Consider the following 144179-nt stretch of genomic DNA (forward strand, 5'->3'; position numbering starts at 1 on the left):
CGGAGTGATGCCAGCGAACCAGGATGGAGTCGGCCTCGATGTTAGTAGCCCTTACTATCCCAGCCAAAATGCCACACAGGTGGAAGACAACCAGCATTAGGACAGAGCGAATAATGCGCTGAGGCTGCTGAAGTGGGCAAAAATTCAGTTTTGGTGTACGAGCTGCTCAGCCACATCCTCCATTAGTTCCATTAGCAAATGCACAGCCCTTCAAAACCACACTTAGGAAATTATATGACACTGATTTTTTTACCGAGATAAAGGACTGAGACAGTTTTGTTCATTAACTTCTACCTGGCTCTACATCTTCTGCATTTAGTTTCATTATAAACAGCTTCAGGACTGTATTTTGCAGCTTTTTATGTGACGTACCTTACAAACCATAGGCAATGCATCTGTCTTGTTGTGGGTGAGAGCAGAGGACCCGTTGCCACCTCCTACCCATTGGTCGTAGGTTGGCTGTCACCTCCCTGCAGAAGGTAGCCGGGAGCAGGCAGGCATTCCATGCATCCTACACAGCACTGCCTCAAATACTGGACCAAAGAAAGTGCTCATTCAGTTCTACAGAAAGCAACTGCAGCACACGAATGTCGCACATACAGATTTCCTCTCTTACCAAATTTTGAGGAGGGTTTAATAATTTGCTCATCTGAAATTAAGTCTTCCTGAAGAACAAAATTAGATTTTTTGAATCTTTATATGTAAGACACCAGTAGTAACCCAGTAATACCTCTATTTCTACACTCATTACAGAGTAGTTATGACTTCTCTTCATCTAAAATAAATCTCACAATAGTTATCATATGTTAACAGTGCAACAACTTGAAATGCCATTTGGCCATCCTGTCATTTGAAATCATTTGCATTGCTTTAAATACACATATTGTGAAATACCTATGTACAAGTTTCAGAGCAAGATGTAAAGCCATCCCAGAATGCCTTTGGTTGGAAAAAATCCCTGAAGAGATGGCGGCAGCTGGGAGGGTCCCAATACTCTCTGCTGTGCAGAGGAGGAGCTGCAAGTCCCAAGAGGTCTTCTGGCCTCTGTCCCTGCTGGGGGGTCAGATCCTGTCCCCTTTGACAGCTGCATTACAGCATCCGTGGACTGGGTTTTGAACTGCATCTCGGGTAAAGTAGCACACAAGAAATGCATAAAACCAAAACTATCAATGCTTTTCTGACAGCACACTCGCTGTGCACAATTAATGTGTGCACATTTATCTCCAGCAGACTATTCACAATTACATTTTCTTCATTACCCAAGGGCCCAAGTAAAGGAAAAGTCCAGAGCCACCACCTCTAACCTGATCTTACCTGTTGAGATAGTTAAACTTTTATTCCCAACCCCTTTGATTTCCAGGCTGGAATCAGTATGTAAAGCTAAGCCTTTTACTATGCCTCCCAGAACTAATCTGTAAGCATACAGGTAAAGAAGAAAAGTATAAACAAATGTTATGGGGGGTTTTTGTTGTTGTGCATCTCATAATCAGATGCCAAAACAGGTTTCCCAGAGAAGCTGTGGGAATTCTATCCTGGAGACACTGGAAACTTGTCTGGTCCCAGCCAAGCTCACTTACGCAGCTCCTACTCCATATTGGGGCTGACCAGAGAGTCTCCAGAGGCCCCATCTAACCTAAATTACTCTCCCAACTCTCAAGTTTTCCTCGACTGGAGCTGAGACATGGCTGGGATAGAAGGAATGGAGTCCAGCCGAGCAGAACACCAGCAACAAAATTCCGTTAAAATTTTGCATGGGCACTACAGCTTGACTGCACTGACCTTACTGATGTTATCAGGGGGTTAGCTGTGCCACGAGCACTTGGATGCCTGAAGCAAAGGACATGCATTTGAAGTCCGGGAGAGGAAATTTGCCCCATTTAAAAACGCCAAAAAGATTCAAACAGCTAGCAGCTCCATTCTGGGGATTTTCTGCAAGAGAAAGTTGTTGCAACCATTTCAAACTGAGCAAACCAGTCTACAACTACCCTGATTCTTATCTTCAGACCTGCAGATTTTTCACCTGTTTTAATGGGAAAACAGATTCCTTCTGTCTACACGTGCCTTAGATTATCTGAATTACTTTCCTAAGGAATAATAACTTGCTTCACTTAAAGTAGCTGTATGTAACTTTTAGCAAGTTCCTCTAATTTAGGAGGCATTTTTGAAAATTTTTGTTACTTGGATATTTCCTTTTAGCAATTAAAACAATATTAGTAGAAAGTAGGTATTGGCCAGAGTAAGGACCAAATCCTGCAAAGATCTGGAGTACTGGCATTTGGTGTGCAGTACTTACTGCCTTCTCCCATGAGTATTAGCTATGGAAACAAAAGAAAGTTCAACATCATTGTGTTTTCCGTGCTGCTTCACACAGTATTTCCTTCATGTTCTGTATGGTTTTAAATGTTAGTTTAAGCATTTAGATTATTCCTCTATGCAATAGGCACACAGGAAATAGCTTGATGAAAAGCTGCCAATAGTTGAGTCTATAAACACAGTTTGATCTGTATCTTAGAAAATTGTTTCCATTCCAAACTGTGGTTACAAAGCACTTTTTCTTGTTGGCAGCTGGATTTTTTTTAAATCCCTATGCATCCTGTATTTGCCCAACAGAGTTGGCATTGATCACATTAAAAAAACCCTGCAGATAAAGTAACATTAAGGATCTGGCTGGAACTAACTTGAGCCAGTGGAGTAAGAATCAAAGCTGAGCTTTTGTTTTCAGCATAGCCTGTTTTGTTCAGGAGCTGCAAAGCACACAGTGCTGAATGTGAGTCTTCTTACTTGGCCTTCAACACAAAGTGAAAGCTACTTCAAGAGAATGGGACTAGAGTTTGCATCAACTCAAAGAGTCTTCTAATTAGGACACTGGCAAATATTTAGGACTGGTTTAACAGTGTAACTTTTAACACAGAGAAAGCAGTATTCTTCTGAAGGTACAAAGAGAAATGTTTTTAAACATTTTTTTTCATTAACAGATTGAGATTTCACCAATTACTTAACTTTTGCTGAGTTGATAATGTGAGAACTGTAAACAACTGAACAAGCAAAAAATCAAACTTAAGTTTGAAAAAATTGCACTGATGGGAAGGATATCCCTGGTGAAGATGCTGATTGATAGGTGGCAATGTTGATACAGTTGAATAATGAAATTATGCAGATAAATATTTCCTAATAAAAGACTGAAAAATAACCTTTCCAGCCTTGCTGACAGCATCAGAGAGATCAGCTCTGCCTCAGCAGATAGGATGAAGAAGTTGTGCTTTCCTAAGTACACAGGCTTCCATTTCTGTATACACTCAGAGACTGGTTTTGAACTGCTCTGATCTGCCTTCAGAAAATTCCATCCCTCACAGCCTACAAGATCTCCTCAGATGTATCTGAATAATAGTTTCTTATTAATTTATCATGTACCCGTGGATGGACTTTATTTTACTTTGCTGGGATTCATTTGTGTGAGTAAAACTAAAAGTGTCTGGAAATGTGAATGAGTCTCCTTTTCATTAAAGCTTAACAAATCAGTATCTTTCTTCTCTCAAGACCTGTCGCAGACAGAGGGATAAAGTGACAACTATATGACTAAAGTGGAGCTGATGACAGCTGGGAACTGGAAGCATTTGAATGCCCCAATAAAATCTATGAGCACTCTTTTTATTGAAAGCGTCTGCCTTCCTGACATCAAAATGGACTGAAATAAGAGTCCCGTGAAACTCTATCAGGCAGCTAATAGCTGTGCATCTTATCTCCAGCCTGCCAAACGACTGCTTTCTCTCAGATGCAGACACCACTACAGTCATCCACAGCTTTGTTACCCCCAGACCCTATTTTGAACTGGCCAGCCGAGGCACCCCAGAGGCCCAGAATACAGCTGCTTATCTTAGGAAGACAAACCAAGGAGAGAATAAAAGATTTATATTCTAAACCTGAGGAGGTTGCTAGACAACAGGCTGGACAAAGCTGAAGGTGTTCATTACCAAAATGGGTCCACCATCTGCTCCCTGGGCACTGGAAATATGTGCAGTTGGAATTGCCCTTTTTAAAAGCAGATTTTAGAGACTCCAAGAGCAGTTCAGTGTTTGGCTCAGACCACTGACTCCCTTTTAGAGAGTATCCTTGCCAGAAACCTTCTTAAACCAAAACTGTTTTAAGAGGCACCGCTGTCAAGATCTTACACCTGGTACACTACACTTGCATTGCTTTTGCTTGGCCCCCTCCAACAAAATCTGGTGCCTTCTCACCAGGTGCTCTGAGAAGCCACTGCCACTATCAGTCCTTCTCTGACTCCAGTGGCATGGGCCACCTGGGCTCTGGAAATTTGACTTGTAGCATCAGGATGGTTACCCTGCCTTTATGTGAAGTACTGAGCCCATTGCTCCCAGAGACATGGTCTACCTGTCCTGTTAAACTGTAATTAAAATTAAACAGGAAAGGATTTTAAGAGCCATGTAAGGCTAACCCAGATTCAAATGAGCAGCGTGATGGAAATTCTGTTCATAGCTATCAGCTAACTAAAGCAGGAGGAGTGTTCACGGCTCTGCTTTCTGTGCTTCGTTCAAACAGAAATAAGACAGTAATTCATGCTCTTTTTAGTATCTTACACTTATTTTTTAAAGTTAGTATTTGACTTTTTAGAGAATGCAAGCTAACATCTCTATGAGCTTTTCAAAACATGTCACTGAACCACAGGGCTGTCATTACCACCTCTGACTGCAATCTTACAGCATGCCAGTGCTATGGTAGGATGTCAGTCTCACTGAAGATATACTAAAAATACCAAAGTATTTTGGATACAAAGAAGCCAAATCATTACCCATAGAGTAAAAATAGTCAGTATCACAACCATCATCACCATTAACTTCTTCTAACATGGAGACAAAACCAGCAGATTGGTGGCACTCAACCTTGGTTGAAGTGAGAGAAAACACCAACAGATAATGTAGTATATTTGGTCAAAAGAAAAACACATTCAAACTTTTGCTCAAAACATCAGGAGATTCTCTGTAAAGGAAATGAAATCACTACATAAGCATTTCTCTGTCTATTTTGTCCCATATCTTTAAGCCAGGACTGCCCCAGGAGGACAAGGAAGAAGCAGAGCTCTCACCTATGTCCACCTCTGGTCTGTTGCAAAGTACATCTATCATAAATCCCATTATGCACAGGGCCCTAAAACCTGCTGCATATGCAAAATTTATTTATTAAAAATCCTGCAAAACTTACAACACTCTAAAGATATCTTGAATGACTTCCAATTACCTGCTATCAGCCAACAAAATGCCAGAATGGGGGAACACATTTGATGAGCACCTTCTTAGGAGAATCCACTTTCTTAAAGTTCCTTTCTTCCATTTCTACCATTAAAAATAGCAAATTTTTTTTAAAATCATCAATCTCAAAATTCTGAGTTTCAAGTCAGAGTCAAGTATAGAGGACTTCTAAGTGTGGTAACAGGAAAAGCAATATTAAAAAAAAGAAGTGGAAAGGTCCTTAAATTGGAAGACTGATCCTTTTTAAGAATTGCATATAGTGTGTGCTGTGCTCAAAGTACTTAAGATAATCACAAGGATGCCTTAAAGATGTGTTCTTGTAATCTTAAATTTTAAGCAACAGATGTTTCTGTATGCAAAATCTGCCATGACTTTCTCAAGTTGAAAGGACCTAGTCTATTTTTCTCTTTTACGTAAGCTAAATAATTTTATACCTCAAAAAATTTATATGCGTGCACATATGATCATTTCATTATAGTTATCCTGTATGTTACAAAGCCAAATAAACTGGGGGGAAGAAAAGCCAGAGAAACACAGGATATCAACTCAGGTTGCTGAGAGATCTGTGGAATTTCATGTGAAATATTCTCTTCTTTCTCTCCATTGTATGTGCTTCAAATGGAGCAATCAGAGAAGTTAATGGTAAGGAATCATGGAGGTTTTTTTCCATGTCCTGGAGTTCACCTATCAATAGAACTGTGTTTCATCAGAGAAAAAAGTTTTCCATACAGCCAGTATGGACTACATGTTTTGACCTGATGAGCTTTCTTGACTTGTAAAGAGCAGTGCAGCAAGGAGATTAATAGTTGATCCTGCTGGCTGCAGCGGGGAAAGTACCTCATTTGCAAACTTGCCAGAGTTGCTGCCTACCATCTGCTGACAGCTTGCTCCCAGCACTCACCCACTTCTGTCATAACAAGGAATGACAAAAGGACAGCAGCTGACGTGAAGGTGGCATCATCAAGCTTCTTTTAATTATTAATGTCCATCATAACATTCAGTCACCCCTGGGAGACAGAATAGAACCCAAGAAAATGGAGGTGAAAAGATGGATTCTCATTTGTGCTCCCTTAATCACACATCTCCTCCATTTGCTCATATTCAAATCAATCTCGGTTTAAATACCTCAAGTCATATGGTATGGTCCTTCTATTATTCCAACAGCCTCACCAGTCATGTGGTCAGGAAGAATTTCTAAATATTTAACCCAAATATTAGTCAGCTATTCTATCTCATCATGCCTCATGTGATGTATTGGTGTAATGTCCTGCTAGTCTTCTGTGGCTGCACAAACTATGGCACATAGTCCTTAGTGGCATCTCTTCCTGCCCAGCTGGTGGCAGAGGTGACACCAGGCTCTGGCACAGGGACCATCAGCCAGTCCTGCAGGGGTTCCTCTGAGCTTCCAGGAATATTACCTGGACAAAAAAATATATATTTAAATGCATTTTAGTCTTTCAAAAAATTGAAAATCAATTTACTTTCCAATTCAAAATATTTTCTGCATGGGAGTGGAAAGTCAATGTGTCTCAGCTGATTTCAAGTAGACAGGAAAGGCCACAAAGGCTTCTGTGCTTTCTCTAGTAGGCACTCACAGTAAGGCCACTCTTCAGGTGAGATCTGTTATAGAAGTGGGAGCTATTGAAACTATTCAAAATATTTACATTCTTTAGTGGATAGAAGCACTACTTTATCCTAATCTCTTCTCTAATTACTTGAGTTTTCAGCCATGCCACAGTATAATCTGTGTAATGTCAACAACAAAGACCCACAGCATTTTAATACAACAAATTTCACATAGATATTACAGTGATGGGGATTCTGAAAGACCATGTATATTTAATAGATTAAATCAATTTCTCAATGTATATTTTTCCTTGTTTAACCCCTCAACCTTCCTTCTTATTGCTAAAATTTGTTTCCTAAATGCCATATGCTTCTCCAGAATAAGAAGACTCAGTGGCATGTAAAAAACTAATTATGTAAAGTTAAGCTTCTGTTTTTTTTTTTTACATTGAACTGTGAGATCTAAAATGACTGATTTTTTAAAAATCTATTTTTGGATGAGTTTAACTTTGTATGTTTCCAAACACCAGTTTCTGCTCTGAAACATCATGTGCAAGATCATTTTCAGTATTCTTCCACTTTTGTCTGGCAAATTCCCCTGTTGTCTATATATGAAAGAAACACACCTAAACCGGATATACTGAGTGTAAAAACAGAATTTGCATGGGAGGGACAAGGGCAGGGGGAAGTCTGAAACTAAAATTACTCCAAGTGGCTTTTTCAAACTGTGTTTCCAAGGTGACAAAAACCCTTTTATTGCAAGGTTGCTCATTTATCTTGTACAGTTGCCAGGATTTTGATCTAATTTTTAGGTCTGAAGAACTAAAATTATCCCACTCCTTCTCAAAATAAAACCCAACCAAACACAACAAAACAGGTTTTAACTGTTTAGTGGCTTCTACCCTTACAACCAGCAACAAAGGAAAATCAGGTCAAATTGTAAATGTGCCAATTTTAGCATCCCTTTGGAAGATGTATCCCCAAACAGCACATTCTAATCATGCATATAGTTCATCAGTTATCCCAGGCTAAATTATGTGCTGAGACCCCATTACCAGTTTGCAGCCTTTCTGAGCTGGCACCTTGTACACGTGTGTGACAGACAGGGCCCTACCTGTTTTCCTTTCTAAACAACACAGGGGCTTAAGGAAGACCCTTAGGTATTTACCTGCTTTACCTGAGGAACCCCAGAGAATGATGACCCCCTAGTTTTACCTCCTGTCTTCCCCTTATCACTTCCTTACCCTCACTTACTCTGTCACAGCTGAGCTTACTGCAGGAGTTTGGGACAAGTGCCATGGCACAGCTTCACAGGAGATTAACTTCCTGAAGCGAGACTTTACCATCCTAGACCTCACATCCGCTGTGGTCCTCACACACCTCTTCCTTGGGCCTTGGAAGGGCTTCGCCCATAATGCTCCCAGGGCCTTGAGCTTTGCCATGCCCAGGGGCAGAGCCCTCTCTAGATAGTAAAATGAGTTTATCAGTCTTTTTGTCTGTCAGTTACTTAAAACAGTCTTAGCAGGCAGCAACCTCTAACATAGACAGGTTTACTGCTCATTCCGATGGAAACCCATTCTCCAGGATTCAGTGTGCTCAAGGAGGCAACATGCAGGGCTGATTCTGCTGACTGCCCCCCCTCCTCTGCCCACCCAGTGAAAACCAGCTTGTGACTCACAAAGGCGTCCTGGTCTCCAGTGGCGTTTCTGGTTCCACACATCATTTGAGAAGGACAACAGTTGTTACAGACGGATGTTAGGAAAGACTGCTTCCCAAGGAGGCATTTCCTTTGCTGCTGACTGGCATGAGCTCCGTTACTTCCCATGCTCAGTGCCGTGGCTGCTGTTGCCTTAGAGATCAAAACCAACTGAAAGAGAATCTGCTCTTCCTAGGCACCAGGGTCTCCTACAGAACTGGTTGATGCTCATCTTTCACCATTAAGAAATCCTGTTGTAGTCATTGGACACTACTGCCAGGCAAGAGAGTCAGTATGAGAGTGAGCATCAATTGCTTGTGCAAGGGCAAAAGCAGCAGCAACTGCAGGTCCGACCCTGGAGTGCTGCTTGTGCCCTGCGGGAAGTCGGACAACACAGGGTGAGCAGGACGCCAGTGCACAATTGCTCCATCAGACTGACTCTCTACTCAGGTAACATGTAAGACACCAGCTCCCCCTGCTTCTCTAACTCGAGGTACTTCCCAGAAACCCCAAACTACTTGTTCGCTGTGCCAAGTCTTGCCAGCACTTAGTGTGCAATGTTAAGGAACCCCATTAGAAACTGTACCCAAAACATCAAAGAAACAGTGAATTATGTAGTTTAATATGTCTGATTCAGCAAGCACTGCAGAGTCAACTGTCTCCCTCAAAGCACACTGCACATGGCCTTGGTGTTTCTGTCTGAAAAGCACATCCAAATCCCCCTGCCTGTCCACAGGAGATACAGGAAGAGATGCTCCCAAGGCTTTTAGGCCAGTCAGCAGGGGCAAGCCCCACCTTATTAAAGCAGCTATGATGCTGCAAATCTGGGCATCTCAGCCCCTTTGCACTGGCTTGTGCTCTCCCTGGCAATTTGCATACAAAATGTATATTCTTTAAACACATTCACAAATGTTAACCTGAAGCAGAATTTTTCTTTGCCTGTCAGCAAAGAACATCTGGAAATGATCAATCTCTCTCTCCACCTTGCCCAAATGTCTTCAGGGAGAAATTAATCTTTTAAGACATCTATATTAAAATGAAAAAATGCTTCTGTAAGCTTGCTAAATTCAGTTAAGTTTTCCTGCGAAGAAAGCATGGGAGGGGAAAGGAATTCATTTTTTCTAGGAGTAAAAAAATACAAATCCATTTCCTTACTCTGCTGTTAGGTGCATGGCAAGGCTTCCATTGAGAAACAAAGGATCCCAACACTGTAAATTCACATGTGCAATTACCTAATACACAGCAGACTTTCCATTGCCTGTAGTGGGATTCATGCATAGCAGAACTTCATACACATGTGTAGCTTCTTGCAGGAATGGATGCAGCATCTCTAAGGAGAAACGTTACCGGTCTGGGAACTGATAAGAAATGATCAGTGCTACAATTTACTCTCACTTTCATTCTCCACCACCCTTTGCACTTGATATAAGAACCAGTGAATCAATTAATAGGAAAAAAACAGTTTAAGGTGAGGAAAAAGCTGACTTTAGAAGGCAATGTTTCTACCAAGAGCAGAAACATTGAACTCAGTGTGTTTTTCCCAGCAAGGTGTATTTTGGGGGAGAGTCGGGGGTGCTGTGCGTGCAGGGCCCCTCACTTGGGCAGGGTGTGCCTGCACAAGTATTTCAGTTTGGATCAGGAGGCAGCTTTTGAAGTGACTCTCCCTATCAGCCTGGCAGACTCTGCTTTGGTTTTCAGAGTGCACCAGCTGGATTCCTTTCAGATGAAACTCAAACCAGAAGATGCACTCCAGGAGTGCATTTAATGCACTTGGACTGCTGCTGGGCATTGCTCCTGTGGGAGCAAAGCCGAGCTAGCCCACAGCATGGACTAGTTCACCTTACAGGCACTCTCCTATTGTGCCAAATGACTTACGAACACAAATGTAGCCACAGATTAAAGACCATCCTTCAGCACGATATCAGAAATAGAACCGATCGCATATAGCTTCCCAAAAACCCTATAGCATTAACCAGGGGAGTCAGTAAACCTGCTTATTCTTATGAAAACAGAAGATCTACTAATTTAGCAAACAAAAGCCATATACAGCATAATTGAGAAAAACAAACAAATGCTCAAGATGGACTGACCACCTAAAATGGATTATTTACTCTCGAGTGCCAGGAAAGCAAATTCCCCAACCGCTAGTATTGCTGGTTCTTAATGCTCAAGTGTGTATGCACAATCTGGGATATAAACACAGTTCTGACCGAAAATCCTGTAGAGTTGCCCAGGAATTAGTGCTATTATTAAATGTGATACTTTTTCAGGTTAATTTCTGCAGAATGCTATTAAAATCTAAGAGACTTTTGCAGCATGAGAAGGAAGAGCAAAAATCAGGGTCTACCAAATATTCCCAATATAAAATAACTGATTCATTTAAGCCCCCTCACATTATTTCCTAAACTCTGCATTTCAGAGCAATCAATGAAGACAATTGTGTAACCCCCAGCACTACTGTTCTGCTATAGCCAAAGCAGCATCAAGTGATGCTTCCACCTACCATGGGGCATATCCAGCCCCTGGAAACATTTGCCCTTTAAGCAAATCACAGTAAGTATTTTCACAGTGAATAAGACCATTATCTTTCAGCTTCGTAAGTTGCCAAAATCCTGTGAAAAATTAAATGAGGTCTTTTAATTAAAAGCCTAAACACATACAGTGGGTCAGTTCCATCTCAAGGCCCCCCATTGCTTCTCTCAAGTATAATGGTAGTTTCTTTTCATTCCTTCTGAATAGTCATGAGAAAAAAGTTGGCTTTAAGGGCTAATTTAACTTCTGAGTGAACTGCAGGGCCTGACTGTTAAATCCTGTCCAGAGTTACCCTAGTAGAGCAGCAACACAATCCTCAGTATAAGTCTGCTCCAAGGAAACTTGGATGCAGTGCACTGGAGCAGGTTTTGTGACCAAACAAACTGCTCTCAGAAATAATGTCTTTTGCTATAACTCTGTCATTTAGCTTAGAATTAGTTTGGATTTTTTTAAATGACATTAAAGTTGTTTTCTTTTTCCCTTGGCTATGTCAAAACAAAAGAACCAAGGCAAAACCTGAGGTAAATCACATGATCAGGAATACATCATCCTGAGCCATGTACACCTGTGCTGACACACAAGCAGAGTCCTTGCTTTCTATGAACACAAAACTGCAAATGATAGAACTGCATTAGTGGGTTACATGCTTCCACAAAATGGAGAAAAAAGTTATAAGCTCTCTTGTTCAACTGCATGTTTTTGCAGACTTCTACTGATTCACTAGTGCAATAAGTTGCCAGCACTGGCAGAAGGGCTGGTGGTGCCGGTTGCATCCCTATCTTCCCTTCCAGCACTGTTTTAAAGCCAAGAGGTCTGACAGGAATGGTGTGGGCCCAGCTGGCCTGGGGCAGCCCATGGGCTGGGTCACCTTGGGGAAGGCACATTCCTGCCTTGTTTTTGTAACCTTCTATGAAAGGTTAGGAGTCCATGGTAAAATTAGATAAATGCAACTTTTCAAAGTCAATTCTTCCTCACTTTCTTATTTTACAGAAGTAAGGGTTTTTCCTGGGTATTCTTAAATTTAAACCAACTATAACTTTTTCATTCTGATAAAACCCTTTTCCTTGGGCTTTTCTCTACTAAGTTAGAAAGTTTGAAACTCAGTAATTGTCTGAAATATTAGCATGACATTTAACCATTCCTTATTTTCATATTGATTTTCACTGCTTTGTTGAAGACAAACCCATTTGACTAAAATTGTGTGCCAAATAAGTTTTTTCATTATGATCCATCAATGTAAGAATTATTTTTTTAAAGAGGAAGGATTATGGTAACTCTACACAGCATTCAAAAATCATGTGAAATTTACAGTGTTTAAAAGCTGTTTAAAATGCCTTTGTCTAGAGCAAGATATCAGGAAAGCAAACAAATTAGATGTGTACTGTTTCAAGAGACACAAATTAATTATTAGAAAGTAAACTAGAAGTGAATTGGGGTCTGTGGTGTAGAGCAGAGCTGCAGATTCAACAGGCACTGTGCCAGCAGGTAACAAAAGCGCTCTCTGCTGGAGCAGCACGGCTGGAAAACCAGCAAACAGGGGATGCAAGAGCCAAATTATTGATCACAGGGCCCGTTTGTCCAGAGGTCTGGTGGGTGATTCTGCCAATTGGACAGTGCATCTTCCTGCCAGCTATGTGATACTTTTCTGACTCAACAGCTGTCCCAAGAAGGATGAGAATAGGCAGGGAAATAGGGGATCCCCAGCCAGGGCAGGGGATGATACACACCTGGGATCCTCACAAGGTCAGACCAGAGTTCATTTGTCACTGGCTCTGAAGCATTCAAGGAGCCCCGGATTTAGACACATATAGTCTGTATCAGGTAAGTCTCCCTGTTCCATCAGCACTGAAATCACTTCATGACATGGATTCCCCTTACTTTCATATGACCAGTTTGAGGTGTCAGTTGTGCTTCTGTGGGGAAATAATGCAATGAATCTATTAATATTAATGTAATAATTCTATAGCATATAACTCTGTGTTGTCTTATATGTCTATGGGTTGCTTTATATAGATACTTTGAAAAAAATAAGTTTGCAATGTGTAAGCAGTACTTCATTACTATGCCAAAGATCATGGTGATGGGGCTTATTTAAACTGTCAGAGAGATACAGCTTTTTTACAAGTATCCAAGAGGCACTCACAAAGATTCCTGTGAGAACAAGCCACTAATGGTAAGCAAACCTTGTACAAAACACAGTATTCCTAACTATTAAAACAGTATGTTTTAAACAAGCCCTTGCCAATCTTACAACTACATTACCCTTTGAAACATTTCAGACAATATATAAACTCTTAATCTCACAAAATACAATTTTCTCAGTCCTAAAAAAGGATTAGAGAAAGTGACACTTGTTCTAGACCGGAAGCCTAGAACAGAGAAACTTTTTTTTTTTTTGTAAAACCCTTCTTTAGGTCTTTATTAAGTAGTTGTGATCTTTTCTACAAAATCAGTTAAATTAGTCTCACATTACCTGGGCTGGGTTCCTTAAAATGTCTCTTACAAAACTGGACCATGTTCTGCTCCCAACAGAAAGACTCTCCAGTGACTTTTGCTGGGACCCTGCTGCTGGCAGGGTGTTGTTTGTTTGATGGCTTGGTTTGAGGAGAGTGTGTTAATCCTCTCCTGAGAAGTTCTGTGGTTTAATTCCCCATTACACTTTCCAGGGGTTACCCTGTGTTAATCCTGTATTTGTTTTCATACCAGTCCATCTGCATCAAGAAACATATGGTAGGAGAAGTTATGGTGAGGGATGGGACATCAGTGTTCAACCCAAAGAATAAGTTCACCTTGTTAGAAGATAACAAAAAACAGACTTCTGGTGTTGCTGCTCACAGCTACAGCAAAGCAAGTATGTGATTAATCTTTTGAGCTACCAAAACTAAAGCATTCTAAAGGTGAAGGCCACTTCGTCTTCTAAATGAAGAGCCCTGATAAAATTATTTGATAAGGACCAAAAATGTTTATCTCCATTCATTGAATTCATTGCATTCTTCTGTCAATCCAGCTCCACAGGTCCTGGCATCCCTGAAAATTCCTGCTTTCTTCATAAGTGCCCTGAAGAAAACAGTTCAAAGGAACTAGCAGCACAAACCCATTCCAATCTCTGGCGCGACTCTGCCTTCCAGGTCCAACAGATCTTTGCACATTTCTAACAGTGACACAAATTCTGTGGACTCCTCTGAATATGATGTTGTTCCTTTTGATCTGTGATACTCCCAGCATAAAGAACTGGCTCAATGGAATCTCTATCCCTCTGTTATTCCTGCTATTTCTTGGTTCCTAATTATATACTTATAAACTTTCAGAAAGCAGTCCACTTCTACCAGCAGGTTTGTCTGAGGAACAGAACTATTCCCTGAGATTCCAGTATCCCACGGGAAGCCTCCTGTGCAATGAAAACACTGTATTTCCTTTCAGCAGTTTTCTGTATTTTGCCAACATTTTGCTCTACAGAAATCCTGCTTTTGTTTCAGTGTTGACATTTTGAGACAGCTGCAGACTGCCCAGCTAATTGCTGCCTCTTGCTGCATCATTTGTTAAACTTCGCCTCAGTCAAGGCATCCAGAAAACCCCTTTGGCAGTAATGGAATCAGATTTCTTAGCAAGGTGCCTCCATTTGCTCAAGGGTTTTCTAAACACATCCTATGCTAGTGTTTTTGAGAGTGTTTTCCCCTGTAACATTTGCCCCCCTGTGAATTACAGAGAGGAGTCGGCATCTCCTCCCGAGCATGCCTGGACAGCCATTTCCACTCAGTTGCTGTAGAGCAACTCACCTGTCAACAAGCTCACCTCCGTAGGGCATCAGTACCACCACGCTTTGCCCAGGCCTGATGGTTGCTGTGATTTTTCCAGCTATTCAGAAACCAACCTTTCAGATTTTCCCAGTCTAACAAGTAATTGCAGGTGTCCTTAAACAACACCTCTCAAAATGGAAATGCTGCATCGCTGTAACCATTGCTGGGGTCCCTTTCAAGCAGTACAACCATTTATCCTTCAAGAACACACACTTCTGCTGTGATCATCTTCCATGCTTTTAAAGACACAAACCATTTGTAAATGAATCAGTGTTTCACCAGTGTCAGTATGCATCAGGAACAGCAGTGTAACAGAGGGATGCCTTGCCACAACCTCCCCATTAGCATTTCTGGGAGGAAGCACTGCCTGCCATAAAATCCATTATCCTCAAGAGATGTGCTTCTATATTGATGTGAATTCTTCTTTCCCAGATCATCCTGTCTTTCTTGGAAAGCCAAGTAACACAGCTGCTATTGTGCCAGCATCTGGAAGCAAAACAATGTGCTCACTGCAAATAAATTGCCTTCCAGACCCCATTTTTCCAATTTCGACAAAATTTTAGGATAATTTCCTCAAATCAAACCCATACGCATTTTTTACTATCTTTTTTCCTGTTACACATAATGATCATAATCAGATTTGATTAATCATAAAATCAGTAAAATGATGAGTTAATAGAGGACTAATTTTCAGAGGCAATCTTCCCCATTTGTCAGTGGGAGTATATGTTCACTCTCACAGTCTTCTCTTGAAAGACAATCCAGGATAAACTGCCCTATAGTTAGACACTTTTTGAACATCTGCGCTATCAGTCCAAGTTTAGTTGCTGTTCACTCACACGTTTCACAGATCCTGATGCATAGAGTAGACAAATTTTCATTGTTAGATGCCCAAACCTGAAGAAAACCTACGAGTCTATTTCTTGAAGTCTTTTGAGTTGCATCAGAAGCTGCAGCACAACCCCTTCTCCTGAAGATGATGCATTGAAGCATCTCTACCAAACCCAACTTCCAGCCGCAGAACCAATCCACCCAGATAACTAAGCTTCAGACAGGCTCTCACAGCTTTGTTTCAGATGTCTTACTTCAGAAGAAGCAGCGTAGTTGTTTGTGCCATTTCTCCTGAATAGGGAAGCTGCCATGGTCACTGATTATAATGAAGATTTCATCAACCTGTAAATAATACAACTAATCATTCCCAGATTAATCCCAGCCACACTGGTTTTCTCCTTGGAAATTGAGTATCAGATGGTGTTAACTTAAGACAGTTGGATACTTTGTATATCATATGATCTGAAAACAAAAGAAGTGATTGGCATGGTAACTTCCTGAGCTGCCCTGTAGAATACCAGAGCAAACAATACAAAGGCCTCCTTGGTCATAGCATTCATGGGAATGCATCCTATTTCCAGAGCTGGTGACATTAACCTTCAGCTGTAATGCTCTTCAAGGAGCACTTCTCTAGCAAACAGAAGTATTTTAACACTTGAGAAATGAGCACTCCATTAAATATTATGGATTTTTTCATGTGAAATCCTTCAAATGACAAGAAATGGTACCATTCATCCCACATAAACCTGGAATAAATTCTGTACCTACAGGATAGCAGAGGCAGATTTCTCAAAAAGTGTCTTGCTAGATATGCTATAATCTGCAACTCACTGCCTGGACACAAACCAACCATCTGGGAAACTGACCGAACATCTGATTTTCGTATCTGAACAGGAACTTGCTGCTATTCCCTACCCTCAGCTCTCTGTGACAGCTACAGTACAAACACATCCCTGTTAAAAAAGGAGAAACCAAATCACAGTGAGCCTTTTCTTTCAGAGGCTTCCCATTCAGCACTTCAAGTAAAACATCCTTCATTTCTTTGTAAACAAATCTCACAGAAACCATTTGATCTCGGATGACCAGGACCTAGAGACCAGCTATCTGAATAGCTTGTGACACTCTGCATCCTGAAGTGGATGATGTAAGGCTTCAGTGCCTGCATGGAGACAGCTGTTCCTATTAGAGAACTGCTCTGATTTACATGGCAGTTTTTGGCGGAAGTTTCACATTCTATTACTGCAGTGAAGGAGAATTTACATTAGCATTCTAGACAAAGTGACGTATGGGCATGTATCATTTATCATTATCTCTCAACTCAACAAGATGCAGACGTCCAGAGTTCCTGAACTGTCCTGCTACACTGGCTGCCCACCTAGTAAAAGCTCCATTTCAGCAAGCAGTCGTATTTGACTGTGGCAAAGGGGTCTTTATCCCTGGTGGAACTTTGCAGCGTCATCACTAAGGGTGTGAGAGGCTTTTTCCCCTTCCAACCCAGAGGCCAGCCCTGCCCTGCTCTAGCCCAGCATCGCAACTGTGGATGGAGTATTTTGAGAAACCCTACACAGAGCTGGCACTCCATAAGCTTTGTCATGACAGCATCCCTCATCCTGGAGCTTGCTAGGACAGCGTCCGATATTTGGGTTTGTGCATGGGGAACCCTCAGGTGTGTACAAGTACCATTTTTTGAATTGGTTCCAGACTAACAGCACAGAAGGGGTGGAATACATCACGGATTTGGCCCGACAGCCTGTGAAATTGGCAAGGAGTAGTTGCGGACTCTGCAGGCAGACGAGGATCTGGAGAAAGCATTAGCACACCACCAAGGCTAGAACGGCATAACTTGTTGATAATTTCACATATTCACTGAAAATCAATACATTTTTCTATATACTGACGTTCAAAAGATTTTTTAAAAATCACTTAAGAAATATTAACATCATATTAGCACATATGCATACAAAGTCTGTTCTGCCAAAGAAAAGGTAGTCCAAGACAGAAGGAAAAAGCACAAATGTTTACATTAAAATTTAATTTCATAAACTTCTATTAGTAGGCCCTAACCTCACTGCAGACTTCCTAAGGCACAAAATCTTTATATGAAAAGAAACCTAGAGCAACCCTTCCTTCAGTCCAGTGCCAGCTGGTACCTTTTCATACACAGACTCAAAACTCCATACAGCAGGATGTCGCAAAGGCAACATACATTGACTAGCACTTTTAGAATATTACCAACTGTTTGTACTGAAATAAATACAATTTGGCAATAAAAACCATCACAGCTTTGTTATAATTTTCATCCACATAAATATCTAGATTCTATTTTCTGTTTCAGGAAGAATACATTAAATGCTTCAATTCTTCCTGCATCAGTTAGTCTCATGATTCACTGATGCAGATCCCATAATATCAAAATAATTATAAAACATTAAACTCCATTATTAGGTCCAATTTTTTTTCAGATTGTAGTTGTATATTTATTTAAACAAAAAAAACCCTAAGGAATCTGTTGAGTCATACATCCCTGAGTGGCATATAGTATAGAATTCATCCATCCTATTCACCAGGCATGCAATGCAATATTTATACTGCAGATGTTTTCAAATGTGGTTTTATTCCAGTGATCTATTTGCAGTCTAGACATACATTTAAAAACAACAATATGCAAACATATCACAGAACAGTACCTAAAAAAATCTTTAGTATATACTCCTTTATAAAAGGTTTTGACACAATGGAAAAGTCAGTCCCGAAAAACTCATGTTACCAGGTTTCTTGATAAACAAAATATTATGAAGCCCTCTAACCTGCATGAGCACAAGTATCCATAGCAATGGATCCCTCTTTTAAATCCTCCTTTTAAATAAACAGGTTTAAATTTTGTTTGGTAAACAAGTTTCTATCACAACACTGTCCATTTAATTTTGTGCTTTCCAAAAGGCAAGCATACTACAGAAATAAAATTCCCTACCCGACAGGAGAGAGAAATTCAGTAAACATGTATTTGTTTCCCATTCCAGCAGAGGAATCCAAGTTCACTGAAATTTTTGTTATGTCTAAATCCATCACACCCTGCTTATACCTTCTTCTTCTTCTTCTTCGCCTGCTCTCCAGAGTCTACTTTACGTTTCTTAGCAGAAGCTGGTTCATCATCTTTTTCACCATCTTTAAATAAAAGACAGAGTTAATCAAAGTCAGCAAAGCCAGTATTTTGTCTTAAACAGCATCCTTGTCTCAGAACAACTGACTTAACCACACTTGAGAGGCCTGGAAAAAAGACACAGTAGTATTAACTGATAATATCCTCATTTTTGGAATACAGACAGTATGTGGACAGAACAGGAACGGTTATTTGTTATCACTACCATAGACCACTGAGGACAACTAAGAAGAGGCTTTATGCTATTGTACAGTATCTGTTCTAAAAAACTTATTATTTGAATAGATAATAATAAAAGCTAGAAAAGGACATTTTAGAAGCAGGAAATAATGTCAAGGTAAATTAACCATTTATAGTCTTACTTTAGATGAAGACTAAGAGAAATGCATGGGATGAACACAGAGAACACATGGAGTAAGACATATGGCAAAAAAAGAGCAAGACAGCAAAAAACCTATTCCTTTGGGAAAGGTTTGCTGAGAACTTTACTGGTGAACCAAAACATTACTGTGTGTTCTGAAAGCCCAGAATTTCTTCTTCTGGTTTTGTTCTCTTGGTTGTTGCTGGTTATTCTCTTTCTCCAGCAATTAAAAAAAAAAAATTCCTCCCACCTGTCAAATATTTCTTTACTTCCTAGATTACCATTGCAGCTTGTACCATGATTAAAAGTGAAGGGGATAGTAAATATTTTCTTCAGTAATCTGTCACATGGACATACTATTTAATTCCCCTCTTGGACCCCAAGTTTTGCAAATGGCCTAAAAATAATCTGACCTACACCTACACCCAAGGTCAACACAGCAACACCTGAAGAAACTCTCATACCACCGTTTTAGCAGCACCATGACTGAATCTGTTACATTCACAGAACTACAGCTCTACAGTCTTTAATCCTTCCCTGCTAATAGCAATGGGACAGGAGCAGAGGGACTGCTGGGGGGCTCTATATTGACTCTAGGAAAGCCGAAACACCGGCAGTGCAGTCCAACCATCCCTGCAGGCACAGCGCTCTGCCCTTGGGCAGCCAGGGATGCAGGACAGGCCTGCGGGCTCAGGGCAGGGAGGGCTCCGCTCACCGACCACTCAGGGACCCGCCTGCCCAGCCCAGCTCTCGAAACGCACCCAGCCTGTGCAGAGCACAGCCGCCCCACGCCAGGGTCTCACCCGATTCCAGGGACTCCTGCTCCTCGTCTGGCAGGAACTTGGCCTTGCCGGCCGGCCGGGGAGCGTCGTCGCCGTTGTCCTCGTAGATGTTGGACCACTTGATGGCCATGTCGACGGCGGGCGCCGGCGGCGGCGGCTTCTCGGGCGGGCTGTAGGTCTCCGGCGGGGGCACGGCGTTGCTCCTCCACACCTTGAATTCCCTGGGGGGCTGCGGGAGAGACCAGAGCGCCCGTCACACTGCGCCGGGGGGCCGGGGACGGCCCTCCCGGCGCCTCGGCCCCCGCCGCGCCCCCCACACCTCCTCGGGCGCCCGCAGGACGCGGCTCTCCCAGTCGATCTCCTTGTTGAGCGGGTTGTAGAGGAAGGCGGGCGGCTGCGACACCCGGCGGAAGAGCTCGTCGGGCGGCGGCAGCCGCGGCCGCCCCGGGCTGCCCTCCGCGGACGCGCCGGCCCCCGCGGGGCGCTCGTCGGGCTGGGGCTCGTCGGGCTCCGAGTCGGAGCTGGAGCTGCCGTAGGCCGCGAAATAGCCCAGCGGGTCCTCCCCCTGCGCCGCCATGGCGGGGCCGCGCCTCGCACCGCCCGCGGAAACCGCGCCCGCGCCGAGGGTTCCGGCCCCGCCGCGGCCGGAGCGGCACCGCGCCGCCCTCGGGGGAACCGCGGCCGGCCCCGGGAGCAGGGATCCAGCAGGACGAGGGAAGAGCTGACCCGCCGGGCGATGCAGGGCTCACATCACAGCGCGGGGTTGCGTTCCTCCAAGGGACCCGAGACAGACACCGAAAATCAGACACAAAACCGAGCAACCTCCATTTCTACCTTTTCACAGCTGCAGGCCTCGAGAGAAAACACATTTTCCCTTAGTGTCCGGCCACTGGGCTAACCCAGGGCAGACATAGCGCTGACCAGCGCTGTCTATCCAGTAGGGTATCTTTACCACAACAGATTTTTGAAATTTGTTGGAAAAAGTTTCTATTAGACCTCCCTTGTCGTTCACACACACACACACATATATATATACATATAGCTATATTTGTCTGTTACTGCATCAGCTAAAATACTTACTGGCACGGTTCAAATGGCACGATGCTGCGTAGGGGGAGATTTAGGCTGGATATCAGGAAAAAGGCTTTCACCTAGAAGGTGGTCAGGCACAGAACAGGCTCCCCAGGGAAGTGGTCACAGCACTAAGCCTGTCTGCGTTCAAGAGATATTTGGACGGCACTATCAAGCACATGGTGTGATTCTTGCAGTGTCCTGCACAGTGCCAAGAGTTGGGCTCAACGATCCTGATGGGTCCTTTCCAACTCAGCGTATTCTATGATTCTATGTTCAGATTACTTATACTACCACAGAAGCTGTAAAGCTACTGAAACTGTGTCCAGCTGACCTTTCATAATCAATGTCATGATCATTATTTTGACAGAAGCCCTACACACAAAGTCCAATGAAAACAACCACTGAAGTGAAACTCCACAGTCCCTGCAACATTTGCAATTCCTTTTTTGAGTCATGCTCCTCAGCGCTCAAAGTTCTTGTTTCTCCCCCCATTAATAAAAATAAAAATCTTAATTTAAGAATGAAGTCAATATATGCATGGCTGGAGGCAACACTTCTCACACCTGTAGGAAGCTGAGCGGTAATTTGAAAAAAAGGCAAGAATCAGGTTAGTAATACTAGACATGAACCACAGAAACTATTTAAGAAGCTGAGTTCTTGATTTCATATGCATGTTTGCCTTATAGACTGCTCTTGAATGCAGTCCTACTGGCACAGGCGTTTCACATTAAGTCAGTCTTTCCACCAAAGACAAACCTCTCTAACAAGACAAGGAGAACAAAAGCCTCCCGCATACACAAAACCAAAACCACACATCCACTTATCAGCACTGGCTCTTGCAACCTGCACATCTTACTAACAAGAAAGGCAGGCAGGCAAACAGGTAACTATACAAAGAATTTATTCCAAAAGTTGTGATAAAAATATTTTTACAAAATGCACGCTATAAACATTTGGTAGCATAATACATTCATTCAAGGTCTCAGGTCAGTAGCTTCCCAGGGAGCAGTCCCTGTAGGGTAGGCTTCCTGCAGGCTGCCTGCTGGGTGGGTGGCACACTCCAGTGTGAGGTGAGAGCTGCAAGGCAGCCTCCACCCTGAGCTCAGGCACTTTCTCTGTTAAGGCCAAGCTTGCTCGCTCTCCTCCCTTTACAAGAATCCAGGAAGGGACCCAAACCTAAGCGCAGCTCTTTAAGTGGTTACAGTGGGCATTTAGACAAATCACTTTTTAGACATCCCGAGTAAGTGCAACTACAGTTCAAATTAATGGAAGAGAGGGATTTCAGCTTACTCTTAATTTCATGTTAGAGAGCAAATTTTTGTTTGCATATTTAGGCACTTAAATTCCAGAGTGCCATCTAATCCAGGCAGTTTCACTGAAAAGCACTTTCACCGTCCTGACAGTGAAAGAAAAACAAAGATTCTTATAAACACATCATTATCAGGTGTAAGCTATTCATATACTCGGTATGGAGTGTAGTTGAACATGGCAGTTTATTTTAACCTAGTTCCAAAACCAGAGTAGTAACGAAAAACAATTTATAGAGACTATATTGAGGTCCTGCAGATGACCTGTCTCCACAAAAGGAGAGCAGTTTAGGAATATTACCTCAGTGTGAATTTAAATGGAATTATATGGCTATAGCACAGTATGAGGGCCAAAATAATTTAGGACCTTAAATACAAACCTACCCTTTGATATACTGAAAACATCCCATCACTTTTAATTGTAGTAGCACAGAACACAACTGTACACATGTCCAAGTAAGAGTTTACCTAATTTTAAAATTATTATAGGCCACCTGCATTAAAGGCAGATTACAATTCAAGAGTGTGAGAGGAATACAGTATGTTACACTGTGTCATGAAATGAGAACCTTCCCATGGTGAAGCAGTTTAAAATGCATTTGACTCTAAACAATTTGAAATGTAAACCTGTCTATCTGCTTTGAAAAGGAGGTATCTGAAGTGCCACATTTCCAGAAGTCCTCAGGTATGGACACTTTCTTGTTACAGGACTTCTCCTCCACTTTTCCCTACTGGGACAAAACATACAAGCTTTGATCCTTAAAAGCATCCTACAATAACATTTTCTTACAGCCCTCATGATGCTGTTACAGCAGTTTACATTCTTTTTCCAGTACTAATGAGAATTTATATTTAAAGTGCATCTCAAATCAGGAATCTCAAACTAATATACAAGAATAACATGTCAAGACTTGCAGAAGTATATTTTTGATATTCAGTGCCTTTTGGTTTACCAGTAGGACAAAGTTCGGACACTGAAGAGACTCCTTGCAAATAAGCATAGCTACAGATTTGGCCAGATTTGTAAGGTTTTTAGCAAATGGAGCTGCACACGCATGCATGGAGAGCAGGAAATTATCCTACTGAGAAACATTTAACTTGGTAAATGAGTTTAACCTTTTTGGTAAGTAAGCTTAAGCTTTTAGTTTAGAAAGTTATTTTTTGTTTTTCCATACTCACTACTTTTCCTATCTTTCCCAATTCACCCATCACAGAAACACTAAGAAAAGCCGACTTGTTAGTTTCTGTAGGAAGAAAAAACCCATTTGTTCCATAATTCTAGCATAAATATCCGCAGCTACATGTGAAATCTTACATACATTGGTTTAAAAAAGAAACCTTTGCTGGTATAGTACCAAGATATTTTGAAAAAAAGCTCTCTAAAGGAAAACAAAACAAAACAGAAAAAAAAATCAAGCAGCTCCAGAGCCATACAATTACAAAATAAGACTTAAAAAACAGAAAATGCATAGATTATATATTGTTTCCTCTGATTTTGCTAACAGTTTCAAAACAACATCTTTTTAACCTGTATGAGACATCACACAAAGTTTCAGTATCATTTGGATGAACAGACCAAAGTCACTATATTCACTGTGGTTGAAGAGAACGTGATCTTAAAGGCAAAAAGCAATTGTCACTTGAACTAGTACATGGATCTTGCTGGTCTGACTGGAGCTCGGGGGGGAGAGGGGGTGCACCTGGGTCTCCAGGCCCTGGGAGGGTGGCTGAGAAAACAGTGCTCTGTGAATTTCCCATCTCTGCAATTGGTAAATTCATTGAATGAAGAGAGACAGCGGACACAAAAGCGGCGGTGCTATAATCTTCTTCTGGATGATGTATCTGGGTAGACTCTTTGTCTTTGGTTTTATCAAAAAAATTTGATTCATCAGAAAATGATCTAGAAAGATTATTTGTTCCTCCGTACAGTGAGGTCATACAGGTGCTGCAGCTTAGACCTAAGACAAAAAGACAGAAACTGGATTTAATTACTGTATGGTATCCTCTTAAAACTGTGCTCTGATTTATATAACAGTAAGGCTGTCAAAGATAATTGTCTGTATTTTTAACACTTCATCTCCCCTATGACATCCAATATTCATGACAAATTAAAAAACAAACATGCAGGTTATCTAGGCTGATGTGAATGGTTTCTCTGCACCTCAGTATCAGCTAGTATTTGTCAAAGATGCACTGTAATTTAAGGTTCATTTCAGAAAGCCACTTAAGCCTTTCAGCCCAATTTTTGTTTGATTTTCCTGTGTTCTTCAAAGTTTTAAAAGTTTCAGCTATATGGTTCGGTTTCAAAGTGGACAGCATTTGAAGGCTGTTTTACCTGAAGCCAGAGAAAACTTCAGGCCCTTCATCTCTAGGGTTAAAACGTACTTCTTCCTTCTTTATTTCTCTTTTGGGTATGGAAGGGGAAGTAAAGCTTTTGGTGTAGAAAGCTTATACTTTCTTCCTCTGCCTTAAAATATGAATACACGTAGTCACTTCAAGCTTTGTGTGTCAACAAAACCTCTGTGCCTGTATGAAACAACACACACATGTATTTACAGTGTCTAATTTTAAGCTTTAGCATTGAACAGGTACAGAGGAACTCCCTTCAGGTTGCATTTGCTGGCATATCTTCTGCTGAGGTGCAAAGTTTAACAAAACCAGAGCAACCTGCCACTGCAGCAAATAGCTTCAAGAGAAATGCAAGGTGGAAGATAACCACCTATTTTTGAAAAGCAAAACTGAAATGTGAAGACAGATTTATCCACCATAACAACACAATAGGGGTTGGTTTTGCAATTAGTTATTTACGATGTGTTCAGATAGTAAAAAGGCAAAGCCAGAATACATGCACTAGGATCTTAAGCCCAAACTGGTGATATTTCCAAACATGTTGTTCCAAACAGTAGAGGAAGACTTTAATTTTGCAGACCCTCAAAATAAAACTTATGTCTTACATGTCATTATTATAAATTTGTTACCTTTGAGAGCTTCAAGCTTTTCATTTTTGACTCTCAACACTACATCAGTTATCTTTTGTAACAGGAAGTTTTGTGTTCTTTCTCGTCTGATAGATTCAATCAAAGCATCTAGTCCCTTTGGGTTTTCTGCTAAGTAGTCCAATAACTTCCCAGTTTTTTTCCTACTGGAAGATCGAGCAGAAATTTCTTCAGTGTCCTCTCGAGTGAGTATTTTCTTTGAACGCAGGTAATCAAAGTGTCTCTCGGCTATGATTTTATCACACAGGTAAGGACGCATCCTTTCTAAAGCCTGAAAAACAAAGCAAACTAGAATTAGCCAACACTTCCATTTATTTAGAAGTCTGTAGTTGAAACCTACAGATTTGATTTTGATACAGGTTAGCCAAAGAGTTTTTAAAGCTGCCACTGCGTTACTTAGATGAGATTTTTCTAGTGTAAAAAAATTTAAAAAACCCTGTTACCTAATTATCCTTTTCATTAGTTCTTTGAGTGAATTCAGGAGTTCTAATGCATATTAAGAAATAAGCTGGCTATTATAGAAAATGTTAATTACATCAAGTCTGTGGTTAGCACATTTCAAAACAGTCAACAACTAAAACTGAAAAGAAATTATATCAAACAGCACCTTTGTCTACAGACATACTTATTCTCACTGACCACCCGATTGCCACATTTCCATACTATTTGTATTCATGAGGCACAACTCCAAAATATTGCAGATGCTGATATTTTCTGTACATAGAGCAAAAGCAGTGTCAGAGTAACAGCATGAATATACTCACAGTTTAAAAGGTTTGTAACTAAACACCACTATTGACAAATTGACAGATTATTGCCATCCAAAACACACGCGCTTTCATCCTTAAGTGTACATACTCTCATCAACATTATTGGCTGCTTTTTGTCTTCAGCAAAGTGCCTTCTTTTAGTTCAATATTTTAGACTAAACACCTGAAGCAACTTGCACACCTCTAACATGCTGCACAGACCACAGAGTTCCTGCAATTCTGATGACTAGCAAAAGCAAAACAACTCTATTCCCCTTTGGTTGCTCGAGTCCTCTCTACAACAAGCAAAGAGAAAGAGGTGGAAGTCTGTCCATGGAAGGTAACTATCGATCATCTAAAGCCCCAACATGCAGTCAGTGTTGGGCATGGGAAAGCAGAAACATCTGTCTTAAGCACTTCAGCAGCAGTGCCACTTCCCATCTTCAGGAACTGTAACACTTAGTACCAGACCACATTCCCTCAGAGATCATCTTCCCGGGAAAGCACACTATCTTTTGTGACCCTACTCAGTACCAATGGTTTTATATGGCTCACCATATCCTCCTCAAGACAAGCTTACCCAGACCAAGATGTTCTTGCAAGCTGACTTCCAGCTGTGGGTTCAGTCACTGACACAGATCAACATACATATTGTGTTATATACAGTTTGACTTAAGCAGTTCTTGTCCTTTTCTGGTGTAACTACCAGATGCCAGCTATTGCAGTATTACCCTGTGGTTCCACAGAAGCAAGTACTAACTTGAAGAACATGTCTCACAAGACCAAACAAAGCATTTAACAAAAATGACATAAGGATAAAGCTACTAAGAAACCAAAATCGAAATCCTAAGAGTCCTTACTGTACTTTAAAGGAACATAAAAACCCCAATAAGTCAAACATAAGACACTGTAAATTGCAAACAGAACCATGGATGGGCAATAAGTAATTGATAAACTGTGATTTTATTTTTTTAAATTAACCAATCACTTGTTGAGGTTGGTTGGCACATTGCTTGCTTCCCAGTCTCACAATGAGATAAATTAATCCAGACTGAATCAGGATGAAGTATTCCCTCAGAATCCAGACATCAGTGAATAAATATGGGGGGGAGGGAAATCAGGAAAATACAGAACAAGAAGACTCAATAAAAAGTATTTAACTATATTTAATGAAGATATTCACGCTCTCTAAAAGCGAATCTTATTGACACCAGGAGTAGCACATACATGTACAGCCAGGCTTTGGGTACCACGTTAATTACTCATCGCGGCTGCTGCCTCCTGTGGCCTATCCTGGTGCAAGGGCACCGGGAGAACCGGCCCCGCGCTGCTCTGGCCTTGAAACGCCACACAGGGGCGGGCCGCTCGCAGCGGCACAGCCGGCAGCCGGGACCGCGGGTGCACACCGGGCCCAGGGCTAAGCTTTTGCGGGTCACTACCGGCCTCGCACCGCGGGGACCCCGGAATTCCCCGCCGCCTTCCCAGCGGCGCCGCGGGGGCCGGGCCCGCCCGGTGTGACCAAGCGGAGGCGGAGGCCCCGGGTCCCTCCTTCCGCTCCCCACAACCGGGCCCCACTCGCAGCTCCGCGCGCGGCCCGGGCACTGCGGCTCTGGGCCCAGTCCGCCACTTACATCCTTCTTCACCTCCGCCATCTCGTCCTCCGTCAGCGGCCGCCCCGCGGGCCCCGAACTCGAGCTCGACCCCGACCCGGGCCCCGGGCCCTCCATGGCGGCCCCTGCCCGGCACCGCTGGGGAAACCCGCCCGGGGCGGTGCTTCCAGGCCGGCCCCGCCCCCGACGGCCCCGCCAATGGGCGCTCAGGGACCGCGCTCCGCCCCGCCCCTGGGCCCCGCCCATTGGCGCGTGCGCGGAGTGCCGCGCGGCCCCCCCGTCGGGAGCTGGAGCGGGGTTGGGACATGGTCCCGCCTCGTCCCGCCGCACGAGAGGGCACGGGCCGCCTCCTCGCTGTCCCGCCACCACACTCCTGGCTGCAGCGGCGGGTTGAAGCTGCCCCTCTCCGGGCCTGTCAGCGGCAGAGGCCGCTCCCGCCTCCTCCCGGGGCTGCGTGACGACCGCTCCGCTAGCGGCGGGTCGTGGGTGCCCAATGGGGTTGGGGCCCGCAGCGCCCGGCGGGGGCGGCCGTCGCTGGCACATCGTGGCAGCGGCTTTAGGGTGACGGTCGGTGATGGTTCCCCGCGCGTTTTGGGGACTGGCAGTTTTAGTCCCCCTCCGCTGCTCGGGGCTCTCCGCCAGCGCAGCTCCAGGGGGAGCCGCTGCTCCGCCGGGACGCGCCCGCCGCCGGTTCCCGGGCCTGCCCAGCCGGGCGAACCCTCGGAGAAAGGACAGCGGTCTAAACATCATCAACGGTGTTCTTTCAGCTGCCGAAAGTGGAACTCGGGCTATTCCTGCACTCTTAAAGACTTAGTTTCCAGTGGATAAACATGAAAGCGTGTAGAGTTAGAGGTGATCGGTATCGGGGTTTGCTGTCAGTAAGGCAAAACTACTAGTTTTGCGGTAGTTTTACAGTTTTGCAAAGCCCTTTCGCTTGATATGCCTTGTTAATGCAACCGTACTTCAAACTGTGATGATACCTATTTTACAGTGCTAGCATTCCCAGCATTTCAGTAAACCCAAAGATCCTGCCCAGAATACTGGAGAAATAAAGGACTGGTCACTTGGTGACAGGCTGATTTCTGCAAAACTGGGTGTTAAAATCACGGCCAATCCCCAAACCGATTGCCAGAAAGCACACATCCAGCTCTGTTCCGTGCCACTGCTGTGATCTGCCCGGTGAAAACTCCTTCAGACCCACCCTCGCCATCTAGCCCTGCAGACCTGATGGTTTATCATTTGGCAGCACACCTCTGCTCACAACCCAAATCCTTCTGTGGTGTTATTCCTGCCCTAAGAAGCCTTTCTTTGCTGCAGTTCATTTGAATTTCTCTAAGCTGTTTGTGTATCTCTAGATTAAACATCTGAAATATAAAGTAAACTATTTATTTCTAGTTCCTGCTCAGAGGGTTGCAGGGCAGACCATTTTTTTTAGGTGCCTATATTGATCCTCCCTAATCTGTGCTATGCACCCAAATACATGGAAAGGTTTCAGATTCTCTGATGCTTCTGGAAAGCTGATTGTGGCACTTCTGAGACAGAGCCAGGCATCTTCCCAGCCCCTGATTCCCATCCTTGTTTATTAAACCACATGCCTTCCAGCTCCCCCTCTTCAAGGTGAATTATATTGCAGACTTTGTTGGCTCTGTACAACGCTGCTGATAAAAACATCTATCATGCATTCTGGAGTTAGAGTATTTGTTAATAACATTGCTCAGCCAGAGGTGCAGTTCAAAGCCACATGATGTCTGGAGGGTTAGGCTGCTGATTCCTGAGCCACGTAAGAGACAAACTGGAATGACTTAACTTCATCAATCAGGAAGAGAACATACAGTTAGAGATACAAGAATAGAATATATTTTAGCAGACTTAATGCCAATAAACCCTAACAGGATATAAAGGTCCAGGCAGCAGGAAGAAGACTACTCTCTGCATGAAACTCATTTCAGGAGGGTAACAGCCACTCGATACTCAGAAATGAGCCTCAATGTAGAGTGAGTTATGGGTCATTTCTTTCAAGGCAGCTGGGAAGATTTTGGACATTGCACTGATTTTATGGGTATGTGTGTATGTAATGTCCATCTAGTATAAATTTCTACAGTAAACTTACAAATAAATTTTGGAATCTGCTTACAACCCAGAGCTGTTCACAAAGCTCCTAGAAAATGTTATAACACTGTCACAGTTTGTGAGGTCAGCTGTTTTTTCAGACCTGTCTTTCTTCCCCCTCTGCCTTCACTGCTCAACCCCTCACCAGGCAGCCTGTCCTTACTGCAGAGCAGGGCCTCTACCTGGGAGCTTCATGTGCTCCCATCCCATTCTGCCTCAGGACAACCCGTTTTTGGAGCTGGCAGGACATCCCAGCCCATGTGAGAGCTGTGGGATTCTACACCCACAATTCCTTAGGGAGGAGGAGGAAAGCTGCCAGGCATAGAGAAGGGAAAGAGAGTTTGGTTTAGTTACAGATCGAAGGCTCTGCCCAAATTCAATAGATATCTGCAGCAACTAATGGCAAGTTTTCAGCTACTAAATCACTGCAGTCAACCTACAGGTCATGAATTTTTGGGGATGAGGTTTTTGAGAGCATCAGAATGTCTGGATTTTACGATGCAGGAGACAGTGACTGATGTTTTTTCGGCAGCAAGTACTTAGAATGCGGAGTGAATCCATACAGCCAAGTGCTCTGACTGATGAAGTAACATTCTACAGCTAATTTTTGCAAATAACACTCCTTTTTAAAATTACTATTATGATTTCGCCTTTAAAGGTTGGATATTCTGTGAGAAACTTCTAAATGTGGCAAGTAGGAGTGGCTTTTATAGATTTTGTTTTTAACAATTGCCATTTAGAAACAAGTTCAAGTAAACTGATACCAACTCTCCCCTGTAGATATGGGTACACATGTAAATGCAGTAGTTTACAAATATTAATTGCACCACACTAAATGTATCCACATTAGACATAGCACTGATTTAAATATATTAGTATAAAAATCATACTTTTAAACAATATAGTTAAATTAGTACAAAGGCTGTGTTTAGATCAGCCCTAATGAATTCTTCCCTTGTCTCTGCTTCCCTGGCAAAAAGAGTAACAGATTATGGCTTGTTTACGGCCCCATTTCTAGCAAAACAGTGCAGTTTGAAAGTGATGTAATTATTTTGCTACAGTTAATTCCTACTCTGTTAAATTATCTTGGGTTTCTTAAAAAGCTGAAGCAAGAATATTAAGGCCTCCAACAACGGACTTCTGGATTGCCATGAGATGGCGCTGACAGCCCACGAGCACTTACACACACGGCCATGAAGCTGGAGTAACTTCATCATCTCTTGAGATCCTTGATCCTAATATTGTAACCTACTGGCATTAGAGCACAGGGGTACAGGCAGAGAGGAGCCCCACGTGCACTATTTGTAGCACACAACAGGTAGTATTTAGATACAAAACATGCGACCATCTGTCATGTTACCACGAAGAAACGTCTGGAATGCAGTCACCTCTCTGGACATCGTGGGGGAGAAAAGACACACGAGCTATGTGAATAATTTAACCAGAGCTGGAATGCCACTAAACCTTTGTAATTTCACCTTTTGTAACTTAGAGTAAATACAGGAACTAAAGAGAAACATACTATACTATGCTAACATCTGTTTATTTACCTTGGACAGTAATGAAATTTAGTCACAACCACTGTATCTAGAACTCATAGACAATATCTCCTCTCTATACACTGTTCTTAAATGTGGAGTCTAAAATTGTGATTTGTTCTAAAAAGAGTCAAGATTTCTCCTAACAGGCTTAAAGGTTTTAGTGCTACTGTCTATAATTGGCTTTATTTCTAGGCATGTAACAAGCTTCATAATAAAAAGACAGCATGAAACAGTATTAAATTAAATTCATATACTTTCAGTTCCAAAACAAGAAGCACAAACTACACGGGGCACGGTACAACTGACACTTTATTCCTTCGTGATGGGGATATATAGTATTGAAACTGCAAGAGTCACCAAAAAAAAATTAAATCAAAGTGCAAACCTCTATTAGAACAGATTATGGAATGTGTTGATGTTTTTGGCACAAAAAGTGGGGAACTATATACTGCAACAAGATTTTAAGTTTAATGAATGTAACGCTTCTGTGCTCAGTAGTCACATTTGTGCACTGCAGAACAATACAATGTAAAACAGTGACTAACACGATTCACATACAACTCTATACAATTTACATCACACGTCCAGTTAAAACTTCTCTGAAAATACATGAGGTCCACTGATACTTTGTTCACAACCACTTAACAAATACCATTCTTTAAGCAGGCTTATCTTTTCAGCTTCCTTATTGATAAAAACAAAAATAGAGAATCTTAAATAGTAAATTATTTTCCTCAAATGGTTCCATGTGAATGTTGATGTTTTCTATTAATTTGGCTCTGACTTCACAGATATAATGTAAAAGAAGCTGAATAAAATCAAAAGCTCATTTTTTCCCATCTTTCATCTCCAATTTGCTGTGAACAAACAGCATTCTGTCCACTGACTTTTTGTTTTCAAAACTGGACATAGTGGTGCCTATGAGCTCTATATCTATCACATGGAAATCACCAAAAAAATCAGAGCATAGCTTCACACAGTGGCATTCTATTTAAAACTGAATATTAGCATGGTAAACACAAAAATACATAAATGGAAGAATTCAAGTTTATCTCATAAGGTACAGTATGCATTCACATTTTCATTGCAGAGAGAAACACTGTATTCACATTCTGTTGAAGAAAGAAGCCCACATATCACAGATCTCCCTAAACTCTTAGCAAAGATAACATCCGTGAAGTACCTATAATGCACATTGTAGCTCTTTCATTTGAACTGAGCTAAACTGATTGCTCAAAGGAAAAAAACCTTTGATGAGTAATTCAAGCCCCATTGCTGAGCTATTAACCACAAGAACTTCTGTACTGGCCTGCTCTGTCATATATCCTGACAGTTGTTATCAACTGTATTATGTGGGCAGCTATGAGTGTTCAGTGTCTCATCTCCTTTTTTGGTTTGGGATTTTATTTTATTTTTTATATTAATCAAGAATGATGATTTATATCAGGCATCTGAGAAATGTTCTGGTGACAAAATATACAGGACACCCATAAGATGCACATTTGTCACTGCAGAAATGTCCTCACAAATTAATTCTTTGTTTGGGCAACAAAAAAAAAAGCAAACAGCAAGAACAAGAAGCATTTGGCATGATTTTAGTTCTTAGTACCATACTGCAAATGCACAAACTGAAGTGCTTGTAATGTTTTTGCTTTATAATGCCAGAATAAAGACTAACACTAAAAGCAGTGAGGTGAGGGCGATCCCACTAACCAGCTTCGGTAACTTGGCATGGGACTAAGATGCAATTTAGAGCATCTATGTTAGGAGGCTGTGATATCTACTGAGACCAACAGAGAGAAAGCAGGTGTGATTTTAGAGCACCTAAATTTTGTGCCTGAAGTTAGAGAGTTTGAATACAACTTGAAATTAACACTCGAAGGAATTCAGGTCCCTCAGCCACTCCTTGCTCTTTCTGTACACCAAAATGCTGCCCTGAAGCCAAGGAAATCTAAGTGGCAATAGATGAAGAAACAACCTCTCAGTCTACACAGATGTTTCTCAGCTCTGAGATCCCAACTCCTCCTTTCCCTCTCCTTGGGAGCTAGGAGAATGCTTTGTCACCCATTCTATTGCTTTCAAGGACACAAGGTATTAACAATGTCCACCACAAATGTTTCTCTGTTCTGGAGTAACCCTAAAGAAGAGGAGTCACCCTTGTCACTCTGGATCTACAGCTCCTGTTGACAGTCATCCTTCCAGCTCAAAAGAAGTTGCTCAGACCCAAAGCAGACCCCTTAGTTTCTCCTCTCCCCTGGCACCTACTCAAGGAGGGAGTGAGTTCAAGTTCATCCACCATGGGTTGGGATACTTTGGAATGAACAGTGAAGAGGGAGAAGTACAGAAAAAGACTCAAATAAGGAGAACTGAGGCAACAGAAGGCAAAATCACTCTAGGTTAAAAGAGAAAAGTGCTCATCGTGCCTTGATGAGCAAACTAGAAATGAGAGTCTGAGGAAGAAGAGACAGGTGAAAGGTGAGAGAGGGTAGAAGGAAAAAAAAACCCACCACAGAAAGATTCAAAGATAAATAAAATAGAAATCCCACAGCCTAAACTGTCCCAGTGTAGCTGGATGCTCTGGCTCCCTAGTGAGAGAAGGGGAGAGGGACTGAAGGACATGGAGAGGGGCCAGGCCCCAGGAGGTACATGGACAGGTTGGGGTAGGGGGTCTGTTTCAGCTTTGTATAACAGCTCCCATGGCTGCACAGGTTTTTAACAGAGTACAGCTTGCCTCTAGGAGGTCACAGTTCAATACTGCTGGGTCACTTTTTGGCACAAAATCTCTGTTTAATGTTATTTTGAAATGCATGATACTTTATCAGATATTTAAAAAGCACCAAGGGAAGGCAGAAAAAGATTTCCCCATTGCAACATTTATATCCTTAGAGCCTGACCACCTGGGTCAGGCTTAAAAAAATGATGGTGCATGGAAATGGAAGAGACAAAAGGGAAACATTAGGATAACCCTTTTGGAATGGAAGAGACAAAGGGGAAACATTAGGATAACCCTTTGGGACAGCACAGTCATAAAAAAAACCCCAAACAAATCACTTGCTGTTTGGCTGGCTGAAGGCTTCCTTTGGGACATGCTCTCTTTTTCCATAGGATATGTTTGCTCATCCTTACTCTCTCCCTTATGATACCTTGTGTCATCACAACATACAGTGCACCCACAAAGCATCAGATGTATCCTGGTAGCTGCCAGGAGGTTCTCCCTTCATTAGCCACTGAGATGCAGCGAGAGATATGCTGAAGAGTACCTGTGGATATGAGTACTTGTGCTTCCTCCCTTATGACTGCACAAAAAAGCACGCAGGTTTCCAAAGGATATCCGAGTGTGTGCTTGGTTAACACTGTTTGCTTTCCTACAGACCACGTTGCCTGAGCCCCTTACTCACTTCCTACTGTACCTTAGCAACATGTCACAAGCGGTTCAGGAAAGGTGGAGGAGATGTCTAGGAAATTGATAACATGTTCAGACTATTTGTCAGGCTCTAGAGAGTTCCCGCTACTGCCTCTGTTTGGGAATTTCTCCCATCCTTAGTTTACAAATGATTTAACAAGAAGCATGTGAATACAATGGTGTGTGCTTCACTTTGTGGTAGTGAAAAAAATAGTATGACTCAGTGGGTAAACATGTTGTGGAATCTGCTACAAAAATTATATTCGCTTTAACTGAATACCACAGTAAATATTCATGCAATTAAAAGAAAAATAAGATGGTTATTGTTCCAAGGAAAACTGCCCCAAGGGCAGATAAAGTACAAATGCCAATCTTTCAGGAAAAAATAGCTTCCCTTATTCATGGGCATAATCCAGGAATAGCTGTCCTTCAACTCCTTCTATCACCCTTTTCTTTTGAATTTTGCTAGTAAGTGGCCTCTAAGAGAGGAGAAAACAGAAAGGAGAAACAGAAATAAATTTTAAGATGTAAACAAAGAGACTTAAACCCCCCATCCTTTAAATTTCTTTTGTAGGTTTAACTTTTCCAAAAGCATCTCAGTCTTTCATTTTTGTGGTCAGGAGGCTCCCTAGGATCTGGCCTTTTTAAAAACTCCCCTCCCATTCTCACCACATTGAAAATCATGGCATTAGCAGGAAACTGGGACCTGATCTTGCAGGAGGCATCTTGTGTGACTGTGCTACTCTCTTTTTCTGTCATTCAAGTTTCCCAGGCAGACATTGCCCTTCAGCGCTCCCATCGGAGGAAGCTTTTTCCAAAGGTGGTACCTGGTGTCTGAAACTGATTCCAGCCACAGCCACAACTCTGCCCAGCAGCAGCAATGTGATACGGCCGAGACAGTGAGCACAGTTCAGTGCCCACTGTTCCAGCCACTATGCAGAAAGCTTCCCTACCACACAAGATACCAAGTCCATGAGCCCACTGAGTTTTCTTCAGTCCCCCTTGCACCACTGAAAGCAGAGAACTGAGGAAGGAAAAAAATATGCAGAGGAAAGAAGTAAGAGAAAAGAAGACAGAAGGGAATAGTGTAAAGACAACAGAGGTGCTTGAAATATTGAGAATTAGCTGGGTTTCATAAAATTTTCACACAGGTATGTTAAATCACTAAAGCTAGGGGTTAGCCATTATAATTGTCTTTTGCTAGCCCATGGGACTAACATACTTCTAGAGTTATATGCCCCCAACAAACCCTACATCCACCTTAAATACCATCTGCAAAGACATAAGAAAAAATCACAAAGCAATAAATTTGTAAACAAGGGTTAGTAGCACAGTGGTACAGTAGATTGTCAATTAAAACAATAAAAGTGTGGATACAGATTCGTCTACCTTGTGTGTAACATTATTGCCAGTTACAAGGGAGGGACTCTGTAAACTCATAATTCTGAAGCTTTGTTAATAAGCACAGCACAACAGGTGAGTGACCCATCTACTTTCTCCAGTTCTGTGTTGGCTATTGGGATCAGCATGTGGTCCTTCAGTTTTTCAAATACCTGTTTAGAAAAGAAAAAGTAACAGAAAATCATTACACTTTACATCCCTTTTTTTCCCCTTTAAGTATTTGCAGAATGAACTGGCATGGATTTATCAGCAGGTGCGAAACTGTCTCATCATTTGTAATCAACATGAACGTTTTCAGTGCACGTGGCCTTCTTGCTGTGGGATTCACACACATCACACTGCAGCGGGGGGAGCTGTTGCTATATCCAGTTACGTGGAAAGAGCACCAGAGGCACAAGATACCGGGTCTCATCAGTAGTGGAGATGAGAACAGAGCCCAAGCCTCCCACCTTTTTCCATGTGCTATCTCCATGATGAGATACAACAGCCCATTCTGAAAAGCATCCGATTTCAGTTCCCACCGACCTCCTGGTGGGGCGGGGATGCCAGAGGTCTCTCAGGCATCCTCAGCATGGCTCTCACCTTTGCACTCTCTGGGTACTCCTCAGGGGCTCGGTGCAGCAGGACGTGGCCCTTGCTGGGAATGTTTAAGTACATGCAGTTGGCTGCGGCATCATCAGGCACTGTCAGCTTGTCGTAGCGGTGGTCACTCATCTGTTGCATGGTCTGCCAGGAGACACAAAGTGCAGCTATTTAGAACAAACACATTAGCAGCCCTGAACAAATAGGAGGACAAAACATTCAAAAAATATCTAACTGTGATTGCCAAGTCAGCCAAGGGCCATTTTGCTATGCGGCAAGTAAGCATACCTCTTTTCATCTCTGCCCTTCAAGGAAGAATCTACTAACCCTAACTGAAATGTGCAGTAGAAAACCTTTGTGATATGATTCCTGCAAGCAGCAGGATTAAGCAGGGCACTCAGTAAGCATCCTCTGCCAAGCCTTTTCCTCAAGGAATGTGCATTGAGTATGCAAAACTCCTACTCACATTGATTGAGACTATAGGTGCTCAGCACCTTCAAAAACAACCATCATTCAGTATTTATATAATGAGCATGAACTAAACCAAACAGGACAGGAACAGTTCCCAGCTTGGATATCAGCCCAATCTTAATTCTTTTCAAGGATCTCCTTTCTGCTTTCCAAGCAGTTACTCTTTCACTAAGCACCTGTGCTGAGGAGCAAGCAGGCACGTCTGTGCTAATCCTCGTTCCCAAGGGGACAACACAATAACCTCCTCTGAACAACAGAGCTGGTGGGTTTCTGAGGTTGGGTTTATAAATATAGGTCTCATACAGAAATGTAGATTCTGGCTGGAATTTCAGAGATAGAGACTCTCAGCACACGACAAGCATGCGATCCCATGTTTTGGATCAGATCCTTTTTAATAAGGATGGGAAAAGCCTGAAGACAAGACGCCCGACTCCCCCTTGTATTGTTCCAGCTTAACATCAGCTTCACCCTAACAGGGACCAAGAATAACACAGAATTGAACACAGCACAAAGTCCAAAACTTTGGTCCTACCAAAAGCCTAAGAAAATGCAAGCGTTTCAGTTTCTCTCCCAGCCCACTTCTGTTCCCACATATATTGCAAAGGTGCAAATAGAAAGAAAAGGCTTTTTTAGCTTAAAAATACTCACACTAATATTATCTTTAGAAAAACCTGGTCTTTTGTTAACAAATTTTTTTCAACTAAATTCCCTTCTCACAGAAATCCCAGGGATTTGCATCACGTAGCAGAAAGCAGACTTTAATTTTAGGCACAGTTAAGCTTATCATTAAATTATTTCCAAGGTCATTCATCTGTACTACTTCTCATTCATTAAAAAAAATACTACATATAGCTGAAATATAACAGGTTCTACAACTTACTGGGAACCAACAAAATCCTTCATAGGTCTGGATACATTTTTTATGTTGTAGCCTGAGTCATCCACATCCCGCGGAGAACATGAAACTCATAATGAAGAATGCCATGCATTCTTGAGGAAGTGTTATCAGATTGTCATTTCTTGTTCCTTCTCAAGTTATGAAACTCTCCCAAGTTCCCAAGGACACATCAACCTCCATAAAAGGTTAATGTGTTTTTCTGGGCAAAAGTCCTTGCACCTTTACTTCAACAAATCCATTTTTGTATTGGTACGTGCTTACCACAGTTGATTTTCATAATTTTGTTTCTGTTACGTTGCCAAGATGTGTTTTATTCTGCTTTCCTTGATGTTGCAGACATCTAGCAGCTGGTGACATGCCTGCACTGAGCGTGGCTCTTCTGCCTAGTAACCAGAGCCAGGTTTGTCCTCTACCTGCAGCTTCTCTTTTCCTCACTACATAATATTTTTAAGTCTTGATTAAGGAAAAATACATGTAACAGTAGAAGAAAAGCCACAAAGTCTGGAATTCACTAAGCTCCCAAACCCAAACAGTTGCACTTTCTTCACTCCTTGTTGGAAACAGAATCCTGATATTGTAGGTTTTCTGTAGAAACAGCTCATTCATCAAAAATATATTATGAATCACTGTGAAATTATATGAAATTATGAAAGAATTCTTAAGCAGAAGGGTAAAGACATATCTCTCATTCATTCGTTTCTGCAAAATGCTGAAGTGAGAACACCAGCAGCAAGCAGAAATGAAGGACAAGTGGCAGAGCTCTAGCTGTGCCTCAGGGACCAGCTTCGGGAAGCCTGGGAGATGATAGCAAGGATATGTTAAAAGGATTGTTTTCAATATTAAAAAGCACACAAGCAGGGGCTAAATTAATTCAGAAACAAATGAGAAAAAAATGAGTGGGAAAGTGAGATGAAGCAGCATCGGAGTTTGAGTACACAGCTGTGACACTGGGACTGGGATCTCAGCTAGCTGAAACAACACTGCAAAAAAGCTTTTATTACTAACTGGAGGTTTGACAATACAAGATTATTCTCTTCCTCAGCTCCAAAGACAAGAAGGGAATCATATTTGCAAGCTTTCATCACTGTGATAACTATGGCTGCATGCTGAAGTGAAATTTCAAAAACCACTTACTTGAGAGAGCGCCCAGGCAATACCACCCAAGCCCACCCCACAGGGAGGCTCTGGATGCAGCAGAAATGCACCAATATGACACAATCCGGGTACTTTACAGACCCATGGGTTTTTCCATATTCTTATTAGGTAAAGTCATTAAGTACATGTGCCTGGCCAGATAGACTCCAGAGCAGAGCAAAAGAGATAAAAGCAAGGTCCTTTGATTGTATTTTCTATCAGATACCCCCCAAAATATGTGGGTTTTTTTGAAAATTACAAGTTTACAAAGACTATAGTGCTCACATAATGCATTTGTGGAGGGCTGGCTTTCTGCCCACAAACGTTGTACAACCAGCTACATTAAGAGCCAGGCATTTCCCACATGCCTTGTTTTTCTGGGAATTTTCTTCAGCCTAAAGAGGGTAATTTTCATTGCACATTCTCTCAGCCCTTAGTCATGCTTTCCTTATGTTGAAGTCATTCACATAGCCTAAAATGCCTTTTCTATAGCTTTTTTTTACAGTGTGTCCTCAGACAACTGAGGTAATGGATAAGCTAAATAATCCTAACTATGAAGCAGCATTATGCATGAAGGAAAAATGTGTATGCATTTAGGGCCTATTTTCACTGACAGACCTAAGATGACTGCATGCACTTTTAAAACAGGCCAAGCCCAGCTATAAATTTTCCCCCTCAATGAGGAAGGCCCCAGTCTGAGCCCTGCTGCCTACTCACTCTGGGACCTACTCACATCCAGATTGCTGTGGGATGGAGAGCGACCAAACCCACCACACCTGCAATCCACTTTTGTACCTCCAACACCCCACAAGCAAAACCAAACATACACTGAATGTTCCTCTTGCTAACAGGGCATCGAGCACCGCACTTAAAAATGCCTGTGTGATGTTGACAGAAAAGCAGATGCCCAGATTTACAGGATTTAATTTTTGTATTGATTAGCCCGTGTTCTCCTGGCCCCCAACATTTAAAAGAAAAATCAAATCCAAGCTCAAGTCAAATACATGTAACCCTACACCCACAGGATCCTTCTCTCACCAGCTTTCAGCTATCCTTTCTTAAATCCTTCAAGTCACAGTATTCTGAAAACTAGTCACTTCAAACTATTTAAGGTATTTTTTCTATCCCATCTCTTTTCCCTCTTTCCAGGCATATTAAAGTTTGGCCTGTTTTACAATGATGCTTAAGTAGCATTTGGCCTGGAATCTAAGAGATTGAAAGTTCTGAGAAAAGATTAAGTTACATCAAGATTATGCCTACAGTGATAAAAATGAAGTATTTTTGTGGTGCAGGGCAACTAAAACTGATGAGGTTGGATAAGAGATTGGAAGAACAATATGTTTCTCTTCTGCTTGGAGGAAAGACTGCTTGTCTGGGAATAACATCAGGCCTGTGCCTTTACACACTGAAGGTGAAAGATGAGGACAGGCACCTGGCCAGTCCATTGCCATCTGGAGGGAGGGCTGAGAAATGTAAATTAGTGCTTTCTATCTGAAAAATACTGCTGATAATCAAATCTGCTTTTTAAAAATTCTGTCAGAACCTGGAAGAGCTTCTTTTTTACTGCTGCATGATGGGGGGTCTCCAGCTTCATATTAGAGGTGATGATACCCACTTCTGGATCCCAAGACAGGGACTGGAGGTGACCAAGATTTAGTACATGGTTCCTGGGAACCTCAACTCATCAGCTGTCATACAGAGTGATACCAGCTCAGCACTGTCCCAGGCCCAGGAGTCTACTCAGTTTGCTTTTGAATGTGTAGCAAAGTAGCTTCAGAGTTCAGACAGGTACTGTGCAAGGAAGCACTTCTTTTCCCTTCTTTTTTTTGAAATTGCCCCTTACCTTTAGAGCTCCCCTGGTTCTTGCAGTGGAGGAGACAGTGAACAATTGATCCCCAATCACCTTTTCAACGTCATTCCTGACTTTTTAGGTATCTATGATCCCATTTTAGTTGTCTTTTTTTCAGGTTATAGTCATAGCTTGCTTAGTTTGTCTCCTTAGGCAAGCTGTCCAGGCATCTGTCAGTCGTTATTGCACTTTTCTGAATCTTTCCAGTTTTACTTTACCTTTTTTGGAATGAAGTGATTATGTATGCAAAGTGCACACAACAGCCAACATGCAGATGCACCACAGCTTTAATCAGTGGCATAATGATGTTTTCCATTTTGCTTTCAGCTGAGTTGGAAATTTCAACAAGCCCAGGATCACATTTCTGTGGTACTGATCAGTCAGAGCACATTATTTCATATGTGATGATCAGAATAACATTCAGAATTGTCATTCTCCCTGTCCCTGCTGAAAATCACTTTACACTTACCTACACTGAAGTTCATTCAGTGTTTTATTGCCCTGTCTCTATCCATTAAGTTCCTTCCTCATTTCTCCATATTTGGAGAAACAACTGGCACTGGAGAGAGAAAGCAGCAGCCTTTGTGTTCAATGCAAGAAAGTCCAGGACAGAGTGGGGCTGGGGAGTGATGCCACAGTGCTATGTGCCTGGGTACAGGGACTCAGCAGCTTCTCAGAGTTTCCTTGAAACGCCAGCAGTGCCAACAGTGACCATGAATACTTGGCCTGGCTGACCACAGGGGACAGAAGAGCAGAGCTGGAAAAGCCATCAAACTTGCTTGAATGTCAAGATGTATCAGGAGTGTCATCCCTGACATGCCCACAGGCAGGAGAGAAAACAGCATGGCAGACTCAGTAGGAAGGGGACAAGACAGCCACTTTGAGCAGCATAAATCAAAGGAGAATGATCTAAATGTTCTTGCCAGGTACCTAAAAGTCTGATAGAGATATAGGATACGACAGCATAGACCTATGGATGAAAAATGCATTCAAGATCTATTTGAAACCAGCAGTGCCCCAGTCTGCCATGGTCAGTACACCAAATTTCTTAGCCCAGACACAGCCAGAAACGTTACTTTAATTTCCACCTACCACCCACGCTCTCAGCAGCTGGGCTTTGGGCTTTTCCTCCCTGTTGCACCCTCTCAGTCATGTTTTCCAGAAGGCAGAGTAAGCAGCCTCTCCCACCCTGCTCCTTGGCTTTTCCTGGCGCAGGACACCTTTTGCATCACCACGGATGTGATGGGTACCATGTGGTGTTCTTGTGCACACCTGCACTGCTCTGCCCCCCTGAACCACCTTGTGTCACAGCCGTGCTGTCACCTGCCTGCCAGCTCTGCCCAAGGACCACTGCAAAGGGAAACCATGACCTGAGAAGGGGAAAAGGAAGTAGATTACGTGTGCTGTTGCTTTCAGTCAAGAAGGCAAGAGGACGAACATCCTGTCTTTTGGAACAGGAACCCAGGGAGAGAATAGTCAAAGAAAAAAAAGCAAAGGAATAGAAACATGAGTCCCCATTTACGCAAGTCAAATGACATCTCAGTCAGCCTCTGACCCAGCTCCTGTGGCTGACAGCCTTACTGGTGAGGATAAATTAGATTCTTCTGCACATATGCAAACTGAACAACACTGACACTCAGATAAGTGCAGTGTCTATTATGACATCTACAATTAATGAAAAGAAAAACGACTTGCTGTTTTAAAGTTGCCATTTTAAAGTAGGAGGTCATCTGGCACTCAGTGAACACCTATGTCTTCTGAGACAGTATCTACCCCTAATTCATAAAGTAATGAAGAATCAGAAGGAGCTAAAGGAAAGTGCACAGAATTTTACAGACTGACTAATTTTCCTATCTATAAGGCTGAGAGAAGCAAAGTCTCATTTTTTTAATATTTAGCTTTAAGGGGAAAGTTGTCAATGGTTCTCTGTATTTCACTGACCTTTCTTTGTTACTGTATTACAGAAAAGTCAGCATTCATCTGCACTTTCTGCTAATTCCCTACCTGATGTCATCTTCTTTGGGTTATTAATATTAGTAATCATTTCCACAGCAACCCATTGTGACAGCGTAAATAAAGGATTATGACTTCATGTGGGGAATAAGCAGAGGCACAAATGATGAATTCTTAAGGAAGAAGAGATAATGTTTTCATGCAAACTTGTGCATTACTAGAAAAGACAGATGCTACACAGACAATAGGAAGAGCAGATTTAGCTGAGCCTTTTCATACAGTGTGGCAGTACAGGCTGCTTTCTAAGAATACCGGAGAGATGAAGTTTTCCCTTAGGTGCCTGTTCTGGAGGTACTTCTGTGGCAGAGCTGGGAATCCCTCTGCTTTATGCAGGCACTATAACCCTCCTCTCATGCAGGGAAACAGTACTTAGCTCTTTAAAGCTGGCACATTGCAGAGACTTCAGTTACACAAGATGGAGTAAGAACAAAAGGCATTTAATCAAAGGAATGGGGGCAACTGCCAATGCTAGAACAACTCCTTATGCCCAAGTCTTTAAAAGCTCTGCTCTGATCATAGCTCTGGATACAGACCAAGGGCTTAGTTGCCCAGAAGAGAATCCTTTCTATTTTATCCTTAAGATGTGGTTTTGATAAGCCTCCCTTGACCCCTGTCAAAACAGCTGCATTTGCAATAGTGTCCTTTAGGAAATAATTAAGGGAATGAATGAATGAGCAGCTCCATTCCCAGCAGAAGATACTGAATAAGAGAGTCAAGAACAAGGCAGGACAATCACGTCCAACCTTTTATTGAAAGTGGGAGGAAAAAAATAAAGGTATTTGCTAGAGTCATGGCATTGCACTACTGTATATATTCCAATATACTCCTGACAATAAAGAAATCCCATTGAATCATTATTCAATGCTTTCCAGAGGCTAGACTCTGGGATTTCAAGGACGAGCTCAGAAGTGCAAATGTCACCACCACTCTGGGTCCTGCTGGGACAGGTCTGTGAGGGTACATGATGGCTTACAAGCTCAGCTGTATTAGCTGCTCCGCCTTGCACTCTGCCTGGCAATGCCACTCAGTCCTGACATCTGCCACGGCCACACTGCCTCTGTAATTAGCATCCATTCCTCTCAAACGACCACCTGAAATCCCAGATGTTTCACATGCCACTCCATTATTCCAGATCTCAGAGGGAGTATGCCAGACACAGCTGACTGCCTGATTAAGCTGAGGCCATATGGTGGGATGAGTGCCCTCCATGTTGCAGCCTTCATCCCTAGCCACCATGCTGGGTTTCCTATCTTCATTCCAGGTCCTCTGCTCCCTTCCAAGATCCATCAATAATCACCAGGCACCCTGCATTACTCCAGATCAGTGGGTTCACACGAAGGTTTTCTCTGCCAGTCCCACGGGGAGACCCTGGGGCTAGTCCTTCGGAGAATGAGCGACGTCAGAGCCTACCCAAAGGACAAACTCATTTCTCAACAGGTGAGAAAAGAACTTCATTAGCAGGCACTTGCTACAAATACAATCCATACTGGTTGCTAGGGAATAATTGAGTTTGTCAAAGCTGGGAATAAATGTGTAACCCTCAGATCCTTTGGGATTGCTACCAAAGGGTGACAGAGAATGGTTTGACCAAGGACTGTGTCCCCAGTCATCTGCTGCTGTCCAAGTCTCCACCATTACCAAGTGGAACGAAATTGTGCTCTGTACCAACCGATACAAACAGCCAGAAATGTGGCTTTTCTGGATTTAGCATAGAGCAAGAGAATACAGAAAGGAGTGTGCAACAGATGCTGTGTCATGGTTCCCATCACCACCTTACCTAGCTCTTGCCTTTGCTGCTGGGACCTGAACTGGATTATGTCCTGGGCCAGTCCCTGCTCTTCTGCTGTCCCAGCCAGATGCCAGGGCTGTGCCCCTTGTTGTGGAAAAAGTGGTGCAGTGTTCACCTGCAGCACTGCCCCACCACCTCCCTACACCAGGACCAGCACTGTCACGGCCCAAATCTGTCCTTGTTCATGCTCACAGCAAAGGTCAGCAATTCCAACAGTGCAGGATCAGAGCCCAAAGGTGACATATTTGGAGGAAATCCCGGCCTCAATGAGGGAACAGAAAAATAATCCCAGGCTTTATCATCTCAACAGCCATGGCCGATGTTCAACTGTGGAATTACATGTACAGAATTATAAACAGGTTTAAATACAAGAAGGAATTAAATGCATACTGAAAACAGCAGAGGGAAGTTAAAATTTCAGATGTGATAGTGACTACAGTACTTTCTGCACTTAATTTTTCTTTTTTTTCACCCGGTTTCCTCAAGTGCCACTTTTAAGCTACAGGTCAAATAAACATTCTATATTTGCCAGAGACTGAAGAGGATTTCATGGCTAAAATGTCACTTCTGATTTATTGTCTACTTCTAGCATGTGGTCTATAATCCTAAACTCTGTGCACTCATTTCCTAGCTTACTTGCAGTGCTTTACATTACATACACTGCACTAAACTCTACATCAATTGCACTCTGCCATATGTGAGCACCAGATGCAATTTCTTTTTCTATCTTTAATGTATTGTAAGGATACACAAGTTGCACTAGTAAGAACAATCAAGAAAAAATTCTCTTTTAAACAAGATTGTTAGCAGGAAGATAAATCCTATTTTAAATGTAAAGTGCTAGCATAGCCTGACATAGCAGTTCACCTGTTGGCTAACAAGACATGTGAAAACAACTACGAGACGTGGTTGAAGACAACTTAATCATCTGGCTTGTATGATTGCATTTCCAGACATGAAAAATGGCCACATGAAGGAGGGGTTTAAAATAACAAGCTATCACAATAAAGGAGTGGCATGCTGGGCTGTGCCAGGCAACAGACTCGGCAGAAGCTCAGGGGACTGTACTGCCACACAGACTGCATTGGGTAAGGAGAGGAACAGCTGATAGCACTGCTACAGCTCTGTCGATCTGGTAAAATCCAGGGAGCGCCTTTTAATTCTGAGTGTCAGTGCCTCAAAGATCCTCTTGCAGTTGCATTTCCACAAGATTGCAAGAAGCTGATTGCCAACTGAAATTTTTTTTCTTTGGAGGCAAGTGAACAAATACAAATATTTTGTCAAAAAGCAAGAACTCAAATGTTAAGGGAAGCTGGTAATAAGCAGCATTGCAAATGCCATCATTTCCAAGACAGGCAATTTACACATTTGTTTGCCAATAATTTCTCTGAAGAGATTTAGATTCCTGGAGGAACAGCTAGAGATTCCCCAGGATGAGAGTAGACTTGGATCCAACACATTGAAACACACTTGGGGTAACTTCATAAGTTGCTGACTGTGACATGCTTGCCTGATGTAACCTGTCAGCTCTCCAGGAGCATGAGAAGGGCACATGCTATGGGACAAAACCGCTGCCCTAGGCCAGAGTCTTCAGCTTCCGGTGGCAGGGTGTGAGCAAACATAACCCTCACACGTGTCAACATGCTGCTAAATGTCCAATGTAGAAAACCACACTGAAAATGGATGTAGTTATTTTTAAAAAGATACCCACCAACAATCAAAGACTGCTACATTATCTTGTTAATTACCACCTTCTTTTAAAAATACATCTGCTTTTTGCTGTACCTTGATTAATGCTGGTATTTACTTGATGGTTCATTACCAGCAACATTTAATCAGCTTATCCAAAAAATATTTTCGGTTACAATAGCTAAATTGAGGCACTGCAACATGATTAGCCGAGCTGTGCAAAGGGCTTTAATCAAACTGATGAGTTCTCAGATTAGTCCTGGCTCAAGTTCAAATTGTAGCTCTGAGCAACCAGTATTGTACTTGAATTTTACTCGTGTTTATAAACACACTGTACAAGTGTAGAGCTATCTGGATATATGCAAACTTCATCAGGCTGCTGCTCACAATGCATTTTGAGTTTGAGCCTGAACATTTGGGATAGTGTATATCTCACAGGGAAAGATGCAGGGCACTTTCCATCCCAGACTAAATCAATCTCACAGCACCAGGAACATCAGACCTCCATAACCAAAACCATTTGTTATAAGTTTCTCAGGGAAGAAGATGTAGGTGATAAACTGGGAATATGCTCTCAGGGCTTCCTGTAGTGATTTCTAATAAGAGAGAAACTTTGACAGCTTGTTCAAAGGAACTGAATGAGCAAACTAAAGCCACTCCAAACTATGTGGGAAGTCAAGGGACCATCCTCTTGTTTAGGAGCTCCCCTGAACTCAGATATAGCAATCAGGCCACTATCCTATCTCCTTAATTGCTGCCAGGCTGCAAGTCTAAGCAGCAAAGACTAGACTTTCTTGTCCCCCACAATTCAACCCATGTCCAGCAAGGGACACTCTGAGAATGTTCATTTTATCTCAGCTGGGAAGTGAGACATTTTAAAACTTGAACCGTCACAAGACAAAAAAGAAAAAAAGCCCCAACAAATCTCTGCTGCGCTCTGATAGTACAAACGATGCTGCTGGGAAATGAAAAGTCCTAGGATTATGCCCATGAGGAAAACGTTTAAGATCTGAAAAGCAAACATCCAGTGAAATATCTCAGCATGGCAGTAAGGACAAGAAATCTCTCAGGCCTCCATCTTGCAAATATTTAAAGATGTTTTAAAGTAATAAATATCACTGGCTTACTAAACACAAGGAAGTGTACAAGACATGCAGTGTAGGTTCCTAAGCTCTTTGGGGACCAGGGATGTTGATTCTGGAGTTACACACTATTTCTGTTGTAAATGTTCTGCCTGGCACAGATTTGGAGCAGTGCCTTGGGTACTGACAGCAATGCTGTTCTTAAAAATAATTCATGCTTTAGAACCAGGGCAAGAGACACAAGTTGGGTTGCATAAGTTACATTTAATCTGAGCAGATTTCAAAGAGCTTTCTCACTAATACAGCAGAGCTATCTCTACCACTCTTCATTTCTTATTAGGAACATACAAGCTGGCTTCCTCCATGCATCAGTGATCACATTGCATCAAGGAGGCTTCTGCAAAACCAAAGAGCAAAGCCTGCACTTATGCTCTTATTTATTGGCAAAAGAATCAGTATAATCAAAAACTGAAAATGTAGGACTTGCTGCCATTACTGAAAAGTAAATTCTGGTTTAATCTTTCCAGCAAGTCCTGATAAAAAAAGTCTCAGTTGCCCTTTGCTGTTTTGGTGGCCTGGCCAAAATTTCTGCTGCAGTGTCAGTGCCTGCAGCTCTTGCACCCTGCAGGAGCAGAGATGCTGACTTCTCCATGAGCTGTTTCCTACAAGCATAATGAGATTCACGATCTCAGGTGTCTCTGTGCCCACATCTCCGATAAAGTTTAATTTGGCAGATTTGCTCTAAACACATACAGCAGGCAGGAAAGCCACTGAGCCCAGTGCAAACTACACCAGCAATAAACATTTCCCACTGAGGATGGTGGTAGTAGCACAGCCTTGACCTGCTACACAATGGACTACTGGTTTCCAAATCTGCCAGCAAAGAGAGAGACTCAAATACATGAGGCCTCTTGGCCTGAGGGTTCAAACCCACACCTACCACTTTATAGGAAAATGTTCAGACACAAACTATGGGCAGGCTGGGGTGAGACTTCTCTCCCTTCTTCCCGTTGAAGCTGTGCTGTTTTGAGACCCTCATGGGACCAGAGAGGAAAAAGTGTGACCAGGAAGGAACTTTACTTTGCAGCCAGGTGGTGATGGAAGGAGGGACAGGGAATCCTGGACTCTGGGCCCTGCAGCTGGTATTACTTACTGATTTATCCAGAAAGTCTATGCTGCATAAACAGGTCATCTTTGCAAAAGGGATTAGACCCCTCTCCCTCCTTCATGACAAAACTTTTACTTCCCCTCTGGCAATTTTAAAAGCCAAGTTTCCTCATGTACTGGTTTCCTCTTTCATTGATCTATATCCATTTTAAAATTCCAGCATTCTAAAACAGATATTAAAACAAAACAAAACAAAAGGAGATGTCCTGTTTAGAAAATTTTCTTATGTGCTTTACCTTCAGGGCTTTCTGTGCAGCTTCACTTGATCCAATAGCAATCAAGTTTGGTCCAGCCATGCTGCAAAAGCCCTTCAGATGCAAAGAATCATGAACAGGGACTGTGGAGACAGCATAATCCTGTATGGAAGCAAGGAATGGCTGTTATAAATATTTTTAAAGTGTCCTAATTCCGTAATTATATTGAGATATTCCATAATTAATTTTACTGTCTGCAAATTGTCAATCCCAGGGCACAGTGTCAACTGTTTAAGTATGACACACTCCTCTGGACCAGCTTGTGTTGTCTGGAGCACTGGAGTAAAACCCAGAACATGTTTCAAATATTACTATTGTTGAGACTATAAAGAAATACATTAAAGTGCTTAATTAAACAGTATATACGTAAAACCTCTCCAGGGACTGTCAATTAGAACACATTACTGATACATGAGAACACGAAGAACGTGAGCGTTTATATGCTCTGAAAAAATACCAGCCTCCCACTGTCCAATTTATTTTTATGCAGCAATCTCACATCTCAGATCCAACTTCAGCATTTATCACTTTACAGGATGTTCAAACCTTTTTAGTCCCACATAAAGTACATGAGTATGACAAACACCTTGGCCAGTATAATTTTTGAACTAGTTCAGTGAATGACAGCTTTTATGTCCTGTGGCATGAATGAGTCTACGAACCTTAAATGTGTCAGCCAGAATTTCTGCACCACGTTGATTTGTCCGCCTGGAAAGACCCACGAAAAATTCTCTGCCTTGAATGAAAAAATTAAGAGCAAAACAATTACAGCTTTTCGTTTTTGGGTTTTTTTTAAGCCATGAAAAAAAAATGACATTAGCTTCTTCATCAGAGCATAAACATTTTTAAAGCAGACCAGCTTTAGAGACATTCTGAAGCAATCTTTCACAGATTTTCATTTTCTATATTTCTTTTCTCTAGCTGAGTAGTAAAACTGAAAATTCAGCATAAAAAATGCAACCTGCAATTGTGAGCTGATAATCTAAAGCAATTAATCTTTACGCAGCAGACACATTTCACCAGAAGCATAAACAGCTTCCTCTTCTAAAGCTCTGCAATGGCCATTGGGTCAGGAAAGAGAACAGCTGGGTTGGATTAGTACAGCACTGATTGACCATTTCCTTCTCCCTCTGAGATTTCCTCTGGTCTCAAGGCAGCTCTGCAGTCACCATCATCCTTCAGCTCCAGAGAAAATCACTGCTGGATCTGCATTGCCTTAGAAAGGCCTCCCTTCCTCATCTGCTTCTTTTGAGAGCTTTCTTTCCCCTTGATGAACTAAGGCAAGCAGACAATCTACTGTGATGTTGATCAAAACAAACAGGCTCATTCAGCACAGGCGGGGAGCAGCCCTGTGTGCAGCCGATGTGAGAAAATGCCTAATGGGTTTAATGACATAAAAAACACAGTCAGTATCTTCATCTTTGAAGTCAACCATGCATATAAGTTGTCTAGCACATGACATCTGACAGACAACTCCACCACTTTCTCCATAAACAAAAAATGCATTTTTTTGCATTTGATTCATTGAACTAGTGACAATTGTCTGCATCAAGCTTTTACAGGTCCTGAATATGAGTCTGGTGAATGTAGCTGCTTGTAGTAAGAAATATGAAACAACTGCAGACAGTTGACTACTGAAAGCATTTTTCTTATTGGCACTTTACAAGCTAAAATAAAATCTGTATGCAAGCGCCGCTCTTTGTACTATGTACACTGCTATTCCATTTATTCAGGCATTAGGCAGGACATTGAGGGTTGCACTGAGAACTCACCTTTGTGACATTTAGTAAACAACTGATTTAACAAACCACAGGAATGATGTTTTATTATGCTGATGTCAGATAACAGGCAGTCTTTAAGGTAGCTAGAACAGCAAATTCACTTTCACTATACCTGTAAATAAGACGTCTCCACCATCCAAGGTTGCATTTTCATCCACCATCTCGACTATATTCAGGTTGAGACTTTCTAGTACTCTCTTCATGGCTTCAACCTGTTTAAAAGGAAGTTACTTAGAACATATTGTACCATTGAAAAATTAAAAAAAAAACTCTGCCAGAAATACATATAATTAATAAGAATTAAAGCCATTTAATGAACCTTTAGCAAGATGGATGGCAGAGTCCTTTGTGTCCCTGCCCATCACAGTTCACCACCTCTCTCCAGAGGCCTCTGTGGTCTGCAGGGGATGGGGTGTCAAGTGGCAGAGGTCAAGCTCTTGCCTTTGCACAGGAGCCATGCAGCATTCAGAGGAGACAGACGAGAGGTCCAAAACACATGTTAAGTCCAGTCTGTCTGCACAGTAATATCCTCTTGCAAATCCTGTCCCTTGGATTTGAGCCAGAAAAAGCACCAGTAGAGGAGTGAGGTTTACTCCTTCCACACTGCTCAGACACAAGGAGTGGCAGCTCTACCGCAAACCCCTCTTCAGTCAGCAGAGAAAAAAAAATCCCCTAATCAATAAAACATTCATCTTCTTTACAGCTTTGCAATTCTGCTAAACACTAGTTCTCCTTGCATTTTTGAGCTACCTTGCTTCATAATTACAAGATGTTTCATGCCTATCTTGTGGGGCTGACTGCTTGCTGTGGAGAACTGCACACATGGCTGGAAGTCCAAGCCCATTTCCTGCTGAAAGGAGCTTGTATTAGGAGTGGGGAATGCAGCTTCATTAGGTTTCTTCTTTCCCTGGGAGAGCTGCTGAGGATGCCTAGAGCAGAAATCTGTTTCTATAGAGGCTCATGTGATCAGCCATCCAGAACAGGGGCTAACACTTGCTATGTTCAAACAACATCACCGTGATGCCTTGTAAGCCAAAAGAAGCATCTACACACAGCCACCCTCTCACCAAAAGCTCCCAACTACAGCTTGCAGAATGTCAATAAAAACATGAGCTCATCCACAGAAACCTGTGAACTTGATCCCACACAGCGGCATCTTCATGTTCAGTGAAACTTTCTCACCATGGTTAACCAGAGGTGCCCAGGAAGCGCTAACAAACATGGGAGACACAGTGAAGACCTATTAGACAGCTCTGATTTTCACATCCCACAGGTCATTTATCTACTTAATGTGATAAATTAAGCATTCCTAGAAGAAATTAAGGAAACTAAAGAGGTAACACCATACTAGTCTTCCAGCACCATATACCAACAAAAGCAACTCTAGCAGCCCTACTCTTGGGCTCTGCCAAACTATGCCTGCCACAGCAGAGAAAGGACACATGATGGTGACTAGTCCTTCACACTCACTGCAGTGGCTTCAGAGCAATAGCAGCAAACAGTTTGCCTGTCATACCTTCCTAAGAGCAGTGATGGCTTTTGGGAATATAAGGGAGGGGGCAGATGTGATCCACCTAAGCCACCTTTTCCTGCTCATTTTTCATGATTCAGCAATGTGGCATTTGTAAGCAATCCCAATAATGCTGAAGCCCAAGCCCAAAAGGCAAGAGCAGGTCCCCATGGGCTGTCAGGACAGGTGATGTGGGTCTACAGGGGGGTCTACACTGAGGGCAGCATCTTACCCAAGACTGATCTGCTCTCTGGAGGTTCTTCTTTCTCTCTAGCATCTTATTCTCTAGTCACTTTAGAGAAAAAACCTTGGACAACAAGCACACAGTTACAATAGATGCCTCAGTTTAAAGCTGTGCAGGACAAAGGCAGGTCTTTGTGCCATCTGGAGAACTCTGATGGGCTATGCTGCAAAGCAGAACTGTACCTGTGGGCTTGCTGAGACAGGGGACTCATCCTCCCCACACAAAATCCTATCTAAGGCTTTGGCATGTAGACTGCAGTGAGCCTGCAGCATGCCCTTTACAATTAACACTTCTTTTTGCTTCTCTGTCTTTCACTCGAGGCTAAAATGACTTCAGACAGAAACCTGGCACTCAAAAGTCTCCAGGCTTAGTAGAAATTCATCATCTTTCTTAGTCTTGTTGCTTTATCTCCAGTGTTCTTTAAAATTAGATCTATAATGAGGATTGGACTCGTGATATTTTAAAAATAAATGGGGAACAGCTGAGTTAATACTGGAAAATTGCCTTTCTACAAACATGGCAACATTTTGTAACATCCGTATGCTGATAGCAGAATGATTTCTTTTGTCTGTGAAGCCCAGTGGGTTTCACTGTGCAGGTGGCTACATGCTTAAGAGTCATAAGACCCCAAAAAAGAAAACAATTGCTTAATATAAAGTAATAGAGTTGCAGCATAATAAAAGAAGGGTTCTATTCTAAGAACACAAAGACTCACTCTTTCGTGCTGACATGAGGCAGATGAGCAAACTCACAACTGGGACACCAGTCACAGGTAGTTGGAATAAATAAGTATATCCATCACATGGGGTTATTTAAGGCAGAAGGCCTAACGGCAAGAAAAAACAGGTTTGAGCCTGTTGCGTGGTCACCTATCTCCAGTTAATCTACGACCTCCAGCAGTTTCCAAAACCAAAACACCAAGGAGAGAAAGTCCTTTCAGGATATATGCTGCTGATCAGGTGTTCCCAGCAGAAGTTTGCGGAGCAAATCAAGCCAGTGGCTGCCCCTGGTGAGCACTCGCTCCTCATGCCGCTCCCGTCCTCCTCCCCCACCATGCCTCCACAAATATGAAGCATCAGCAGAGCCGTGGATGTTATTGTGGTAGAGGACCACCCTACCCACTTTCTGTGGGGAGAGACAAAAGCAAAAGCTTCTCTGGAACACAGAACAACATCTGAGAGACTAAGGACATGTAAAACCTGGGCAGTCTGCAGACAAGACATGAAAGTGCCTTACGTGTTGCAAGGCTGCCTGAAGACCAAATGGGACCAGGGTGCAACAATTCTAATGAGAGTTGGGACCAGGGATGTGCAACAATTGCTGCCATGAGAGCAAAAAAACACCGGTCACCAACATGGGTTTGAGCTTCTTCTGGCAGGTGGAAACATGGTTTTTACCTGAGTACTGCAAACCACGCACAGTCCTGCGAAGGAAGAGACTCCAACACAGTCAGTCAAAGCAAAGCTCTCCAGGGAGAGGCAGGCAGAGAGGCAGCAGCACTTCACATCCCTGGCCCAGAATGGCCAACTAGTAACACTTGCACTAGAGGACCAATTAAGTAAAGTGCCTAGCTAATGAGGATAGTGCAATGTAAAAGCTGACTTCGGATTTGTGATTTGAGTCATATGGATGTTTTAATCACCAGCTGCTGATTACCATTCAACCACCAGGCTACATGAGAGATGCCTTTAATTGTTTCTTTATTTAATTCATAGGGTACGGCTGTAGCACAGACATTAAGGAAAATTATCAGAAATAAAAGTTGTCCACAATCACAGAAAACTAGTTTAATTTGCTTCATGGTGTCCAAGGCTTTGAAGATATTTGTAAGATCCTCAGGATGTTTTCCCCCCAAAATTGGGTTAATTTTAGTTTATGAAACTAAATTTAAATAAATAAAATGACTGCCATATAAATAGTTGGATGATTTTTCCATGATGGGTGTTAATGGATTCAAGCCTATGGTCCACTGTTTTGCAGGGACTTGAAGCAACGAGTAGAAATTCCTAGAGTTCTAATGGGAAAGTGCTGTTCACATGTCTGGTGACACATGCTAGGAATATCTTTCAATATCTCTTGCTTGTGTAAAATAGAAGACTCAAGTTACTGTTTGTTTTCTATAGGCAACACCAGAAACTTCATTCAATAGAAGCAGAAATGAAAAAAGAAGCACAAGTTGAGATGGAGAAGATAGGAAGGAAGACTTAATATTATTGAAAAGGCAACTGGAAAAAAACCCCAACATACTTGTAAAAAAAAGAACTCCAGAAAAACAAATCTAGGACTGAACAGCTCATCTGCTTTTGCTGAGTTTCCTGTATGGAAGAAAGCACAGAGTCGCATTACCCCCACCACATCATCTCTAAAGACATCCTGTAGCAGTCCTGAGCAGGGTCGCCAACACAGCATGTCCATGGTATGTGTTTGACACAGTTCCACCTTGGAAACAGCATACTGCAGCACTTGGAGCTTGGGTTAGTATGGATGGTAAAGTTCATGCAAGTAGCTTGAGTCTGTATCTCATCACTGCAAAAGGGAATCTAGAGCTTTGCTCCATCCTTAAGCCTTCCTACACCAAGAAGGATTGTGCTACTTTCTAGCAGAGCTCCTACCCCAGAGAGGAAATAAGATACAATCTCTAGCTAAGGACAGACAAGTGATTGTTATCCTCAAGTAAGATGTTAAAAATAGGGATGTAGGAGAGGAGGTTGATTTTAGAAAGACCTCTCTCCACCTCACATTTTGCCCTCCCCAGACAACGATAGCCATTTTTCTGAAGTGTGGTGTCTTAACACATACTGGCAAGATTTTCATTCATTATGAATGAAAGACTAATTCACAGAGCTAGCTTTGATGTATGAACAAATAACCACCTCTTGTTTTTTTTTCAGGAAAGAACTGAAAAACAGTGGATCAACAAAGTCCTCTGTGAAGCTGCAGTTACCCAGGAGATACCAGTAAAATACACAAAATATTTGGACATGACTTGATTACAAGCATATTCACTATGAAGAAGACTTACTGCTTCCTTTTTTCATAAGCAGTCAAGAGGAAAAGTCACCTTCCCTCACTTCATCTCCTTTATTTGAAAACTGAAATCCCAGGTAGTCAGAATTATTACACACAAAGAAAACAATCATCTGTATCCTTTCAGATTTCTGTATCTTATTATCTCATGTTAGCTTCAGGTTTGTAACATGATATTGGCTTTTATTGTACATGTATCCATTAGTACATGGCTTGAGTGTTAAATCTTGTATGCTTTGTGCAGTGATATTTTTCTACTAAGCACATTCCTGGTGTGAGACGGGATGTGTCTAATCCATAGCAAAGCTGATTGAGAGACAATGGGCTCCAGCCAGCTCAGCTCTGTTTCAAGGAAGGGGGACAATAACTGCGTTTGACATTTATAAGAATCTAATTTCCTCGTGCTTTAAAAATGGAGCTCATTACCCTCCAGACCAGTGCCTTCCACCAATTACTGTAACTGATGTGCGGGGATTTTTACTTCTCTATATTAGTATTTGATGCACTCTAAACATAGGCTGCTTCCTAAATTATTTACTGGTCTCCTGTGCACTAACTATATTATGGGATTTATGTTATTGACAGTAAGAAGGAAATTATCTCTTCAAAAGATAGTGGAAATAGGGAAATGATTTTGCAAGCCACCATCTCACACCTGCCAAGAGCAGGGCAGCTTTTCCTCTGGGGTGACAGGGTGGTGGGGCCATGGGTGAGGCGCCACTGAGGCTCCCAAAATGCCCCATGGGCAGGGACACAGCTGGGGCTCAGCAGAAGTTGTGGATGGCACCAAATCAGGCGTCTTCTAATGACTGCAATGACCCACCTGCCTTCGTCTCTGAGCTCCTGGTGAAAGAGGGAAGACGTCTGTAGACTTGTCTTAAATGAAAGGATGCAGAGACAGTCAGAGAGCAGACAACCATCCAATGACCCAGAGATGAAAAGAGGTTTCTAAACCAGCAGAGCTCAGCTTTATGTGCTAACAGCTCAGTTCTCCAGAGACCACCCGCAGCTCTAACAAAAAGGGCTCTGAGTCCAAGACACACTACTGCACTGTCTCCTGAAAGTTTACATTCACCACCCATTTCTCCAGCTTGTTAAATCAAAAATATTGCATTTCAGTCTTACTTCATTGTGTTTTAAAGTCACTCATAGCCATGCAAAGCAAATGCCAGACTTAATATATGCAAAAGTTAGACTAGGATATCTCAAAGGTGATTATTTCTGGAGCCATTAGCTCTGAGTTCACAAAGTGCCACTGTCAATATATAACACATTTTTCAGCAAGGTTCTGAGTAAAGGCTATAAATAGAGATGGACAAATCCAGGGCCAGGAAAGGGCAGACTTCAGTTTTGCAAAACCAGATACCAGTGTTGGTCACGATCCAGGTTCTTGCCTGCCTGAATCTGTTCTGTTTGGAGGTGAGAGAAGTCTGTCTCCTTTTAACAATGAGCATTGCCCTTCTGGACTTGCAGAGGCTTCAAAGAAAATAAAGCAGTGCTGTAATAGTTTTGAGGCTTTTTGAGAAGAAAAACTCCCTACTGGTTGTTTTCTTGCCTTAAACATGTCAGATACACACCCTCGTGGTTATTGATCTCGGAAATTTGTGGGATGTGGGTTGTGGCAGAATTTCCAACTCCTGCTCCCAGTGTTAATACCAGAAAGGGCCCTGGCTCTTGAAAGGTCATCAGGAAAACAGTGGAAGAACAAGACGCTCCAGCACTGCTATTCAATACAGATCATGCTGTAAGAGTTTGTTAAGAGTACAAGACAAGAAACGTCAGCTCTGCTCTACAAACAGCCACCAGAACAGTCTGGTAAGGACATCTTGTACCTGTCATTCCCATCCAACTGACAGACCACAGTGTGCTTTAGCCATCAATCCCCCTTTTCCCCCACACAGAGTCTTTGTGTCCATCCCACTGCTTTTTTCAAGAAGGGGAGAAAAGATAAAGACCAACAGCAACCTGGCCCCAGAGTGGATTGCCAGCTGCTCAGCAGCACACTCCCAGATGGCATGGGTGGATGTGGTGCTCCCAAGACACCCAGACAAATCACATCTGGACTGCTCCATTCTGAGTGATCTGAGCCTGACTTCATCAAACTAGGCTGAACATCACAACACATGGAAAACAGCATTACATCAGAACACCCAGAAAAACCTCTCTGCCAGAAAACACCGAAGAAAACATTCTCTGACAACATGGCTCAGTGCCTGTGCCAGAATACCGACCAGCACACAGCCAGCACCGTGCTCTGCTGGCAGACAGCACTCCTTCCACCTCACTCAGCCTGACGTGCCATGCAGGATACACACATCACGGCTTGTCCTCAGCATTCAGCCATCTTCCATCAAATGAGGCCACAGGAGGGCCAAGAAGGAACACCAAGGTACTCCCCAGCTATGTCCTCAAGCAGAAGATAATTTGTTAGCTGCTCCTGATACACAGATACCACACTAATGCTTTTAGATTACAGCTCTGAGACAGTTTCACCCTTACCCAAAGCTTGTACAAAGCAGGTGCAGTTTTTGGCAGTTTTGGGAGTTTATGAACCATAGAGTTCAGAAAGGGCCACACAAATAATTATCTCATTTGTTACTGCCCACACACGGCTAATTAAGGATCCAAACCCCTTTACTGCTCTACTACTGAAACACTCACAACCTATGCTGATGTACCTGGTGCTGTGTCCATTGCCCCAAAAGAGTGACCCAAGACTGGGGTGAGCATAGTACCACCAGGGATTAATAGGGAAGGGGAAACATGGAAAAAGCTGGACCAGAGTCAGCACAAAGAGGGCATGGCACATGGAGAAGAAGCAGAATGTGGCAGGTGGCCTCTAAGACTTCTTGTCCTAGAAGACCTTCTTGGCCAAGCAGGAGGGGAGCTCCAGTCTGGCAGGTCTCAGGAGTTCAAGTGGTAACCTCCTCTTCCAGGTACATGCAGTTAAAAATACAATTAATCTGGTTGTCCTTGGAACATGTTGTGTTTTCATAGCTAAGCAGAACCGAAGTGCATGAGAACAACTTTACACAGCTCACCAGCAGCAAACCATGCCTGGGTTTCCCCTTCCTCTCTTCCACCATTTAGCTTTCAAAATGCAGGGATGCTATTTCCCACAAAGCAGGAGCCAGCAACCAGCTCACCTGCTACAAAAAATTGGGCTGAAATTACAACCCACAGCAAGTGGAAATAATTTCAGGTTTAAAAAAAAAAATCACAGGAAAAAAAGGATGCTTGAATAGATAGAGATTTAAAGTCACTAGAAGAAAAGGCTCTCTAAGCCTTTTCCACCAAGCATAAAATCAGGTTAGTGGAAAAGTTTAAGTGGCATGAATGCATTGTTACAGAAAAACAGAGAAGATTTTGCCGGATAAAGATGATGACATGAAATTTAAGTCGTACACAGGCATGCTGAGAAAGTAATGTTCTAAGTACTTTCTGCTTACAATTACAGAATGATCAATTGTTAAATGTTGGCCAGAGAAATATATTCCATTCTGTCTGGACATGCACAGCAGGCCAAGAATGCACCTGGATAAGCCAAGCATTCATTATCTCCCAGACACTCAATATCCCATAATACCCTCAGCGGCTGCCAGCTCCTTGTCCACCGTTGACCACACGCCATGTGCCCCATTTTACAGCTGAAAAGTATTTAAAATTCATGAAGCCTGTTGAAAGCTCAACTGTCACATTCTGCTCATTCCACAGGGTATGGGAAAACCGTGCAGAAGGGACATTTCAACCAGGGCTATTATGGCTCTTGAATAACCAATATTCCATTAAATTGCTAATAAATCCACTTGAAGATAAGTTGATCACAATCAAACCATACAGTAGCATTCCTTTCCTTTAACACCAAGTTGTCAGGTTTCACTCTGTACTGTACTACTGTTTCTGTGCCGTTTGTTCGTGCCTTGACACAGAGCATTCAAGATACTCACTTTGTCCCCAGTAATCTAAGTGCTCTATTCTAAAGAGGCTGAAAGATCTTTGGCAAGGATACTCCACTTATTTTAAGGTTGGGAACTCTTTTCAAACGAAAAAATGAAAAATAATTAAATACCCTCAACTGAGATATTTGGGAGTTTGTAGCTTCTTGAACAAGGTGCTCATAATTTAAATATAGTGGTAAATGGGACAAGCATGTACTGGCTTCCCTAGCGCTCAGCCAAGCTTGGTCTGGTGTGAATTTTCATCTGAGTTTGCAGTTCAGCAACTCGTTTCCTCCTCCCTTCACTAAATCTTAGTTTTATCAACTAAATATAAAAAACTTTTGGAAAAAAAACCAACTTCAGAAGTATTTGTTTTGCATTACAATGGATTTTGTTAGATTCCTCACAATTAATTGCCAAGCTGCTGGCACGTCTGCTGTTGCCTCCTGATCTTGCTGTGTGCACATGTCCTTGTGCCAAGAGGGCTCCAAACTTTGTAATTTCTAACACTGAAAAGCAAGTCAGTGTCCTTCTTAGAGGGTATTTAGAAGATTTAGTTTTATATTAACTAACCCGATACTGCTGAAAAGCAGCTCCCATGCAGCTCCATCCCAGCAGGGAAGGATCCTCACCACCCAGCTCTGACTCTTCCCATCACCACTCTGAGGCATGTGGAAACCAACCTGCAGATTTCAGCTGCACAAATGGCCGAGGATCATCACTGGGAAGATTTGGTCCCATTTAGTCTCTCCGGTGGGGAGCCCCAGACAAGACCCAGTGGTCACCACCAGGTCTTCACTGCCACACACCGAGGATGGGCAGGGAAGAGAAGCAATTGCTCCAGCCTGCACTTGCCCAGAGCTCCCAGAGGCAATGCAGCTTGAGTAGCAATGACTATCATCAGAGGGAGCAAAGAATATTTTTCTTCACTTTGAATTCACTCAGTAACTGGCCTTTCACTGAGGACCATCCGTTAACAATATTATATTGTTATTTTACAACAATGGCCCATGGGCAGAGGTTATACTAACCCAGAAATTTCCCCCCTCTAATAATAGGTTTCATTCATGCTTTCAGAGAAGTTGACTTGTCTGTCATATTTTAGCTATGCTAACATATTATGCAAAAGTGCCCTGAAGTGTCTATACATATATAACAACAATAATGGCAGAAAATGTAAATTCTGACCACTTTCCATCTCCCAGCTATTTCCAGTAAGGTTTCCATTTCCAGGTAAGAAAAGTGTAATTCCAGCAGGGTTATGCAAGTTTGCTAGTATACATGAAATGGAGTTAGATCCTTGAAGACACACCAACAGTTTTAAATAGTCAAAAATACATCTCAATATAAATAAGCAAACTGGGAGTCATCTAATGACCAAATTGGCCACCACAGTGCTAGGTGGAACATTTCCACCTGAAAATAACCTTTAGCAGGCTAATACTATACTGAAAAGTTTTAATAAATACTTAGAGAAAAATAGGCAGTAAGTATAAACAATTGTCCATCTCTGGCTACTGCTCCTTGAACTCAAACTGACAATGACAAAGAAAGGGCCAGTTTTCCAAATCCTGCTTTGGCTTACGGGCATAAGAAGGGAACGAGAATAAGGCAGCAAGCAGTAAAACATGAAGAGCACACACAAGATCCAGCAGCTGGTGCAGCCTCTCTGTGACCACACATTTAAGAGGTAGAAACTTTCTTTCTGTGCCTTACCCTGCAGGCTCACTACGTGCTCAGCCCAGCCTACAGCACTGAGCTGAGAAGAGCCTCTATCCTCCAGACACTTGCTCTGCACCCTGCAAATGCAGAGAGGGACAACGCCGCCTCTCGGGTTGCTTTGCCAGGACATTCCTCACTCTCCTGTGCCTCTTGTGACAGAAGGATTGCAGTACATGCTCTCTCCTCACCTTTTGCATTTTTAAGCCATAAGACTACAGGCAATAATTAAAAACATCAACAACTGTATGCAGACTACCCTCACTGCAATGTACATATTAATTACATTAACACAGTACTAACAAAACACAGCTCCTACTTTTAACCAGCCTGCTCAAACTCTGCCTGCCTCCTCTTCTTTCCCCTCTAATTTCTCAGGGGACCTGGGACACTGTTGCTCAGTAAAATTACAAGACCAGAGAGTTACAGAACAGGGAGTTTATGGCGATTATATCTCCTACGTGACAACATTCAGTTCTCCTGCCCAAAAGGACAACAACCCACTAGATGCTGAACCATGCCCTCTGCCCTGAGGAGGGAGCATGGGAGCCCACCCAAAGCCACTCCGAAGCCTTGCCACCAAAACTGCTGCGAAAGGCACTCGTCCACCCTGTGACTGAGCACCACTTTGGATATAAGTGATACATCAGCACAAATCCCGAAAAATTTGAATTTCTTGTTTATGACAGACATCTAAATGCTTGATAAAAGGAAACAGCCACCTGCCCTTCACACAGTGATATTTCACCCAGCCAAAAAGGGCCACACATACAAACTCTCATCTACACAGCCCCGATCTATGCAACAAATATTAACGAAGTACAAGCCAAAAGACTCCTTTAAGGTCTCCATGCATTTAAATACCTTTAAGTCTACAAAAGTTTTAGTGCATTGACATTTACACAATTTGCCCAAACAATTTCTGCAATATAGGCACGTGGGTAGAGAATTTTAAACATTTTTAAAGATGCAGCACATATCCTTTTAATACTCGATGATGGATGAGTACTGAGCAAATTTAAAACCAAAACCTAAATTAGAATACTACACCTTTTTTCCTTTCTAAACAGAAATTGCTTGGATGCTTATTTTAAGTTCGTGTCGTTTCAAATCTCAGGGGACACTGTTGCAGATGCGAGCATCATCTACACAAATCCACACAGATTTGCCAGGAGAGCATTTAGTTGCAGGTGGGAATTAGGAGGGTCAAACCTGAACACAGGACCTATAAGCTCTAAGCAGGTAGAAGAGGATAAAATCCCCCTTCCTCCCCCCCCAGGATGTCCCTTTACGTTTTATACAATAAATGCAGAAATGCAAATGTCTACATGCCTGTAAGGAAAGCATTTTAAGAGCACTAGCAGGTGCAACGTGATTCCTTGTTTTGCTCCTTTTCCTGCCAAACAAGCTGCTGCACACTTTTACATATCCTGAGATTATATTCTTTCATTAGAGCTAAATATTGCATTCAGCTAAGAAGTGCAGTGAAATCGGGGGCAGAAGTGGAGTTACATTTAAAAAAAAGGAATTTCCTTGACATGTCTGTAATTCACTTAATCTTCACTTTGATACTGTATCTTGTCCATGCATAAAATACAAGTGGGTTTAAACAAAGGGAAGCTTGTAATGCACAGGGACAAGGGGATAAAATAGCAAAATAACGGGTAAGTAAAAATTAACTGTTCAAAGATTCTACTTAATTAAAGCTCTTCTAGTAGAAGGGCACTTTAGATGCGAGACTCCTAACTCGACTGTGCTCCTTTAATCAGGTGTGCCTTTGCAAACAGCCCTCTCTCCTTCACTCACTCACCAATCCCACTTGTGGGGCACTGTGGACACAGTATCTTCAGTATCTTCCTACTTCATTTTGCAGACATTTACTTTGGGAAGGGAAATATCTCTCTGCAGGCTTCTAAATGCATCTTAGAAACAAGAGTTTCACTTAGAGTATTCTGTAATAAGAGCTACCCTGAGGAGGAAGTAAATCCAGTAAGAGCTCTTCCCAGCTACACTGCACTGGGCTAATTGAATTTGATGACCTACATTTCCTAATTACACCTCCTCTCTCTGAGGTAGCTCATGTCCATGTTTCGCTGCACCCAGGCCAGAGCCCTTTGCTGAGCAGCAGCAATTCTCCCAAGGGGTTACATACAGGAGCATCCAGCTCTGCCCTCCTGCCTGCTGCCAGTTCTGCACGCACAAGGGACTGCTTTGGGAGCATGGTGATACCACGATCCTCCCAACGGGTCCCATGTTTGGAGCAATACCTGTTCCCCTGGAGCCTGACCCAAACCTACCACTGCACAGAGCAAACAGCAGTGGCATGACTCACAGACACAAGGCAGTATCAGCCCATTTCCAGACTCACGTGGGAATAGGGAACACATCTGCTGGAATAACAGCCAAGAGTTGATGATACATCAGACTCCAGCATTACTTTATAGTCAGCCTAATGGCTTTTCCTTTCTCCGCACAGCCCTACTTAACTTCTCCACCATACAAAAATAAAGCGAAATACTGAAATTTATGTATTTGTAACCAAATGGAAACTATTACCTCACCAGGTGCTATCAACACCATTAGACATGTCTAAGTAACCTGACAGCTTGTAACTGTAGCATTCCCAGACAAAGGCGATGCCAGAGCCTGCAGGTACCTACAGGACCTGCTGCAAACAAAAGGTGACCTTGGGCTGGAGTGACAGTCAGTCATGAAAAAGTTAAATGAAAACTACTGAACACACTCCTGCAACTGAGGAGCTGAACCTGTATTTCCTTGGCAGCTGTTTCTGGTTTCGGCTGCTGGGGGCTCCTGCCCCACTGGGGAGGACACATCACTGCTGAATAAGGTGGCTGAGCCTCCCCAAGGACCACAGCCCCAGCCAGGCGAGCCCCAGCCCTCCACCAAAAGGGCTCATCTGTGCACATGCCCTGTCATCCAGCCCGGAGGAGGGAAATGATGCCTGCACCATGTTGCAAGCGTGGGGGAAATCACCGTTAGCACCTGGTCTGTGGACAACCGCTCTTGACTGTAGCATTGAGCCCTCAGTGCATCTCCTGCAAGAATCATACACTTTAAAATGTGCTATTTATGTAGCCCCAAGGAAGGAAGATAGCTCAGGCATTCCTCACTCACTCCTCACATTCACAGGGTTATACTTCAGAAGACTAGAGACAAGCATATATTGTACATCAAGTTTTTTTAGCATCTTCAGTAAGAAGGGTCTTCCGCTGACCGGTGTAACTCCACACCGCGCATGCTTATGGGTCTGGGGGTCAAGCAATGAAGTAGAAACCTGGGAAAATAATGACTGCTATATTCTTTGTAGATGTTACTAGCACTGTTTAAAACTTGTCTCTACCTACTGCTGAATGCTTTTCATATCCTCTAAGTGGTAAGTGCTCAAGGGGAAATATAGAAATCCTGTTTTCCTACCTGTTTTGTCTGATGAAAGAAAGTTATAACTGTCGCTACACAACAGTAAAGAAAAGTTGCAGAAAAAAATACAGTCTGTAAGGTCAGAGCAAAAGGAATATGATATTTTGTTTGGCCTACTCCATATTCATCTTTCACTTCAGCAGGTAACAGGTTGAAAAAATGGGCAAACGTAGAAGCAAGTCTCCAGCATACTGGAATACATCAAGTCTTCTCAATACTCACTTGGCTCTCAAGGAAGAAATACAGCTTCTTCCTCAGAGACCCCTTGTTACACTGACCAGAAAGATGACACTCCTGAAAAACCTAATGCATGGTTAGAGGATATTAATTTATAAAGGTATAATGTGTTCAGAATACAGATGATACTCCATGCCCTTTCAGTTGTAGATAAAATGATGAAGCAAAAAATGCACCTAACAAGCGACAGATTTCATAGACAAAATCAATATTCCTAATAAGTAAAAGCAGTTACATAACCCACAGAGTTAATAATTTTCAAAAGCCTTATTTTCACAAAGCTGAAATAGTTGAGTTAAATCACTAAGCAGGCTAATTTGCATGCTAAAAATAACGGATGCCTAGGAGCAGTTTTAAGAAAATGTCATTAAATGTCCAGAAAGCCCACTCTCACATGTAAAAAAGAATGCTGTATTAGATGAAGGATCAGAGATAAGGTCTAAGTTAATTGGTGTAGAGAGGAAATTATAAAAGCCAAAATAATTATAACAAGTTTTAGTGCAACGTAAAAAAAAAAAAAAAGAGAATGTATAAAAGCAAAAGGACCTAGCAAAAATCTCTGTATATTAGAATCAGGATGCACGAGAACCTTTCTTTTCCTCCCTTGCTTCCCTACCTTAGGAACAACAGGAACAGCAACAGTGGTGCCGATTCATTACTACCTGGAAAGGGTGAAATTTTCAATATTCACACCAAAAAGGTAAAAACACCAAATATATATTTCTTCTCTGCATGGGGAAAAAGCCAGGCAAATATTCAGCTTGTATTACGAAGAGTAATTTTCATCCCATCCGTAACACAGGAAGACATTGCACAGCAGTTATTAACAAGCACTTTTAAAACAGCAGGTTAGGATAATTTCCACCTAAGGAAGCGTTCTGTAGCATCCATCATCCTTACAGCCTAATGGGGATGCTAGAAAAATTTGCAAAATGACTGACAGGGGAGTAATAAGGAATTGAAGGATAAAATAATTATTACCAATCATCATGTGTTTACAGAAAGTCAATCTAGTCTAGTTTAAAACTGCCGTGGATGAAAGGCTAACTCTAGTCAATAGCAGTGATAGCACTGATGCACCAGGTTAAGCTGTATACAAGTGGATACTGCTGCTGGTATGCAAACAGAATGTTTTCACAAATCTCAAGACCTGATGAGAATGAATAGGTGCTCTTCAGAAACCCACCAGTGCAAGGTCACTCTAATTTCACACGAATAGCCTGAGGGCACACAATCATCACTGGCCAGTGACCAAAGGAGTGTTAAACTGTGAGCAAACCAGGTCACAGGCAGGGACGGCACAGGAGGTACAAGCGACCAACCCACCCTGCCATATGGCCACTGGGAAGGCTGCCTGGCTGGCATGAGGACCTCAGGCCACAGTCAGGGGATGGGCCATCTGTTTAGTTTTGTAAGCCAAGCCACCACAGAGGACCATCGTCTGCATGTGGGCTCTAACCACAACCCTGCAACTGAAGAGACCCCTTCGGACAGACAAGCAGGGCAACACTGCAGTAGGGACAGAGAGATCCACCATCCTGATGCAGGCTGTTGCCACAGCTGCTCTCCAGAACCACATCCACCACACAGAGAACATCCAAAGTCGCAAGCAGCTTGGAGAGGAGCCACCAAAAAGAATGCATCATTTCCAAAACCTCAATTAAAGCAGCATTCACAGAGCTCAATCTGTTGCAGTGATCAAAGAGAGGATTGTAAAGGCCTTCAGTCATGTCTGTGAAGACCTACACAAGGAAGAGAAATTCAGTAACAATCTCTGAGAAAATATAGCGCCTAGAAAAATTGTATAACCAAAACATAAGCCATGGTTGATGCAGGGATAGTGTTTTTATTTTTAAAAGGAAGATAACTTACCATTTAGGTAACTAAGGAAGGATTGTATCTCTTTCCCTTCTTTGCAGCCCAAGCAGAGGGCATCCATGGGCCCAACCCCAATATGACAGCATGGATCTGGAAGATGATAAGTGAAAGGCTGAGCTTGAGAGCCCACTGCCAGTCTGGGCACCAGAAAACACTCACAGACAAACCACAACCTCAGGACCTTTCCTTCTTGTTCAATGAAGGGGTAGAAGATACAGAGGCTGGTGAGAAACTGAGGCACATTTTGGACAGTGCCTAATGTCAGTGTAAATGATGTAATTTTAGGAACAGATGAGTCTGAAAATCTTGAGTAAAGAACTTTTTTAATTTTTTTTTTTAATTGCTGCCACACATCCCCACGCAGGCAGGAGTACACTTACAGAAACAGATGACGTACTCTGTTTACTACCAACAAATGGATCAATTTTCTCTTTGTGGGTAGTAAAAGGCCTTCCTGGAAATGCTTGAGGCTATTTAGGACAGGGAAGATGGTTAAATATATCTTACAGTACCACCTACTTGTTACTTCTGCTGGCGTATTTATCAAACAGAAACATTAAAGCACAATCCTGAACGAAAGCACACGGCATCTGCAATACGTATGGCAGCACATCCAAGTGACGGGATAACTGGGGAGGAGCAGAGTGAATGGTAGAGTTCACTTGGGAGGGGGTGGGGGGCAAGGCAGCTTGGGAAACACTGACGGATTGTCTTTCCATTACTAAAAATTACACTTTGTGAAAAAGCATTAGATCATTCTAAGAGGTTTATATAAGGACACTGAAAAACAAGTTCTTTTGCAAATTCTATTTTTTTAATGTCTCCCTCCCCTTTCTATTTCCACTATGCATCAGGCTGTGAAAGTCCAACATGCAATAAGTCTAGTGTTCCCAGACAGAAGAGACCAACCTCGACACAAGTTAAATCTTCCAGCTGTTCCCAGCTCCTTCTTTTCTCTCCATCAGACAGGCTCATAGCAGTGCCTTAATTACTTGTTTAGGAAGGATGTGACATGTTCCAATTTAATACATTTAGCCCTTCTTAGAGCAAATGTAGAATTAAGCCTCAGTATGCACTTGACAGATCTCTTAGCAACTAGAGTGCAATCAGCCAACAATGGATGATTCACAGTTTTAGCAAGAGTGTGCAGAACTGCTTGCCAAAAGTCTGAATAAACTCACATTGCTAGACACTATGGTAAAATGTACCCTGATCTCTTTTAAACTATTATATCATAGAGGAAAGTTAAACTGCATGCATTCCAGCAGCTTGCCCGAGTCTGGAAATACAACTGAATTGCAACATCTCAATTTTAAGATAACTGAGACTTTTTGGTGGTTATTTTCACTTAATTAGGATAATTGTACCTTTCAAGGGAAACTGTTCAAATTCATCAGTTTGTGTAAATAACGGATGACTTCTGTTTCCGTTGCTCTGAAATGGGAAAAGGAAGAGTCTGGAGGATGCTAATGGGAGTAGTTCTATCCAGAGTCACACTGATGTAAAAATGGGCTTAATCTCACGCCTACTACTGCAGAGCCCACTGGCATGTAAAATATTTAGAGATCTCTGTGCAATCTGTGAGTCAGAGGGGAATGGCCGGAAGGAGCTTGATAGAGTGCAAATATCCATCCTGACTCATTGCTACACACTCTTTATCACCCTCCTAAGCCCAACTGAGGACCAAGCTGCCACAGCAAAGAAAAGATTGTTTGTACTTCTACAGCCAAACTTCTGCCTTCGTTGACCAGTTTTCACTCCAAGCTTCGGATTTTGCTGTGGAAGAGTTTCCTCTATGCTATCCATGTGGCTATATTCCTATACAAAACCAGAGTTGAGTTTATGAAACCCTTTATAAAATACTATTGAAAAAAATAAGCAAGACCAGAAAAGCACTGCTCTGGGATTAGGCCCACGTAGCAAGGACACAGAGTGACAGAGGATAAGTCACAGACTTATCCTTTCAGCTACAACCATGAATCATGACCAGAGCTTTTCCTGTGGCACACTGGACAACAGAGTGAAAGCCCTTGTGAGTAACAGGGTCCGGTCCCAGGAGATTGGGACAGCCCTCCCCCAGCATCCCAGCCTCACCTTAATGCCATTATAGCAAAGGGTCCTTTGGATCTCTGGCACAAACTTCAGCTCCAGAGATCTGAAAAGTTTTTCACTCTATTTTATGGTGATTTATCCATTACATCTGCTCATATCTCATGTTTTGGGCTCTGTTTTTCCTCATCCCTTCCCTGAGACATCAATATTCACAGCAGAAGAGAGCTGACACTGTTGTCCTTTCTCCATTAGCTGCCTCAAGCTGCCACTCACTTGGCACCCACCTGAGCAAACCCCCACTTAAAAATACAGACTTATTAGCCACCATTTTTTCAGTAGGTCTTGTTCTTCAGGTCTCTCTGGAGGCATGGGGCAACTTGGTGGCATTTGGTGGGAGACCCACCCTTACCTCCATCCAGGCACCACACAAGTGCTCTGACCCTGTGTCACTCCCAGGAAAGAATGCCATGGTCCTCACAGACCGGATGCAGATCCAAGACAATGAAAAACTGCAGTGTGCTGAATCTGTTTACCAATTCAGCAATGTGCCCTGGCAAACTCATGCTGCCCCAGCCACCAGTAGCCTGGGGATCTGTCCCGTTGCAAGCAGAAACCTTGTTCCGGCATCTTCAAACAGCCCTTTCCAGGTACAGCAGATATGCTTGGCTAAATAAGTAGCTTTCTTTGGCATGAAAGAGTGGGTCACCCAAGTTGGTTGGCAGAATTCACCTCTGAAAAGAGGATTGTGGTTAGGGAAAGGAATTTGAACACATTTAGCTCCACACTGTCTTTAATACTAGGACAGTCACAGGTTTCCACTCATAAGGGCTGATGATCCTTCAAAGCAAAATGAAGGCAGCAGGGTACTGAAAGTGTCAGGAAGATGCATTAAGTGCAAAAATACCATAGCTGAGAGTTTCTGCAAATGCACAAAGACAGAAATTAGGCAGATAAAAGAGAGAAGCAGGTACAAAGTAGAAGGTGCTTATACATTTATTGCTTTTGTAAAGAGAAGTTTCCTATTGACAACACTCAATAGACAAAACAGAGCTTAGGAGATTTTTCCGTCTATTTCCATAAGGATTAGATCAAAGAGTTGAAAAGAATGTGAGCAAGGGGGCCACAGGGAGCTGGGGCACAGGCGCCTTGGTCAGGGAGGGAGTCACAGGTGGGAGGGGGATCTGGCATTTTGACTTCAATCAAGTAGCAACATGCAATCTGTGTCATGTACTACCAGCATCACCACATATCAGCTAAAAAAGTGCTCTTATATCTAGAAAAAAAATACACTGGGGATTGATTTTGCCTCTGCTCTGAGCAGACTATCCTTTGCCTGAATGGAGGCAGATGAGATATAATTTTTTCCATCCCCGAATTGCTCTGCTGCATCTCTTTTGGGAGCTCTGCTACCACCTTGGCCACAGTGTGTGTGTGTGAGGGTATTTGTGCTTTGGGGAAATCAATGTTACTCAATGGCTGACGTAAATCCTGCGTTGTATGAGGCAGCAGTGCAGAATTCCCTCATTCCCTGTTTTACCCTATAAGGGCATTCGATGATGGCGCTGTAAACCTGCGCCTTCGCACAGATTTTCTGCAGCTGCTGCAGTACAGCAAAGCCAAGCCCAAGTTTGGATTCTTGTGTGTTGTGATAATCAGCTGGGGTTCGGAAAATCCTTCAAAAAAATCTAATGTTCTGGCAACTTAGCAAGGCTTGTGAAAAAAATAGCAGTTTAACATCTGGAACAAAAAATACTCTGAGGAAGTCCAAGACCAACACAGCACAGAACATTTTCCCCCTGTAACTGTTACTGTACAGCACTTTCTTTTCCCCAGCTCAGTGAAACTGGAACGTTTGCATCAAGATGCTGAAACATTTTATTGGAAGTCATGCTGGAAGGTGGAAAGATAAAGACCTATTCATACATTTGAACATTTTTTAAATTTTCTGGGTTTTGTTTATTTTTTTTCCTGTCCCATGAATTTCCTCGGTCTTTTAATGCATCTTAATCTTCATCAATATTTAACTCTACAGCAGAAATACTGCATACTTTGTTTTACAATTTAACTTGAGAGTAGAGGGGTGAAAAAACATCTATGGAAAGAAGAAAAACAGCCAGTTCTAACGGAAACGACTTTTCCTTTTTCCACATGATGTCCTGGAAGAGAGTCAGGGAGAAGGATGAAAGAGAAAGGTGGGCAGTAAGAGCACCATGCTATTTCTGAGAATTAGGGTCAGCATTTAGCACACTCCTCTTCCTATCTCTGGGTCTCAGGTTTAAGACCCGCCTAAGATCAAGACCAAAAAATATTTCTCAATGACAGACTTAACTCTCAGCAGACATTACCATGTAAGAACAGTTCTCTGCAGTAAAAAAACTCCTGCAGTATCTTTCACAATGAACAAGTAACCACACACATACATAATTACATACACTATGTATATATATGCACATCCATCCATACATATGTACAAGATCCTTTCAGCTGGTGATGGGAATTGTTAGTGAACCATCGCAAGCTAAGAGAGTTTTCACATAATTTTCAATATTACCTGAAATAGCAACTTCTCATTGCACACAGCCAGCCTGTAAGAAACTGCCCAGGACAGAGCACCCTGTGCAAACTGATGCATTCTTGTGCTGCCAGAGATGCTCCACATGACACTTTCATTGTACAATGCCAGAGCCTACATGAAAAAACCACTATTTTTGTGTTTCCTTTGTCTCTTACTGAAATCTCTAAGTTCAGATCACACCCTGAAAAGTTTCAGATATCTAATTTTCTAGCTGCCCATTCTGCCATGGAGCAGCACTTGTACCTGGGACACTGGTAGTCTCCATGCATCTGATTAAAAATAAAATTCACAAAATCTCATAGAAAAAGCGTGATGAAGTAAGCTTTCCAACACAGTATTTTCAGTGTTGGTTATGAAATGCTACATGACTTTTCCTTGAAAAAAAACAGTGTTCCTGTGTTTGGACAAGCTCATGCTCTGCCCTCTAATCCAAGTTACTGGGTGCTCCTGCAATATCAAATCAGACCCTACATACTGACTGCAATAGCACTAAAAGTAACATGGAGCTCCCTGCATTCTGTCATCCACCAGTGTCCAAAAGACCCTAAGGCCCCTGAAGAACCTGTGCACAGCCTCAGATCAGCCAGAGCAACTGGGTACAAAACAGCTGCTCTAGACTTGGATCCTTCCAACAGGAAGCAAACCCAGACCTCAAATACATCTCTATTTCCATGTATTGCACAGAGGATTTATACATTTTGATCCTGCTGCATCAAGTTCTCTCCTGCAAAAGGGACTTGGACTTAGCTGAATGGAGGAGCTCAGCACTTGCTGAGCTCATTGCTCCATGTGATTATTTCTAAGAAAACTCACTAATGTAATGGACAGCAGGAACAGGCCCCGTAGTACTCAAGTTTGTGAATGTCTTGTTTAGAGCAGAGGGGGATGATGCCATGCAAAGCCCTGTTGTTCAAGAACCCGTGCAGGCTAAAGTGACTTGAGACCTCTGGATTAACCACAAAACCAGATAATCGATCTGATCAATCTCATGTGCAGGCACATCTCCCAAAAATGGGGAAATAGTGAGAAGAGAGGAGCTCTGACAGAACCACCTGTGGAAGGCTCAGATTACAGAATCAAAAAGTAATTACATCTCTCCATTCCCAATTGCAGCTGAACTCTAGTGTCACATCAACAAACACTTGGCACACAAAACAACAGCTTTCAAGTGCTCTTACAGAAATTAATGACTCCTTCCCAGCTCTGCAGCTCAGGAGGTTCATTATTTGCTGTGGGTAGATAGAAAATCGTACATCCCTCCTCAGATGGCTCAGCCAAGGGAAGCTACAGGTGCACAGCTCTGCTTGAGCAGAGCTGGCAAGGGAGAGCCTGGCCACCAACCAATGGCTCCAGCAGGTAGAGAACAGAAATGCCTTCAAATGCTAAGGAACCAAGTGAGAGCCACAAAACACATGTTACAGAAGAACTTGTGCCACTGTATTGTTGCTCTGAATATGGAACGCTACTCAATTAAGCACAAAGCAAACCTCAACAGACAGGAAGAGCTGAGACCAGGAGAACTAAGAGTTGGTTTTCAGTAGGCTCCTTGCAGAACAGCAGCACTGACCAGTGATGGTAGGCTTTCTGATGGTTTATTTGTTCATTTAAGATTTTCCCTCTTGATCAGAGCAAACAAGATCAACAGGCACTTCAGAAAGAGTACAAACAAGCTTTTTAATTACAGCCTTGAATTTTTTCCAGGCTCACGAGATGTATACCAAAATGCTCTTCTCCAAGTTGTTCCTCTTTTTAAATACAAATAAGACACATCAAATCCTCTCCCATTTCAAGCAAAAAAAAAAAAATCCCTAAACTCCCTTAAACACAACACATAACTGTTCATCACTGCCTTGAGGCAGAAGACGGATCTACAACTTAACAGTATGTATGGATGTCCAGCGGCATTTCTCCAGTGAAGAGCCAACCTCCACCAAGGACCCAGGCACAAAAGGTTTTCAGTGTCTTTGGAAGTGTTTGTTGCTGAACAGCTACTTGATAAATCACTCCTCTCCCCATACACACACACAGTTGTGATACAGGGACAAAAATTAAGCCAAGCAATTGGTATACAACCAGTGCTCCTGTCTCAAACTCAGTGTATCATTTTATGGATTTCCATTCTCCTTCTTCTGGGTTGCAAACCATATAAGCTTTGCAAAAGGCTCCAAGAGTCCATCCTCTTTCTTTTGTCTACAATAAACCTTCTTAGAAAGCAGCAGACAGCAAGAGGTCTACCCTTTACACACAGGCAGGATAAGTGCATCCCACAATGCACACCTAAGCCTCTCTCCAGGGCTGAAAAGCCTCCAGACACACACAGTAACACTTCACTATCGCTCCCATTTCCCCCCAGTATCAAACCCACATCTTGTTCACTGCATTTTAATCCCACAACTCCTTACCCTATCTGCCATAGCTAATTCCTCCCTTTCAGCAGCTGGCTGCCCAGAGGACACTTGTGTTTCACTGTTACACTATACAGAATGTAATGAATCTTTAATTAAATGAGCTTGATGAGGAGAGTCATTCAAATCAGGCTTCATCAGCAAGACAAAACCCCAGCTGCCTTTCCTAAAGGATATAATGAAGCACGGTTTTAACTACCTGGAATCCTATTTCAGCACTGCAGAACAAGAGTTCACAAAACCAGCATTCGTTAGGAAAGCAGAGTGGCTGAAAGTGTTTAAGATCTTGGAGACTATTGGGCACGTTTTAAGCCATGCAGCTTTTATGGCAATTTCTTCATAAACCAGGAGCTTCTAACAATCTAACATGCTTAATGCAACCACAGGCAAGAGTGCAACTGGTTTCACAGGAGTTGTCATTTGCACATCCAGCATATTACAGAAAAAATGGTGCAAGCACCCCAGAAAAGGCACCTCTGTGAAGCTTTTGTACCTCCACGGAAACAGAGAAAATAAAACACACATTGTCAGCACATCCTCAATGTGCTTCTCATCCCTTTAGGATGCAAGCAATACTGGGAGCTTCTCTTGTTTAATCTGCACAAAAGGATTCATGCACTCTGTGCTGAATGACTCCTCACATTGACTTCAGTGGAAATAAGCTACCCTGGATTTCAGAATAACAGAAAGTTAATGAGGTACAAACCAGGTTATGAATGGACCAAAGAAAAAATTCTCCTAAAGCTATTTCCTGCCCTGCTGTGATCGAATACATGCCTTTTAAGGGCTCACCTCCTGCCTTTCTTTAGGCAATGCTTCATTGTACCCCAAGACTTTCTCCACTTTTCTAATCAGTTTCCATTATGTCCTTTTCCTTTAAAGTCTCCCACTGTTACAGCTCCACCAGGAGCAATAATGCTGAAAACGGCAGCATAGACTGGCTACGGTCTTTTAAATAGTCTTGAAATGGAGCCAAGGTGGAATAAGTCTACTGGACAGGGGGGTTAAACACTGGGGCTCTTACTGCAGTGCCTGCATCCCTGCTCCTGCCAAGGTAGCTCTGCACACAACAACATGGAAAGTTTTAGTGCAGAATCTAGCCTAGGGTAAGAAAAAATTCCTGACCTACAAGTTTTAAGAAGGAAGTTATGAACCAGGAGGCTGTATTTGGCCCCCAGCAAGCCAGAGGGAGACCCAAAGGCAGAGCACAGAGACAGACCAGTTCTGGCAGAGAAGCACTCAACACATACAGGGAGTTTTCCCTGTTTCCTCCCCCACTGGAAGAAGGAGGGTGATCCAAGTTTGCTTCATGTATTCACTTCTTACTTTTATGTTGAAAACAGAAAACTACCACCATACCTCTGCTATCACTTCCAATGAACCATTTTACTCACCTTCAAATATTTCTCTCACAACCACATTTCCACCTCACCAGCTTACACTCACAACTAGTGAGGCTCAGAGCTGGCTGGCAATCTGATGAGACAGGCTCTCACAAGAATTTCCTGCTTCTGGTTCGGCCAGACATACTGCAACAACAGACATTCTCGCAGTATTTTGGCACCTCCGCTCCTTGTTCAGGCCAAGACCCAGGAATGCAAGTGAAAAAAACACTTTTTAATTTTTAGAATTTTAAAATAGCTCCTCTCTCTGCTGCCGTGGGTGTCTGGTTGGCTTCCATGCTCAACAACTGCTTCCACTGAGATTAACTGAATTTGGAAACTACAGTGCTGAAGGTATGACCAAAAAATTTGCTTCCCAGAAAACAGCTTGGTAAGACACCACCACAGTAGGGCGGTGGAGCAGTTTGCTCCAGAGAAGCAAGTGCTATGGAAAGAACAAACGACTGACCTTCCAAGTACACTGAATTAGGTTTTCCACGAGTCCTGGGGTACTTCCAGTAAGCATTTCAGTCAAGATGACCTAGCTGGGGAAAACTCTGCATAGGAGCCTCAGGCAGGACCTACAGATCTTTCATGCATGTTCCTCAAAGTGCAACTCATGATGAAGCGAGGAAGCCAGAGTTTCCATATTTTCTGGTCTCTTCTACTGAATTACCATGCAAGTCTGCACTACAGATGGACAAGGCCATTTCTCAGTGTGACTAATGTCTCACAGTAAACACTTCAGGCACTTGTAGTCTGTTACAGTTCACACCTGTACTTCAGGGAGCATTTTTCTAGGTGTCACTGCTTACCAATATAATTCCCACTGACAGATCAGCTTGGGAAAAAGCCTTGCTGGAAATTCAGAATTTGGGTCACATACAAATGCACTCAGACAAATCCTCTCTCCTCATCCCAGGTCTCAGCTCACAGGAGAGCCTGGATGTTTGCCCATGCCTCTGGCATGAAGTAAGGACCACAGTGGACACTGTGGAAGGTCCTGGCTCCTTTCAAGAGGGGTGATCCTCAGACATTTTTCTAGTTGTTCACTGGAAACGCAGCTTCCTACAGACTGTGTTGATATAGCAGCAGTCAAGGCACTTTCAAACACACCTTTCCTACCTCCAGCCTGCGATGGCATGCTCCTCTGCCTCATGCTTAGCTTTCTTACAGCAGCAAAAGCAGGGGAAGTGGGGACAAAAGCACTTTTTGTGAAAAATGTAAATGCCACTCCTAGCATATAGGAAGCTCAAATTTTTAGTATGAGTCTAGAAACAGAAACCCAGACTTCTCAGTGTGAGTGCCTATAGCTGGGTTGGGCTCCTAAATCATGCATAAGCTCAGGAGGAAAGAGCCTGGCTTTCAGAGGCACTGAGCCTTTACTTGCCATTCAGGGCCCTGGCCATGGGTCAGAGGACACACACCACAGTTTGAGCTGTTATTTGGGAATGTTCAAATACTTTAAAAATATTCTGTTGATGATCTCACTGACAGGAGTTATCACTAACGCCTGTGTCTGTGCAGGGCTGAGGTTAATGCCTTGCACCAGACAGGGTATGCATGACAAGGAAAGACGATGTTGATGGCAGTCACCTCCTCATCTTGAGCTCCTCTGGAGTACCTTCTCAAAAAGCTAAATGGGTGCATCTATTTTCTGCTAGGTATAAAGGAGCAAACCTACTGAAAATCTCATTACTAGAGCAGTCAACACATACAGGAGACATGTCAGATGCTTTATGTATCAACAATGAAGTGGCAGCTTTCCCATCCCTGGACAGCATGCAAAAACCAAGGCACAAAGATTAAGTGTTCTTTAAAGATCCATACTCCATACGGATTTAGCTTGTTCTTAAAACTCATTGCAGGATATATTTAATATTGCTACATGCCCTATTTAATATTATTATGAATGCAAGTTCTATTGTGCTATTAACCTTCATGGTCAACAATGGCTAACACCTTCATGGGCACCACACCACAGTCCAAAATCTCCTAGCGAATATTTAAGGCTAAGAAACACTTTAAAGCAAAAACCGTATCTCAAATGTTACATTATCTCAGGCTTTCCACTATTGAAAAACATGACCACGAGATCAGCTCAGAGAGATGGCAAATAAGCAGACACAAGAGAGGAAAGAGTTTAAGTGCTTTAAACTAATAAGACTAATTACAAGCTCTACATTAAGCACTGGCACCTTACAGGATTGAGCCCCATCTATTTATATACTTGCGTCATAAGCACAAGCCTTAAGGTTAAAAGAAAAGGTCCCTCGGCTTGAATCCTAACATAACATATAGAATACATAGCAATTGCCTGTCTTCATTCTTTCACTCCTTCCTGGACTGAAACCATTAGCTAAATCTACATCCAGCTCCCCCACACTCCTTTCTGCTCCAGATCCCACCAGATTACCACCAGAGCAGGGAATCAATGCTTGTACTTCTCTGATGGACACCTCCAGGCCACTTCCCATACTGAATGCCTCCTGCTAGTGCAAAGGCTGCAGTCCATTCCAAGTGTTATCATATTTAACATCACTGTCCATATGTATTTTGTAGGACTAATAAAATTAAAATGGGTTTTCAGTACTTTTCATACAACTTCCAAGAAGTCCAGTTTGTTACTTCATGGCAGATGTGGGTGTGTGATGAATCCGCTTTCAAGAGCAAAACAGGGCACTATTTTTAGACGTGGTATCACGATTTATATAAATCTGAATAAGACCTTACACACTGTTTTATTAGCAGCCCTTTGTTTACATTCCATGTGGAGAAATGCAAACCCGTCTCTTAAGAAGTTTTAGGACTACTACATGTTAGAGGGCTGGCAGACCTTTAGAAGCTCCCATTAGGCTTCTGGTTTGTGTGCAGCAATCTTGCAGAGAGGGTAAGGAAACTAAGCAAAGTGGAAACTAGGTTAAAATCAGAGAAGCCTGGTGCAGAATTACAAGCAGTGCCTTTAGTCTTTAAGATGAAGCGTGGACAGAGCACATTTCAACTGCACAAAAGCTTTTGGCGGTTTCTGGTGGCTGCTGCCATCTGTGCCAAAGTTCCCCTAAGGATGGAGAAATGAGAAAGTTGTGCTCAGGAAATATCAAAGTCAGTACATGAAACAGCAAGCCCCAGGAGTGACAGGACATGCTTGTAGCTAGCAGAGGGGACAGTCAGGGGAGTATTTTCCCACTAGTACCACAAACCCAGCTGCCTTTTTTCAGAGCCTGGATAGCAGTTGCCCTTCTTTGCTTTCCCTTGCCTTGCATTTAGTTTTGCTACACTCCACTCATCCTGCATGGCCAGGACACAGTGTTATAGAAATGTGGGCTGCAGAGGAGAGATGGCTCCAGCTACTGAGTCAGGCAAAAGCATTCAGAGTGTTACTGCAGTCAAGAGAAGGCGCCAAATCAGATCTGCAGCACAAGAGTCTGTCTTCCCTGCCCAGCACACTGTGATACTTACAGGTCCCAGGCCCTCACAACCCCAGTTCGATCAGAGCATCACTGATGCCACGGGTCCACACTAGACTTCCACACAAAGAGCTGATGTCTGTGAAGACTTTGGAAACACAGTCACAGAAGAGTGATTACCATCCAACACTGGCCACACCAGTTCTAGTCCTGCTCCTGTAAAAGCTCTCCAGTCAGCCCTGCACAATGCACAGCTGGTTTGATGCTCTCCTGTCAGAAATGCCGTTCAGGCTGCTCGTGGCATTATCTCAGATAGCAAGATGGATGCCACTGCTGGCAGCCTGCCATTCTTCAAACCCACCTAGAAATGGCTCCCGCTGCTGCCGTTTGCAGGCATAAAAAGACCAGCAGTTCTAGTTTGCAAATTTATAGTGATTTGGTTAGCTGTAAAGCCAGAACATGAGGTCAGACAAGAGCGGTACCCTTTCCAAATGGCTCCTTGCACTCTGAAAAATGAATAACTATTTCCTATCACTGATGCCGGTATTTTCAGGCTCATTCAATCTACATCATGCTATTCAGGAAAAGCCTGTCGATCATCTCCACAGCACAAACTGGCAGATTATCAGCTGCCATCAGTTGTCCCACAAAAACATATACCCCAAAGCCCATGGGAGACTGTCCTCCTCAGCACTTTTCTGCAAAGGCTCTTCTAGGACACTCTCTTCCATAATATTAAGCCTCACTCTCAATATATCAAACCTCTGTACACCAAGCATTCAGTGCTAGGCCTTTCTAAGAATCATTCTGCAAAGCTTGGATGGCAGTATGTTTTCACAGCTGATGTGGAAAACCTAGAAACAACATTTCCCAGTGAGAAATCTCTGCTTTACAAAGTGTGCACTGTTTCTTAGGGTTAATCTGACTTGCTAAGGGCCGAGGCAGTGGAATTCTTTTATAGTTTTGACATAAAACATCTGACTGTCTTCCTGATGGAATCATTCCATTTTCTACTATCTGTTCTAGGATGGATATACTGAGGCAGGGAAGAAAAAATAAATCAACATCTGACCTCAGAGCACCCATTGCTTGTGCTAGTGATGGCCCATCTTATGCCATCGGACACCCTGATTAAGCCTGAACACAGGTTTCCCCTTGCCAGGTGGGATGGAAACAGCAAGACCTCTGCAAGGTTAAGGCAGGGCATCTGCCTCCAAAACAGCCAGCCCTTGGACAACTCACGACCTTCAGGATCACAGCAAGTGACTCATTATGAGTCTGCTAAACAGCTATCAGTATTACAGCTTATTCATAATACATGAACAGCTTAAGTGGGTCACAGAGACCTGTATATCCAAGCAGCCTGACTCCTACAGCGGCCGGTACCGGCAGCTTAAGGAAAGAATAACAGAAAGAGGACAAGTATAGAGTGCCGCCGACTCCAGTATATTTTCCCTAGCTTATTGTAAGAAGCAGTGCACATATTTCCAAAGCCAGCTATTGCATCTGGATCTTAAACAGCTATTGATGGATCTTCCTTTCATTAGTTGGCATCCAGCTGTACTTTTGCCCACCCCTCAACATCCTGGCAACAACTCTGACAGTTCAGTAGTGCATTGCATGATAAAGTACTTCCTTCTGCTGGAATTTGCTGCCTGGGTATTTCTCTGGATATCATTAAGTTCTACTCTTTTATATGGTTCCGAATCATGGGTCATCTACCGCCACCACCTGCGTCTCCTAGAACGCTTCCATCAACGCTGCCTCCGTACAATCCTGAACATCCACTGGTCAGACTATGTGACCAATACATCTGTTCTTGAACAGGCAGCAATCGCAAGTATTGAGGCCATGTTACTGAGAACACAACTGCGATGGGCAGGGCACGTCTCCAGGATGAAGGACCACCACCTCCCTAAGATCCTGCTTTATGGTGAACTTGCCTCTGGCTGCCGCAAGAGAGGAGCTCCGAAGAAAAGATACAAGGACTCCCTGAAGCAACAACTCAGCCTCGGGCATATTGATCACCATAACTGGTCTACTCTGGCCTCTAATCGGGAGGCCTGGAGACAGACCATTTATAACGCTGCTGATGCTTTTGAGAAAGCACGCAGGATCACTCTTGAGGAGAAAAGACAACGCAGAAAGAACCGAGCCATGCAGAATTTACCATCTAAGGAGTCTTTCTGCTGTGTCTTTTGCAACCGGACTTGCCTTTCTCGTATTGGCCTTTTTAGCCACCAACGCGCTTGCAAGAAACGTGGGTAGAGCCCTTCCCAAATCTTCGTTCGCGAAGCCTAGCCATGAGATCATTCCCAGTTCATTTGCTCTGTACCATTTGAGATATTGTAGAACTCTCCTATTTCTCTGCTCCCCTACCCAAAATAACTTTGAGCTGAAGGCATTTATCTAATTAGCGTCACTTCATACAGGAACAGTCCTACATTGCAGCAAGGTCTTCTCATCCACCCCTACCATTTCTCCTTATTCTGCATTTCCAAAATGGATAACGAGAACCTCATACAGCATTTCAGGTCCAGATGAATAACCAGTCTGAGCCAAGTCAAAAAAATTGCCTTTCAGCAATACTGGAGGTACAGAGCCACGAACTGGTGAATTAAACTTCAGCGAATACCTAGTGACTAGCAATAGCCATGCCACCTCTCCTCTGTACAGCGTTGGAAGAACATGAGATTCATCACTTTTACTATATTAAGCACAGTGATGACAGGCACACTCAGCTATTTGGGTAGGTGAAACACTCCAAAGCACTTGTACTGCTTGCAAAATTAACTCCTATAGGACTGCTAAAAGTCTCTCACTTCTACATAGAGGCATTGTCTGCAGTTTACTACTTACTAATGCTGGAGAGCAGGTCAAAAACTAGCTCCATCTCTAAAACACTTGTCTTTCTAGCCTGGGTCTGCATGGAGATGACTTATCTCCATGGCTGCTGGTCTGCAGCTCAAAGGACATCAATTGTAGTGAAGTGCAGAGACACATGCACAAGCAGAATTCTTATCCTATAATATCATCCTTTCTGAGATATGGGATTCAGCTTCCATGACAGCTCTTATATTAAGCCTCAGAAAAAGCAAAGAGAAATGCAAAATCAGTCACAGCACTGTCAACAGTGTCCAATTATGTAGCAGTTTTGTTTTAGTTTGCTTCAGTGGCCAGCTGGGACTGAGCTGAGACAGATGATTTCATCTTGCCAGAGATCTTCAGTTGGCATCCAGAGACAGGCATGGATAGCCAGATCCTTTCCTATTAACATACATAATAAATCTTCCAGAAACAAATTATCACAACAATTTTTTAAAGATTATGCCAAATACTGCACCTCTACTGACATGAAAATGAGTTCTGCAAGTCTTGAACAAGCTGATTTTTATATACTTGTTTGGTTTTGATATTGGCTCCAAATGACAGAAAAATGGCTGATTACAGCTGACCTGTAGGTAATCACCGGCCTTGGATGAATGCAAGACCCATCTCAGGTATATCTCAGCCATAAAACATTCCACTTAAAAGAAAATTTCTAATACTGCTACAAGAGAGGCAGCAATAAAAGATAATGTCACCTGACGCTGTGGGTGCATCATTTATCTTCACCCTAGTATTGTGACTGTCCAGATCTGGTACCGAGAGTGAAGCTCTCTTACACCATATACTTGATTAGAGATATGCTCCTATAATAAATACAAAAAACCCCCAGGGTGGTTTATTTTTTAAAGTAATGAATGATCAGTAATTACTGATAGTAATTTCTTTCTTGGTAGGAACACATTCTCCGCAGTCACCAACTTCTGGTTGGCAAGCCTGTCATAAGCAATTACTTCTACACAGATGGCTGTATGTACCAGGGTAACTTACAGGCAATGAAGACAGTTTTGTATAGGTAACTTTTGTTTCAGGTCAGGCATTTAATAATCAGGTCTACATTTTTGATCCAGCATTATTTACCAGAAGACTTTTGACAAAGACAAAAAATCCTCTGAAAACTGTGCAACACAAGCATACACAGCTTTCCCAGACTAATCTGAGCTGCTAAACCCTCAAAATATTCAGCATGAATGGAGTATTGCAAGTTAAAACTTGCTATACAATCACTTCCCACAGCATCCTCAGTGCCTGCTGCAGAGGCAGAGCACCTGTTCCAGAATCACTTTGGAGACCCAGCAAGCAAAAAAACCCCAGTAATATTGGTAGAAATTAAAGTTCACATATGTTTGTTTTAGTAGGAAATGTCACTCCTAAGACCAGTCATCCTTGCTGAATGGTCATCCTTGTCATCCTTGCATGCCCTGGTTACCTCGGCAAGTGGAACAGTTGGAGACAATAGTTTAAGTGCACAACTGGCCTTGGTGATACAATGTGGTTTTGGGAGAAATAGTAACAAACCAGAGGTTCTTGCCTCTGCCACATTTATGTTTCTACATCAGAAGTAGCTTTTCCTTAGTTACTGGAGTCCAGGTAAAGAGACGGGACTGGAGGCAAGTTTGCAAGTGGAAGCAAGCAGGAGGTGGAGGAGTTAAAATGAAGACATATGCTTCTGTGCATGTGCGTGTCCTAGCACAGTGCTGTGAGCAGCTACACACTGTGCCATTGGTACAGCATGGAAAACCTCACTGGGGACTTTGCTCTCCATATCATAGCATTTTGGAAGCCAACAGGTAGAAACAGAGCACCCAGGAGCTCTTCTGCATCACATGCTCTGCTCCACCACTCTCTGAAGATGCTGTCAGATTTCACGATGAGCAAGACAGCCCTGCAACCTACATGTCAACCCTATCTTTGCAGAGTGTGTAGGGAGTTACAAGCTTGTATGGAGCATAGGATTTAAAAAACGTGTTAGGCAGACTACACTGGGGATGCTCTGAACCCATCCTTGAATCTCAAAATCAAAATTCCAGTAGTGACTGTGGTAAACTAGTTTTTGCAATGTTTTTAAGTAAGGCAGTTACAAAAAATCTCCAACTATTTAGGTTCAATTTGGAAGTCTGTGCAGAAATTTCTTAGGGAAGGAACAGGGTAGCTCCAAGCCATGTGTATAAGACAGAGCAGCAGCAAAGACTCTTTTCACTCGGAGGAGATGCTTGTGGTTATTTGGAACCTTTAACCACTTAGCATTTGCACTGAACCGTAAGCTCACCAAGGGCTATTTATCACAGCCAAAGGAACAGTGATTAACAAGGTACACAAGCTGACATCAGGCTTGTACAATAATAATCAGTGTTCACAAGAGATTATCAAACAAAGTTCTGGCTTTTTTTAATCTTCTGGTCAGTAACTGGGATATTCATGAGAATCCTGACATCACAATTCAATAACAAGGTCTAAATATGGCTTCTGCTAGAAAAGCATGAAACCCAAGACTGCTCCTAGACTGTCCTTAAATATTGTTTTGCAGTTCTATAGATAGAAAGCAATTATAATGAATATAGTCCACTTATATTGATCTGACTAGAAGCTACTTCCTAACATTTTCATTAAATCTGTGATCACAGAAGCAAAATTGAAAACGAAAAAATATAATTCTTGTCAAAGCCAATACACCCAAAGTGTCAGCCTTATTAATGTAAGGGTCAGAGCTACATCAGCAATGAACTTGAAGACCAAAGAACCACCTGCCTGAACCAAAAGGCCTCACTTAAACTGTGAAGTAGATGCAAGGGACAGAGCTGCAGAAACAAATCAAACTACTTTTGAAATAGTCTGCTTTAGGAGGCTAAAACATCTCTTCTCATGTATGCTGATAATTATACAGGCTCCTGATAAAGGTCTACCTCATTCTGTCTAAAGGATTGTTTTTTTAAACTTCTCGGTACTGTTTAAAAGAAACTTCAGTATTGTTTAAGAAACTTTTCTCATCTACTGCATGCTTTTCAGTTAATTTATATGCTAATACAAAAACCACTGAAAATTTAAGCTAATGAAATAATTAAAGAAAACACTGAAGCAGATTCTGAGAGTTATTTCGTTGCTTTCTGGAACCCATGATGGGCATCAGCTCTTTCATCCTGAAGAAAGCCTCTAAGTGACACCAGCCAATCATAGGCTCAAAGGACAACCAAATTCCACATTTGTATACAATCCCACTCCAGTATTCATCTTATCCAAAGTCTGACTAGTACTTCTCAACTTGTTTTCAATGTGATAGAGAATAAAATGCTGACAATATCTTGCACACTTTCACTCTAATTGTGAGGTTAGACTGAGAACATGATGAAAAGGATAGGCTAAAGGAGCATCTATGTGGCTCAGTGTAGAATGGGAAAGGTATTAAAAAAACCCCAATCTGACACAAAAGGGTGGAAAGGTATCCAGTGCCATCCCTAATTTTTGTCAACCTTCATGTAAAGCACTTGCCCATGTTTACTCACCTGATGTTTTAAGTACTGAGCAATTACACTGTGGTAACCTCAGTGCTTTTAATCATAAGTTTCCTAGGCAGAACACCAAAGCTGGTCTGCAGCATCAATGGTGAAGCACAATAAGGACATACAAAAGGGTCAGTGAAAATGTACAAGACTATCACGATTTGTGTGAAAGTTTAAAGAACTATGAATTATTTCAAATGGTAATAAAACGTTTAATCTCTTGCCTCTCCAGCGATCAGCAAGTGCCATATGCAGACCAGACCTACTTCTTAGGGAAGCCAGATGCCTCCCTGCAGTCCAGGTTAAAGATGTGAAGAGAAAGCTTCCTCCCCTGGTACAATCCTCAGATTATAATCCACTACTGATTTTTCAGATATGCAGCAATGAAGCTGCAACAAGAAGTCTGAGGGCAACCAACAGACAATTCAGGGCCTTGGGACAACTGTTTAAGGGACTGGGAGCACAAGTGATATCCTCTATCTTTGCAGAGTGATGAGTGAAGAAAACAGAAGAACCAGCAGGTCAATACCTGGGTCCAAGCCTGGTGTCACCAGCAGAATTTTTGGGTTTTGGTAACAGAGAGGCCTGCTGGCTACAGATGGGGTACACTCGTCTCAAAGTGGGGAAAGGACCTCTGCACAGGAGTTAGCAGGGCTCATTGAAAGAGCCTTAAACTACATTTGAAGAGGAAAAGAGATAAAACCAGGCTCAGTAGAGATAAGCCTGGGGGCAGTACAGCAATGTCTGAAGGATGGTGTGGTAGTGAGGTCCTTCAGTTTGCTGTCTCGGTGGAAGTAGTGGATGGAGATACATGTAGCATCAAAAATGCAAGGGTTACTAATGCATTAGGCCCCTTTGGACACGGTGTTTGTGAACAGAGAAGGACTAGTGAGTGAGCTGATGGTTGGAGGCCACCTTGGGCACAGCAATCATGAAATAAGAATTTTTGATTATTGCAGAAGTAACGAGAGGTGCCAGCAGAACTGCCACCTTGGACTTCCAGAGGACAGACTTTGGCCTGTGTAAGGGACTGGTTGACAGAGTCCCTTGGGAGGCAGTATTGATCCGCTTGAGAGTAGGAAGGCTCTCCAGAGGGATCTGGACAGATTGGATCAGTGAGCCAAGGCCAGTGAGGTTCAACAAGGCTAAGTGCCAGGTCCTGCACTTGGGTCACAGAAACCCCATGCAGCACTACAGGCTCAGGGAAGAGCAGCTGAAAAGCAGTCCAGTGGAAAAGAACCTGGGGTGCTGGTTGACAGTAGCTAAACGTGAGCCAGCAGTATGCCCAGGTGGCCAAGAAGGCCAATGGCATCCTGGCCTGTATCAGAAACAGACTGGCCAGCAGGATCAGGATTGTCCCTCTGTGCTTGGCACTGGTGAGGCTGCATCTTGAATCCTGTGTCCAGTTCTGGGCCACTCATAACACGAAAGATATTGAGGTGCTGGAGCGTGTCCAGAGAAGGGCAACAGAGCTGGGGAAGGGTCTGGAGCAAAGTCTTATGAGAAGCAGCTGAGGGAGATGAAGGGGCTCAGCCTGGAGAAGAGGAGGCTCAGAGGGGACTCTACAATTACCTGAAAGGAGATGGTAGTGAGGTGAGAATCAATCTCTTCTCCCAGGTGATAGGACAAGGGGAAATGCCCTCAGGTTGCACCAGGGGAGGTTCAGATTAGATATTAGAAAAAATTTCTTCACCAAAAGGGTTGTCAAGCATTGGGCTGCCCAGGGAAGTGGTTGAGTCACCATCCCTGGGAGTATTTAAAACATGTGTAGATGTGGCACTTAGGGACATGGTTTAGTGATGGTCTCAGCAGTGCTGGGTTAACAGTTGGTCTCTATAATCTTAAAGGTCTTTTCAAACCTAAAAGATTCTATGATTCCAAATGCAGGTTCTTTTGTACTGGCATGTGCTATAAAATAAAATAAACCCCCCATAAACTAATTAAGTTCAGGAGCCAGCAGAGCCTTAAATCCGTTTCTCCTGAGCCCAGCTTTTCTATTACTTTGGAATAGACATCATTATCCTGCAGGACCATCTATATGTACAGAGAGAGTGGAGAAAGTGTCTTGCATTTAATAGTACCTACGTAGTATTACCTGAGTGTATACAATACATAAATAGCTTACTAAACTGTTTTTGCTTCTGTTGTTTTCAGAAACCTCCACCAACTGCCATGAGAATCATCCCTGCAAGCAGTCAGCTGCAGCTGGGACAGCAGTCCAGCCCAGGGTGCAAGCTGTGGTTCATATACAGCTATGCAGCCCTGCAGAAGCTGTACAGGGTGGGAGAGGGCAGCAGCTGAGGCTGCTCAGCACTGAGGAGCAGGTTACCTGGCCCAGCACAGCTGGAAGCTCTGCAGAAGCACTGCTGTGAACAAAATCCTGCCACCCAACAAGGAGGTTTGGGAAGAGGTACCCAGAGGTGTTCAAAATGCCATTAGGTAGTTTCTCCAGTTCTTTTTGAGAGGATGGGATTTAACAAACATACTCCTTAGCTGCTCATCCTGTCCTCACTGCTGAAGGACTGGCTCTCCTACACCAGGCAAATGCAGTCACAAGTTGTTTGCAGTGTGTCTAGGGGGAGTAGGAAATAACAATAGTCTTAGATAGAAGTTTCCTCTCAGCAACCAAGGAAGGAACCACAGTGAGCTCTTCGCAGCGGCTCTCAAAGTTTTCCCAGCACCAAGCTAATTCTCCCCTGTGTGACAGCTGAGAAGAGGCCAGGTCACTGTGGGTGCATTTTGCTGAGCTTCTGGGTTTCCATTTATCTGCATAAGCACAGAAATGGTGGAAAGGCTGTTTTGTGCTATCCCAAGCACACTAAGACAACTTAGGCAGCAAGAGCAATGTGCTGATGAGGGCTCTTCTCAGCAACTACCCCCGTTGTGTTCAGAAGGTGACGTTGAGAGTTTATTCTAGAGGAATAAACAATTGAGAACATACTGCTGAAACAAAAGGTGCTGGAACTGACAATCTGATCAGCGATCATAACATTTCCACTGGAGTTACTCAACTTGAGCATCCACTGCACTGGTGACTGCACACAGCTAAACAAAACACCAGCTTATCCATACTGGCAATCTACCTTTGGCTTACTTCAAAAGCCTTTACCTTTCTGCCAAATTTAAAAATCCCTAGAAACTATGAATTTTAAAATAAGTTCAGAAGTTGATAACACAGAAACATAATGCCTTGACATAAGTCTGACTTGCAAACAAATCATTAAATGCATGACTGATTTTTCTACTTTACTAAAAAAATACTGGGCTCTTTCCCAGTACTGCCTGAACATGACCAAATTTAATTCAATTCTTTTTTCTCCTTACAATAACTTGGAGCAAGAACAGACATAACCCCAGATTTTATTTTGTTTTGTTCCAGACAGACAATCAGTAAAGAATTCAATGTTGCTGGGGGGATAAGCAATAGTATCTATAAAGCCTGAAAGCTCAATCAATGCTATTACAAACTACTGCAGAAATCTGTCTGCTGCATACAGTGTTACCGTAATTGGTGGCAAGCCTTCTTAATAAGGAGTCTAGTCAGTGAAAGAACATGCTGCATCAGTTCTTAAATATTGCATTATGGGTTTTCAGAAGAGATGAAGACAGTACTGCTCAGTTCATGCATCGGGCAGACAATTTATCAGAAGGCACAATGCACGTGAAACAGCACTGTTCCAGCTATGTATTCAACCAGGCTGTTGTCTTGGGAATGCACCTTGGCAGCCCCCTGTGCCCTTCAATTATCTCTGGTCTGATCAGGCTTCAGAGCCCAACCTACCACATGCCTCTTAGGCAGATTTCCTGGACACAAGTCCTCCCTCTATTAATTCTTTGCAGAAATGGTACCCTACAATCCTGCTTCCCTCATCCCTTCCTTCCTCCACTGCTCCTGGCTGCTCTGTACAAAAATCCACCTAGCACTTCAGAGATCAGTAAGACAAGTCCAGCTGAGTCCTGCCTTACAGGGAGGCTCAGGTCAGGAGTGCATATTCAGGAGTTGGGCTTTACTGGGTTAAGTCAAGCATACGCCAACTGTACTGCTAAAGTATTCATGAGTTTGCATTTACATTACATAAAAAGAATAAGAGATTGCACTTTCAGAAACTGGTGCTGTACTTAGATTTCATCCACCCCTTTCCCTTTTCGTCACCCAGTAGGAGTGACAATGCACTACAATAGCCTTGGTTCATTTTCACACCAGGTTTACCTCAGCTGGCTTGGTCAGATCCTTCCTTTCCTGGGGCAGGACTTTGCATTTGTCCCTGTTCAACCATGAGGTCCCCGTGGATCAGCCCCTTCCTTCAGCCTGGCGAGGCCCCTCTGAACAGCAGCCCAGACCTCAATGGTATCACCTCTCACCCTCGCCTCAGTTTGAGGCCATTGACAGCTCAATAGAGATGCCACTACCTCCTCCAGGTCACTAATTAAGGCATTTAACAGGGCAGATGGTAGGACAGGCCCTACAGCAACATCACTTGCCACCAGACTCCAACAACTATTTCAATGCAGAATTCAGAGACTGAATATAAACCTCAGAAAAATACTTTAGGAGACTGCTGACAGCCACTCACTGGGATTAACAGGAGGGTCAGGAGCAGGTGCTGGGCTCCATCAGCTCAGAGTGGCCCCACACCTTGGTGCCTGGTCCCTCCAGAACCAGCGATGGAGGCAGCAAGAGTAGAGAATCTGACTACAATAGGAAACACTCTCTCATGCAGCTGCAGCAAACAGCTTTTTCTCAGGGGCTCTTTATGAAAGCCAAGATGCCCAAGGCACATGCCAAGCCCTCCACCACAGCTTGCAGAGCTCTGGGCAAAGTAGACATGTATACACTCCTGCTTTCTAAAGCCTTGACCATCTCACGGTTTTCAAGATGGCACACTACTACTCCTCAAACAAAGCAGACATACCAGCTAAACACAACTGACAGTCACCATGCTGGGAACAGGGCGGATGCCTTGGAGGGGAGAGGAACCAGGAACAGGCAGGCATCATCCTGCAGAAATCTTCTCCCCCTTTCCATGAGGCACTACTGTAATGATGTTCCCAGGAGGAAGAATTGTTGTAAATAAGAGTTAAATGTTCAGACGAGCACACTACAGTGCCACGTGTTGTTATAGCTTTAAAAGGATATTTGTTCAATTTTTTTTTCTGTTTTACTTCACAGAAAACTCAAGGAAGGGATTGCTCCATCATTCAAGAACACTAATAAGGTTCAAATTATGCTTTAGAGCTCTGTCTCTCCTCTTGTTTCATGACTCTGCCCGGACAAGTCACCATGGAAAGAAGTAAGCCTGTTCTCCTAAATGAGAAATTGTACAAATGGCAGCAGGAGTCACAGAAGTACCAGTGAAAACTCATTGGGACTCTGGCTAAAAAACAGCTGCTTTTTAGAGTAGCATGTGGCAAACACTGTACTCTGATGCTGTCACTCTTAAGAGCATTCAGATGTGTTACAAAGAGTAAATACACATGGATACCCACAAGGAATGTATGTGTACAAGATGTGTGCAGTATCTCAGACTGTTACACTCCTGGGAAAATTCAAGGAAACTTTGTAATTTATAAAAGAAAGGCACTATATAAAAAAACCCCACCCAAGTGGAGCATCTCATCCATTGCACTCAATGGCCAAGAGGAGCTACTTCTATACTACAGCTACTGGCCTGTCCCACAGGCACAACAGTACATGCCTGTGGACCACAGGATGCACTATGGTACCAAGGATGGGAACCGAAACAGACAAGACGAGTTATGTCAAAAGATTCTCACAGGAAGGCAGGCTGTCGCTGTACTCATTTTGCAGCTTCAAACAGGGTGAGGTTTGTTTAATTTGCTACTCACAGCTCGTTGAGGAGATAACTGGGTGGTACTTCACTGCCTGATGAACTAGTTTATGAATGGACTGAGCATGTTACAAAAGTATTAAGAGTATCTAAAGTAAAGCTCCTGTGGGTGTGCATTCTTCACACCTCTCTCAAATGAGTCGGCCTGCATCCCCCTTACATCAACACTCCTCCAGCCCACAGGGCCTGCAGTGGCTGCACAGGGAAAGTGAGATCAGGTTCAAGGGCATTCAGACTAACACTGAGAACACCAAAACACACACCAGCTCTTGCACACAGGCCAGTGGGTACAATTACCACAGATACCAGTGATGCACTGCCTGGGGCTGAGCTCATGTTGAACATGTTACGAAAATGGGGTCTGCATGGAGCATCGCTGCACCGCAGACAGAAACCCGCTCAATCGGCTGGCGACCCATCCCGCCGGACCGGGCCGGGCAAGCTGGCAGGGAGCGGGAGCCTGTACGCCCCAGAAAGGATGAGTCATAGTTTACACTGTCCACTTGTCTTCAGAAGCAGCACACTGCTCCCCGGTAGCCTCAGAGCCGCCGGGCTCCGCCGCACGGGTCTCGGCTGGCGGCAGCGGGATGCGGAGCTGGAGCCGCTGCCCGCGGCCGGTCCCGCCGAGCAGCGCTGCTGCTCCGTGCGCGATCCCCGCCGCCCGCACCGCCGCCTCCCGCCGCTCCCGCCGGGGCTCGGGGCGGGCCCGGGGACACGCCCGACGGCGCGGCCGCCCCGAGCCCACCTGCGCGGCAGCGGACATCGCTCCCCGGCCCGCACCGCACCGCTCCGCACCGCACCGCACCGCACCGCATCGCACCTCCTTCCTGCGGCTGGGCGCGCCCGGGCGGGTCAGGAGCGCCGTCTCCTCGCAGACCACGGCCACATCCTCCACGAAGACGCAGTCGGGGAGGCTCTCGTCGGCCGGCAGCTCCAGCACCTGCAGCCCCAGCTTGCCCCGCAGCACACCCACGTACAGCTGGTGCTCCCGCTCCGCGCGGGCGAAGTCCACCTCGGGCCCCGCCGACCTGCGCAGCGCTTGCCGGCAGAGCGACTCGGGCAGCGCCCGCACCACGGCGTGCGTGCAGCGGCCGAAGGCGGCGGGGCCGCCGCCCAGCCCGGCCATGCTGCTCGGCGGGAGCGGCGGCGGTTGGGGCGCGGGGAGCGGTTCGGGCGGCCCGGGCGCCGCCGGCCCTGGCAGCGGGGGAAGCGCCGCCCGCGGCCCGGCCGCGCCCCATTGGCTCCCCACCAGGCACATTTCCATGGGGCCGCCGCCGCGCGCGCCCCCATTGGCTGGCGGCGGCGGCCGGGCCGCGCCATTGGCCGCCCTCCGCGGTACCTGTGCGGGCGGGGCCGCGCCCGCCCCTCCCGGGCTCGGAGCGGCGCGGGGGGCCGGCTCCGCGGCACCGCCCGGGGCAGCGGCGTGTCACCTCGCGGTTTCGGTGGGTCTGTGCAAAGGCACAACTGCGCTGACAGCGTCCAAACCCCGGCGTCCCGCAACGTTCCTACATCCATCCCAGCTGACGTGGGCAGCGGGAAGGTTGCTGACCCTCCTGCTCGAGGACGCGCTGGCCTGGCTACCTGCGAGCCCTTTGCCGCAGCCTGCCCCTTCCTTTTGGCAGAGCCAGAGGCCAGGTGGTCATCCGGGTGGCTAAAGGAAGACTATCCTATGACAAACGGCAGTTCCAAATACAAATCCAAAGGAAATAAGCCCATCCTAATCTCTCACCGTAGCTTTCTATGGGGCCACTCACCAGCAGAGCATGTCCACCTTCTCCCACTCCTTTACACTGTCAAGGTTTCCACCTCTGTGGGGTAGGAGGGACACCAGCGTTCTGCTCCACCTCTGCCTCAGAGACTGAAACCATGAGCATTTTCCACACCTTCCTCTAAAACAAACCCTTACTTCCTCTGGTTTCATTTTTCCAAAGTTTTACCCTGACTGCAGACTATCCCAGGGGAGGACCAGGCCTTTCCAGAGCACACCTGTGGCAGCAGGTGAATGAGGCTTTGGGCCAGACCTTGCACCACTGGCAACATCCACAGCACCAGCCCTCAGCTGTGCTGCTCCTGCTCCCAAACTTCCCAGGTACCTCCAAAGTCTGTCCTCAGTAGAGCAGACAGGAAGAGAGGAGGAATATGAATTTTCCTTCCAGCTCTTTTACTGGCAAGGCTTTTTCAAGTGTCCCTCTGGTCATGGAGGGGACTCCACTAGCAAACAGCTCTATGTCCCCCGTTCAGTGCCCAGACAAAACCCAGGCAGCTGCCTTGGCCATACTGTCACAGATATCTGCAGATGTTCAGCATTTGGGAATATGGTGAATGAATAGCACAAAGAAAATACCAAAGTGTGTTTCTAAAATGGCAGATGACTAGATTTTCATCTGCATTTTCCACACGTTCTCCAAATATCCTGTAAAGGCTGCCTTTACTTTATGTGCATAGGCGTAATTATTTGAATAACTGTCATTCACTGAAAAATGTGCAAATATTACTCTCCCTAAACAAATGGACAGATAATTGAGTTGCTACCATTTCAAATTCTTGAAAAACTACTACAAGTGGTCTCTGGTATAATGTATAATCCTTCCCCCATCTTTAAAGCTTATTTGTACTTGTTACATATTTGGGATATGGCCATTGGCACACTTTGGTTTTCTTTTTGTTAATGTGACTTTTAGCCAGAAGATGAAGGGCTACTATACAATAATTTAAAAACTTGCCAGGGTTCCTATCAGAAAAGGTATTGAAAACAGTTTTCTTGCAGCCAATGGGCTGGAAAGTTATAGTCAATACAGATTTTTTTGACACCCACAATCACCTTATGAATTTGTAAGCGATGACAATTTTTAGATCTCACTGAAATTACAGGACATGAGGTGATGCTACACAGTCATCTCATCTGCACATGATATACGAGGACAGTGAGGCTTTCCCCAGAGGCATTGTCACCAAGCTGAGCTGAGATGGACACGGCTGCTCCCTGGGTGCTGGTCAGGTATCACTTCTGACAGCTTCCCAATACCTTTATGGGAGACAAGGCTGGAGGAAGGAGTATCTCTTTATGATGTGCAGTGTTACGAGGCAGTGGTATGCTACAAGCACAATGTGTTTTGGAAATACACGTCATTAGCTGTTTTGACAAGGTCTCAGAACTAACGACTACAGTAAAAAGAGTCATCTGTATTCCCATAAATGCATAAACCGGTGCAGTTTAAATACCAATTAAGATCTGTTTGCTGATTCTGAGTATTGTTCAATTATTTATGGTGAACAGAAATGCATCATTAACAATCTAGGAACAGATGCACCCTGAGCAAAATTGTACATATTTATAATAAGATTATCAAAATATCAGTTTACTCACAAACTAACATTACAAAATAGAATGTGTTCACACACCCTTATATGATTGATGTTAAAATTCATCATATGCAGTAATACAAAATGGATCAGATACAGGCATCAACATTAAATATTGTCTACCTTGCTCAGTATCCAGTATTTTTCTGTAATTATGTCCTGATGGAGAGCCTAGTGTAAAAGAGCAAAGCTGCCCCCCAGAAAAGAAAAAAGCTGTGCCACACTATGGAATTCATGCAGAACAATGAAAACTATGCTTGTAATAAAATACACTTAAGCAGTATCGCAAAAACTGTATTTAGAATGAAGAACATGCTTCATACAGAAAAGGATGCAAACCCAGGTGTTTTGTGACTGACACCGCACAGGGTCATCTGCTGGCAGTGACAGAAGAAAATTGCTTTGCAAAATGTATTTTAGGGTGCATATGTGAACAGCATGTTCGCTTTCAAGAGAAAGGAATACATATTGAAACAGGAGACATGGTTTTAAAGTTATGATGGAAAAGTATTGATACACAGAGTGAAATTTTATCCATTTGACAAAATAAATAGCAGCATATCGATAATATTTTTATTTTTTTTCCACAGCCTCAACTTAAGAGCAATCTGCAGCTATGTAAAAAACTGCCACAAGGATGAAGGGAGTAATTTCCACAAGGTAGAAGGCAAGCAAGATTTAAATATCCAAATATATCGAGATACCCATATATATATAGAAAAAGTACAGAAAACTTTCTGACAATAAAAAGAAGAGAAAAAGATTGCCTGGGAAAAATGTGAACCCCATACCAGAAGAAATATCTGCTAGGAGCAGAAAGCCAGAGATGAGAAAGGAGCATGGATAAGGAGAGGGCCCATCCAGTCTCATGGTTCAATTATTATTATTTTTACACTGAAAACTATTATGTTAGTGAAATCAGCTACATAACGATGAGTCTAATGTCTCCAGTAGCAAATGAGCAACCTTTACATGTACCACTGGGTGACTGAAGGTCAGAGACGGTCACTGTGGTTGAACAGTTCGTGTGACCATGACAAAGGAGAATTTGGATCACTGCTGAATACAAACACATACCACGTGGGCTGATTGCTCAGGCATGCTGGGCGGCTGGAAAGTTGGAAAACATTTCCCATCACTTGCAGATGCTGGAACACCACCACTGTCTTTAAAGCCTTCATGGACATCTCTCAAACCATTAATGAAATGCTAATTGAAACTCCAGAGAGTGAAAAGCCAAGCCAAGACAGTAACTGAATCACTCAGACACCAGCACGTCCCACTATGACAATGGGAATTCATCCAAGAAAGATGGAGAGGCACTGATTTCACTTTTGAAAAGGAATACACCTTTAAGTGATTTCTTCAGCTCGCTAGAAAACTATCCAACTACTGCACAGCTAAATGCCATTATTAATAGAAACAAACACTACTCTGCTGGAAAAGCTCCCATTATGATCAATGGGTCATTCTCTTAAAAGGCATACAAGATCAGGTCTTACTCACAGCCATAGAAGACAAAAATATTACTTTAGTCATGCTTTACATACACAAACAGTGACTCAAGGGGGTTTTTGTCCAGATAGTTGTCAGAAGTTTTCTATTTCTGCTCTTGCACTGTAAAGTAAAAAACCACAGTGATTCAGTGAAGCAATGTTTTTACTAAATAAGTGTCTGGGCTCCTTGTTTAGAGGAGCTACAGATGTCACTTCACCCCACTGCATGGACAAGCTCTGAAGTGTTTTTACATTTTCCAAATCCCGAAGAGATTTCGTTCACTGTTTATTCTTTATGTAACAGATCACTTCTAGAAGAGGAGAACCAACTTCTTCTGGATGCCATAAATCAACAGGGCATCTGCCAGGCTGTAGAGAAATACTTTTGGGGAACAGCATTTTCTCTTGCCTGAGTTGAACCTGAGCTATCTCAGTCTTAACAGGGTCCAATTATTTCTATGTATAGCTGGTTCAGGAGAAACACAATATTTGTTTTGTCTGCTGTGGGATAATGATCTGGGCATTTCCTCAGCTGACATTTTGCATCCTGCAGAGAAGGAGGAATTCCTGTGAAATGACAGCTACACATTTGTTGGGAGACAAAGCTGTCAAAGGGTGATTCTTTAAAAGTCAGTTTTGGCAGCATTGTTGCCATGACACATGGTACAGAGAAGCTGGACAACACGCAGGGCATTCCTCACATTTGTAGTCTTCTCAAGTGTTTTGTTACAATACATTGCACCAGTAAAACCAGGATCAACTTTTGGATTCACTTGGCTGGGCAAACAGATCCCTGAGGAGACACCTGCAGGATTCTGGCAGTTTACCTTCTGTGCTCCTACCTCCTCACCTTTACCACGCCTTACATCCATTTTTACCCTTCTTTCTCTGCAGGGGAAAAGTCACTTGTTGAATTTTTAAAAGAGAATGGGTTAGGTATCACAGGTTCAGATGACTATGATGAAAAAATGAGATTAGTTGCCAGTGAAAATCTATTATGAATTACAATAGTTGTCATCTCTCTTACAGAAAAGAATAGAAATACACCATTTGTGTCCCTGATGGACAGACTTGCCAGATATATGCTAGAAGTGCTACTTCAGCTGAGAAAGAAAGAGGACACAGAGCTCGGATAAGTGCCTTGCAACTTCTTGTGACTGCAACAATAAGACTATTTCTGCTATCAGACAGCATTTTTAATAAAGTATGCTGTTCTATAAGCTTGGCAAGAAAGCATCAGCTCCAGCAGTATAAGGGAGGATGGGTCATGCCATTCACACTTTCACAGCTACTGTTCAATGGGTCTCATGAATCCAAAACCAGCTGCTGTGAGGTGCTATCGGTGCCCTCCATGGGCAGCACAAAAAGGCTGCCTGAGAGAAGGATGGGATAAAGTCTTTGGTAAATCATGGCTGCTAAACTGGGCTGCACTGATACAAGAGGAAAAATGCATATGCTGTGTTCTTTCCTCCCCCTCATATCTTCCATCAAAGCTATGTCTTGACTGCCTAAAAAAGCAAAAGCTTAAAAATGCTGATTGATGCAGGTTAGTATTTTTGAAAGGACCCAAGCCCTTTGCAATGTAACTTGAGTTGCCTTTTCATGTTTATCCTAAGTCTCCATTTCCCTTTTCTATGGAGCCATCTGACCAGCTGGCAGCACCCTGCAGGTGTGGCAGGCTGTCCTTCCCTTTCATTGCCTGAAAAGCCCTCGCAAGCTCAGCAGTAAGATGCAGTGACATTTGGCTGAAGAATTTCTTGCTCTTTGTGGTTTGCATTTCCCATTCCTTTCAGGAGCCAGCTGCCTGAGAATTAATTTCCAGCCTTTCTTATCACTTAGGCATCTTTTGCCTTGATTTATACAAGCTTGGTGCATTTTTGTTGTTAACTTTTTCAATGACTTGCAAATGCAACTATGAAACTGTATATTTACATGAAACTTGTTAAAGTGGAATTAGCTTTTATATCCACATGAAAGAGAATATGTATGTATGTGTATATATATGTATACATTTATATATGTGTATGTATGCAAAAGAGTCAACAACTTTGTGGTCTCCTTTGTGTGCCTGCAATGGGCAAGCAGTTCTTTTGCCAGGTTCCTTGGCACTGAGATTAATGCCAGAGACACACAAACAGATTAATACATTACAAATCAAGCTAAGAAAGTGAAAGACTTTTTTACTGAGTTTATTAATATGCTGTCCTGAGTGTCAGAGTTAAGAAGCTGTAAAACAATGAAAGACACAGAAATCAGCTACAGTATTAATGTATCCAGGCTGGTGGCAATAACTCTTGCTGTAATTCATCACAGTGTAGGCATGAAATTACCTTTTCTTCTTCAAAAGGAAATGTTTAATAGCTGTTTGCCCCCTGCCATAGGGGCACAATGCTTAGCTGCTTCCACAGGAAGCAGATAGTACACAGGGAGCGACAGGAGTGACGCTGGTTGGAAGGCTTGAGGAGGCAAAGGGTGATAAGTGATCAGCTTGTTTTGTTTGAACTTCTGCTGGTTCCTAGCATTTAACCAATAGGTTTCTGGATACCTCAAACTCACCAGCTGAGGAGGAATGGAGCAGCTGAGGTGCAGTTCAGAAAGGGGCAGAACTCCTACTCCTCACAATTTCCCCAACAAGTAACGCCACCACACATGACAGAGACCAGAGGCAGCAGAGAGGGCACTGCCTTCAGCCGATAAACCAGCAGGAGATGAGGCACCCTTGATACCACCTAACACTGAATTATGAGGAGATGCTGAGCTAAAGCATCTATGGGTCTTCAAGGTCTGTTTTCCAAACGTCAGTAAGATCAGAGCCTATCTCTGTGTATTTGGTGTTAGAATCACGTACCCTTGTAGTGCAAAAGCTTTTTTTGTGATGTCTAATCTGAACCTCTCAAGACACAACTTCTGCCTGATTTATCATCTGAATCTATTGAGAATTTGTCTCCATTTATTTTTTAACTGTCTTTCAAATACCTGTAAGTTGCTATTAGTTCCTTTTTTAGACTTCTTATTTCCAAACCAAACAAGTCTAGCTTCCTAAATCTCTTTCCATGCCACATGTTTCAGGCCCCTAATTATCTTGGTAGTCTTTTACAGAACAATCTCCTGTTTCTCAATCTGTCTCTTCAGGGGGTAGCCAGAGACTGGACATAGTATTCCAGATATGGCCTCACCAGTATCAAGCAGAAGTGGGCACTAATTTCTCTCAGTTTACTGGCCATGATCCTCCTAGTGCAGCCCAATATACAATTTGCATATTTTCAGGCTATGAACCTGGGGCCCACAGTAACCCTCAGATCCTTTGCAGCACAGCTTCTGGTCATTGGTTCCTATTTTGTACAGATCCACCCATTTGCAAATCTCTGCGGTTCTCCTTGTTGACCTTCATGAAGTTGCTGTTAGCCTACTGCTCAGGTTTCACACTGTCCATGTGAATTCTCCCACCAATCAGCACAACTCAAAATGAAGATTTCCACCTGAGCATATTCAAACCACAAAGAGCATAAAGGTAGATCAAACTGACTTACTGCTGTTAAAAACAACTGCAACCTTCTATACATAATGCAAACCCTTCTATCCTTTCACTTGATTGGGAGGAATTCTACCCAAAATCAGCTCCTCCCACATAGTTCCATGGAAATCACATGCCTGTATTCAGCTCCAGGAACCTATGCCTAATTACACCAGTAAAAGATCTCAATCACTTTTTCCTGTGTCATCTTGAAATTGATGGCTACAAGTCTTTTTCCCCTTAAAATTCTGAGGTTTTGTGATGACTTGTAAATTACTATTTGCTATATGCTGCAGGTGTTCTGCACTGACACACTTCTGTCTGATCTGTTGATATTTCAAAATGTCTGTCTTTCTACATTTGATATTTTTTGTACATTATTATACATTTATATTTTGTGGAAATCCAACCACTTTAATTTTAGGTAGATGTACAAACACTGCCAATCACATTATTGGAAAGGAATGAATATTGCCTTAGTAAACTGCTAGAAGTCAGTTCACATAGAGAACATGTCTGCCAGTAACTTTGCTGACCACATAAATTCAGTTCTGTTTGAAATGTGTTTGTGAAATCAGATGAAGAAGACCGGTTATGCCTTTTACAATATAACTGCAAAGACAAATTCAGCACTGAAAGCAGAGAGTTCTCATTGATTTCTCTGAAAGCTGTAACAGAAAATTTCATGCGTTTTGGCAGTTCTACTCCTTACTGCTATAAATACATATAGACTAGTGCCTCAAAGTGCTCACATTCTTATTCCATTCAGGATCAGAGAAGAAATACCATATGGTAATAAGAACAGTAAGTGGGGATGGAAGAAATTTTATTGTGCATCTAGATAAAATATAATTATTTAATTATTATGTTCATAATTTTAGGGGATGGTTAGATAGATCTGAAGTATAATTATCTGCTCACTTTAACAGATGTGTTAATGGCAGGAATGGAACTATATACTTACTTATTCCTTTCAGTTACAATAAAACTTCTAGTACTCTTCTTTCAAGACCTGAAAGTCAAAGGCTTGGGGAAGCACCTTGGAAAAAGCATCATCTGAAGTATCCTAAGTAGGGCATACCACGCCATGAGTCATTTCTCAAAATCTCTCAAGAAACAGTGAAGATGACAAGATAGTGTCATGTGGGAAGCATTTTGTAACAAACAGTAGAACTGCTCCGTGTATAAAATGAGACTATAATCCAACTCTGAATAACAAAGGGAATTTGTTAATAACTGTTGTATTTTAACAGCTGTCTGAGGTACCAGATGACTTTTGCTGTGTATATTTTCAACTCCTGATTAGAAAGGGAGATATATATACACACACAAAAGTAACACAGCAGTAAGATGATTTTAAAATACTTTAATACACGAGAAATAATTCAAACTCTAACCGACCACCCAATAGAAAATGCATCATTTTCCTATTTTAAATTTGTCAAGTATGAATCTAAAACTCGCCATTTTTATTACTAGCCTTTTGTCCACATATAAGGTTTTCTTTCCACCACAGGTTACTTTAATGGGATTAGTTACTAAAGTCAACGTGAAATAAATCACTCTTTCCAAGAGGACCTATTTGAATTTGATTTTTTTTCCCCTACTGCATCAAGTTCTTTGAGTTTTTCATATGAGTTTTTTCTTTGTATCTCTGATCGTGACCTGCATCGCGTATGTGCCCCTGGAACAATGAAACTGTCAAGGACAGGGCAAAAATGTGGCATTTAGCCCATGAAATCTGGAAGCCATCCCCAAAAGAGATCATGTTGACTATGGACATCTGTGTCTTCAAAGTGAAATGCAAAATCCACTTCTTTGATCAAATCCTCTGCTCAGTAACACCACATTTATAAACAAACATGCATCATAAAAACTCAACATTAACTTGCTCCTGTTGAGCAGAGAGAGGAGAAGGCTCCTTCTGTGCCCATTTAATTTTTGGGAGGCAACTGGACATTACAGCAAAGAGACACTTTATATAAGGACCTAGATATGTGGAGATTTTTCAAAACTAACAGCATATTGTGCGCTGACAGTGTGGTAAGTGGGAAGGTTTTTACCATTAGTGCCTTGCAATTCTAACCACATATTCAGCTGAAACCCCATCTAAAATCTGCCGATGAAAGAAGCTTTAGCTTGCACACAGCACTGACAGGGAATGAAGATACACATCAGGCTGATGAGCACTAAAAAGTAAATTGTTTGTCCAGATGGAAATCAATAGCTTTCTTCACTCTCTTCATTCTTTGGCAAGATCAGGAGCTTTGGATGGCAATTAAAGCTTACCCGGCTGCCAAATGTCCTAATTACACACACAAGAAATCCCACATTTCTCCTTCTACCTGAAACAACCCTTGTGCCACATTCATTAAGTTCATTACAGTCAGGCCTCCTGCTGTTGCTAGCACTGATGTATTTTTTAACAAAAAAAGCCCAAACGAATCCTTGGTTACACCTGGCTCCACCAGTGAGTGATCCTCCCAAAGCCCCACAAATGCTCCATGATGGCCACCAGCCCCTACACTGCACAGGGATTTTCACAAAGCCCTTCCTGGCAGTGTTTTCACTTTTTCACCCCATTTTCAACGTTTTTCACCTCCCACTGAGTATTTCAGCCCACCCTCCCTCGCCCAGAGCACTTTCCATTCATCATTGCCCTCCTGACTACTCATTAATTGGCCACTTGTTTCTTTTATTCACACTGAACTTCCCCACATCCTCTCTAGCCATCAGCCTGGACACACAGGATCGGCACTGGCATTGCTGGCCACATCTGGAGCAGCATGCATGGACAATGAGCAGCAGGACAGGCTGTGGCCAAGGTGCAGTGCCACCTAACTGTGTGTGGGATCATGCACGCAGAACACCCCCGTGCTGCCTTTGGATGCTCACCTGCATGCGCAGGTAACTGGCTTTCCAGGCAGGCACAGCATTAGCTGGGAGCCTTCAAAATGGAGTGAAGACCAATTTCATTCTCATAGACTTGTCTGATCCTCTTGGAAATGAAGTCCTATCTTTTATCTATTTTGTAATTACAGTGTCCATCCATCCTTTGTGAACTGAGGCAGGTCGGGATGCTATGAAGAAAGAGCAGATTTTACTTCCCTTGTAAGAAACAATATAGCAAAAATGTCTCATAGAACTTTATGATCACTTTCATTTTCCTGGCACATTTTTTGAAAGTAATTAACGGACAGCTGAGTTTGAGCAGTACAAACAGTTTTCAGGAATTCCTCGTAATTTTCCTTGACCAAAATATGTGGTTTTTTTCAGATGTCTTCAATAAATCAGGTCTGAATCTAACGCAATTATTGAAGCTGTGCAAAGCACACTAAAGAAAAGAGCAACTAAATCTCAGATCTTCTATTTTATCATCATGATTTTAATTTTATTATGAATTCAATTGGGAAAACCCATTTAGTACCTATGTATCCAAGAGCAAGGGCTCTAAAAAGCTCTAAAGAACCAAAGGTAAAAGAGCATCCCATTTAGCCCAACAGCTCAGGAGCACAATGCCCACAACATTCTGTTGTATAAATCAATTTGTTTATGCAAAAAATAGTTAGATTATTTTAATTAAGACTAGCTGAACAGGGTTCAACTATATTCACCAAATAACAAATAAGCTATGGGATACATCAAGGGAGAAAAGAAAGGGTCAGAGGGAATTCATCAGTCCCCTTGAGCCATCCATAACCTTTCAATTTACACGTGAACATCTAAGGAAGAAGGTTAAAAAGAGTATTATTAACATTAAAAAGTATAAGCTTGTGTTATGCTTTTTTTTGGTCCCTTTAATAGTATTTTGGTTGTCACTTATCTTCAGCCTCTGATGTACTGCTCTGGAAGGGCAGAGAGGCCTTAAAGGCAGGCATAAATGAATTTATACTGCCATAGAAGCACAAGGGCGCCTCAGAGCTGATGAAAATGATCTCCACTGTCAGAGGAAGAAAACATATTGAACAGCCAGTACCACTGTTGATGCAAGAAATAGTTAAAAATTTTACTTCTTTTCAATATATTATAGTTCACCAATAAATGCCATATTAATTCTCTTTTAATACAAATAATTCATATGCACATAAACCATTGCAAATAAAGCCTGATGAGAATCCTCCTTGAAGGAGAAAAAGACCATCTGTCCTTCATCAGTCAGGCACCAAAGGGATGCCTGGCTATTTTACAAAAGCTGCCAGTCAGTTTTAGGTGTGGGATCATCTATCACTATAGGCAATGTGCCATCTCTCATGCTGGTGAAGTGCTTGTAATTTGCAGTGATGTGAACATGGTTTGTAGTTATATTTTATAGGGCCACAGGACATAAATTACATAGGTTTTACATTTAGTGCTACCACAATTTCTTGCCTGGCATTAGCTTCTAGGGATTTTTCAGTAGGGATGAGGAGGAAGGTGTTCAGGGGAAAGACATATTCTGAACTATTTAAGAGACTTCATTAAAAAAAGAGTTTTGGGAAAAAAATAATTATGTCTATGTAGGAATATTTTATTACTATTATTTTTGTTTTGTTGTCAGTTCAATTGGACAATATCCCAATAGGACTAGTGTCCCAAACCCCACAATTTTTAATTTTTTATTTTTTTAAAGTCTAGGGCTGGCAGTATCTGTCTAGATATGTCACAGCGAGACCAGTTTTCTTCTCCTATTTGCAATGACTTGTAAGCACAGCTGTCAGGCAATATTTGGGTCTGGAAACCAACTCCACAAAAAACAATAGCTTATAACCTGTTACGAACATGTTGGGTGCAATACTGATCATACTTGTTGACTATCATGATGGATCCTCTCCAGGACACAGTGCCAGAAGGCCCCTCCTGCAGAGACCTCAACAATGGAATTTGAGGAGAGGGGCCCTAATCATAGTGCAAGAGTACATACTCTGAGATTCCCTGGGGTTTACTGTCATTAAGGAACCAGAGGTTGAAATGTCGGCACGGCAATGCTATCCTCAAAAACTGATCCCAGGGAAATGCTGGATGATTGAAGATTAGCAAGTATTTAATCCATTTTGGCCTGGAAAGAATTTAAGAAGAATGAGAAGCTCGAATCAAAACTTGAATAAGCCTGAAGCTATCTTGACATATTTCTGAACTAAATTCCCTCCCAACACTTTTCTATTATTTCAGTTCTTGGATCATCATTCTTTGCATGCTGGGACCAACAATGCCTTTTATTGTAGCCTGCCCAATTTTCCTCTTGTACACAAAGGGAAAGCTCCCTTGGTGAATGCCAGAGGCAAATACTGCTTTCTCAAAAAGTTACACAGAAGAAGTATGCTTTGGCTTTTGTTTGCATGCTGTAATCTTCAGCCACACTGAGAGCAGGCTGAGTCATTCATAAATATGGCCTTTGGACTTTAAAGGTCAGCTATGCTTTTCATAATAAAAAACTGTTAACACAGAATCATCCTGGCAAACCCAAACATCATTTTTAAGTAAGGTATTACAAAGGACCCACCAGGATAAACACCACCCATAAACTGTTACCCTGCAGTCTACAACAAGCAGTATCAAAACAAGAAAAAGCGATTGAGCGAAGGTGGTCTTGGAATGGTGTAGGAAAATCTGAGATGTTCCTCACATACCATAGCTTGGCTAGAAGTTTACAGAAATGCCTGACACAGCTGAATTTGAGAATATGTAGACTCCAGCTTAGGAAAGAAGTGACAGGCCCAGCTCATGGATGAGAAGACTTGCAGAGAAAGGAGAAGTTGCAAATGAGAGAATAACGTTTGAAACATAGAAAATAAGCACAATCTATTTTCCAAACATAATGAAAAGTTCAAGCTGTTTCAGGGGCTTAAGGGTATTTAAACGCAAATGAGCTTCCTTCACTCAACCCAGAATCAAGACTGGCTTAGAAATTGTCACATTATTTTCTCTTGAGTAATCATAACATTTGAGCATCCAGCGTACTCTGAGTAAGCGCTATGAGCATGGTGTCTGGGTGTGCATAGGATTGTCTCCTATTAAATAGCACAGATGTCTGTTCTAAACGATGTAGCACCTTCACAGCTGTTTAGCTGAGCCCAATTCCCTTACACATGTGCCTGAACTCCAGCACTCACTGTAAACCTGCTATTTTTATGAAAATAAGTTAGAAATATATAGAAAGAATAGCATGGAGTTATTTTTGCACAAGAGCCACAACATATTTTAAAATTTATGACTGGAATTGGAGTTGATGAAAGACTATAGGACGACAGACAGAAACCAAAGCTCCAAGCTCACGCAAGCAGTAGCGGGAAGCAGCTGTGCCAGCCCCTTGTTCTGCACTGTGGCTGTGGCCGCAGCAGCCCCTGGGCAGCCCACATCCCTAACAGCCTTGCCCCTCCCCAGCCACTGCTAGCAGAGGTGCTGCACTGTGCCAATTGTCACGGAGGTGTCTCTCTCCTGTAGGGTTTCCCAATGAGATGGCAGGAATGAGAGCAGGCAGAGGATACCGAACTGCACACAACACTTACGTACAGTGGAGTGAATCCTCACTTTCCTCCTAACCCCCTTCTTCCTGCCCCATTCATGCCAGTGGTCTCACTACCTCCCTTCAATTCAAGCTATCCTAGTTGGGTAACTTTCCACTTCTCTATTTCCTTACCCTTTTTGTCCTCCCAGAATGTGTCTAGGCTCTGATATTTCTTTCCAGTGGGAGCTCCCCTGGGTCCTTCTGGCCTCAGTTTAAATACTTTCACCATCTTCAGATCTACTTCTTGTTTCTCCTTTGAAAATCCAGCCCTGGCCTCATCAGACTCTAATACCATCTCTGATACACACATCCCTGGTGCTCCTTCCAGCTCACCTAGACTGATGTTCTCTTCTCTTTCTTCTGCACAACCTCTCCATAAGGAAATGTTTTGCTAATTCTGCTCAGCTTATCACATCTTGTCTTTTAAATCCCTCCTCAAACTCCCTCTCACTAGCCTGCTCACAGTGCAAACACAGTAATTCCTGATTATTTGCCTTAGCTTCTCAAGAAGTTATGTCACATTGCAATATGATTTTTTTCCTGGGTGTTTGCGCACTGGGGTTCCAAAAGAAGAAGCTGGGGGAATGGGACAGGTTCATGAACATGTGGGAAGGCTGAGAAGGAACCAAACACTTCCCTCAGCTGCCCTGATCAAACAGGGGCCACCATGGTCCCCATCCAAAATCAGTGCCTAGACCCAAAAACCGCTGCTTGTGGCTCTTCTTCCCCACTTCTATCAGAAACACTCAGCTCTTGGTCTTGCTTAAATTTGCAGTATTAAGCTCTCTGGCCAGAAAACTTCTGCTATCTCCAATAAGAGAATTTCCCTGAATTTCTGGGCACTGCCAATTTACCAAAGGGGAGGCTGTTTCTATTTCCAAATAGTATGCAAATGAATTGATTTGGCAATATTTGTTTCTAGTGTTTGATAAATGTTTACTCTTGCTGATTAGGAGTGACACTATTCCTATGCCCAGTTTATTGGGCAGAGTGTCCTTAGAATTATCTATCATTTCAGTTGGACCAACTTAAAACTCTTAGACCACTCTTAGACCAACTTAAAAAGCCAACACCAGAGCCTTCAAGTAAGCATATGAAGATGGAAAATGAAACAAGAAATTAGGCACATTTTAAAATATTTGGGCTACTGTGAGACACGTATTGCCACAGTAATGGAGACCAACATGGGTTTTCCAACCAGGCAGCAGATGAGCTGAAAATGGATAGCAACAACTGTATACAAATAAAACGTATAAAAGTATGCTGTAAAGCTAAGCAGAGAGGTACCAATACCATTTAGAGACCCAGCCTAGGCAATCTGACTTAGACTAGAAACTCCTCTGAAAGCATGTCTGTCTCTGTATTTTAATACGCCGAAGAAAAATTCTGATTTAGGCAATAACCTAAGTGCATATGCTTGTATCTTCAAGCAATATTTTAAATTTGCAAAGCTAGGTGATAGTCCAAGGATATGTCATTCCCCACAGGGAAAAATTGAGCTTAGGAAGAGCAGATCACCTTTTTCTGCCTTGAGCCTACATATCCCAGTGCTGAACCAAGGGAGTCTTTCCTAGGAAAAAATGAGAAGGAAGATGAGGATAAAACAGCAGGAAGAAGAACTGTGGAGTCAGTGTGGGTATGTTTTGGATGCCATTAGGAGAAGTAGGTTAGGGATGGGTATCTTCTCAAGCGTTTCTATCTCTGCAAGAATCTGACCTGAAAAGCAGAGTTCAGCATCACAAGTAACACATTTTCTGTGTGCCTGGATCTAGCAAGGAAAGAAGTGAAATCCATTTCTGCAATAGAGCCAGGGTCTTTATCTGGGACAGCTTTCCCACCTCTCCCACCTGGTATCCTGGCAGTCACCTCACAGTTCAGCACACACCAGTACAGGATAGAACTCGTTTTTAAAAGTCAGATGTCAAAAGGACACCTTTTTACTCCCAAAATGGAAAACTCCTTGTGCTAGAATAAAATAATTGAAAAGCTACTGAAACAAGAGAGTAACAGTTAATCCTGCCCAACGGGTAGATCTAAATTCTCCCTGGAAAGGCTACTGCATGTGGGATTATATATAGTGGTTAACCAAATATTCAAGGGACATTAGTAATTACCATAACATCCCGCCACTTACTCTGTCAAATGCACAATTTATCCAACAAACCCGTAACTTCAAAAGGAATTTGTTTACTTTAAAAATAGTTGGAAACACATTTCCAACCCACAGTTTTTTCCCCCAATACCTTCCTGTCCCTACCTCAAAAAATGCGTGAAAGGCTTCTAGGTGTTTTGTGCAAACACCTTTCCCAGTGAATTTTCCCTCAGTGCCATTCATTTCTAACATGTGCTGTGCCAGGGTGCACAGCTCCTTCATTTCCCTGCTCTCCTGGCAGAGGTGTGTGCTGGCTGCTGGTGTGAGATGGCTGCCCCTGCTGCCAGGCCCCAGGTCCAGAGCCCTCCTGCTGCCCCATGCATCCACTGTGGGGGATCCCCCATTGGCTTTCACACTCATTGGAGCAGGGAAGAGGGTCCCAAAGAAGGCTGCTGAACAGAAATCAAAGTTTACACTACAGTTTCCAAAAATCTAGGATTAATTAAAAATATGCATCTGGAAGCAGAAACACACCAGGGAGTTGTAGATAGGTGTCAGAAGCCAGCAGTTGCCACAGCCCTGCAACACCAGCACCAGCAACCCAGGCACCAGAGGTGTACTGGGACACAGGAGAGTTCATGCTTCTCTCAGCTGCTTTACTCTGGATTCAAAGTAAGCTGCAGCCCTGGTCCTGGGAGGGCAGCCCTTGCCCATGTGGAGCAGCCCCTGCCCGTGGGGAGCAGCCAGCTCTTCCACCAGGAGCCTGCAGCTGTCAATGGGAAATCTCCCAGCCCTTACCATTATTCCAGGCTACACTGAGTCAGGAGCCTAAAAATAAGAGCAGCCCGTCCCAGTCCCTGTGCTCTTTGATCTCACAGTCCTGATGCTGAGCTGACCCTTGCATTCTGGAAAGCTGTGCCAGCCAGGTGCTGGCCAGTCTAGACCTTTTGTAACCTGCAGCCCTGTCACTTCAGTGAGGTGTCACACTGGTAACTGAACGCTTGCACTTAATATCTGATACATGTTTTGGTGTCTTTATTGCTTCTTACCTACTGTCTGGGAGCACCAGATGCTTTTAGGGACATACAGCAGCACTTCAGTTTCTGACAATATTTATTTAAGACTGTGGAATATTTATAGTTAAATGGAACTGAGCAGTGGAATAAAAATAGACTTTATAAGTTAAGCTTACGCTATTAACTGACTCAGTACTGGTAACTAAGAAAGAATTGGCACTGGGTAATATAATTTTGCTTGATCAGTCCAGCTTAACATGTTGAGCTGAACTTAACTGGCCCCCTGAGCTTGTGCTCACTGCCTTCATCTGGACTTAGAATGTGGTTTACAATCCTTACCTTTCCCCAGTAGAGGCACAGAGCTCGCTGCTCCTCACAACACTCCACGCTGGCTAGAGAGAACCTCGGTCACATGGGAGGCAGGTCGTACTTCTGCCACAGCCTGTGTCCATCCATCCCCCTGCCCAGTCCCTGGGCACAGCATCAGCTGCAGAGCTCTCCTGACCACCCCTCTCCTGCCCCACTTTCTGCTCAGCTTTGCCTCTGTCCTCGATGTCTTTGCAGCTGAGCCTGCATTGGCAGAAGGTCATTACTAAAACAACCTTGTAAGGCTTAAAGAAAAGATCTTGCAAAGATATGGGAGCGGAAAGCCCCACTTTGTTCATATTTGCCTTCCTTTGGTGGTGTGCATGCCACAGGGCTATCATCTTGCTTTCTGGCTGAAATAGAAATTCAGTAATGCATACTTGGGGAGTTCTGTCACTGCAGTAATCATTTAATGGTGACAAATAAGACAGGGAATAAAACAAACAGATGGAAAATGGTCATTCCCATCCATGGACACCTGCTCTGGGATGCAGTCTGTAATGATCTATATACACTTTAGAGACAAAATTACTTTACCACATGTTGGAGACTATCTGTTCAGATCTGGGAATCAGCAGTCTAAAAAGTACCTAATAGTAGTTTTGACAATAACAGATTATCTCATTCACAAAAAAGCTCTTGAATTGGGAAACAAAACAAGTGTAAAAATATCCCTTGAAGAAAACCAGTATGAGTCCCAGCACTATTCATCCCCCAAGACAAGTCACTGACATCATAAGCTTCCAGGAATTTTTCAAATGTGGGTTATCAACGCCAGTTTTGTTCAAAAGAGGCATTCTTCTGACTAGGAAAAAGGTGGAGCCTTCCATACATTTCATTTCCAGGTGCAAGTCTTAAAGTATTTAAGCAGAACTTAAGAATTTTAAAGATTTTTAAGGCTTCTGAAGTCCATATTGAATTTGGAAAACTTACATATCCAATACTTCCAAAAGGCAAGGCCAATCTGATGGTATGGCTAAACAAGATTTTAGAGAATAACAATACTGGTAAGCATCCCAGTCTGAGTACAGTTTATAATTAAAAAGAAGAACCTTTGCAAGAAGACCTTGTATCTGTTCATTCAGAAAAATTAGCTGTTTTTATTAGATTTTTCCCAAGAAGTAGAGAAATTATGCAAAGAAAATATGCACCCTCCCAGCAAAAGCTTCCAGTCCCCATCCTTCTGCCAGAATGTATTTTCATTCCTGCATTTTGAAAGTATCTCAAAATGCAGATGGCCAGAACGCTCCTATGTGATACTGGTGTAGCCTCGTGCTGTGAAGTCACTGTCTGGTAAAATTTCAGCTTGTTCAGTATATAAGCATTTTTAGACTGAGATTGCTGGTCTTTGTAGGAAGGCCAGATTTAGGTTTCCAAAAACTGAGTAGAAAGAAATCTCTTTCCCCCCTCTACCCTCACACCTTGTGTTTAAGGGGGAAGCAGAATAGGTCCTAAACATACATTCATTCATTCATTCTCTTTTTTTGAGTACATATAAATACGTTAAAATAGCTCACTAGCTTTCCCCCAGACAAAAAGCCTAGGTAGACGACATCAGGTCATCTAAGGAAGCAATATTTTGCATGAGTAGAACAGATATTATTGCAGCTCTGGACTTTGAATTGAATCTCTGATGCCCAACAATGTTTTTGAAGAAATTAATAATGGGAAGGAAACAAACGCAGATGTAAACCTGGGAAGAAAACTGAAAGCTAGTGGGTTGACTTTTGGTGGTGGTTACATAAAACAAGTGTGAGCACACAGAATATATATAAAAGCCTTACTGCATGCTTCAACATCAATTATAAGCCATAATTCCAAAAATAACTTTCCCAGAAAAAAACATGTCCAAAGGAGGAACAGAAGACTGCTATATAAAGGGAATCAGGGTCAAAAAAGAAGGTCCATGAACAGTGATCTATTCACAAACTCTGAATTACTTCACCTCTTTCATGGAAAAATACAGGGCAAGCATAAGGCTTTCTCGCTTCATGTGGTTAAAACTATAAATACATCTTCTGCTGACCTGCAGGTACTTATTGATGCCAGGCGGACTAAAGGGGGATTCTTGACAGCCTTTTGCTCCTTTTTTTTGATAACGGGTACATGTTCACAGCCCTTAGCCACAGCATGGTTCAAAAATTACTTTGGGACTTTTACCATTAATGGTGGCTATTTTTACAATCCATTTGCCTAGATCTGTGGGATTTTCCCCATTAGATAATTGCTATTTTAAGAGTAACTTGTCAGCCAACATGAGTCAGAAAGATGAGATCCAAACTTTGTACTGTTTGTATCACCATCTTGAGTCAGTAATTGGTAATGCTGTAAAACAAATCATTTTAGGCGTCTGAGGCACATAAACAACCTTTGCCCAAAACAGCACTGTGAGTAGACCTGGCCCAAACAGAAAACCATTCAGTGCGTTTCAGATGCTGCCCACTGCTTTTTGACAGGGAAAACCAATTAACCTAGTATCAAGATGCAGCCAATATTGCTTCTAACCCTCTGTATCAGCCACAGGGTCATGGAAGCCTGGCGGTGTCCCACTGGACTTACCTTTGCTTGCAAGGGGCGTCCTGACAGGCACACGCCCCTGCTGCTGCTGGCCAGTATTGAACTCAGAGCAATGCAGATTGTGAAAGAGTTCAGCTTTATGGGAAACAAATTGTTATTTTTCTTCCTGCACAGAAAGGAATGGATTCAGCATGTGGCAGACTTGCCTTTTTTTTTTCTTTGACTACTTGCAGCCCATTGTTTATCAAATGGCACCCTGAATCTTCTGCGTCACATTTGCTTTGACTGAAATACTGCTCTTTAACTAACACAGTGTGCATGATGGCAAACAAACAAATTTTAAAAAGCAGGACTTCTGCAGAAACAAAGTTTACCATTTCCCACACAGATTAGATGCTGATTTTCCTAATGAAATAAAACATTTGCATATAACTTTGCTGCTCGGTATTCCACATGAACCCAGAGCCTCACACTGGCTCTTTTCAGTGTGACAGCTGATTACACACACGGTGTAATCACCTAACATTCTTGTCCTTTTACTGTTGACCTTTTTAGTTTCCTCCAACTGAAACAAAACTGTTCCAAAAAATACCTGTGTCACACTCTGCACCAAGGAGTTTTGGGGCAGGCCAAAACAGATGACCAGTGTCTCTGGCCCACACCAGGGTGATGCTCTACCTCAGGCGATCCTGTGCCATCACCAAGCAGAGAACCTGCCAGCAACTCAGTGGACACAAGAAGATTTTGGCTGGACCCCAGTGCACTCCAGGATGACAACTCCTACAATTTGTTAATAGCTTGAACAATTTAGAGCAGTCTTTGTGCTGTTCCAAATCCCCCAGGGGGTGCTTAACCCTCCCTGCTGCACTATTGTGGCTACCAGAACCCATCTTCTCTCAGTTGAAGCTGTTTTAATTTTTGCCTTCAAACAGGCGAATTAAATAAGAAATTCTACAAGCAGTTTGTGAGGACAGCTGGAGAGACCTGCTAGGGCCTGCCAAAGACAGGCAGCTCCACAATGCCTTGCCGGCACCATTGCCTTCTGCGCATCCTTCTCATCCCCCTCCGCTCATCCCCATTTGCCACAAAAAAATTTAAAAAATCTCACCCCTTAAAATCCCTACCTGTGAACTATCAGACTATCCTGTGGGGTTCCAGATGGCTGAAGCCCTTCCAGGCTAACAGCTTTGCTGTAAAGGATTAACACACCAAAGGGTTCAAATATTTACGAACATCATGGAACAAGGTCAGGAGACCTGCAAAGGGTAGTAAGATTGTTACACTCATTTAGCATTTTTAAAAGGTACCATATTCATGTTTGGGTTTTTTTAAAAAACAGACAAACAAACAACATTGTTTTGAACTTACTCAAAATTTTCTTTGGAGATTTTTTTCTTCAAGCAGCCAGGTGATCTGGACTTACTTACAGAAGTAAGTAAGTCTACAGTGCTTTTCCTTTGTTTTGTTTTGTTTTTTTTTAAGCAAGCTACAGTTGTAAATAAGGTCTCTGATGACTAAAATGGCATGGGATCAATGTGTAAAAGCTTTTTCAGGCTGTTATTAGAACATCTAAGAAAACCTGGTTCACTTTTTCCTCTGCTCAGGCAAGTTTCCTCTGCCTCTGTATACAGCAACAGAGGAGAGAAAAACATTGGGAAGATATTGGAAAATATGATAGTAAAACAGTAAACACTGACAGGTGGGCTCAGAGGAGGTAAATCTCTCCATCATTTTGTTTTTAATGGACTAGATTTAACGCCTTTCCCTCCCATTTAAGAAGGAGCTTATTTACAGAGGCAGGAGGAAAGGTCACAGAGCTGAAGCACCAAGGATGGCATTAACGTTCCTTAGCTCTTTGGAGCCACTCCAGTCATCTTTTCCCACCTGCCTCTCAAACCTTCCTAGGGACCCCTCCTGCAAGCAGGGGTGAGTTGGCTCAGCCCAGGGTTGCACATGGGTTTACCCCAGGAGCAGCTCATATGCCCTGTCCAGTTGTGACGTTTCTGGACTGCAGCTGGCCACTGAGCTGTTGCCTGCCTGCTTCAGCTGGGTACAGCACTCAGACCAGCAGAGAGGTGGCCAGCTGGAGAGAACAGCTCAGGCAGTGCGAGGAGGGCACTGACGGCACCTCCCCAGCCGTAACCTACCCTTTGGGGGATGCTGTGTTTATGATGGCTGGCAGCTCCCTGTGGCCAAGCCAGGGCTGTGCCCACAGCTTTGCTCTGCTCACCCACACCGCTGGCGGTCGTGCAGGACTACGGGCAAAATGAGTAGCACAGTTTCTTGCTAGGAACATTTGAAAGCAATTTTAGAGAAATGTATCCCATTTGGAAAACTCTGTGTCACAGAGCTGTTGTGTTTTTGGAGTAGGGAGATGGGAGGTGGAAGTGCAGCTTTACACAAGCAGGAGGAAAAGGCTTGGCAGTGCTTTCAGCTCCACAAAATCTGAGCTGCTGTTAGCATGGACTGAACAGCGGTTGCCCAAGCATTCGGGTAATTTTTCCCAAGGGATGCTCCTGAAGGGAGTTTTCTTTTGAACTGTGTGTTGTGCTGCACAGCATTTCCCAGGTGCTACACTACTACATCCCATCACTCCCCTCAGGAGAACAAGACTGAGTAGCAGTAAATGAACGAACAGCAGCCCAACCCTAAGAGGCAGCACCACCACCCACAGCACCCCTGACCCTCTCCTCTGCCCAGCCCTACTGCCTCTGATCCCAGTGCAAGCACAGCCTCTCTGAATCACAAACAGGCTGCAAAGCTGCCAGCGAGGGAAGAGGAAATGACATCCTTGGGAGGCCCTGCCCCAGTCTCTCTTCTCTGGCAGCTGAAAGCAGGGCAGAGCCTTCCCTTCACTGCAGCAGCAAAGGCTCACCCAGGGGTGCTGGAAGGTATTGGGAGTGGATATGACCACGTCTCCATGCCCAGCTTGCACGGCCAAGTTAACCAGCTGGAGCACGGAGGAACAAGGACTGTTCAGTGGTTTTAAAAGGGGAAATTATTTTTCTGCCAGACTATCCCAGGCTTCCAGCACTCACCACACCATCTGACCATGAGCTTCATTTAAAACATGCTCTCTGGCTCTTTTTCTTGCCAGGGAAAGGATATGAATAACAAGTTGGTACAGCCTTCTTATAATGCCACATTTTTCTGGTTAGTAAAATCTCTGGCAAAAACATGAAGAAGATCTGGATGGATTTCAGTGTGCCAGCACACCAGATGCAGGTTGGATGTTTGTATGACAATGGGCAGCGGGACATCACCTCTAGCAGCACCCCGGCCCATGAAGCACACTGACCCTGGGGAGGTGGAAAGGTAGGGTGACCCAGAGAAGACGTGCCCAGTTTCCAGAAGCCCTTCTACCAAACCAAAGACTTAGAAGCACTGGTGGAGCCATAAGCAAGTTGTGGGCAGTGGAACTCATTCATGGCTAGGCTTCATGAACGAAGATTTGGGAAGGGCTCTACCCACATTTGCTACAAGCGCGCTGGTGGCTAAAAAGGCCAATGCGAGATAGACAAGTCCGGTTGCAGGGCAGTGGAACTAATGAGACCTCTTTTCCTATGGACTTGTTTTGTGGTTGGACTTTATGGTGTCTGAAAACCATATGAGCGCCAAGGAGACACTTTCTGTGGTCAGGGTGTTCATGACCTCTCCCTCCGCATCCCCACCTTGGATTCCTCCTCCAGTCTCTAGAGCTCTCCCAGGGGATTGGCAACACCCTCCTCCCCCTGGCTGCTCACCTTCCTGGGCTATGCCTCTGGCTTAATCTCTCAGAAACAAATACCTTCATTGCGCAGTTGGCTGAAATAGATCCAGTGGACTCAAAAATAGAGGACAAACTATCAGGCAGAAGTGACTAACAAAAATGCCTGTAGTAAGAAAGCCAGCATAACAACCTTACATAAACATTAAATATAAAGCAGGAGCAGCCCACATCCTTTAGTCTAGAAGCCAAAACCGAAAACTTTCTCAGGGCCAGGAGATGCTGGCCATGTACCACACACATCTGAGCGCTCAGGGCAGCAAGGGAGAGGGAGGGAGCTGTAATTAGGGCTCCCAGTTACCTCCCTGAGCACAAGCACGGTTACCTTCCCAAGCTCCCCCTGCATCCCCAGCAAGCTCAGCAGTGCAGTCCCTGCTCTTCCACCCCCTGCTGTGGGAGTGAGGATCAGTGAGCACCCCAACTGCTGCACAGCCCTGCCACAGGTCATCCAGCACAGCAACACAGCGCAGGTGGAAAAAAGCTGGTAAACTCATCTGTTTAGTACACACAGCTGGGCAGACACACACGACATTTCCCACATTAAAAGTGGGTCTATTTTGAATATGGGCTTAGCCTCAGTGAGACTAATTATGTAGCACCAGCAAGGAAACCTTCGAGCTTTGCTGACCTGCACATGTTTCAGTGCCACAGACTGGTTATCGCTGCGATAAACACTGCTTCACATGCACCTCCTGCAAGGGCAGTAAGGGTAATGTTTCAAAATGAAGATATGTGACTAAATAAATGGAACAAAGCAGATGCAGAAACAAGAGGCTACCCCACTCGATTTACAATGCTGGAGGTGTCATATGCCCCAAAGCTCTATAGTTTTAAAAAAAGACCAAAACCAAAGTCAAGCACATTCTAGTGACCGTGGAGTTTGCTGTCACAGGCAGCAGCAGGACCACAGTGCAGCCATGGCACACTCAGGGGCTGCCATAGGGTGAAGAGTGATGCAGACACAAGGTGTCCTGTGTGTGCACTGGGCATGAGCCACCAGCAAAGGTGGCCATCAGCCTGCTGGGCTGAAGGGAGGGGGCTTGTCACCATGGAGAAGCAAAGGCCTCAGAGCAGGACCTGGCACCTCCGGGGTGTTATCCATAAGGCAGAGCCAGGCATGCTTACAGTGGTGTGCACAGGAGACACACTAGGCGCAAACAAGAATGAGAGAGGTTCAGATTGGGTTCTGAATTCCAGCCTGAATTATCCAGTGATCTTATATTTTCCTTGTGGCTTGGCTTCCCACGTGTAAAATGCAGAGGCACATATAGATAGTGCATGTGTTCTATGGTCAGCGGGAAAAGCTAAGACTGTACGGCACCAGAGACCACAGAGGTTTAAAAATAAATACCTTTTTAAGACAATGAAGAATAAATACCCATCACATGAACAAGTGCAAAATTAGCTGGGAGCATGTTGTCTGTGGGACAGGAATTCACTTTGCTGTCAAGCTGGTTTGTGGCAGAGTTACTGGCCACTGGATGTGATCCAAGAGCACATCCCCTGCTGCAGGAGGAGACCAGGACAGCAGGACACAGCCTTGGCCTATAGCTTAGTCCATGCATCCCACACCTTCTCTCTTTGCATGATAATCTGCTTCTCAAAATATTATTCTTCCTAAAACTAACATGAAAATTAGAGCAGAAGAAACATAGCCTCAAACTGCTGTTTAAACAGCACTGAGTTACAACAAATAAAGTAAAAACAAAGAAAAAAAAAGCAATCTGAAGATACTATCATTTGGAGTAGAAGAGAATAGACTGAGAGTCAGCAAGAGGCTTCTAGACATGCTGAGGGAAAGATGGCTCCCCTTCACATCAACAGTAAAATGTCACTAGCATCTGAATCAGGTCCCCTCTGCCCTGGAAATCAGCTTTCGGATGGGGCTGGACACTTTTTCATATGGACTTGTCTGTGCTACAGTGACACTGTTGCTAACACCCAATTTATTTTGTCCATTTAGGAGACATCTAGTTATCTCAATTATTTAACAATGTGTAAAACTACAAACATATTCAACTACAATATGTTTCTCTTGCGTAAACCTCTTCTCTTGGCCACATACATAATGAAAACCCTGTTGAGTCAGTAATAAAATCCAGAAAGCTTTCAAGTCTCAGAACTGAATGTTCAAATTTTGTAGCTCACTTCCTTTTCTAACCAGACAGCAGGGCTGCCAAGAGAATTTCTGGGCGTTCAGCCCCTTTTGATATACATACACACAAATATATATATATATATATAGCACTCTACTGGAACTGGCAGAGAGCAGGCGCTAATTGTTTTAAATGCAGTTATGAACAAATGCATTTTAAAAATAAATCAGAATACTACTTGTTTTCATCTGACAAAACAGACAGCTCAGACCTGGACAGGGAAAAAGATCAGCTCCAGCTCTGTCAATAAATAAATATTTGCATTTCACTCCAGCAGAGGAAAAATGCAGTACTGATTTTGGGAACCAACCTCAAAAATTCATATGCGGACATACCACGGCTCTTTATGCAAATAGACCAGTTGCACATGCAAATGCATGATTTGCATGATTTAGGCACTATATGCAAGTACAGGTCAAGCATGTGACCTAACACACTACAGGTTTGGAGGCTAAGCCCTGCTCCCATGAAGAGCAGAGCATTCTCACCCTGCACTGGAGCCAAACAGTAATGAGTGAACTGGGCCAATCACAACTGGGAAGACTTCAATAGCTAAATAGAAGAGATTTAAGGTTATAATACACAGAACACTTGTGGATCTTGCCCAAAAGACTAAATAGCTTCTAAGTCCTTTGCACTATTTATAACAACAACCACTACCACAATTACATTTATTTCTCTTCAGAAGCAGTGTCTGCTTTTGTATTTATACTGTAAGCAGCATATTAAAAAGGGGACCAAATAGATTTCACATATGTCAATGCAATCCAAGAGCAGCAGCCACGTGAAGGGAAGGACAAACATTCAATGAGTTTCATATGGCATGGAAATACAAAGTGAAGTTCAAGTCTGAGAGTTTTCCCACACTTTGGCTAAGTACATTACCAATAGCCACTGCTCCCTGCTGCTGTACAGCAGCAGGAGGATACAGGATACAGCAGGACATGATACAGCATCCCCACAACACGCTGAGGTACTTGCACTGGTGTGGGAACAAAGAACAACTGAATGTGAGATGAACTGGCAAATAAACATTGGCTGAGGAATTAAGACTCACTGGCTCTCCACTTGAGAGGCGGAGCAAGGTCATCCTAACCTACCCTGCACTTTAAACTGGGAGATCTTTACATCACTTTCATGATGAAATCTTTCCACTGTCAGTGGGCCATGAGTCAGATGGGAGAGGGATGCTGTTTACTGAAAAGTTTTTGGACTAGAGGGAGGAAAAAAGAAATATATAGGAGAGGCTAAGGATGGTTTCCAAAAAGAAGATAAGAAAAATAAAACACAGACAGAGGACGGAGGTGGAGGCAGAAATACTAAAGAGAAGGAAGAAGGGAAGACGTGCTAGAACTCAGAAAGCTGAATACAGCTAAAGAATAGCAGAAAGAACAGCAGAAGGGTGTAAATGGGAAGGAGAGATGAAAAATCGGGGGACAAAAGGTGGTGGGTTCCCAAACTGTGCACTATGGATGTACATGTGCCCTTTTTAAAAATAAATGCATAGCCAAGATGACCCTGATATCATCAGGACACCATTGACCCTATCAGGACAGCCAGCTTTGCACTGGCAGAGGGTATAAAATAAAGGTGCTTGAATAGGGAAAATTATGGCAGTAACTAAAATAAATGGGATCAAAGGGAAGACCCATTGGTCCCCACCAAAATACCATTCCTCCCCTTGAGAGGAGTCAACATGTTTACTGTAGCTGCTCTGCATATGCTCTTATCATTCACAAGCACCCATAGTACTCTCACTTATGGTTCAGGTACCTGAATGCTTCCTAGTCCTTAGCACACTGTCCTGGGATCCCTGGGAGTCAGGAAATAACATTTATCTCCTGTCTACAGAGAGACATTGAAGCACGGAGGTGAATGACTTGTCCAAGACCATGCTGGCAGGCTGTGGAAACCCAGAACTTGAACCCAGTTCTCCCAAGTTCCAGGTCAGAACCGCAGCTGCTAATGAGAACCGATAAAATTCAAAAAATGCAAATGAACCATCTTGAAAGTTTTATAAGTGAAACTCCTGCTGCAGGCATGAATGGAGGAAGTTCAGACTCCAAAAGGCAAATTCTTTGCCACCCCATCTCTTGAGTCCCTGAAATCCTGTTGATCTGGGCTAATAAATTTCCCTGAGCCCTAGACATTCTCTTGGCCCTCGTCCCAAGCTCACATAAGAAGCTATTTCATAGGCAAAGTTCTTATTTACAGTTACTCAACTCTCATAATATTTTATCTGAGGTGGCATTTTTAACACTCCCCTCCCCAGTACTGGATGAACTGTCTCTTTCTTTGCTTTATGGGTTTGTAACTAATCTAGTTAAAATCTCATAAATATTGGGATGTTTCTGTGCTCCCCATTCAGACAGAAGGTTGGCTGAGGAAAAAGTCCATTCGCATTAAAATGACGGTGACATCCAGACTGGAGCTGACAATTAGTTCATTTTCTAAGGCTACTGTCACCATGCCAGCTGCCCTTCAGGAGCTGACTGTGCATCAACTGTGTAGTCTCCTAAACGTGTGATATTCGGGCAAGGGATCCTGCCATAAAACCCAGAGAGTCACAAGTCCTTGCCAGGTCGCACAGTGGGTTAATGTGCTGTTTGCTACCCCTGGGAGGCCCAGACTGGAGCCTTTGCTTTACTGCAGCCCTGTGTGCCACTCCAGCACAGCAAGGAGATGAGGGGTCATAAACGCAGGGAATGGGGCACCAGGGAGCAGCCACGGCCAAGCAGGGTGCCTCAGGCCAGCATGACTGCTGGAATTAGTGAATCTCAGTTTGGGTCCAGGATGGCTTGATTTACTTGAGTCAGAGCTCACAACTAATACACAGTAAAGAGGTGCAAATGGGCCATGTTGAAAAATGGCCTGTAGTCTAGCTTGCAAAGAAAAGGTTGTGTTATTCTGCCCCTTCTCCTGGATGTGCAATGGCCCTGAGTGCTGCTGTGGCAATGCCAGTGCTCAGCAAAGGACCTCTTTCTTTTAGCATCCTCCTTTCCTGATGTTCCCCTGTGCAATGGGGTGGTCTCTGCATCACACTTGTCCAAAAAGGAGCTGGCAGGCAAGGGAACTGCAGCCGGGGGCTCGAAGGCAAAGGCAGCCCCTCACCCCTGTGCTGGAAGGCCCCAGAAAGGAGAGGTGCTGAGCTGCTTTCACCAGCATCCTGCACTGAACAGGTACCCACAGGATGGCCCCATCCCCTTGTGTCACCAGGATGGCAGGTCACCTGCAGTCAGGGAAAGATGTCTGTTGCAGATAAAGCTGGTGAGAAAGCAAAACCACCTCACCAAGACTTCTTGCTTTATTCACACACACTCAGATGACTATTAAATTTTTTATAGAGATATAGACTTAATTTAATAACATGGAATGTTTAGCCAGCCCCAATACAGGCTTCTGCTTCCTTACTCTACTTTTCTTCATCAGAAAAATTCCTGAGGAATTAATCATCCCAAGATCTCCTTTTAAAAGTTATTTTTTTTCTTCAAGAGCTGCCAACTATCTAATCAGATTATTGAAATAAACTCACTTCTCAACCGAGTATAACTTCTGAGGAAATCAGAGAGAGGCAGATGCAGCCACTCATTCCTTGGGAGCTCTCCAGAAACCCAAATGTCAGTTGTTTCAGTTAATTAATGTGTGCTAATTAATTTATGCCATTAATTTTGACCAGATAAATCAGCCTTAATGTTGGTATAATTGAAGAGAAGCTAGTCCTCAGATAAGACCTCAACCAAGGTCAAAACCATGAAAAAACCCCAACCCTTAACGTGGAAGTGGGTTTCCCACTATTTCTGTCAGCATCTCACGTGTGTGGGAGGTGTGTCCATCCTACCGGGTGGAGAGATCTGTGCACATTTTGCTTTCCCCACAGCATCTGGTCCCTCTCACCTTTTAGAAACATGCCCTCTGATAAACATCCAGCATCTCAGACATGGTCCTGAGAACCAGCTTCTTGTCCATGGAAAACCACAAGCAGCACACACTGACCTGTGCCCCCACCTACCCAAGCTTCATGCACAGGTATTGCTGCCCTGCTCTGCTCGCTCCCGAACTCTTCATTTCACACCCCACCTTCATCAGGGGCATTTCGGCAACAACTGTCTTCTCCTGCCAGAAGAACTGCCACCGTGACTGTCCCTTTCACTGGCTACATAAGCAAGGAAACACTTCTCACCCCACATCCCCACCATCTAGTCCTCTATTTTTGAAATATGCAAGGCCTGAAATGTAGAATTTGGGATTTTATACCAGCTAATATTAATAGAAACATTCTCAGGATTTTTTCCCCCCCCAATGTAAATGGAACACTTTTATTTTTTTAAGCATGTCCCTGCAGTGCTCACAGGCCAAACACTACAGCATTGTGCCTGCCCGGGGAGCGCGCTATAAACACATCTGTCTAGCTGCTCTGTCAGGCCCACTGAGCTCTCTATAAAGCAGGAAAAGTAAACCTGTACATTAAATATTTACTGTTTTCAGCATGTATAATCTAGAAGTGTTTTTAGCAGCACAAGCGAGGCACACTTTTAATCAATGGTTTTTATTTTGACATGGCACTGTTAAAGGCCGCATAGGTACATCCTTGAAACCAGAGGCTCTCCCCTCACAACACGTTACAAACATTGTGTTATCACACAGTGCTCACCTGAAAGACCCATCCTATCCACCATTTTTCTGCTCTGATCCCAAATTATCCTAAAGTCTGAAATCTGAGCTCATGGAGGGTTTCAGAAGCAGACTCCAAGTTAGGCAGTGAGAGAGGACAGTAACAAACACATAATTGCCTGTGTGTGAAAGAATACAGTTGGGTGAAGTGTTAAAAGAATTAAAACACAAAAGCAAACTTATCTGAAATTGAAGAGCCACTAGCTAGCACCAATTTTCTTTTACAATTAATGTATCAGCTAGCTTTTAATGCTTGCTTCATGCAGAAGAGCTTCTGCTTTCATCTCAACACTGATACTAGCAGTCATAATTTCTGTACAACAACAGGAAAAGAGACATTAATGCAATCATAAAAAAGTCTCTGCACCAAAGTAGTCTGCTGATAGCCCCTGCTAACCTTTTACTTCCTGAGGACACTGGTCCCTGGGAAAACAGTGGGCAGCAGACAGGCTTCCTGGCTGGCTCAAAGAGATGTCCTTCTCCCCAAGGTCTAAACAAGCCACTGTGCTTCTCACTTACTGCTGCTGGATGGAGCCCATGTGATGACCCCTTCTCAGAACAGCCCACCAGTTCTTAACAGCTGGCTCCCTTCAGTTTTATTTTAGCCCCCAGCAGAGATAAGGTAAAGAAAAGATTTCATTCATGTAGTTTCTTCTTTGCTCACCTAAAAAAAAATCACCCCCAATGAGACAAATATTTCTGGTTTGGATGCTAATTAAGTCTAGAGATGGTTCAGCACTTCTCCCTGATCACAGGCACGTAATGCTGGGACGGGCAGCTATTTGCACATTCTTGGACCATAACTCCATCTCCACAAGCATTCTTTAAGCACATACATGATCTGCTGGCTGCCTGCAAGTCCTCCCTATGTGCAAGGATGACATCATGTCTATTTATTTGTCTGCTATTGATTGTTTCACTGCACTATCACAAACTAAAACCAAGAGGCACAACAACTGACGTCCAGCAGCGGAACATCCCTGGAGGAGGTTGTGGCTGGCTTTCTGGTATCACTTAGCTCACGTGTGCCATGAAATAAGCATGCACAAGAACGTGGCTAGCTGCTGCTGCAAGGTACTCACATAACACACTGGTAGGCAAAGAGCCCAGATGGAACAGAATGGAAATGAACAGTAACGCAGAAAACACAACTAAGGTCTCACAATGTTTTTGTAAGCTTGTGTACATAGCAGAGAACGAATAATGATTTTGGACAAAGCCAACAGGCACCTCGGGGGATTCAGAAATTAATCCTGTGACATTTCCAACAGCTAGCCTGGAAAGTGCAGTAAGTGACAGAAAGCACTGTGTGGCAGAGCATGTTCAGCATCCTGCAAGAGCAGGCCTACCCTCCTATTCGCATGCAAAGAAAAAAAAATCAATAGTCTTTTCTTTTTTCAAGAAAATAAATACAAAAATATGCTATTAAAATCAAAGACTAGGCAACTCCTTTGAATGTTCTTAGATCAGTGACAGTAAACTATTTCATAGGGTCACAAACAGTGGAGAGGGAGGGAAAGCATCAGCAGGAAGGCAAAGGGTTCCCTGAGCTTTGATGCAGACTAAGCTTGAGTAAAAGTAGCTGTGATTATAAACTATAATGAAACAAAACATCTTTGGGAAAAAACGAGTTTGCCATATATTTCAAATACATGAAAATGGATACAGAAATATAGAAAAAGAAAACAAACAAATCTGAACCTACCAAAGAGAGCATATTCTGGGCAGTCGACACAGATAAAAGCAGGAGGTGGTTCTCTCCAAGGTGCAGTTAAGCTGTAGACTAAGGCAGCAGCTGACAACCATTATGGACCACAGCCTGGAAGTGTGCTTTGATCAAGGATTCCTGAGGCACAGCCCAGTTGACTGCAATCTCAGGTTCATCTGGCTCCAGTAACTCCTTAGGATCACGAGCAATTATCTTCTGAGCTTGCTCATTTTGTCTTTGCAGATGTCAGTTCACATGCATTGCTCCACTAGGAAAGCCTGCACTCTGAGGACCAAAGTTTAAAGTTAAGAAGTTTTTACTGAGGTCACTTAGGATGATTAACTCTCTGGGGTGAGATCTCTCTCCAGGGCCTTCATCTCAATGTGTGCTGGGAAAGAACTTTGTATTCCTCTGATGCTTCAGCCTCCTTCATGAAAGTCATGAGACACAGATGTGAATTTTTTTCTAGAATTTATAAAGAGATTACAGGCTACATTTTTATCTTCTGCAAGCTTCATGACTGCATGGGATGAAAACAATAGACATAAGTAAGAAAATCCATGTGCAGCCAGGTGCTACCTAGAAGCACCCGATTATTTTTATTTTGTGATATTGAGAGCCAAAGCCCATAATAGGTCTTTCCATTGCAAATTTAAGCTATTGGGATGCTCTTGGTGCAAACTGCATCTTCTCTATGTAGCCTAGTGTTGAAGTAGACCTGCATGAGAGTAGGTGAACATGTGTTAAGTAATCTACCCGTCTCACTAAGGAAATGGTAGTGGCTGGTACTAAAATAAAGGTAATGTCAGACCCTTGAATGACCATGACCAAGGTATTTTGAGCCTCTGACTGGTAAGAAGGAACTAAGCAGGAGCTGGCTGTAACTGCTCCACATTTCTGCGTCCGGCTTGGGGTGGGGAAGCCATGCAGTACGTACTGCCTGTTGGTATCCAACAAGAACGTGCCAACAGTGACTGTCAGCATGGATGCTTCCTGCCTCTGTTACATTGCTACGTCCCTTACGTCTATGTAAGTTGTAGTTCACATGTCAAACCAGCAAACAGCACAGATGAATACTACAACAAATCTTCCTTCTCTGTTTCCCTGCAGGGTGAGTAGGCTCACAAGTCCCCCTTGCACTTCCACACACTGGGAACCTCTACAACACCTTGACAGGCCCAGAGGAAAGTGCAGCACACCTACAAAGCACAGTGCCTCTCAGTGCACAAATACTGCCAAGCAAAATCCCCCAAATATTAGAAACCACAGGCAAGGCTGTACAAAAACTGACAGGCATGAGCATAGCTGAAGGGAGGGCAGCAGGGAAGAGGAAGAAAACAAATAGGAAATGCCATACTCAAAAGAATTCAGCATAAACTCTGAGGAAATCAAAGCAAGGAAAAACTTCTGAACCCACTTGAATTTTAGCTGCCGAAGCCTTCTGGCTACTTGGCTGCTCTGCCTGTGCGTTGCTATGCTTAATTTGTCCCACTGGATTTGCACCTCCTGTGAGTGACTGAGAGGAGCCATTGACTCTGGGAGGACTGATTTAGTGCAGCAGGAACCAGCGGCCTGGCAGGGGCTGCGGGAGAGGCCCAGCCCAAGGTAGGTAAACACTGTCGTGGTTTAACCCAGCAGGCAGCTAAACACCACAGAGACACTCACTGACTGCCCCTTCCCTCCCCCTGCAATGGGATGGGGGATAGAACTGGGAAAAAAAATAAAATTAATGGGTTTAGATAAAGGCAGTTTAATAGAACAGAAAAAGAAGGAGGAATAACAACAACAATAGTAATAACAACAATAAGCATTACAACTATAATCATAACAACAACAACAATAATAATAATAAATGATAAAATAATTGGAACATACAAAACAAGTGATGCCCAATGCAATTTCCTACCACCCACTGACCAGTGCCCAGACAGTTCTGGAGAACTGGCCCCTGGCCAGCTTCCCCCTAGTTTGTATGCTAAGTGTCATATGATATGGAGTATCCCTTTGTCCAGTTGGGATCAGCTGTCCCATCTGTGTCTTCTCCCAGCTTCTTGTGCTCCCCAAGCCTACTCATTGGTGTGGTGGTGTGGGGAGCTGAAAAGTCCTCAACTTAGTGTAAGCACTGCTCAGCAACAACTAAAACACCAGTGTGCTATCAACATTATTCTTATCCTAAATCCAAAACACAGTACCATACCAGCTACTAGGAAGAAAATTAACTTTATCACAGCCAAACCCAGGACACACTAGAAGAGAGAAGGACACAGGGAAAAGACTGGAGCAGGGAAAAAGAGAAGAAAGAGTAGGAGAGATGGAAGAAGCACACAGCAATAGATGGGCAAAGGAAAAAGAGAATGAGAAAGAGGAAATTAAACACAGTACAAAAAAGGGCTGGACACTGGATTTAGTAAGATCTTTCTCCAGAATCCACATGGTTGTAAACCTCTGATGTGCTCCAGTTTGGTGCTGGATACTTACTGTCAGTGGGAGCACCAGCACCTGGAGGAGCCTCTGTCCCACACAGCCCTTCATGCTGCTCCAAGGTTCCTATGCACAGCCGGGAAAAAACGATGCTGGGTGGAGGGAAATTAAGCCAGCTAATTTTTCTTTTTATTTCTCTGGAAAGTCCTTTCCCTGAAGAGACACAGGCCTGTGAAAATGACAGGATATACTCAGTAAATCTGTAATACCTGCTATGTAAGCCAACAGTTTCAAATTCCTGCTTTGCATTAGCTGAGCTCCCAGCAACTGCCTATAGCACAAATTGAGAAGCCAGTAAAATACTCTCTGTGACATGAAACAGGGAGTATTTTCCAGTTCACTTAGGACAACAAAGGTCTGGAACAGTACGTTACACTGAACAAAATCTAAAAAAGGAAGATATTCCAAACTTTTTTCTGTTTCCTGATGTATATCCAGGAGAAGTAGACATAAGTGTACCCCATGATGTTTACCCTCCACAGCTTGGAGGGTAAACACTGGGTCATGGTTTGTGACAGGGAAACGTGTGCAGGGAAAGGGTCACAGTCTAACTTGAACTCCAAAGAAACTCAACCCGTCTCAAGTGTTGACAACTACTTGAAATTCAGGACAGGTTTGTTAAAAGGTGCTTCAAAGCTTTCGAAGTGACCTTTTCTTGAGCAAATGTAGGTTCAGTTACAGTTTCCCATCAAAGTTGTGTGAATGTGTGGTAAGACATGAAACCAACTGAGAAAAGGCACTATTCATTGACTTTTCCTGTGGCATTTGCTGAATGTTGTGAAAGTCATAGATCAAAGCAAAGCGCTCAGTGCGTGTCCTTAAATTAGATGTAATTAAATAAACAAGTGTTTGCATAAATCCCTGAAAAGCAAAACTGACCGATTTAACCATGCAATGATGTCTTAGCTTCTTCTTTTTCAAAATTTTTGAAATTAATCAAGTTGTTTTTTCATTAATCAAGGTGTGTTGAATCACAAATTTGTTCCTCCTGATCATAATGCTGCTGTGTAAAGAGTCATCCAGGGAAAAAAGTACCAACCAGATTCCCCATCTAAAAACCACTTGAGAGTTTTAAAACTGAAGTACCACAGGAAAACCCATACACTTGTGAAACCAAGGGAAGACCACTGGAGTGGATAGCTTGGAGTCTGGAAATGAGACTGTCCTACTCCTCATCACCAGCTGGGGCTCAGCTAAATATGTGGAGATGGAAAGTTGTTACTGCCATTACTGGCAGCCATCAAAGCTCGTTGGTGGTCTCTCTCCAATTCTTGCTGGACACATTAAATAATTCCTGTCATCAGAAATGGTGCTACATGGTACACACTGGCAGTCTCCAGAGAGAGCTGCATGCAACTAAAGACTGGTTTTCCCTTTCAGCAATTGTCCTTTCCGGTCGAATTTTGAGGCATACAAGTGATGAAGAAAAACACTGCTGCCTTCTGAAGCACATGTTTTGGGCAAAGAGTGCTCAGAGCTTCTGTCCCATCACCTTTCCCCACCCCCTAAAACACCACAAAGTAAAACGTCAATCCAATTTATCGGAATGAAAAGAAAACTATGAAAAGAATAAACTGGGGAGGGGGGGGAAACTCTATAGTTAGGACCCTCTATGAAGACTGGCTTAGGCAGGGAAGAGGGACAGCAGTGCTGAGGACACGAGCCCTTCACAGGCAGTGCAGGACATCCCCGAGGAGGAGTTCGGGGCCGGGCTCCGCAGCCCGGCTGGCAGCGGCATCGGTGTCCCCTGCGACGGGGACGCCCATCGCACCGCCCCGTCCCCGGGGTCACGGCATGCCCCTGCGAGGAGAGGCTGCCCCATCCTGCAGCGCCCACCCCATCCCGTCCCATCCCACACAGTCCGGTCCGGCCCCGGGCCCCCGTGCTGCCCACGGAGCTCGGCGGTGCCTGCGGGTTTGGGGAGCCAAGCCGGGCTGTCCCCCCGAGCCGCTCCCCCCGGGGCTCGGCCAGCGACAGGTGCGCGATGGATAGGCGAGACCTCCCGGTGCCCGCGGAGGCACCGCAGGGCTTCTGGCGCGGACAAACAACAAGGACCCTCCTTTCTGCGGCCCCAGCAGGGCCCGAGAAGGTGCCTCATCATTCCCGCTGGTGTGGGAACACCCAGGGAGCAGAGCACGGGCCCGCGGTCCCGGGAGCGGCACTTACCGGAGCCCTACGCACCGTCCCCATGAAACGGTCCTTTCTGTCATCCTTTCGGCCGCCGGGCAGGCGACGAGACGTCCGGGCTCGGCTCCTCCGAGCGGCTGGGCTGCGGCTGCCTCCCCTCTCCGGCTGCCCGTCCCGGGCAGGCGGCATGCAGGGACACCCGCTGTATGGGAATGCCGCAGCCAGGTTAATCACATCCCTCCTCTCCGCATCCCTCCCTTCCCACTGTCCCCCTCGCCCCCTCCCCCTCCACTTTTCATGGGCTTTGGAGGGGTTTTTGCAAGCTTTTGCCTCTCCTTTGAATCCGCTTCTCCACCTTCCAGCCTTGAAGGCGACAAGAAAAACCCCAAACTTGTCTTGGGAACAATAATCTCATTTGCAAAGAAAAATCCCTGGAATGGGGACTCATTGTAACGCCTTTGGGCAGCAGACCCAACTTCTGGGCTATTTCAATAAAGGAGTGAACTGCAGTAGAACGCCAGTTGGCTCCTCCAGCACAGTTCTCCTAAATCATGATAGACAGATTGCGTGAAAAACAGGAATTCCAAAGAATTTCCTGCCCTGGGAACAGAAGTTAAGGCTATATTTAACAACATCTGAAGCTGTCAAGAATGCTTTGTGGTTGGATAACAGAGCAGAAAAATGTGAAAAATGCGGGCTACTGCTATACCAAATATGGAAATATTGTTACGTCTGGGGTCTAAATCCCATCTGGAAATACTTACAGCCAGGAAAAGAAAAGACGCCACAACAGAAGCTAAATCTCTCCTCCCCATCCCCAAATATTAAACTTCAACGAGGCAATACTATTCAAGGGCACCCAACTTGAGTGAGGGACACTGAGGCCGGAGATACATAGGTTGACGGGGAGGGAGGATGTTCGCCGCGTGGCCATCCCATTCCCGGCTTGGAAACCGGGCCCCTCGGTGCCGCTGGGCACCGCCAGGCTCCCGGGGTCTGCCGTACCGGGAAGGTTGTGACTGTCCCTCGCATGGCAGCAGCGGCAGGGCCCGAGCCCCGGTGACCCCGCGGGCAGTGTGACCTGGCGGGACAGCGCCGCGGGCGCCCGGGACGGGCAGGGCAGCTCCGCTGTCCCGTAGGTGTCCGGGCGCCGAGCCCCGAGCGCGAATAGCGCCTCCCGTTACCACCCTCGCGTTCGCGGGGACCCTCCGCGTCCGAGGGATGGGGAGAAGCCTCCGCGGCCCCCCGCGCTGTGTCCCGGCCGGTCGGGTCCAGGGGCGGAGGGACCCCCCGCGGCAGCGCCGCCGCCTTGGCCGCGGTGCCGGAGCCGGGGCGGGGCGGGGCGGCCGCGGCGCGCGCCAGCCACATTCCTGGGATGCCGCGAGCGCTGGACGCGGCCGCGGCCCGGAACGCGCGACGTCAGCGCCGCGGCGCACGCGGCGGCCCCGCGCCCCATATAAGGCGGCGGCGCCCGGAGCCGCCTCAGACCGCGCCGGCCGCGCTCCCGCTTCGCGCTCACACGGGCTCCACTGCACCGGCGCTGGACATGGGCTCCGCGGGCACCCGCCCCGCTCTGGCGGCCGCTCTCCTCTGCCTGGCCCGCCTGGTAAGTGCCGCGGTTCTTCCTGCGGCCGGGGAGGGGGAGGCGGGTCGGGTGTCCCCGCTGCGCTGCCGGCGCTCACCGTGCGCTCCGCTCCGCAGGCTCTGGGCTCGCCCTGCCCCGCCGTGTGCCAGTGCCCGGCGGCCGCGCCGCAGTGCGCCCCCGGCGTGGGGCTGGTACCGGACGGCTGCGGCTGCTGCAAGGTCTGCGCCAAGCAGCTGAACGAGGACTGCAGCCGATCGCAGCCCTGCGACCACACCAAGGGGCTGGAGTGCAACTTCGGGGCCAGCCCCGCCGCCCTGAAGGGCATCTGCAGAGGTAAGCGGCGACCCCGCTCCCCCGGGACGGACCCCGCGTCCCGCACTGCCGGGGTTCGGTAATTTCGAGCCCATGTATGGTTATGCTTTGTTGTCGGTAGCTTGGCAGAAAGGCACATGACTTCAGCAGTCTGGAATGCGATTCAGTATGTCTGGGCTCCGCTAAACGCACATAAGGAAAAGTGATTCCTGACTAAGTTATTGTTCTGGCCCCGCGTCCCCGGGGGATTGTAGGGAGCTCCGCTGTACACTGAGTTTAACAGACTAGCAAATACCTGCGCTTAAACCAGCGATTCTCGCCGCTAATTCTCTTCTTTCCCTCCCTGTTGATCTCTGCAGCACAGTCCGAGGGAAGACCGTGTGAATATAACTCCAAAATCTACCAGAACGGGGAGAGCTTCCAGCCGAACTGTAAACACCAGTGTACGTGCATAGATGGAGCTGTGGGCTGCATCCCGCTCTGCCCGCAGGAGCTCTCTCTTCCCAACCTGGGCTGCCCCAGCCCCAGGCTGGTCAAAGTGCCCGGGCAGTGCTGCGAGGAGTGGGTCTGTGACGAAAGCAAGGATGCGCTGGAGGAGCTGGAAGGCTTCTTCAGCAAAGAGTTTGGTCCGGATGATTCTGAAGGCGAACTAACCAGGAACAACGAGCTAATTGCCATTGTGAAGGGAGGCCTGAAAATGCTACCTGGTGAGTGTGAGTTTATCTGCGTGACATTAAGGGGAGGAGGCCAGAGAGTGGCTATATGATTCCTTAGACCCCAATGGAAAGAAAGAAACACAGTGACAGAATATATTTAGGCTAAGCCCTCCTTTTCTTTTCCAGTTTTTGGATCCGAGCCACAAAGCCGAGCTTTTGAGAATCCCAAATGCATTGTGCAAACAACTTCTTGGTCCCAGTGCTCAAAGACATGTGGAACTGGCATCTCCACAAGGGTGACCAATGACAATGCTGACTGCAAGCTCATCAAAGAGACCAGGATATGTGAAGTGAGGCCATGTGGCCAGCCTAGCTATGCCTCCCTAAAGGTAAATACAGACTCTTCTGGTGTTCCTTTTCTTTCTAAGCTGCTTCGGGTAGGGGGTAAAGGCTGGAGAAGAATCTCCTGCTAATAATGTTATTGCCTTTACTTTACAGAAGGGAAAAAAATGTACCAAGACTAGGAAGTCCCCATCCCCAGTGAAGTTTACTTACGCCGGATGTTCCAGTGTGAAGAAGTACCGCCCCAAGTACTGTGGCTCCTGCGTGGATGGCAGGTGCTGTACACCCCAGCAGACCAGGACTGTCAAGGTCAGGTTCCGCTGCGATGATGGGGAAACCTTCACCAAGAGTGTCATGATGATCCAGTCCTGCCGATGCAACTACAACTGTCCACATGCAAACGAAGCTTATCCCTACTACAGACTAGTCAACGACATCCATAAATTTAGGGACTAAGTTGTGTTGGGGGTGGGATGCAAAACAGAATTTTGAAGTAACCAGCCATGGAGAAAGGACCTCTGATGGAAATGGTGCCTTGCCCATTTGAGGGCAACATTGAGATGTTACAGGAGTGCACTGTGCAACTGGACACTAATGCAACAGAGATTTAAGCATACTTAAAGCTTCATAGTACTGGAGCAATTTTACTGCTTCTTTTTGGAGCACCTTATCTAATTATATACTGTTTTCTGTTTGTAAGTGATCAGATAAATGTTTAGTTCCGGTTATGAAAACTTTACTATTCTGTTCAATTTAACACTATGCTTCTCTCCATCCCTCCAATCTTCTCCCATCCTTTCCCAACCAAGTTGGAAGTTACATTCCTTCCTGAGGTGGGCACTTGTGGGGTGTTCACAATGGCAGCTATTATGTACCAACTGTAGTTTAATGGCAAACAGAAATCAGTTGTTTTAAAGCTGAGTATTTTATTTATCAACCTGTAGCTTTTGTTTTGTTTTTATTTTTTTCTTTTTTTTTACCCCTTCCAGCCCCTGTAATACTGGAATAAGTTGTAAATGATTTTAATTTTATATTCAATGAATTAAAAGAATTTATTTATGGAATTAATCATTTAATAAAGAAATATTTACCTAACTACTCTTAGTAGAGCATTCTGACAGGCAACAGGCTTAACATACAGCAAATGCAAGAGGTTTCTTAGATACTGTGAAAGTTAAAACAAGCTCTACTGCAGATGCAGCAATGGACTAGAAAGCAGAGTCTAATTCTTTGGGTAAATGATGTTTTGAAGTGGTGTCCACAGTCTGCACCCCCACACTCTAGAAAGTATATACAGAAAGAGCTTCTTGGCATTGAAAGAAAATCTTTGATAGACTGAAATGTTAATTAGACTGTCAGATTATTCAAACTGTCCTGGAATTTGCAACATAAGGTACTTCATTAGAATGCAGTGCATGCATGGTGATGTTGAACATTGGGCAAGTCTCCGCTTTTTGGTGGCTGCTTTTTGCAAATTAATACATTTCTGCAGCAGAAGAATGCTTCCTACAGTCTGCAGGAGGTAGTTTGCTTTCACTAAATTCAAATTAAATGAGCTTGAAGCAATGACTTTTGTTAATCCTAATAACCCAGTGATGAAAAGTAAACATACTGTTAACAGGAGAAGAATGTGAGGAATTTCGAGTACTTGTCCAATAGACTAAAAGGCAAAGCAGCCACTCTTTTCTCTTCCTCACTTCTCCTTCCCACTTTTTAAATACACAATTACACTTTACTCTGTGGGACACAGATGACATTTGGCTAACCGAGGGAGTTGTAAGAGAGCTCTCTGGCACGCGGCAAGAAAATGACATTTAAAAAAACCGAACTAGAGCAGGACCTCAGAAAGCAGCAAACATTTGTACTTTTCCGGTTAGCCTAAAGCTGTGCCACAGATAAGAGTGAAAGGAAACCTGCAACAGGGTATTTTTTTTCTTCTTGTGTATTTCTCTGGCAAAATATTCTCCCAGTCTTTAGTGAGAAAGATACTGCTCATAAAATAGAGACTGATTTTGAGGTTTTAGAATTGTGAAGGGGTGTCATCCAGTGTCATTAGTTAAAAGCAGAATTGGTCAACTTTTTATTAATTAGACAAATATCTCAATCAAATAAATAGCCAAATATCTCAGAAGCTCATCTCTGGCAGCTAATGCTTTGCCTGAGAAATTACAGCCCTCCCTCTCTGCTCAGTCAAGTTCTCTCCCGGAAGGCATTCAAAACTTGAGCTGTTTCGGAATTCACCACCTGGCCACCAGTCTCAGCTGTACCTAAACTTGTCTGTACAGTATTTGTTGACAGTAAAAGTGTAAAATGCAGGGAAGCACTTTTGTTTGGCTTCTACTTAGAGCTGGCACTGAACACTACATTGGCTGCTCACTGAGAAACCATCAGGTTTACAAACTGGGTTATTACATGGACAGAGGAAGAGGAATACACTGCTCCCAGACACCCAGCAGCTGCAGGCGCATTCCTCACCATCCCCACTGTCACTTACACTCGAATGACATCCATCTTCACACCAACGTAAGTAACAGTTCCCCAAAAAATCACATTTGCGTGTAACTATACTGTACATATAGACCATACGCCTGTAACATACACACCATATACAAACAAAAGCGGCCCTTCCAACTCCTGCCTCAAGTGTGGCTCTAGCCTGGCCCTGAGTTTTACAACCTGCACTTTGGTTTTTCCATGTTTCCTCATGTAGAGGGGTGGTTCTGTAATCTGCTCACTATAAAAATATACTGTTGGGAGAATAAGGGCTGCAGGAGCAGATCACATAAACGTAAGTTAAATATACTAAGTGAAATTATTGTGATATAAAGAGAGGAAATGAATCCCACTAAAAAGAACTGCAAGTCTTCCAAAGCTGGGCTGTCACACTAATTCACCACCATCCATATAGTCTTCTCTTCTTTTTTTGCATTTCACAATTATATGACAAAACTACTTTTACAACAGTGTCATTTTTTTGTGTCTTTGCACTCTCTTTGAAATCTTTATATCCTCTGTTGTTCTAGCAGAAAAAAACCCCTAAATAGCAGGTGTGGAAATACAAAGGATAAAAGCACAGATACCATTAAGTGCATCAGCAGGGCTTTTAGGTAAGGTAATGAGCACAACTATAATCTTATTTTTTGTCAAAAACTAAAATATCAACACCTTTCTTCAAGAGGAATACTAGAAGATGAGGAGTTAGGAACATGATAAGTAATGTACAGGACAAGAAGCCGTATATTTGCAGCAAATTTCAGTGCCAGACCATCCACCTATTCAAATCCTGAAAGTAAAGCCACCAGCACCATGTGGAGCCTCCTGGTGCCGGGCAGAGCCGGGAGAGCCTGGACACGCCAGGAGGGAGAGCAGCACTGTCCACTCTGCAGCAGCCCAGCTCCAGCCATCCCCCCTCTCCCTTCTGTCTGCCCCGGGTCCTTCAGCTGCTCCTTTCCCAGCCGCTGGGATGTCAGCGCCACACCGGGCATGGGGCACTCGGCCGATTCAGGTGCTGCCGCCACAAGGAGCGTTTGTCACACTACAGGTTTAGGATCGAAGGAATGTTTAGCCTTGTATTCCACGCATTTACTTACAAGGGTTTGATGCTGGTAACTGCTATAACATCAGGGTTACACATAAAATCTTCCCTACTAATAAAGGCAACCCAATGAAGACAAAGTTTCAGCCTCCTTAAGTGCTCCATGATAGGAAACAAAACAAAAGCTGGAATACGCAGACACCAGACTTCCATGATTACATTAAATCCTCTTGTGGGATGCTGCCAGCTCCCTCTCCTGAAGCAGCAGCAGGTGAAGGAAGAGCTGACATAGTACTGACAGTGGGACGACTGAGCTACTACTGAACCCTCGCTGAGCCGTGAGAATCTCTGTACTCCACACATCAACTACCACAGAGCCCACGGCAGAGCAGCCCCACTGGGCTGCCTGACCCTCCAGGGGACACCAGCTGGGAACAGTCACATCTCCCTGCTACAGGTGGGCAGCCAGTGGGCTATGCAGGAAAAGGCAGAGACACTGCGGATCAGTGGGATTGCTGCGGCAGGATTTGCAGTCCACTGAAAGTGCATGAATCCCTCAGAGGTCTTGAGGACTGAAACAAAAGAGTTTGCATTGGGCAGTCATTCAGGGTTGGAAGTCAAACCTACGCACCTACACAGAAGCAGTTAAATGTGTCACAGCAGAGTCTTGCTCGCCTTTCTGAGCTGATCCTGCAGAAATCCATGTGCACAATTTAGTTTACTTGTGTAATTGGTGGAACTATTTCCACACAGGGCTCTGAGTGCTCAACACACAGCAAGGAAAGACTGCGTAGTTCTACCAGCTGCTCTGTTTCAAGCCAGTTTTTTTCATGTAGACATGTTCCTGTTTTCACCTTCACAGTTTTTTTCTCCATGTTACATAGCCACAAATAAAACAGCACATAGAAACACGGAGGTGTCACAGTGAAAGCAATAACGTACAACTAGCTTTGAAGATACCTATTAAATGCATTTCAGCTCATGAACAACTGAACTGCACTGAACTGCAGTGAGACTTGGTGTCTAGAAAATATAAATCCTGTAAAAATAGACTCCAACCAACAAAATGACACAATAAGCATCTATTATCCTGTAAAGACCAAACACTAAGAAATTGAATAGATGGCATCCACTATGCTATGATTTGTCCTCCACATATAAACTACAGAGCTATGACTTCTGTGTACACCATTTATATTGGAGAAGATCCTGAAAGACCCCAAGGCACCATCACATAAGCAACTTAATCTGTCTTGAAGTACAATCGCTTACAGGGTGGAATGTAGCAACTGTCCAGGAGGAAAAGATTACACAATATTTTGTAGGTTTTCATTCACTAGACAGAAAAAATTCAAAGGTAGGGTACACAGATTTACTCAGATGGGAATCCAACTGGGACATGTATGTTAACAACTTCATCTCAGTAGTGTAGCTGACGCAGCACCATGCAGTTTCCTTGAGTCCTGTCTCAGGTCACGAGAGTGAAGAGATCAGTGCCTGCCCCTCTGCTTCATCTTGTGAGGATGATGGAGACTGCAATGAGATCTCCCCTGTTTCCTCTTCTCCAGGCTGCACAGACCAAATTACCTCAGTCACACTTCATATGGCTTCCCTTCCCCATCCCTGTGGCCCTCCTTTGGATGCTCTCTAATAGCTTAATGTCTTTTTTAAATTGTGGTGCCCAAAACTGCACACAGGGCTCAAGGTGAGGCCGCTCCAGTGCAGAGTGGAGCGGGACAATCACCTCCCTGACCGGCTGGGGATGCTGTGCCTGATGTCCCCTGGGACACAGTTGGCCCTCCTGGCTGTGTGGAAGTCATGGGGACTTCTTGGCAAGTCCATTCTTTTTCATTAATATCTATACCTCAACTTAATTTTTATCTCACTTAAGCACAGTTCTACTCCCTATTGGCACTCTTGGCAAAACAGACAAATTCTGGAGCTACAATACAGTTCCAGTAGAGAACCTGGAAGCAAGGAGTGGAAAGGCAACAGCAGCTTTCATAGTTGTTTCTTCCTCCTTGTTGAGGCAGAACAAGGATGATCGGAAGAAAGTGGCAATGTGATTTTAAAAACACTTTTGCTTTTCCACCAGCTGGAATGATGCAGGAATCAGCCAGCTCCCAGTGTGGTCATTTATTCTCTAAAAGACTCCCTCTCTCTCTTCTCATTTTTATCCCTCCTTCTTTGGCAGATTTTTTTGAACTCATTCTGATTTGTCATGCAACCACATGAACAGCTGTACTGATGCAGCTGATGCAAAAAGAAGCCTCATGCAAATGGATTAGATAAATACAAGGACTCCTGTGCCAGTTAAAAAAACCATAAATTAAATCCACTGCTTCTATCACTAGTTCACAAAGACTTCTCCTTGCCCCAAAGGTAGGCAAGGCTCTAGTGGCTTCCCATATTTTATCACTCCTGATTTTCCCTGCCAAAAAGCCTACTATATTAAGATAGCCTTGAAATGCTTTTCTCAGGAAAAGTTAGCACTGGTGAAATCAGGACAAGCCAGGGGAACTTTGCTTCCAAAGCAACAACAGAAAAGCTACAATGCACAGGGCCATTGAGGGAAAGTAGTTCTCACAATAAAAGCATCATTAGAGCTAAGTCACTGTACCATGGGTCACTGAGACCCACTGGGGCACAGTGGGAACACATTTCTATTATCAAATAACAGACAGACAGACAGCAAAACAACTGTCCCTGTTTTTTCCTGCTTTTACATGTCATCTGCAATTTCCCTTTCAGTTTCAGTATTTATTTTGAGTTGTTTTTGCTGCCATTTCTTGTCTTGCATACATGTGACCTCTTTCCATTTCACCACAGACTTCCAGCAAATAAAACCATATGCACTGCCATAGCAACATTTTAACACAAACACAGGGTAATCTTTGTTCACTGAAGTACACAGTACAGTTTTTTTTTCTCTTATTAACAGAACCTGCATCTGCATACAGTTTAACTGAATGTCATAGCAACGACATAAACACAAATTCAAGATATTTTTTCCTTCGGAGGGAGGAAGAATAAATGTTTTCAGGAAAAGAGCGTGGGACTTAAGAAAGCAAAACGAAAAGTCTGTGACCAAATAGGGCCTGAACTTACTTCATCACAGTTGTATATTTACCCCTGGAAAGCCTCCTCTTGCACGGTATTATACGTTCTCAGCTCCTCCAGATGTCAATAGAGAACAGCCATATCTGGAGGGCAAGGACTGATGATACAACACATAGCTGGGACTTGCTATCAGCACCATGAACTTAGAAATCTATGTACTGCTTTAGAATACAGTGCATGTTCTGCACTGTAAACAGTTTTACTCCTAATGCAGAGTAAAACTGCACTGTTGACTGGAGTAACAAAAGCTGGTCCTGCCTGCCTCTAAGGACTGCTGCCAGCCACACATTCAGCAGCATGGCCCTCTTTTCCTCTACGGATCAACAATTCCTAATGCCAAGATAAATGCAGTAAAACTTAGAATTCAGATGCGTTCATTCAAAACTTTGCTGTTTACGCTGACAGGGGGTAGAACGTTGTTTATCCATGACAACTCAATAACTTATGCCTCATACCCCAGGAAGTTATACAAAAAAGGAAAACAACCAAGTCCCCTCCTATGGCTGACTCAGTCCTACCTCCCAGCTATTGCTGTGTGCTTAGCTATGCTCTATTTTTGTCCTTTAAGGTTTGTGAAAGGGATGACTTCATTAAGCTCTTGATTTTTTTAAGTAGTGTATTCATTCAAGACAAGAGCCTTTACTCTTTGGAAGCTGATGGTCCTTCAGCTCAAGCATGCTGGGTTCACGGTTTGAAACTTGAAAAGTCTAAACATTAAAAGAAATGCTGTAACAACCTACACACAAATAGCTTGTTCCTTCTGTGACAAGTACTTTACAGAGGAAAATGAGTAAGCATAGCAGGCATAAAATCAAACACTCAACGCAAGCTGGTGTTGAATGATGCAGATTAAAACATTATCACACAGTTTTCATTCATAGACATGATCTGTTCTGAATCAAGGCAGAGTCCTGTAGGGATCCTTGTATGATTACAATAGTATGTTTTCAAAACGGACAGAACTGAAGTCTTCCAGACAGCCTTGGCTCCATGCATTAAATTTCTAGTGCTTGACCAGAAATTTAAAAATACAGAAGATGCTTTTTCTCTCTTCAGCTTATTACAAGGTGCTTGTTCCACGTTAAGTCACTCAGAAAGAAATAAAAAACTTTCCTAAATGCCTATGAAAGTGTTAAAAAACATCTGCCTAGCCAAAGGGTGCATAAACCTTGATTTAATCACTAACATTATTATTATGAAGAACTAACCACTGTTGCAGCACCTACAACAGTGCTGTTGTGTTTTTTTAGCCAGAGACCATAATTTTGAATCCTCATCATAAAGAAAAATTGAAAAAGCTTAGCAAAACTGAATAAAATATTTGAATTGTATCTGGGTTTGTATTTGATGAATCATCACTGTTCAAAGTAGTGTAACTGTAAAAATAGGTAAGTAGTAACCTAGGAATGAATGGCAAATGCTCTCAATTTGATTGAACTCTGAGAGATGATTCTTAGCTCTGTCTGGGAAGTTTCAGTTCTAGTATCCACCACAGGAATATTCCTTAATAATTTTTTAAAGCCTTCTTTAAGGTAGAGAAGGAGTTAAATCTGAAGAACAGATTTAACAACATCTTCATTTAAAAATGAATTAAACTGTGTTTTGACTCATAAGGAAGCCTAAACTGGATTTATATAAGAAAAAAACCCCACAGGGAAACCCTTTCGTACAATTCATGAAAACCCCCAAGAGCATAGGAAAGTAATGTGAATTACAAATCTGCGTTCCTCAGCCAAAGACTAATCACACGCACATGCAGATCAACACTAATGTTTGCAGCACTCTCCTTACTGTGCTATGAATTCAATAGAAATGCCATGCCTTTACTCCAGATGAAACATTTTCTAGCAAATGAACTGTGGCAGTTTTGCTGTTCTGCTCTTTTACTGGTATTACTATGAATGAGTTCAAGACTGGTTTAAAGTAATTTGTGGCTACCAAGTCAGTGTGCAGCAATCACTGATTAGGAAAAGTTTATTCACTTTCACTCAACTGAAAAAATATGAAAGCAGCACCTATAGCTAGGAATCCTGGTCCTTTATAAAGGGTTAAAAAAACAAACATTGAAACAAGAGGTCGGCAGAGGACCAACAATGAGTAAAAAGGAAAACAGAGCACAGGTGGCTACTGCCAGGCAAGAAGAAAAACTTCCCTGTTTTACCAGGGTTTGCAAAACACACAAGGAAAGGACACGTGACACCACTGTGAGAGAAAGTAGTATGTGACTGCAAAGGTCTGACAGTCTGTCCAAACTTAGTAGTGAGATGTCATGGTAAACAATCTTTTAACAACAATTTCTTCTCAAGGAAAAACCCCCAAATTTCTAAAACTTTGAATATCCCAAAAATCCTCTCCATGCAGCAGCATGACTGGTGAGGACCTAGCATCCTGGGGCCCTGAAGCCTAGACAGAACCTGGAAGCCTGAGCCCTCCCCTGTATTGCTCCCACAGCCTCCTGTTACCTCCACAAGTTCCTTCACTGCTTTCTGCTGTATTTCTACCTACTATGTCAGCGCTGGCAGGAAAAACGCTTACAACTGAAATATCATCTTCATGGCGATTGAACATGTACCCAGGACACCAACTTTTGTCACAAAGGTGCCAGTCTCAAGCAGGAGACAGAGACTGGGGTAATAATAGAGGCAGCAACAACCTCATAGAGCTGCTCAGAGAGGGATCGTATCCTGAAGACTTTACAAACACTGACCTGGCTAGACCCTTGCACACTAACTCAAACACTGATGCTGAGTCACGAGAATGCCCTGGTGCAAGTGGGTACGGGGGCTCACCTGTCCTGCACCACTTGCAACAGACCCCACAGGCAGGGAGGACTTGGATGCAGGGATATGTGGTCTGTGATCTAGAAATCTTCCCAGAAGTTAACCACAAACTTCTATTGTTAGCAGATGATAAAGTACAGGATTTTTTTTCCTTTACAATTTATTTGTTTAAAGTAGATAAATTGAGTTGATATGCCAGTAAGTATTTACAATACCTAACTTCAGTAGGTATACTGGGAACATGAGATGCAGAACACAAACATTCTTTAGAAGTGCAGTATATTTGCATCAGTGCCACTCTATGCATCCAATTCTGTTGATTTTAAACCCCACGCTAATGTAGAAGATCCGGGTAGAAGATTAAACATACAGCAACAAGCCACCCTGAAAACACAGTCTGACCTGTCCATTAACATATTAAACAAGAATGCAACCAAGTAAGACAAATTGCACCAAGCACCTAAAATGTCACCATAAAAGATTAAAGTCAAAAGTAATGAAACATCAGTTTCATTAGAACTAGATTTCATTTTTCTTCAGTAAGTTCAAGCATTAAGACCCAAATCCACTTAAAATACAAATATGTGGTCAGATATTTAAACCTGGAAGTTAGACACTGAGCTTGTTAGGGGAAAATGAAAAAAATGAAAACCAATGGTGCAATTGAAGGCTGCAATTAAATAAGAATATAATTTTCTTTCTGGAACCAGCAATTCCCCATCTCTTTATTTACACCCCTAAATATGCATTAGTAAATCCAAAAATAGGCAGGCACTTTGGGAATGCTGTCTTAGCGAAGAAAGTTAAACCAAACCTCTAGGAATTCAGTTGTATAAAAAATCATTTAATTAAATAATTAAAAACCTAAAAAGCTCATTCCACCCTCTCCTCTCAAAGCACCGTCATGAACTGTCCCGAATTTCCCCTTCCTCCATAGATGAAATAGATGAACTTTCACTGTCGGAGTTCTCTACAGGTTCACTGCCATCTGAGGATATAGAACACAAAAACCAAACAAGCAATTAATTTCAGTAATGTTGTTGGTTCATCAAACAGAAGCAGTTTCCTATTTTCTTTTCCTTTCAATCACACTTTTCTTGAGGACAGCTATTTCATAAGACATAACCAGTCTCATAACATGGGATAAAGCCCTGGGTACGACCTTGTTGTTGAAGGAGAAAGCAGGCAATGTTGAGAATTTATTTTAGTTTTTAAATCTTGGTCTTTCAGTCAAGTAGAAAAGCACAAAACTCTTTATCCACTTAAAATTCTAAGTCATTCGCTTGGTTTGCTTTACATGTTGTTTTCTGAGTTGCTACATACATATATTGCAACTGTAACACATTATAAGTCATTTACACTTTTCCTAGCATTTCAATTAAGATGGGGAACTACTGAAAAATTCAAAATGGAAAATTAAAATGATGTACCTACGTGCTTCTCCCACATGTTCCAGCATCCCAAAGATGGTGATAAACTATGTGAATCCATGAGCTAAGGCTGATGAGGTTCCAGCTGCACAACAACTTGTGCTTTAGGGCATGGCTATTGTGCTCTGCTGAGATCATATAGTGAAGCACTCATTTCCAAAACTGGTCTTCAGCCTCACACCCCATGAATCCTTCTTTAACAAGCACTGACCCTGGTCACCTTGTAGTGAGGTCACCAAATGCCACTGGTTGGTGACACTCAAGCAGCACAAAAATAAACTACAGCAAAGCAGGCCCATGATTCACACTCTGCTCTCTGCTCTCATTGTTATTTTCAGTATTTGATCTGACTATGAATTTAAACACCTTTTTGAGCATTTAGTGTCAGATGCTTCATTATGAGAAAGGGAGCTGATGAAGTATAGTTACTGTCTTGTCAAGATAAGTTCTACAGCTGGCAAACATGGATAATACATAGGACACAGTGTGCACCTGTACAGCTTCCAAGGAATTTGTTCAAGAAAATAGAGGCATTTCACCCAGAAACATCAGAGGTCAAATTTTGTCTACATTAAATCTAGTGTATAATCAATTAACATTTATATGCCAGATATGTACTGAGTAATGAACAAAGTAAGGATTGTTTTTGCCCCTAAGTCCTGTAAAAGCTTCTATAATCCCCTACTATCTTCAGCCATGACTGACCTTGTATGCTGAAATCAGAGCACCTGTAGGTTTTGCTATTAAGCAAGTCAAGCATCAAAACATCACATAAAAGAATGTGGCAATCTTCTGACTCACAGCAAAGCTCAACAGACAAATTTTAGCTTTATTTTTGTCTGTTACAATAAGTTTTATTTAACAGGAATTACAGATTGTCTTCACTCAAAAAGAACATATTTGTATGGTGCTGATAGCATTGCCTATAAATTAAGATTGCCCATTCCCTCCATAAAACTGTCTGCAGTTTACTTATAATTAAAAATTTAAACTCTGGATTTTTCAGTGGCAGTTTCTGTCCTCAATCTTTATTTTCCTTATTTACTTGAAAGTTTCAGCCAAAATACATCAGCCATTTCTGAAAAAAAGGAGAGGATAAAGTCTTTATGCTCATTAAATTCCAGCAGTTTCTCTTTGAAGGTGTCCAGCTCTATCTCTCTCTCAGTCTTTGGGGGTTACTACTTGAATCACAGGTAGAATGGTGATCTTTCCCCAACGTGTGCCTGTTGCTGTGGCTATAAAAACTTGCCTCTGTTCTTCCCGAGGAAGGGGGTAGATCTGACACTGCTCAGTAAAGAAACAATATTTTAGCAATTAAAATTCCCACAAGACTTTGTTCCTTGTTCCAGCCTGGGTCCCTTGCCAGCAGAGTCAGAAGGGTTATGGTAGCTGAGCCCTCATACTGCAGCAGACACCCTGCCAGACATCCACTCATCAATGTGGCGGCTGTTTGCCTGGAATGCAAAGGGAGGTCAGCCGGACAGGCTCTCTGAGTGAGACAAGTGTCCCTCCAGGGGCACAAGTAGGACAGAAAGGAAAGGCAGTATTGGTAGAAATAGGATAAGCAAGAGCAGGATGGATGGCTTAGGAGGAGCATGCAACTGATACAAAAAGCCATACATGGCAAAGAAACTGGACTGCAGGAAGCACAGAAGATGCTGTAGCAGAAAGGTCACTTCCTGGGAGATGGGAAGGGGCTAGAATACCTCTCTGATTACAAAAGACTTCTC

At 43.4% G+C, this 144179-nt stretch overlaps 5 protein-coding genes and 1 long non-coding RNA gene across 8 annotated transcripts in view; 1 reads left to right on the forward strand and 5 right to left on the reverse strand.

Moving 5' to 3' along the window:
- Window positions 1–4813: 4813 nt before the first annotated feature.
- LOC113972819 lies at window positions 4814–13484 on the reverse strand. 3 transcript variants are annotated; one of them, XR_003536019.1, is made up of 4 exons: window positions 12786–13484; window positions 11030–11138; window positions 8509–9877; window positions 4814–6682 (listed from the first exon to the last, which is right to left on the reverse strand). It is a non-coding gene; the product is annotated as an uncharacterized LOC113972819 (long non-coding RNA). The 3 variants fall into 3 exon arrangements; XR_003536020.1 differs by lacking the exon at window positions 11030–11138; XR_003536018.1 differs by lacking the exon at window positions 12786–13484 and having other exon boundaries at window positions 11030–11594.
- A 4219-nt stretch (window positions 13485–17703) lies between these two features.
- On the reverse strand, window positions 17704–20631 carry CUNH1orf52 (chromosome unknown C1orf52 homolog). Its single transcript, XM_027694263.1, has 3 exons — window positions 20309–20631; window positions 20011–20218; window positions 17704–18851 (listed from the first exon to the last, which is right to left on the reverse strand). Exons 1-3 carry the CDS (start codon window positions 20564–20566, stop codon window positions 18763–18765), a joined length of 555 nt encoding a protein of 184 aa, XP_027550064.1. The 5' UTR covers window positions 20567–20631; the 3' UTR covers window positions 17704–18762.
- A 1316-nt stretch (window positions 20632–21947) lies between these two features.
- On the reverse strand, window positions 21948–27900 carry BCL10 (BCL10, immune signaling adaptor). The gene is made up of 3 exons (XM_027694441.1): window positions 27747–27900; window positions 25349–25637; window positions 21948–24328 (listed from the first exon to the last, which is right to left on the reverse strand). Exons 1-3 carry the CDS (start codon window positions 27840–27842, stop codon window positions 23961–23963), a joined length of 753 nt encoding a protein of 250 aa, XP_027550242.1. The 5' UTR covers window positions 27843–27900; the 3' UTR covers window positions 21948–23960.
- A 6449-nt stretch (window positions 27901–34349) lies between these two features.
- On the reverse strand, window positions 34350–92067 carry DDAH1 (dimethylarginine dimethylaminohydrolase 1). Its single transcript, XM_027694371.1, has 6 exons — window positions 91753–92067; window positions 51001–51100; window positions 49770–49843; window positions 49090–49209; window positions 36762–36905; window positions 34350–36331 (listed from the first exon to the last, which is right to left on the reverse strand). Exons 1-6 carry the CDS (start codon window positions 92056–92058, stop codon window positions 36215–36217), a joined length of 861 nt encoding a protein of 286 aa, XP_027550172.1. The 5' UTR covers window positions 92059–92067; the 3' UTR covers window positions 34350–36214.
- A 38123-nt stretch (window positions 92068–130190) lies between these two features.
- On the forward strand, window positions 130191–132708 carry CCN1 (cellular communication network factor 1). The gene is made up of 5 exons (XM_027694444.1): window positions 130191–130295; window positions 130391–130607; window positions 130946–131293; window positions 131429–131631; window positions 131741–132708. Exons 1-5 carry the CDS (start codon window positions 130236–130238, stop codon window positions 132038–132040), a joined length of 1128 nt encoding a protein of 375 aa, XP_027550245.1. The 5' UTR covers window positions 130191–130235; the 3' UTR covers window positions 132041–132708.
- Window positions 132709–141842: 9134 nt separating this feature from the next.
- ZNHIT6 (zinc finger HIT-type containing 6) overlaps window positions 141843–144179 on the reverse strand; it is a 32648-nt gene continuing 30311 nt past the window's right edge. The window contains exon 10 of the mRNA XM_027694393.1: window positions 141843–142007. Coding sequence (XP_027550194.1) covers window positions 141922–142007 — 86 coding nt within the window. The 3' untranslated portion in view covers window positions 141843–141921. The remainder of the gene's footprint in view (window positions 142008–144179) is intronic.

Source organism: Neopelma chrysocephalum, unplaced genomic scaffold (genome assembly GCF_003984885.1).
Source record: "Neopelma chrysocephalum unplaced genomic scaffold, ASM398488v2 Primary Assembly neopelma1_97, whole genome shotgun sequence".
Classification (NCBI taxonomy): domain Eukaryota; kingdom Metazoa; phylum Chordata; class Aves; order Passeriformes; family Pipridae; genus Neopelma; species Neopelma chrysocephalum.

Excerpts from the sequence above, each read along its gene's own strand:
- CUNH1orf52 (XM_027694263.1), bottom strand. The coding sequence starts at position 20,566 with ATGGCGGCGCAGGGGGAGGACCCGCTGGGCTATTTCGCGGCCTACGGC. Across the intron at positions 20,219-20,308 it reads TCCTGCGGGCGCCCGAGGAG|CCCCCCAGGGAATTCAAGGT; the intron begins GTGTGGGGGGCG and ends TCTCTCCCGCAG. Across the intron at positions 18,852-20,010 it reads GCAGGAGTCCCTGGAATCGG|ATGGTGAAAAAGATGATGAA; the intron begins GTGAGACCCTGG and ends TTTTATTTAAAG.
- BCL10 (XM_027694441.1), bottom strand. The coding sequence starts at position 27,842 with ATGGAGGGCCCGGGGCCCGGGTCGGGGTCGAGCTCGAGTTCGGGGCCC. Across the intron at positions 25,638-27,746 it reads TGGCGGAGGTGAAGAAGGAT|GCTTTAGAAAGGATGCGTCC; the intron begins GTAAGTGGCGGA and ends TTTGTTTTTCAG. Across the intron at positions 24,329-25,348 it reads AAAGCTTGAAGCTCTCAAAG|GTCTAAGCTGCAGCACCTGT; the intron begins GTAACAAATTTA and ends TTTTTGTCTTAG.
- DDAH1 (XM_027694371.1), bottom strand. The coding sequence starts at position 92,058 with ATGGCCGGGCTGGGCGGCGGCCCCGCCGCCTTCGGCCGCTGCACGCAC. Across the intron at positions 49,844-51,000 it reads TGGAGACGTCTTATTTACAG|GCAGAGAATTTTTCGTGGGT; the intron begins GTATAGTGAAAG and ends TTTTCATTCAAG. Across the intron at positions 36,332-36,761 it reads AGTACCCAGAGAGTGCAAAG|GTATTTGAAAAACTGAAGGA; the intron begins GTGAGAGCCATG and ends TTTTCTAAACAG.
- CCN1 (XM_027694444.1), top strand. The coding sequence starts at position 130,236 with ATGGGCTCCGCGGGCACCCGCCCCGCTCTGGCGGCCGCTCTCCTCTGC. Across the intron at positions 130,608-130,945 it reads CCTGAAGGGCATCTGCAGAG|CACAGTCCGAGGGAAGACCG; the intron begins GTAAGCGGCGAC and ends TGATCTCTGCAG. Across the intron at positions 131,632-131,740 it reads CTAGCTATGCCTCCCTAAAG|AAGGGAAAAAAATGTACCAA; the intron begins GTAAATACAGAC and ends TTTACTTTACAG.